This window comes from Oryza brachyantha, chromosome 3 (genome assembly GCF_000231095.2).
Source record: "Oryza brachyantha chromosome 3, ObraRS2, whole genome shotgun sequence".
Lineage (NCBI taxonomy): Eukaryota > Viridiplantae > Streptophyta > Magnoliopsida > Poales > Poaceae > Oryza > Oryza brachyantha.
This window is the reverse complement of record NC_023165.2, coordinates 3409292-3532170: the sequence shown is the minus strand read 5'-3', so window position 1 is coordinate 3532170 and position 122879 is coordinate 3409292. Positions and strand designations below refer to the sequence as shown.

General features: G+C 41.5%; 20 protein-coding genes across 26 annotated transcripts; 9 read left to right on the top strand and 11 right to left on the bottom strand.

The window, feature by feature from the left end:
* The first annotated feature begins 1319 nt into the window (after positions 1-1319).
* On the top strand, positions 1320-7699 carry LOC102709541 (UDP-glycosyltransferase TURAN). Of its 3 annotated transcripts, none has more exons than XR_001549965.2 (18): positions 1320-1656; positions 3370-3606; positions 3981-4014; positions 4196-4251; positions 4322-4456; positions 4912-5060; positions 5146-5235; positions 5341-5407; positions 5478-5541; positions 5628-5733; positions 5847-6013; positions 6095-6205; positions 6273-6334; positions 6419-6471; positions 6571-6646; positions 6780-6908; positions 7062-7148; positions 7263-7699. XR_001549965.2 is itself a non-coding variant. In XM_006649437.3 (17 exons), exons 2-17 carry the CDS (start codon positions 3496-3498, stop codon positions 7071-7073), a joined length of 1422 nt encoding a protein of 473 aa, XP_006649500.1. In that variant the 5' UTR covers positions 1320-1656; positions 3370-3495; the 3' UTR covers positions 7074-7699. The 3 variants fall into 3 exon arrangements, 1 of the variants encoding a protein (XP_006649500.1); XR_423255.3 differs by having other exon boundaries at positions 7237-7699; XM_006649437.3 differs by having other exon boundaries at positions 7062-7699.
* Positions 7637-8764, bottom strand: LOC102704503 (protein DEEPER ROOTING 1-like). The gene is made up of 4 exons (XM_015834302.2): positions 8662-8764; positions 8175-8563; positions 7777-7918; positions 7637-7656 (listed from the first exon to the last, which is right to left on the bottom strand). Exons 1-4 carry the CDS (start codon positions 8762-8764, stop codon positions 7637-7639), a joined length of 654 nt encoding a protein of 217 aa, XP_015689788.2.
* Positions 8765-11797: 3033 nt separating this feature from the next.
* LOC102709255 (proteasome subunit alpha type-6) lies at positions 11798-14437 on the top strand. The gene is made up of 9 exons (XM_006649436.3): positions 11798-11966; positions 12089-12183; positions 12331-12412; positions 13184-13280; positions 13379-13437; positions 13566-13648; positions 13811-13906; positions 13996-14055; positions 14147-14437. The coding sequence occupies exons 1-9, from the start codon at positions 11891-11893 to the stop codon at positions 14237-14239; spliced, it is 741 nt and encodes a 246-aa protein (XP_006649499.1). The 5' UTR covers positions 11798-11890; the 3' UTR covers positions 14240-14437.
* A 532-nt stretch (positions 14438-14969) lies between these two features.
* LOC102708973 (polyadenylate-binding protein-interacting protein 7-like) lies at positions 14970-21130 on the bottom strand. Its single transcript, XM_015835238.1, has 7 exons — positions 21095-21130; positions 18657-19302; positions 18497-18582; positions 16621-17011; positions 16431-16501; positions 15923-16044; positions 14970-15357 (listed from the first exon to the last, which is right to left on the bottom strand). The coding sequence occupies exons 2-7, from the start codon at positions 19252-19254 to the stop codon at positions 15081-15083; spliced, it is 1545 nt and encodes a 514-aa protein (XP_015690724.1). The 5' UTR covers positions 19255-19302; positions 21095-21130; the 3' UTR covers positions 14970-15080.
* Positions 21131-24102: 2972 nt separating this feature from the next.
* LOC121053887 lies at positions 24103-25090 on the top strand. Its single transcript, XM_040522304.1, has one exon. The coding sequence runs from the start codon at positions 24392-24394 to the stop codon at positions 24800-24802; it is 411 nt and encodes a 136-aa protein (XP_040378238.1). The 5' UTR covers positions 24103-24391; the 3' UTR covers positions 24803-25090.
* Positions 25091-28983: 3893 nt separating this feature from the next.
* Positions 28984-31099, top strand: LOC102704230 (cation/calcium exchanger 4-like). Its single transcript, XM_015834762.2, has one exon. The coding sequence runs from the start codon at positions 29066-29068 to the stop codon at positions 30992-30994; it is 1929 nt and encodes a 642-aa protein (XP_015690248.2). The 5' UTR covers positions 28984-29065; the 3' UTR covers positions 30995-31099.
* Positions 31100-32746: 1647 nt separating this feature from the next.
* Positions 32747-38931, bottom strand: LOC102703951 (probable lipoxygenase 6). Of its 2 annotated transcripts, none has more exons than XM_040522491.1 (9): positions 38416-38931; positions 37233-37516; positions 36176-36413; positions 34930-35253; positions 34723-34808; positions 34538-34645; positions 34149-34453; positions 33723-33989; positions 32747-33618 (listed from the first exon to the last, which is right to left on the bottom strand). In XM_040522491.1, the coding sequence occupies exons 1-9, from the start codon at positions 38783-38785 to the stop codon at positions 32850-32852; spliced, it is 2751 nt and encodes a 916-aa protein (XP_040378425.1). In that variant the 5' UTR covers positions 38786-38931; the 3' UTR covers positions 32747-32849. The 2 variants fall into 2 exon arrangements, with proteins under 2 accessions (XP_040378425.1, XP_040378426.1); XM_040522492.1 differs by lacking the exon at positions 38416-38931 and adding an exon at positions 37639-37710.
* Positions 38932-43226: 4295 nt separating this feature from the next.
* Positions 43227-44556, top strand: LOC102708697 (protein LURP-one-related 6-like). The gene is made up of 3 exons (XM_006649434.2): positions 43227-43529; positions 43837-44079; positions 44192-44556. The coding sequence occupies exons 1-3, from the start codon at positions 43296-43298 to the stop codon at positions 44321-44323; spliced, it is 609 nt and encodes a 202-aa protein (XP_006649497.1). The 5' UTR covers positions 43227-43295; the 3' UTR covers positions 44324-44556.
* Positions 44557-45441: 885 nt separating this feature from the next.
* LOC102703668 (serine/threonine-protein kinase RIPK-like) lies at positions 45442-51201 on the bottom strand. The gene is made up of 5 exons (XM_006651034.2): positions 50726-51201; positions 49613-49748; positions 47800-47936; positions 46967-47090; positions 45442-46370 (listed from the first exon to the last, which is right to left on the bottom strand). Exons 1-5 carry the CDS (start codon positions 51170-51172, stop codon positions 45892-45894), a joined length of 1323 nt encoding a protein of 440 aa, XP_006651097.2. The 5' UTR covers positions 51173-51201; the 3' UTR covers positions 45442-45891.
* A 10100-nt stretch (positions 51202-61301) lies between these two features.
* On the bottom strand, positions 61302-62591 carry LOC107303739 (germin-like protein 3-1). Its single transcript, XM_040522387.1, has one exon. It carries the CDS (start codon positions 62450-62452, stop codon positions 61751-61753), a length of 702 nt encoding a protein of 233 aa, XP_040378321.1. The 5' UTR covers positions 62453-62591; the 3' UTR covers positions 61302-61750.
* An 85-nt stretch (positions 62592-62676) lies between these two features.
* LOC102708418 (tubulin--tyrosine ligase-like protein 12) lies at positions 62677-69871 on the bottom strand. Its single transcript, XM_006649433.3, has 15 exons — positions 69493-69871; positions 68704-68961; positions 68250-68374; positions 67071-67272; positions 66771-66896; positions 66408-66664; positions 65638-65745; positions 65430-65571; positions 65118-65283; positions 64607-64764; positions 64162-64485; positions 63984-64058; positions 63691-63760; positions 63467-63624; positions 62677-62898 (listed from the first exon to the last, which is right to left on the bottom strand). The coding sequence occupies exons 1-15, from the start codon at positions 69784-69786 to the stop codon at positions 62749-62751; spliced, it is 2613 nt and encodes an 870-aa protein (XP_006649496.1). The 5' UTR covers positions 69787-69871; the 3' UTR covers positions 62677-62748.
* A 3998-nt stretch (positions 69872-73869) lies between these two features.
* Positions 73870-80587, top strand: LOC102703383 (4,5:9,10-diseco-3-hydroxy-5,9,17-trioxoandrosta-1(10),2-diene-4-oate hydrolase-like). Its single transcript, XM_006651033.2, has 4 exons — positions 73870-74629; positions 78611-78706; positions 79786-79853; positions 80185-80587. Exons 1-4 carry the CDS (start codon positions 73913-73915, stop codon positions 80348-80350), a joined length of 1047 nt encoding a protein of 348 aa, XP_006651096.1. The 5' UTR covers positions 73870-73912; the 3' UTR covers positions 80351-80587.
* Positions 80588-81230: 643 nt separating this feature from the next.
* On the top strand, positions 81231-83844 carry LOC102708221 (2-hydroxy-6-oxo-2,4-heptadienoate hydrolase-like). The gene is made up of 4 exons (XM_040522163.1): positions 81231-81991; positions 82777-82869; positions 83290-83357; positions 83452-83844. The coding sequence occupies exons 1-4, from the start codon at positions 81314-81316 to the stop codon at positions 83600-83602; spliced, it is 990 nt and encodes a 329-aa protein (XP_040378097.1). The 5' UTR covers positions 81231-81313; the 3' UTR covers positions 83603-83844.
* Positions 83845-84391: 547 nt separating this feature from the next.
* On the top strand, positions 84392-86063 carry LOC107303952 (4,5:9,10-diseco-3-hydroxy-5,9,17-trioxoandrosta-1(10),2-diene-4-oate hydrolase-like). The gene is made up of 3 exons (XM_040522883.1): positions 84392-85069; positions 85247-85407; positions 85507-86063. The coding sequence occupies exons 1-3, from the start codon at positions 84392-84394 to the stop codon at positions 85637-85639; spliced, it is 972 nt and encodes a 323-aa protein (XP_040378817.1). The 3' UTR covers positions 85640-86063.
* A 272-nt stretch (positions 86064-86335) lies between these two features.
* On the bottom strand, positions 86336-87826 carry LOC102707940 (ylmG homolog protein 2, chloroplastic). Its single transcript, XM_006649432.3, has 3 exons — positions 87535-87826; positions 87200-87414; positions 86336-86710 (listed from the first exon to the last, which is right to left on the bottom strand). The coding sequence occupies exons 1-3, from the start codon at positions 87763-87765 to the stop codon at positions 86440-86442; spliced, it is 717 nt and encodes a 238-aa protein (XP_006649495.2). The 5' UTR covers positions 87766-87826; the 3' UTR covers positions 86336-86439.
* Positions 87827-89865: 2039 nt separating this feature from the next.
* Positions 89866-96765, top strand: LOC102702833 (copper-transporting ATPase PAA2, chloroplastic). The gene is made up of 17 exons (XM_040522590.1): positions 89866-90680; positions 90867-90944; positions 91781-91878; positions 91953-92006; positions 92301-92387; positions 92608-92772; positions 93189-93299; positions 93695-93763; positions 93844-93953; positions 94062-94167; positions 94363-94429; positions 94652-94731; positions 94838-95289; positions 95624-95798; positions 95960-96091; positions 96169-96319; positions 96402-96765. Exons 1-17 carry the CDS (start codon positions 90035-90037, stop codon positions 96518-96520), a joined length of 2700 nt encoding a protein of 899 aa, XP_040378524.1. The 5' UTR covers positions 89866-90034; the 3' UTR covers positions 96521-96765.
* Positions 96766-96967: 202 nt separating this feature from the next.
* LOC102707655 (elongation factor 1-alpha) lies at positions 96968-99593 on the bottom strand. The gene is made up of 3 exons (XM_006649431.2): positions 99516-99593; positions 98610-99097; positions 96968-98105 (listed from the first exon to the last, which is right to left on the bottom strand). Exons 2-3 carry the CDS (start codon positions 99069-99071, stop codon positions 97224-97226), a joined length of 1344 nt encoding a protein of 447 aa, XP_006649494.1. The 5' UTR covers positions 99072-99097; positions 99516-99593; the 3' UTR covers positions 96968-97223.
* A 6142-nt stretch (positions 99594-105735) lies between these two features.
* Positions 105736-108348, bottom strand: LOC102707380 (elongation factor 1-alpha). The gene is made up of 3 exons (XM_006649430.3): positions 108273-108348; positions 107349-107836; positions 105736-106853 (listed from the first exon to the last, which is right to left on the bottom strand). Exons 2-3 carry the CDS (start codon positions 107808-107810, stop codon positions 105972-105974), a joined length of 1344 nt encoding a protein of 447 aa, XP_006649493.1. The 5' UTR covers positions 107811-107836; positions 108273-108348; the 3' UTR covers positions 105736-105971.
* A 2873-nt stretch (positions 108349-111221) lies between these two features.
* On the bottom strand, positions 111222-115497 carry LOC102707100 (E3 ubiquitin-protein ligase SPL2). Of its 2 annotated transcripts, none has more exons than XM_006649429.2 (8): positions 115413-115497; positions 114658-114763; positions 114013-114435; positions 112468-112569; positions 112221-112385; positions 112009-112130; positions 111689-111808; positions 111222-111537 (listed from the first exon to the last, which is right to left on the bottom strand). In XM_006649429.2, the coding sequence occupies exons 3-8, from the start codon at positions 114334-114336 to the stop codon at positions 111246-111248; spliced, it is 1125 nt and encodes a 374-aa protein (XP_006649492.1). In that variant the 5' UTR covers positions 114337-114435; positions 114658-114763; positions 115413-115497; the 3' UTR covers positions 111222-111245. The 2 variants fall into 2 exon arrangements, with proteins under 2 accessions (XP_006649492.1, XP_015690254.1); XM_015834768.1 differs by having other exon boundaries at positions 114658-114766; positions 115413-115473.
* A 2859-nt stretch (positions 115498-118356) lies between these two features.
* On the bottom strand, positions 118357-121864 carry LOC102706542. Of its 3 annotated transcripts, none has more exons than XM_015834218.2 (9): positions 121484-121864; positions 120572-120851; positions 120140-120192; positions 119977-120013; positions 119718-119783; positions 119382-119480; positions 119136-119289; positions 118675-118751; positions 118357-118594 (listed from the first exon to the last, which is right to left on the bottom strand). In XM_015834218.2, the coding sequence occupies exons 1-9, from the start codon at positions 121588-121590 to the stop codon at positions 118532-118534; spliced, it is 936 nt and encodes a 311-aa protein (XP_015689704.1). In that variant the 5' UTR covers positions 121591-121864; the 3' UTR covers positions 118357-118531. The 3 variants fall into 3 exon arrangements, with proteins under 3 accessions (XP_015689704.1, XP_006649491.1, XP_015689705.1); XM_006649428.3 differs by having other exon boundaries at positions 120572-120836; positions 121484-121863; XM_015834219.2 differs by lacking the exon at positions 121484-121864 and adding an exon at positions 121264-121426 and having other exon boundaries at positions 120572-120836.
* Between the last annotated feature and the right edge of the window lie 1015 nt (positions 121865-122879).

The window sequence follows — 122879 nt, the reverse complement described above, 5'->3', positions numbered from 1 at the left end:
AGCAGTTTGTTGTCTATCGCCGAGGCGGGAATGCCACGGTCTTGGCTTGAAGCCATGGGTGGTCAGAAAGGATAACAGGATTGCACATCTACTATTAGCAGTTGCGAAGACGCCCTTCGTATATGGGGTCATGCAGGCGCGGAATTGGGCCGGAGCCCACTCTTGGAAACCATTTTAGGCCTCGTTTAGTTTCTAAAACTTTTTTTCAAAAACATCACATCGAATTTTTGGACATCTAAATGAAGCATTAAATATATATAAACATTAAAACTAATTACACAGTTATAGAGGAAGTAGTGAGACGAATCTTTTGAGTCTAATTAGGACATGATTAGCCATGAGTGCTACAGTAACTAACATGTGCTAATGATGGATTAATTAGACTCAAAAGATTCGTCTCGCGGTTTCCAGGCAGAATCTGAAATTTGTTTTGTAATTAGACTAAGTTTAATACTTCAAATGTGTGTTTAAAGTTTTAATGTGATGTTTTTGCAAATTTTTTTTCAAACTAAACAACCCCTTAGTGGACTAATATGTTCGGGAGGTAGGTTGTTAACCGACGCAGAAAATTAGTATATATTTAATTAATTATAAAAATTAGAAAAATAAATTAAGCTTAATTTTTAAAGAAACTTTGATATAGAAAATTTTAACAAAAAATGCACTATTTAGCATTTCAGGATACGTAAAAAACAAGAGAATCTGAGATATTGTTAGGGGGGAAACAAACAGGGCATAATACTATATATATTTTTCAAAAATATGAAACTCCAATGGTCCAGTCCTACTCGTTCGGGCGAGCCCCACCCATAGCCTTCCAAAGCCCAGATTCCCACTTCCCACCCAAATAGCCAATCACATAAGAGAATACCAAAACCCTAATCTACTCGTGTACTCTTTCCCTCTGTGACACGACGCTTGCCCACAGGCCCCAACAACACCACAGCAGCGGCAGAGCAGCAGGGCGTTGCAGCGGAGCGGTAGAGTTCAGCGACAGAGCGGCAGGGCGCGACACTCGGCCGGCGGCCCCCTGAACTCTCTAGCTTGATTCCCAAAGCTTTCAAGACCTTAAATGCAAGTCAAGTTTCTTCCCAAAGTTTTCTTGAGAAATTTAACTATATGCCACTCCATTGAGATGTCTTTGATAAAATGTCACCCTTTAACATATTTTTGTAAAAATATCATCATTTGTCTAACATTCTTAACAAAATAACACTTCACAGTATTTAAAGATGTATTATTTTTTCTTTTATCAAAAATACATGAAATGTCCAGAAATACCCTCTTCTATTCTGAATAGACGTGCTGGCTGGACAGATCTAGCGTCGGCTCGTCCTCCCATCAGGCAGCCACGCCCGACACCGCCTTCCCCCAGTTCCCCGCCGATCTGCACGGTCGCCGCTGCCTTCTCCCCGGCCTCCGCGCCCTGCCCCCTTGGGACTCCGCGGCCCACCGGCCTCCCGGCCGCCGCCTCCCCCTGCAGCTGCGGCCAGGCTGCGTCCTCAGGCCCGGCGGCAGGTCGCCGCGGCCACCCCCCTGCAGCCGCGCCATCCCCGGCCGCCGTGGCCATCTCGCCGCCTCGGGGCGGCGCCAGCAGTTCTCCTCCCCCCGGCAGCAGCAATACCCGGCCGTCGTGCTGCCAGCTCTCCTCCCCCGGTAAGCCCTATTTCAATTTTAGTGCTCTAAATTTTTTGATTAGTTAGTATACTGCTACGATTTTAGTTAGTGCATTTCCCTGAATTTAGTGTTTAGTTAGTGTACTGATATGATTTTAGTGAGTGGACAGCATAACCGATTTGCATGGTAGAACCTAGAAATTAATTTTTGGAGTAAGAAATGACTTTAGTTACCGCTTATTATACTGAATTTAACGTTGATGACACAAATTCATGTATGATATGATTTATTATATGATGATGAATGCCTGGGATTTAATTTTAATGTTTGAAATCAGCTGAATGGATGCATTTTAATGTTTGCAAATAAGCTGGATGGATGCTCTGTCCGCCTGGGTGATGTTCGTTTTTTTTTGCTGGGTGTTCTTTCGGCCTGGGGGTGTCCGGACAGGTTGCCATGCTTTTAAATTGAGCAGGGGCATTTTAGTCCTTTCAAAAATCGGTTTGGATGCAAAAAAAAAATGCAAATACAGCTTCAAATACATGAGAGTGGCATTTGTTAAGTTAGATGAGGGATGGCATTTTTATAAGAGCATGCTAGAGGGTAGCATTTTGTTAAAGGCAGCTGAATGGAGTGGCATATAGTTAAAATTTCTCCCTTTCTTAGCAGTTAGTCAATTCGAATTTTTGTTTGATTTATAGTTGAAGACGCGCAGATCAATAAAATCATTCTATCAAGTCCATCCTCAAATGAATCCACCCCAACCCCACATATAGTAACAGTAGGAACCGGGGCTAGTAACAATGAGCAAGATAATATAATGCTTGATCCAAATGATTGTGATGCTTTGCTTTGTAATTTGTAAATAAAGTATGTATTTTCATTTTCTAGGTTCAGGTTCAGGTTCAAGTTTTCACAATAATCATGAAGATCCGTCCCACTAGGTATGCTAATAGAGAAACTGGAATAAGGATGGTGTGCCTATGCATCATCTGAGTGATTTTCCCCCTTAAAATCTTATGAATATAACTATAGTATAATTGTAATGTAATTAAAATTTAACTAGCATGGAGTTGCATATAACTAGTATATAATAATTAACATGAAATCTTATGTGAATAAAATAAATCCACATACCGGGGCCCGCCCCATTGCCTGCAAACCCTAAAAACTCGCCCCTTCTCCAATCGATATGGCTCTCCCAGATCAATGCCAGAACAACCTGATTTACTTTAGACAGTCAATCCATGTTTGTTCATGTTGGCGATTGGTGATTTCACTAAGGCATGATTTAGCTCGCAGAAACATCGTTACAGATATATCCACCAGGGAATTTTGCTAGTTGCTACTGCATAGTGGTCGACTGGTGCCCACATGTTGCAAGCTGAACACATTCATCTGGTTGGCAAAGCAGGCTACTGACAGAGGAATTAGTCTCCTTGGTACTCGTACCGATGTTAGAAGAGTGTTGGTTGGTACAAACAAATGAATCTCTAATTGCATTGGAAAAGTATGCAAAATTGATTCATGGGTATAAATTTGCTACCATTCTTGTGCTGTTGACGATTTTAAGAAAAAGAACACTGTTATATTTGTGCAAAATCTCCAAACAAATTTTACAAATGTATCCTCTAATTGAGCATTAATGTGGTAAAGAGAATAGAAACCAAGAGTGCCATTGTGCACTTTCCTCCACTCATTTACAGGATTTTTGGAGCTAATATATAGCTAAATGCCTTTTCACTTTTTCAGGCACCTCCAGATCCTTGGTGTATCTAGATCCAGGATTTGGAGCCCTACCAAGTAGGCATACATCTCATCTGCACTCCTTGTGGGGTGGTTGGATCCGAAATTTCCACACTCTGAAGGCAAGTGGAAATGGCGGCAGCAATGGAGACAGGGAAGAGGAAGCGCGCGGCGGTGGTAGTTCTGGGAGACATTGGGCGCAGCCCTCGCATGCAGTATCATTCCCTCTCCCTTGCCAACCAGGTATTGATCCCCGTCCCGTATCCCTTCATGAATTTTCTACTTCATTCACCACTGCTCTAGAGTGGCCTATGGTTCTGGGTTATATAGCATGGTAATAACAAGGAAAGGAAGGAGATGTGGTGCTTCTCAGATATGCCAGTGCACAGATGTCATAGCTTTCTTTGGTTAATGCCCTCGATTGCTTCTCTGATGTGCAAATACTTCTAGTAGCTAAGATAGGCTTTGAGGTTAATGCATTGCATTAACTAAGCTTTTTTTCCCTTCAAGTTAGAAGAACTTTAGGGAATTGGGACATGCTCTATGTTGTGGACAACAACTCTAATGTGCCAGCAATCCAACTTAGTTTATTTGTCATTCTTTATTCTTCTTGGCAGGCTGGTATGGAAGTGGACATTGTTGCAAATGGAGGTATTATTCTTTTTGCAGTCCCACTGTACCTTTGGATTTTACTCCAGCATTATAACTGGAAGTTGCTTATACCTAACTATACCTCTTAGGGCACATAATACAAGCTGAATAACAGCTTTTGACTTTCTGTTGCATCTTCTGTTGAAATTTGACCTATGTTCTGGTTTGGGTACATGAGCAGGAAGTGACCCACATCTATTATTGAGAGAAAACCCATCAATTCACATCCACGAAATGGTACTGATTGTTGGTAACTATTATTATGTTCTCTAATTTTGCCAACTAACTTCCAAATTATACTTTCTAGAAATCAGTTCAGTTAACAGGAATATCAAAGATATCTGGTGCCCTGACGCTGCTACTTAAAGCTGTCATCCAGTTTATTGTATTGATTTGGTACCTTTCTTTCAAAATTCCTCGCCCTGATGTCTTCATTGTTCAGGTCAGTTGCCACAAAATTGCATTCAGCTTCTTTACTCACATGCATAGTTAAGAATTACATGGACAATATGTAGTTTTCTATAGTTGCTATCATTGTCAGTAGTGTAGAATTCTTTTTGAATTCATCCTCCATCACACAGGCTAGTAAATCCATGGTGTTACCACAGTATTGCACAGCTTAAGTAGCAAGTCATGTTGCGCAATGTATACAGTAGCTATTCATGACACCATTCTCGTTTCTCCTACTGCAGCCTATACTTAGTCACAGTCTTATCATTTTGTATGCTCTCTGTTGGCCTTACTAACTTACATTTTTATTACCTAGAGATCCTTATGTTGATACTTATAATTTATTTGGTGATTAGAAAATCTCATGTCTGATTTTTCGTGTTGTACAGTAACAATGAAACTAATTTCTTTTATTGGGTAAATTCCTTGTATACACCTGTTCAACAGAATCCACCCTCTGTTCCAACATTGGCTGCTGTAAAACTGGCTAGCTGGTTAAGAGGTGCTAAGTTTATTGTGGATTGGCATAACTTTGGATATACATTGCTTGGGCTGTCTCATGGCAGAAGTCATATCATAGTTAAAATCTACTTCTGGTAATTCCTTCTCCTGCTTGTTATCTGCTAGATATAGGATACCGATCATGTGTGTTCATATAGTGTTGTATCCTTTGCATTCTAGGTTTGAGAAGCATTTTGGACGGATGGCTGATGGTGCATTCTGTGTTACAAAAGCAATGAAGCATGAGCTTGATCAAAAATGGGGGATCAAGTAAGATAATACTTCCAATGTACTTTTCATGTTAAAGACTATTGTTAGCACACCACAATTTTTTGGGTCACTAGCTACAGTTCGTACTAACTTGTTGGATTTCAGTGCAACAGTTCTTTATGATCAATCTCCTGAATTTTTCCGTCCTGCTTCATTGACAGAGAAACATGAGGTGTGCATCTGTTTTCATTTATTTCCTCATCTTTCCAGTACTTTCTATTTGACCATTAGACATGAAATAGTTGTTTAGCAGGTTGGGGAATTCCATTTGTAGTGCTATTGGCAATGATGATTGCATCTCTGTTGGTACGTCGCCAACCACTCTAAATATTTCACTGCTGTAAGGAAATTTCAATTTCATACTGTTTCTACCGTTTGCTCTTACAACACAGAGAAAGAAGTGGAAGACAGGAACACTACTGTCTTTACAAGCCAGATCGATGGTGAAGTATTCTTGAAGCCTAATAGACCGGCTCTTGTTGTCAGCAGCACAAGCTGGTCTGTTCTCTTTATCTGGGTGACCTTAGTTATATCATTTTTTATACTCAGAACATCTAGTTGTTAAGATGAGAGTAAAATTTAGACTCTTTCCTCGGCCACATATATTCCAGGACACAAGATGAAGATTTCAGCATACTTCTGGAAGCAGCACTTATGTATGATAGACGTGTCGCTGCAACTTTAGGAGAAGATGACTCAGTGGATGAGAGGGAACTTTGGACTGATATCAAGAATGGGAAACAATTTTTGTACCCAAGATTGCTATTCATTATCACTGGTGTGCGCATTTTGCTAATTTGCTGCAGTAACCAGTTTTTGAGTACTGCTGTCATGATATCCATGATTCTCATTTTTTAAGGTAAAGGACCTGATAGGAAGAAGTATGAAGAGCAAATAAAAAGGTTGAAACTGAGGCGTGTTGCCTTTCGGACTATGTGGCTTGCATCAGAGGACTACCCTCTTTTACTTGGTAAGCCAGTCATTGCCAGAAGTACTCCACATTGTAGCGTAAATACTGATTCTTTGAATAATTACAGGATCGGCTGATCTAGGTGTATCATTACATACATCCTCTTCAGGGCTGGACCTACCAATGAAGGTTACTACTCATAAAGCATCTGCTCTGTTGAAAAAAATGTTTTTTTTTTAATCTATTGCTTCTAACTTGGATAATTCTTCTTAGGTGGTTGATATGTTTGGATGTGGATTACCAGTTTGTGCTGCTTCGTTCTCTTGGTAACCATGCTCCCCATATCTTTTGATCTGTTATGTTTTTGTTTTGGCCTTTATGTTGTCTAAATCCTTTACTCGCCTTTTATTCGGGTGTCTGTGCAGCATTGACGAGCTTGTAAAAGTAAATAATAATGGACTGCTTTTCTCAACATCTTCTGAGCTTGCCGATGAACTTATGGTGATTATCAATTTTAATAATTTATTTTCCACATTTATATCCATACCATAATTTTGAAATAGTTGTTGAAAGTGCTGTGATTAGTTATATCACTACAAGATATTTTATTTGTTGCAATCTCAAATCCATGCAGATGCTGTTTAAGGGTTTTCCAGAAGAATGTGATGACTTGAAATCCCTCAAGGTTGGTGCCTTGAATACTGGGTCATCTTCCAAATGGTCGACAGAATGGGAACGTCATGCACTCCCCTTGGTGAACCAGGTCAGATCTTGAACCTTGATGACTAAAGATGGACATTACAGTCACCAGAATACATCCTGCCTTTTTTTTGTAAGGAAATTTTTGGTCATAGGTTGAAATTCATGACGACATTCCAGAGATAATAAACCCGGCCTTCCTTTACTTGATTTGCAGGTCATAGGTTGAAATGCACGACGGCATTCATCGGATAGGCAAATCATGTATTATTATTCTTTACAGCTTGCTTGAAGCTCATCCCAGGTATTATAGGCGCACTATGCACTTGAGTGACAATATGTACATTTGAAGGTCGGGGAGAGATTATCGTATATTTGTTTGCTTACACCAGCTGTCGCGACGACAAATTTCTACCAGGGCATTGCAATTATTTGTCGTGGCAGAAGCTACCACCAAAATGTCCTGTAGGCCTCTAACTAATCGCCATGCATTCCTTGAGCGACTTCAATTCTTCAAGGCCAACAAACTGTGTTATTTGGCCAGAGCCTTTGTAACACATGTCCAAGTTTCAGGATGTTATAGAAACTAGAGCTGACTATTATCTTGATCTTGGACCTGACACGAATGTCCAGTCGTATTTATTTGGTAAGCAAAAGAGAAATCCATTTTGTAACATACTCCCACCTTTTGTAAACAGGCATGTACATGTACGTTGTACCAAAAACAAATGGTTCTCTCTCTAAAAAAATTCCAGGAGATCGCCCTCGTTTCGTCTTTACTGCCACCACTATTCAGATTTCCAAGACGATGTCTGGGGAGAGTTCAAAGACGGAAAAACATCAAATTTCCTGGTATTATGAATATGGACAGATTATGTTTGTTTATTGTAGGACTGAGGGAGTATCATTTTGTCAGATGAAGATTAACTTACACTCTGAATCTGTTCTGATCCATTTGCTGCCCTCTTGTTCCTCTTTCTGGGGCGTCTGAACCGCTAGATCACCGTTGATCATAGGCTTCGGCAACGCCGGTTTTTCGGTATGCGTGTTCTTGTGCAGCAATGACCATATAATCTGCCATCAAGATCATGAGAAAAAAGTATCAGCATAAACACATGAACCAATGCAGATTTCTGAACCGAGTAGAACCTTCGGGGGTGATGGTACGACATATTTATAAATAAAAAATGGTTTATGAATAAAAAATTATATACATTTTTTTAGTAATCTAAAAATTAATAATAAAAATAAACTTTGGTGATAAAAAAACTCGAAACCAACATTAAAAATTTGAATTAGATGGGGGTGGAAAGTGTCCACATCGGAGTACCTCACTGACAGTCGCTTCAGGCATCGTCTCCCTGCAGCTTGGTCGGTGGTGCAGGAAGCCACTGAGAGCACTCGCCATCACCTTCCTGAACGATCTCTGCTTTAGCTTGACCACCTCTCTTCCATTCGTGGAGCTCGACGTGCGGCTCAGAGACCTACGATGGCTGCTGCCCTCGTCGTCGTCGGCTCCGGTCACGGCGACCTCCCTGGATCCCACCAGCAACCTGAGCTCCTCCTGCAGCCCGTCGAGCTCGTCGGCGCCCGCCGTCGTCCACGGCCCGTCGGAACCATGACGGCTCTTCGGCACGCCGAACGTCCCTATGGACAGCATCGCCGCCGCCCAGGCGTCGAGACCGTCGTTCCGGTGAAGATCACCGGGCGTATGAGCACCTGAGAGAGACCAAGATTCAACAACAATGGCGTTTCGACCTGAGGTATACTGAAAATCTGAAATGCCGGGATTCCTTCTGAAAACCACTGCCACTTACGTCGAGACGATACTGCGATGGGCTCTGGTTTCCTCGTCCCGTGAAGCCTTGTCTGCATCCAGTTCAGAACCTGAAACCGCAGCAACGATTGCTGAATTAGCATTTGCCAATTGCCATTCGATGCTACAAGTTCAGACGAACAAGAGAATGTGTGTGTACCCTCATGAGCAGTTCTTGTGACCTCTTGAGACAAGTTCAGGAAAGAAAAATGTGGATGGATGGATGTACTCGGTGTGAATAAAACAGCTGATGAAAGTGCACTATATATAGGAGTTAACTCTGATCTTGCTGCAACTTTGCAGGAGAATGCACATGCAGGGTTGGATGCTGAAAGATTTCTTTCTGACCACTACAGTATCAAGGTGATTCATGATTGGAGGCTGAGAGATTTCTCTCTAACTACTACATTATCATGGAGATTACTGTCACTAGTGTTGATGAAAGTTTCTCACCACGAGTCCGGAACCTGTTCCAGAGCTCAAAGATGAATGGTAGGTTGGTACTCCTTAAACATTTCCAATTAAAGCACTGACCTTCTTGACGAGAGATGAACAAATCTTTCAGGTACCATGTGACCAAATACTCAGGAGATTTGGTTAGCGTCTCATCTCGGGGGAGGTTCATGGCCACTGCCATGTCCAGCAAACTGGGATGAAATTTTATATCTTCAGATGCACCCATTCCTAGTTCATCTTAATTGGAAGCAGGACCCAGTACACGTTCTTGATTACAGATGAGATGAAAAGGGGAAGTTAGTACTAGAGGGGGGAAAATGCACCGAGAGTCGAGAAAAGAACATTAAGATAGATTGCAGCTTGCAGCTTCCAAGAAGCATTGCCGTCTGACAAACTTGGCCACATAATTTTGAAGTATTAGTTGCCATATCATGTGTTTGCTTTGTTCCGAACTTGACGGTTTCATACTCCAAATACTAAGCAAGTAAGCAGGATAGTGGTAGTTCTTCTGTACTTTTTCTGAAGTTAGGAGAGTGAGAGATCGTACTCGAGTCATTCCACTTGGGCAATTTGCTTGGATCACTCTGCCTAGTGACTCTTGACATTTCTATTTGAAGTGCTTGTTATTGTGGTACTAAAAGATTATCATAAAAACTAATGCCATGGAGAACTACAGAATTTGTTTAAGTGCTCTGAATACACCTTCGGGGTTTCAATAATGTGATTCATAAATTTCTATATTCATTCAATGGTAAAATGGTCAATTTTATAAAAACTAGACGGTCAACTAATGGTCAACTGACCGAAGGGGTATGAAAGGGATATAATCAAAATTTAGGGGTATATAAGGGCGTAAGCAAAATTCAAGGGCATTTAAGGGATTAACTAAAATTTGAGGGGTATATAAAGGATTATTCCTTAGTTTAGTGGCGAATTTCCGAGAATCTAATCATCTCAAATCAGAGGAGGCCTTTCGCATGATTTATAAACATTATTGGTACTAGCTCTCTGTTCAAACATGCAATACTATTTGACTTGATATAGCTTTAATTTGGTTTGCAACTTTGACTACTATTTTTCTACGGTACCATCTGACAAAAAATACAATATTATAAAAGAACTTATAAAGAAAAATATATTGACCAAATAAACTAAATAACTAGTATATTTAAATACGGAGGGAGCACCACGAATACTATTTGCTCTTAGTAAATAGATAGAAGTACATACCTTGGGTCCACCTACGGGCTAAATATCCCCAAAAATTAGTTGTTTGAGATATGGTTGGTAAGTCATAGAAAAAGGCCCATACATTTTCACTTACTCTTATATAAACCAAATTTAAAATTTAAATTTGGAGTTGATTTTCGGTTTTATTCTATCATGGTTTATTTTTTAAACCTTAGCTATGAGCACGTATGTAAAAGTTTTACTCATAAATTATTTTTTAATCATTAGTAAGCAGATTCTCTTATTTTTCTAAATAGCCAAAAGATGGGGCTAAAAAATATACGAAGCAAACCAAAAATATTTTATAGGTAAATTTTTATGTATGGATTTGAGAGATTCTTCTTTATAACACCGAGTTTGTCCCAATTCAGCTATATGCAATCGAGTTTATCCCTTTAAATAGTATGGCACTGAGTTTATTAATTGTTTATACAATATACGGTTAGAGCGTTTACCTTTTTGAAATACCCAGAATAACTTTTATATACGAATATGGGATGACAATTAGTTGATTGACCCTAATAGAAGTTTCAAAAAATTATTATTCTTTATCGTCAGAAAAAAAGGGGCAGCATCATTATGTTCATCGGAAATGGTTAAATCGGAACAACACTAGATGTATATTGTCAACGGTTTAAAAACTAAAAATAGAAAATACTATACGATAAAAAAACATTAGAATCAATTCTGAAATTGTTAAATTTATGTGTTCTAAAATATAAATATTTTAAAGTTGTTTACTTATATACTAAGAAGATGTTAAAAGATTTCATTTTAATCGCTTGAGCGGTTAAATTCTAACTTGTAAATTAATTAGATTATCTTTTTAAGCAGGTGGGTGACTTTGGAATTATTGGAATGAGAGGGCCCCTTTGAATCACATGAATGAAAAAAATAAAGAAATAGAAAAAATATAGGATTCTGATAAAAATACAAGTGTAAAACAGAGAATTGCAAAACACAGAAAAAAGGAACGACCGTTTGATTGGATCATAGGAAAAACATAGGAATTTGAGGAGAGATAAAGACTCAAAGGATTTTTTTCATGAGATTTTACCTCTTGTTAAATTTCCTCCAAAACTTGTATGTTTGTAATTTTCCCTTGATTCAAAGGGCTTTATAGGAAAAATTACTGTAGGAATGAAATCTTCTAAAATTCCTATAAATTCTCTTTAATCAAAACAGGCCTTATATTATGGTACAAAATTAAAATAATACTTATGATAATATAAAGTTTGAATCATACCATTGTTTATATTTTAGAGCGGCGGGGTAAAGAGCAGACTACGATAGCCCGAGGTGGCATTGCAGGATCCGACGGCCAGGAAGCGATCAACACGGTTCATCTTGCATAGCCCGAGTCGGACGACCCCTAGAACACGGTTCGACCGAACCGGACTGGCCGACCGGAACTTCTTCTTGCGAAACAAGAAGCCGCCGCGGCCGGTCCGTGGGATTACTCCCCAAGCGCGCACAACCTCGCCGAATTCGCAAAACGAACCAACACTCCCGGCGGCGGCGGCGGCAAGAAGAATCCGGCGACGATGAGCCGCGGCACGGGCGCGGGGTACGACCGCCACATCACCATCTTCTCCCCCGAGGGCCGCCTCTACCAAGTCGGTGCGTGCGCTCCCCCCCCCCCCCTCGCTTCCTTCGCCTAAAACCCTAGCCTCGTCGTCGCCCGGTTAGATCTGCTTCTGTGGGGTGTGCGGGGGAGGCTGATCCGGGCGTGGTTTCTGCAGAGTACGCGTTCAAGGCGGTCAAGTCGGCGGGGGTGACGTCGATCGGCGTCCGCGGCAAGGACTCCGTCTGCGTCGTCACGCAGAAGAAAGTGCCGGTGAGTTCTTCGATCCGGGGATGCAGCGCCGCGTGGTGCCGTAAAGATCGCGACTTTTTGTGGCCCGATTAGCTGCTTGTTTATACAGTGGTACAAACCAGGAGACTGATTTTATCTTACTCGTGATGCGGTTCTGCTCGTTCGTAGGATAAGCTGCTGGACCAGACTAGCGTCACGCACTTGTTCCCGATCACCAAGTACGTCGGTCTGCTCGCCACTGGCCTCACAGGTTTGGCTGCTATGCCTACTGATATGCTGAGATGCATGGTATTAGCTTTACATGGTGGAATGATGAAAATAGGAGATTTTTGCCTTTTGTGTGTTAGGTTTACAGACTTAGTTACTCCAGATATTAAATTTTGAGACAGATGCAGTGGAAGTAGACCACCCACGACAATGACCTATAGTACTGCTGGTTAATTTTAAGTATGATGGTAGAGCTTTAGGGGATGTGATTGCCTGGTTTAGTTTCATGCTGTTCAACATCTACTTATCTAGGATACTTTGCTTCTATCGAAGTGATTTATGGAATCTGGGCGCTTTTATGTTTCATGATTCAGAGTTCTTTTATTACATTTTTAACATATACCAAGACACAATTTCTCTTAATTTCTCATGCATAAAGCACTGGGTCTTGCATTCAATTCTCTTTGCTCAAAATGTGATAAGGCACTAGATGGTATATCAATATGTCAACTCTGCCCTACTCTTAGAAGAATGATAGAAGTAGCTGTCATTCTTTTGTTTTCAAAGGGGTCCCTTTTCATTTGGGGAACAGCAAAACACCTCAATTGGGGTACCATCAAGTGAATGCACCATCTTGAATTATTGAACATTTGACATCAGTTATGGTGCTTACGTCCTAGTTGTTTGTACCATTAGGTATCACATATAATATTTTCTCAGTGATGATTTAGGCTTATAGCTGTTGTATTTCCCTATTTATTTTATTCCTGAATGCCTTCATTATTCATTGATCATTAACATATATTATTTTCAGCGGATGCACGGTCCTTAGTCTACCAAGCGAGGAATGAAGCAGCTGAATTTCGTTTCAAATGGGGCTATGAGATGCCTGTAGATGTATTAGCAAAATGGTATTGTGCCTCATTCTTATTTAAGTTCACAATATAATCTTTTGTTCATTTCATAAACAAAGTTGGCTATAACGTTATTTCTCTGGTTTATGCTTCAGGATAGCAGACAAGGCACAAGTATACACGCAGCATGCCTACATGAGGCCCCTTGGAGTAGGTTTGTATCATCATATAACATAACCTATTATTCCATTAGCTTCCGTTCTATTTCTTATTTGTGTTAAACCTATCAGCTCAAAACATTATTTGCCCTCCATATTCATTTCCTTTGCTTACATTCCACAGTTGCTATGGTCTTGGGCTATGACGAAGAGAAAAATGCGCAACTTTTTAAGTGTGACCCAGCAGGTCACTTCTTTGGACACAAGGTAAAATATGCAAGAATTTAATATGCTACATTATACTATCTTCCATTTTTTCCCCCTTCATTATTTAATTCTTCACTATGTATCAGTTGAATGTTTGCTTCTCTGTTTTCTGTTGGACAACAAGAAGCATGTTTTCTTTAACACGTGGTATTTTATTTTCAGGCAACTAGCGCCGGGCTGAAGGAGCAGGAAGCAATAAATTTTCTGGAGAAGAAAATGAAGGATGATCCACAGTTCTCCTACGATGAAACTGTCCAGGTAAACATTGCAATGTCTTGTTCTAGTCATTTACTTTTATTTGTACTGTCTGGAAATTTCTCTTGCTAACTTTTATCCTATTTTGTCAGATTGCAATTTCTGCATTGCAATCCGTTCTTCAGGAAGATTTCAAGGCCACCGAGATTGAGGTATAGTGTTATACTTCATAAGTCTTTCCTGAAAGTCTTTGAATTCTGCTCCGCAGTTGTGTTTAATGACCAATAAACTGTCGCTTGACAGGTTGGTGTTGTGAGGAAAGAAGATCGTGTTTTCAGAGCACTCACGACAGAGGAGATCGATCAGCACCTAACAGCCATCAGTGAGCGCGACTGAGCTACAATGAAGTTGGACATGTCACTGCTTCACGCTGCGTTGTAGTCCTTCGGCAGTGTCATTTTATTTATGGTCACCAAAGAAACATCAGTGAATCATTTCATGTATAACACTAAAAAACAAGCATCAGCTCGCCATGTACTGTTGAACCATCTTCTTTCCTTGTGGTTGAATTTAATTTTCAACAAATTACTTGTATGTTGCTGTCAGTTCTCCAGTTTGCGGTATTTACTTGTTGCTGTCTTGAGCTCTTTCGCCATTTTGCCCTTTGTATTGTGCCCGTACGAAAGTTGTTATTGCAAAAAGATTCATAAAACTGGTGGAGCTGTGCTATGCGCAGTTGAAAAAAAAAAATCTTGCAAACGAAGTTCAGAACCATTTTGATTTTAAGCAAAAATTCAATCTCCTCGTACTGACAGATTTGCACGCAAATCTGCTCCTTGGAGGATGGCATACGTGTTAGATTCCCACGCAAATTCTAAGAGAACTTGAGAGATTTGAGATCCTCTGCAGTTGATTGTGAAGAATCTTGTCACTGACATGTGAGCACAGCAACCCTCGGGCCCATATGTTAGTGACAACTGCACCTTGCAATCGACTGCAGGATCCCGTTCCAACTTGAGATGGCACAGTGAAAGAACATATCGCCTAATTCCGCAAATTTTACAAAGTTTTTGCTGCAAAAAAAAGCCTGCTATACGGATATTACAACAACTATTGTAAATTTCTATTCTGCTACTTCTCATCTCTGACATATACAATAGTACAGGGGGTCATTCTTTTTCTGTTCCTCCTCTTTTTTTTTTCTTTCATCTCATCGTGCACACAAACATCTGTTACTTCACTGTAACAGCACACGGAAGAGGCCCGGCTGTGCCTGCGTATACTGAAGGCCGTGCTCCAGGAGGTACTGCTCGACGGCGGCGGTCAGCCTCGCCGGAGTACGGGTGCTTGAGATTATGATCACCTGGAGACGGCGGCCTGTGGATCGCGCAATCTTCCGCCGGTTGTTGAGCTCATAGTTCAGGACGTGTATCGCCTCGCTTACATGAAGACCGCACAGGTCAATCGGGGTGTTTTGCTCCTGAACCAGTCCTTGAAATTCTGGCACTTGAAATCTGGTCAAGCCATGGAGCGGATTAATTTCATGTGGTAATAAACAAAACAACAGCATCTTAAACATAGATCATGCTGTAGGACGTAATACAAGTCATGGTGTCCATGCTCGCAAACTTCACCAATACAATATCTCTGATCAGCATAATTTATCAAGTAATATTTGCTTGGAATGCAAATCAGCGTTACCGGTTCAAAAGGAAATAGTTATATTGCACAAGTACTGCAAAAGTCTGACTGGTTATTGTTGAATTCAGAACTTCTTAATAACTTGAATTCATGCTACCGTTATGACATTATCTTGGTAGTTCTTCATGTCCTAACGTGATTCAAAATGCCAAATAATAATAAAAGTTCTGGACAAGGGTGAAATGCATGGAAAAGGTGTGCTCACCAACCAGCAAGTCTATGCATTGTTTTAAATTTTCTCATTGAAAAGGATTCACAATTGGAATCAGAATGGTTTATATGTGCAGACGTGTTCACGATGCAGATGATACCATCATAAGAATGTACATAAACAACAACTCTATTAATAGGTGATAATGACAGAGATTAGGGTATAACCTTTGGCGAAATATTGTTTCTCTAGCCTTCTCCTGAGCTAATCTGCTTTGCATATTGTACAGCTCCTTGATGTTTAGTCCCTTTGCTAAAGGATTGCCACCAGTTAGAAAAGCTTGCCTATCCTGTTAAAATTTTGAGTGGATAGCAGCAAACAGTGAGCGAATAAAATAAAAAAGGTCAAGGAAAAAAGTTGTTACTTTAATTCAAGATATTTTTATGATGCATAATAGTTTGACTGCTATACATGACAAAACCATAACATCTAGCATTCATGTACTGTCATGAAAAAAACACTCATAACAATTACACAATTTTAGTGCTTATCTTGAAATGAGAAATAGAGCTAAATGCTGAAATTCTCATTTGATGATTAATAATATCATCGAAAGTTTACGATGCCCGCTCCCATTAGCATAGAATCTGTCAATATTTATTGAACGACACACACAATAATTTGGCTTTAAAAAATGTACCAGCAATTTAGTATTGAAAAGTAGACCATATCAACCTGTTCCAGAAGCGCATGCCGCAGACTTGCAAAATCATGAACTTCATCCTTTGATTCCAAAAACATGTTTGCTGTCATCAGAAATAAGTTCAACCATAAGGCAAATAGGCATGTATGATGTGATAGGTCCATGTAAAAACATGCATTATCCCCACCAAAAAAAACATGCATTATAATTCAACAATACTACCCGCAGCATCAGTTTCAAGCCAAGCAGGTCCTGTTTGAACTCCAGCTACATTTTGCAGTGTGTTGTTTGACACCATGTCATGATTGCCATTGAATGAGCTAGCCATCAACTGAGAGCCTCTGCTTGAACCAAGGCCAGAAACAGGCAAATTAGTTGTACTGAACCTCCCCCTAGGAGCATCCAGAGAAATATGTTCCCGACCAGCTGAAGGTGAAAGTATATCATCTGCGATTACAGCTGAATGGGATCTATAGTTATTGTTTGCCAGACCAAAAGCTTCTTTGTTATAGTTCATAAGACCATTTTGGCCATATGATGCTGGTGATGGTGGACTTGAATGTCCAAATGACAGTGACCTCAGATTCTGATTGAGTCGTCCATCAACTTTATTCTGCTATTGAACATATGATAACATTAAAACAAATGCTTGAAGCAGACATCATGCATGTAATTATATCTTGGGCATTCCCATCAAGCATGGCCAGAAAGGAAGAAAATCATAAACAGACACATGACCAAGACATGGTATTTTCAAGCAAAGAACTTATAATGGAAAAGTAGCGGGTTACACTAAGAGATTAATCTGATCCAGAATGAATGAGAAGTACTTCCTAAGGTATACACTATGCCAACTTCAACATGGTATCTAAAACAGAGAACCAACAGTGTGATTGTTGTTATATCAGTGTACGATGGGCTCAAGAAATAATCATACTGGCTCACCATACTCATTTACTGATAGAAGCTCTCCTTTTCATTTTTTTCTTTTTTTTCCTCGAATACGCAGGCTCCTAATTCGTATACTGTAGTACGAAGAAGCAAATGATATTTTGAGAACATAATGTCATTTCATTTGGGAGTATCGTATGCCAGCTTCCAGTAGAATTATGTTTAGCACAGACAGTTAAGCAACTTAAGCTGCCTAAGAACAATATAATTCCCTAATCATTTTTCCTTGATTGACTTCAATTAGAAGAGAGAGCTAACAAATAGGTTGTAGATAAAAGAATCAGTGGGTTCAAAACTTCAAATAGTTTGCAGTCAGTAGGAGTCCACCAAGCTTTTCCTTATATTAACATCAGACTTAAAAAACCTATACTTCAAGGTTACAAAACCTCAAATATCTAATTCACAGTAAGCCTCTGACATACACATGAGGTCACTATTGCAAGCCACCAGTTCAAAGATCAAAGTGGACATGTGTTACTGATAAAGATAGAAAGGAAGCCCCAATCATACAGACCGGAAGCCAAAACAACTATGGTATATTCAGTATTGGCATATAGAAACTTCAGTTAATTGAAAAAATAGTGTTATCAATAGATCATCAAGTGGCAGTCTTATTATTTGGAGATCAGCACTTCCTCCGTTCCATATTCTAAGATGTTTTGGCTATGCCTAGATTCATCTATTGATCAATATATATTGTTTGTATAGATGTCTAGATTCGTAGCGTCCATATGAATCCAGGCAACGCGAGAAAGTCTTATACCGTGAAACAGAGGTAGTAGCATACTAGCACTGTAAATAACCTGACAATTACAAAACGTGATGATGATATATACTTGTATCAGTTCATTCAGTTGTATGAATTGGGTGACAGGAAACCTAGCATTCATTCAAAAAAGGACTATTGCCAAATGTTCAAGGTATTATTTTGGCAGATATCTTTGCCCAGGTTACTATTTGTCTAGAGTTGATGTGAAAACATATAGTAAAAGTAGTTTGATGGCCTTAGTATGAAGCATTTTGCATTTTAAAATTTTGCTGTGATATGTGAGAGATGTAGCTCAAATGTCCAAGCCCCAAGGCACAGTTGGAGAAAAAAAAAACTTTTGAAAGATTTAAAATTGACATGAATAGAAGAGAAACATACCTCCAGCTGATTCATGATATCCATAGTTGAGCTAAAGCTACGCCTGCTTCCGAAGTATGCATCAGTAAGGTTTTGCACTGGAGCTCCTGAAATTAAGAGTAAAGGTTAGGGTTCATACTACTACCTTCAGTAAATAAAACCCATGAAACCAACACTATACCAATGCTAGAATCTCCATTGTAATGGTTAGCATCCCTTCTGTTTGCATTGTATTGTCCACCACTTCTTACTGTCTTTACCCACGGAGCAGCAGTGGGACTCATAGTGCTTGCAGTTGGACTCATAATAGTTGCTCGTGACTGTTCTTCTACATATGTTGGGCTAGGGAACTCGATCTTTGCACGTGCGCTTAGTGTGTCCTGAATAAAAGGAGAAGCGTGGTGCTGCAAATTCGATGTCTGGTTTGGAGAAAATAGTGAAGCACCAATGCTATCATTTATTGACAAGCCAATGAGTGAAAGATTATCAGGTCCAGGCGTCTCATCTTGTCCCAGAACTTTGAAATCAGGGGTAATATCATCTGGGAGCTGTTCTTGCCAGTACCGATGTGCTTCTTCATCAGGGTTGCTTGGTATAACAGGCTCTTGTTGGTCTGCAATAGTGTCTTTGGAGGACCCTGATACAGAAATCCTGGATGTGTCTGATCTATTGGAAACATCATTGACAGATCTGAGGGATGAAGGTACAAATTCTTGTGCATTTGGATTTAACGAAGTGGTCCTGTTTATCAAACTTAATGTTCTCTCTTTGATGGACATATTGACGACGATCAGATGAAGCTCTTGTTGGAAAGATGCTTCCTGTTCCTATCATATAGATTTGTGCAAGGCGTTATTAGATCCTAGAAAGTAATTAAAAAATGCTGATAGTTTTGCTAGAAACAGAAAAGAAAAACCTAAAAACTACACTTATGTGGAACTCACTTATCCCCAAATGTCATTGAAGAAAACCAAGACCATAACATTTTTAAGTAGATTTTGCACAGAATCTATTGATTATGCCAAACTAGATGAATGGTCAATTGCATTCATGGCAAAATATAAAATCAAGGTTCTTATTTCATAGCTCAAGTCGATGAATGGTGAATTGATCAGACAAACTGGAATATCATATGATATGGAAGATAATCAAGGCAGAGATCCCTATCATTTCCCACGTGACTGAAGACGAAAAGGTTTTGAACATTTATATATGGCCATCGAGAGAAAGTGCAGAAGATTAGCACAATCATACTATCAATCCATCACAAGTTAAAGAAAATAGCTATAGAATATGCTGCAGGTCCGATTTAGCAAAAGGACTGCAAGAAAGAGAATTGAACATGTAAAAGTAAGACCCAAGTCACACAGGAATAAACTCTTTCCCATTTTTCTGCCAGCTAAAAATGGAGATAGAAACCTGCAAATTAATCTTTGAAGTTCACACATCAGTGCACAAATAATTTGACACACCAGAAGTGCAATTGAGAAGAAGCAACAACAAACTACAGTTGTCAAGCTGGCTATGTCTAACTATCCTTCGTTGCCCCAGATGTATCGAAGACAAAAATAAACTAAATGTCTGATGAGTTGATGCTTTCAGATGCAAACAGTAACAGAAATATAGCATTTTCTAATGGAAGATAAAAATTACGAGAAAAAAGCTTCTAATTGTAGCATTGTTGCATGGGGTATCCAATAAATGGAAAAAATACTGGTGACTTTAGAACAAAAGGAGCGCCCATGAATTTCCTCTTCGTTGTAAAGAGAACCACATTACCATAATCATCGTGCAGCAGCCAACAGACAATAGCTTAAAACTATTCTGGTCAACAGAACTGTTCGCACCCTACGTTAAATCAGAGGAATAGCTAAAAGCAGCGATCTTAACTGCTCTATAATCCAACGAAGGGATGACTACATCAAACTATCAATGCATCCAGCAGCATCTAGAACTAAATAAAAAGGACTTAACAAGGCATCATTTTTCACACAAAAGCCACAATCCAACGATGTCGAGCAAACTTTTACAGTGCCCCCGTAATGAAGTCACTCGAAAGTAGCACTAAGCAGTCAGCACATGTATTACTGAATTGATAAGACCGTGTTTATCCACAACTCCACAAGTAGAGGCAAGCACACGCGCCGAATCTAAAACACCACAGTAACCCAGTTTGATCCAACCAAAAAAAACACCTAAACCGATGCGCGAGCAGCATTGGACAGCTTGAAACCAACGAAATCGGCCGCAAAAACTAGCTAAATTCGGCCGCCAAAACTAGCTAAATTCGGCAGCTTTACCAATCAATTCAAAAAAAAAAAAACCACGCGCAGACCGAGCACAGGAAGCCCAATTCAACGTATCGACAATCATCTACAACGATCTAGACACATCGGTGCCCTCACCTCACGCGAGATCGAAACAAACCGGTGAAACAGACGACTCCCAACCCCCCCCACACGCACGACGCGCCTTCTAGAAGCTTCCACTCCCCCCCGCCACCTACCACTCCGGCGGCGCGGCGCGGCGCGCATCAGGGAAAATAAAAAAGAAGAACCGCGCAATTCTAGCCCCGGGCCGCGCGGTTCCAGAAGCTTCTGGAAGGATCGGGGATCTCACCTGCCTGCGCCCCCCTCCTCCTCCTCCCCCCAGTCCCAGAGCCTCCCCTCCTCCCCCTCCTCCTCCTCTCGCCGAGTTTTTTTTCTCCTCCTTCTTTTTCTTCGCGATTTTTTTAGCTCGCTCTCTCTATCACTCTTGTTCGCTGTGTTGACTCGTAGCCTTATATTATTCGTGGACGCGATAGGATCCCACGGGCCCCTCCGGACCGTCCGATCCGCACCCCGGCGCGCGCATCGGGGCCGTCCGTCCCCGCGTGGGAGTGTATGACAGGTGGGCCCACACGTGGGATGGCGACTCCTGTGGCGTGTTTGTTTGTCCCGTGAGGAGAAAAAAGCTGCGGGCCCACCTATCTATGTGCTGGGTGGGCCCCTCGGGTGTGGGGGGCTGTACGTCCACCGTGCGACTGATTCGCGGGGCCCGCGTGAGGTGGGCCCACGTGTCATGGTGGGGGTGCTGTACTTTGTGGTTGGGGTAGGGTTTGGGTTGGCGTCGCGCGCTGTTCGAGGTGAGGCGTGCGAGGTGGAGGGGAGGGAGGGGAGCGAATGGCGAATACTACCTTTGTGGCGAATGATTCTTTGGTTGCATGGGATTTTGTGGTCCTCGGTGCGTCTCTCTAGGTGAGGACAAACTAAAATCATTTTTTTCCTTCTAGCTTGCCTAAAAATAAATTTATTTTTAAGTAATTATTATATTATAGTTGGTAAAAGTAAAAAAATACATTAAAAATATATAAACTAAGAATAATTATATTAGGGTTTGATAAAGTGGAGGGTATTGTATTTTAATTTTTTTTTGTTTTTGATTGGTATGTTTGTGATGAGTAAAAAATAAAAGTTATTTTGGGACAAATGGAATATTTGTTTTCTGATGCAATTTCTAATCAGTGAGCCACACTTAATGAATAACTCAGCTCTTACACTTGCATTATCACAGTTTAACAGTAGGTAAATTCGCAGATTTGGGACATGTCTATGCGCAATTCGGTACTACTCCTAGCATTGTTTTGTTGAGAGGTCCAACTGAATTCTGAAGCTTGCTACTGTTTTGTCGAAAGGTGATTCTGAACCAGTGGCTCTGACTCTGAGCCATGCCGATATTTGCGTGGCAACTGGCAGATCAATCACTGCACATAGTCTGGCAGGATTACAGAGTTTTTTTTGTTGTTGTTGTAGAACAATTCAATCAGGGAGGGAATATGAAGCTCTGTAACATCTGATATTTTTGGTTCAAGATGGTTGTTGCTGCTGTACATGTCCTAAAGCCAGAAAAAAAGAGTCAGAGCTTTCCTGAACAGAAAGTGTCTCTGTCCGAAAAGGGTTTTCATTTCACAGTTCACATGCTTCAGGGTTACCAGAATTTTGTTTCTGAATCAGTTGTTTCTGCATGGCAGCCACCATAAATGAGAAATTGTTAGCAACCGATTCTGGAAAAACACATCTTTAATCAGATTAGCAGGTTGCTGCCAGTACAGAAGCAGTTAAGCTGACTTTGAAGCTCGTAGCACTTTGGAGTTTGGCCACCACACAGACACACGCACAAAAGTGATAGCGCAGTTCAGATTACCTGGCGAATTTGGATTGGATGCGCCGTAATCTGCACTTTTAGCGTCGCAGGCACCATGAAGCTACAAGTATCACGCGCATGAGATCAATCAAGTTTAGCAAGCTGTGTATGTACTTTCTGTACAGGAGTGCACTGTTTGGCAGTGCTGTCATCCGTTTGCCAGCTTGTAGGCACCATCACAGTAAAATTCAGAAGCATAATTCGATAGAATGGCGCATGATAATAATAATGCTGCAACTTTTGTGGGTGATGCAGCAATTATAAACCGTGTGATAATACGACATAGTGTAACAGTAATACCGCTGCTCGAAACACCATTGCAGCTGCTGCAGCCCACAATATTGAGCCTTTTCCGTTCCGGCCAGTAGCTAGTATTAGCGGAACGGGATCCTGTGTGGTATTACTGATTGGCACGTGGAATTGTGGATCCTATTTGTATATACAGCAAGATAGAGAAGTCGAGTAGTCCAACATTGATGAGAATACTTAGGGGTGGTGTTTGCATCCCTCCTCCTTTTTTTAGTCCATATTTTTTTAAGTACATATCACGTCAAATGTTTGATGCTAATAGAAGTATTAAATGTTATTAAAACTCACCTCATACTCTAAACTATTTCGCGAGACGAATATATTAAGCCCAATTAGTCCATGATTAACGAATGTGATGCTACATTAAACATTTCCTAATCATGAATTAATTATGTTTTAAAATTTGTCTAATAAAATAGTCTTTATTTATGTAATTAGTTTTGTTATCAGTCTATATTTAATACTACTAATTAGCGTCTAAACATCCGATGTGACAAGGGACTAAAAAAGTCACTGAATCCAAACAGTCCCTTACTCAGTCCCATATTACGACATATTTTACTCTTACATAAGTACTAAATCAATATTAATACATACTACCTTTGTTTCATGATATAAGATATTTGACTTTTTTGGTTGTGACATTTGACCATTCGTCTTATTCAAAATTTTAGTACAAATATAAAAAATTACAGGTCATGCTTAAATTCTTATGAGAATAAAGTATGTCACAAGTAAAATAAATGATATTTTCATAATTTTTCAAATAAGATAAATGGTCAAACGTCGTAAAAAAAAGTCAAACATTTTACATTATAAAATAGAGAAAGTATTTTTTTACATGTGTGTTTAGATTTATTAGTATTATTAAAATATCTTGTAATATGGACCAGAGGTAACACATATCTTATCTTACTTGACGGTTGTTTTACATGATGAGACCCAGATTAAAAGCCATAAGCTCACTTAAGATCGTGCGACTACTGCTACACGTCGACGTCACGGGCAGCTCACTGAGTCACTGCCAGCTCAGCAAAGCCAAAGTGTCAAGCTTACCGCATCAAACAAGGAACACCTAACCCAACTCACCCAGTGCAAATGCAAAATCCCACCTCAATGATTTGCTCGCGGGCCCCACCCCGCTCTCCCGCTCCCGCCATTGTCGCCCACACTTGCACGCCTCGCTCCTCCTCCTCCTCCTCCTCGTCCGCGTACAAAAAGACGCGCGCCTTCCACTACCAGCCGCTGCACCAACCGGGGCTCCCACCCCAGCGCACCTCACCTCCTCCATGGACGACCCACCTCTCCTCCTCCTCCTCGCCGCCGGCGAATAGCACCGCCTCTCTCTCCACCACCGGCCGGCGGTATCTGATTTCTCTGAAGTTGTTCTTGGGTGGGATCCTCGAGGTAGGATTGTTTTTAGAGATGGCGGCGGCGGCTGGGCAGGAGGTTGGCACGGTCGTCGCGGTGGCGGCGCCGGTGGAGGTGGAGTGGGCGGAGTGCGCGTGCTGCGGGCTGAGGGAGGAGTGCACGCCGACGTACGCCGAGGGCGTGCGGGCGCGGTACGGCGGGCGGTGGCTGTGCGGCCTGTGCGGCGAGGCGGTCGGGGAGGAGCTCTCCGCCGCCGGGGGCGCCGGGCGGTCGGTGCTGGTGGAGGGTCAGGTGGAGGCCGCGATCGCGAGGCACGCCGCCTTCTGCCGGGCGCTCGGCTGCAGGTCCCCCGCCGCGGCGGAGCGGCTCATCGCCGCGGTGCGGCGGCTTCTCCGCTCCGCCTCCGGCGATGGCGGCGGGAAGACGGAGAAGTCCGTGGTGGTGCTGGAGTTCCATGACGCCTGAGACGACGACAGATCGAAGATTTGCTCTTCCAGGCGCTAGCTAGGCCTAGCCTCTTCTCTTTCATTTCTTCACCTTAATTACTGCTTAATTTCCTAGCTTAATTACATTTAGCTTGCAATAATTACGTGCTCAATCTGTACGCAAATCCTGCAAGTTCTCCAGCTCTGTGTAACTGTGAAGGAATGGAAGAAAACATTCTGGAGGATAATGAGAGATTGAGAGCTAGGTGGAAGAATTCCATTTTCTCTGTTCATCCTGTTCAATACAATTTTGACAAATTTTTCTTTTTTTTTTTTGGCATCTATGTGTTATCCCTGCCATGAAAAGAACTTTAGGAGATGAAATATTCTGCTCATTTCGGCTAAGATAGGAAGCATACAAGACCTGAGCACATTTCTTGGTTTAGTTTGGACTTTGAGATATAATTTGTTTGGACTCTGTCAAATTCAGCATAATGTGACTCACAAGAATGCTGCTCTAGCTGGAGCATCTTAACACTAGCTATATATTCTCACCTTTTATGAACTTTTACGCTGTATGTTGCATATTTTTCACATCACATCGCACGAGTAGAACATTTCCATAATCATAAAGTTAGGTGCATGGTTGTATGTCTTACGTTTTATTTCATACAAGAATATCGTAGTGCAACGATTCAACCTGCAGGTATTGCCTCTGTTTTAAAATATGAGTATTTTTAGTTTGTTTAGCAAGACTAAGGAGATATCAAAAGATTCATTTTAGTCACTTTTGTGGTTAATTTTTAAATTTTGAATTGATTAGATTTTCTTTCTAAGCATCTAATTGGTCCTAGAGTCATAAGAATTACAACATAAAATTTAAATTCTAGAAATGTTTTTTTAAAGGGATGGAGTATTTGAGTAGTGAAGCAAGCAAAGGCCAATGTCAAACCAACCTGAAATTTGAGGCAAGTGACATAATACAGAAATATATCCAACACTAGTGATTCAATTTCAAGCAAGGTTTGCCCTTATCTGTTGGCCTGCAGGGGAAACCGGCCATGTTCCTCACCATTTCTTCAGCCATAATTCAGAAAGAGTTCAAACGAGCAAAAGTCAACTTTTGCTCCAGATCAAAAATGAACTCTAGATTGATCCCCTTTTATTATAAAAACATAAGGATCAAGCTTGCAAATTAAGGATTGGAAACACCGTTCAATAATTGCAGCTTGGGAATCTTTAAGGGCGTCTGATGTTGATTCCAGGGTCTCTGATTGGCTGGAACAGATGGCAAAATCTTCCAAGGTTTGGTGTGGTTGGATGGATGGAGTGATAATCTAGCCCTGTTCGTGATGCTAATCTTCACATGCTCCAAAATTAACCTAAAAAATTTAACCATCCGTAATCCACCATGGTCTCTTTTCTCTCACCATAACCTTTTTTTCGTCACAGCCGACATGAGGAACCAAATTCTGTGATTTTAGTGAGGGTTTGGGGTGTTTGTATTGGTCTCATAATCAAACGAGTCACTATCAGATGCACATGCGTTACTGTTGAGCGAGTGTTGATGAACTGTCGGTTATGAATAATGTGATGCACTAGTTCTCTGTTTAATCGGCATGTAGCTCTACAATTTGCGACTCATTAAGTCCATAAAAATCTGAAAACAGTTCAACCAAAGTAATCTGCATAAATCCACCGTAATTAATTCAGAACAAGTGTTATCGCATCTTTTCGCTTTTACTCATACTTATAAGCTAAAATTTAAATTTTCAACCTTAAAAATAGAGTTGATCTTGAGTTTTTTTTTAACTTTTAAAACATTAAGAACATATATAAAAATTTTATTTATAATTTTTTTCGTTTGTAAATATAACTTTAACCATCACCCGTGCGATGATTTAACGAAGACTCGCCGCAGTACTGTCAGATCGAATCTTCTCCTCACCACATAATCATAGCTTCTTTGTCTAGCACTACACAAGTGTACTTGGTGGAGTTCATGATCTGGCCGCCCGCCATTACGCACTAATTATTTTCCTCCAGCTTTTAATCCAGCCTCGAATTTAAAAACGCCATTTCCCGTACATGTTTTTTTGCTCTTGGCCGGATAATTTAAGCGCCAGTTCCATCAGGAAGCTGGACCACGCTGGATTAAAGCCAAATTTTCGTGTAGCTATCGATCGATCCTATCATGCCCAGATTCCTCCCTGCTCAAGCGCATAGTGTTCCTGGCATATTCGATTTGTGCTTCTCATGATGGATCTCCTCACCTTTGATGGCCTTTGTAACCTAAATTATGCGTGGAAGCGTGAGCTAATGCGTCGGCCGCGTTGGACACTTTGGCAAATTATCTGCTGTTAACTTTGTGTTCACCACGTCTTTTCACTTTTACTTATGTTTATAAGCCAAATTTTAAATTTTAACTTTAAATTTGGAGTTGATTTTAATATTTTTTCACCGAAGTTTATTTTTCAGCCTTGGCTTTTAGATCGCTAAGAATATATATATATATATATAATTTTTATTCATAAATTATTTTTTGTTTGTAAATATGTCAAAAAGCCAAACAACCTTCCATTGATTATTGGTCAATAGTCACGGATGTGCTGTGACATGGCATTAACCTTTTCTTTTTCTTTTTTGAGAGGTATGTTCCAAAACATCCCAGGATTAATTATATGCAGGAATCCAGTGGCTGATTGATGAGATGATCAGTGATCACAACTTCACAAGTGTTCTTTTCTTGCCAGGAAAACAAAGCAGCAAGCCTTGATGTTTATGCATCAGGTTGAGCTGCATTGATAGAGCTCATTGCAACTTGCTGCCTAATTGGATTTATGTGAACATGGACAACCACTGGGAGTTTAAGAATGACCTTGACTCCAAAAAAATATCTTTCATTGGCACCATGGGCAGTACCGCAGAATCTTCTAGAAGGTCCTACATGGCATGGCGAGCTGTCAGCACTCAGCAGGCTGCAGCTCTCCTGAGGTAGATAACTGGTTTGTCGTCGCAGTTTTTCTCCTTGCCTTGTTACTTCTAAATTGTGTGAATTATTATTTTTTTGAACAAAGTACTTTGGGTGAAAATGAAAATCAATCAAACATTACTCAATTCTACGACATAGCAGGTACCAACACCACACGGCACACGCGGTTGCACTTTCGGCCGAAATTTAGCAAGACTCAAGATTTACCACCAAGTCCTTGTACATGAGCAAGAGTTAGGACGATACACTTAGATGTGTTCATGTGGTATAAGGAAGGGGAGGGGGTTTGTAGAAACCTGGTTTAGAAATTATTTTAAGCTAGATTTTACCTATTTTACTATATAGACATCTCTTTCAATCTAAACTTAGACATTAGCGACAATATAAAGTTGGTTCAAAGCACTAAAAAGCGAGCGAGCTGTATCTCTGTATTTCATTCTAGATCCACCCCATGTGTGCACTATACTACAGTTGAGAGACCTGAATGAAACATACCACTCATAGGTCTAGTTCGTTTGTGCCCATTATTTGCCCAGATTCTCTCGTTTTTCGCACGCACACATCCAAACTATTAACCGATGTATTTTTTGCTAAAATTTTCTATACAAAAGATGCTTTAAAATTATATTAATCAATTTTTATTTTTTATAGTTAATAATTAATTAATGACGTATCAATCCACTGCAACTTTTTCTGTGTCGATTGCTAGCCCTAAGAGCAAGTATAATAGCAGGCTATAAACTGGCTATATGCTTATGAGGAAGAGAGAGTGGATGAGAGAGAGTGCAAGCATGCTGTTAGCTTGTAGCCAGCTTGAGCACAGGAACCAAGAAACTCTGTGAGAGTGATATGTGGGTCATTAATGATGAAGAGCTAACTAATATATGGATGGATGAACTAAAAGAAAACTATAAAAAAATCTCTTGTAGCCAGCATGTTGACTATATTATTAGTCTTGCTCTATAGCCGATAGTTAGTTGAGGAATCTAAAGTGCCTTTTCTTTTTTCCCCAAACAGTTAGGCCTATTGCTACCGCGCATGATCAGACCAATACGATTTGAGCCCAGCACATACGGCCCACTTAGATTCCTTCGCGCGGTCTCCTTCCTTCCTCGCGTTCGCGTCGTCGTCAACTCCGTCTCGCAATTCCCAAACCGCACCGCCCCACCCTCCCCTCCCCCTCCGCGCAAACCCTAACCCCGACGACCCGGATCCCCCCGAAACCCCTCGCCGTCCCCCCGAATTACTCGCCCCCACCCCCAAATTCGTCATGCCCGTCCCCGGAAACCCTAGCCACTGATCTCGCCGGAGATGATCCCGTCGGCGGGACGGCATCCTCGCCGGATTCGGCCCCTCGCCGCCGCCTCCCTGGTACTGTTCCTCTTCCTCCTGTACTACGGCCGCTCCGATAGGAGCTTGCCGCGGTCTCCACGGCTGCTGGGCTCCAATTCGCGCCCGGTGTTCCGTAGATTCCTCTTCGATGCCGATCCTATCAGCTCCGCGTCCAGAGGCGCGAACCTGTCGGAGGTCGCGAAGCAGAGCGGCGAGCCGCCGGAGGATCCCTCCGTGGCGTGCGCCGGGATAGCGCGGCACGAGGGGTTCGGTTCCCAGTGCGAGTTCCTCCGGGCGCACCCGCAGTGTAGCTCCGGCGGGTTCGTGGACTACTTGGGCTTCTTCTACTGCCGTTGCGAGAGGTTCAGGGCGCTCGGCTATGCGGTGCTTGGCGTGTGCCTGGCCGCTCTGTTCTATATGCTTGGGAACACGGCTGCGGACTACTTCTGCTGCAGCCTTGAGAAGATGTCCGCGCTGCTACGGCTCCCACCGACTGTTGCCGGAGTGACGTTGCTCCCCTTTGGAAATGGTGCACCTGATGTGTTTGCGAGTATTGCTGCGTTTATGGGGAGCGGCGCTGGGGATGTTGGGCTGAACAGTGTGTTGGGTGGAGCGGTCTTTGTGACGTGTGTTGTGGTGGGAGCTGTGTCATTGTGCGTGGCGGAGAAGAATGTGCAGATTGATAGAAGATGCTTTGTGAGGGATGTTGGTTTCTTTCTGATGACTCTAGTAGTGCTGTCAATTATTTTGATTGTTGGGAAGGTGACCGTTTGGGGAGCAATCATGTTTGTTTCGATTTATGTGGTTTATGCATTTGTGGTGGCTGCAAATGAGGTCTTGAGGAAGCATGCACGGAGGCTTAAGTTCGATGTGGTCACACCATTGCTGCCTGTGAGAGGGAGTATCTTCGCACAAGGAACAGAAGACGATGAGTCTGTGTACAGTTCACTTCTTGAGGAGGAATCAGATGGTGAGGTGGCTCGAATAAACACATCCCTACCTCAGTGGATGTGGGCTTCTCATGTGGCCATTTACTCAAATCATGGGATCAGAGGTGGTTCACCTGATAGTTCCAGGCCACTATGGGGTTGGAGTGATGAAGAAGTGGATAATACCTCAATCAGCTTCTCCAAGCTGTTTTTATTTTTGGAGCTCCCCTTGACAATACCAAGAAGGTTGACAATTCCAATAGTTGAGGAAGACCGGTGGTCAAAAGAATTTGCTGTTGCTAGTGCTGGCTTAGCGCCTGTTCTTCTGGCATTTCTTTGGAGCAGTCAGGATGGGGTATCCACCAAAGCTCTTATAGTAGCATATGTTATAGCTGGTATTTTGGGAATTGCACTTGCTTCTCTTGCTTTCATGTTCACTAGCCATGAACAACCTCCACGGAGATTTTTATTCCCATGGGTGTTGGGAGGGTTTGTGATGAGCATTATCTGGTTCTACATCATTGCCAATGAATTAGTTGCACTTTTGGTCGCTTTTGGTGTGATATTGGGGATTAATCCTTCAATTCTTGGGTTAACTGTGTTGGCATGGGGTAATTCGATGGGTGACTTAATGTCAAATGTTGCCTTGGCGATGAATGGAGGAGACGGTGTGCAGATCGCCATGTCTGGATGTTATGCAGGACCAATGTTCAATACACTTGCTGGATTGGGAATATCAATGCTGCTTGGAGCTTGGTCAACAGCACCCAATTCTTATGTGCTTCCTCAAGACCCCTCTCTCATTTACACAATGAGTTTCCTCATTGGTGGATTGATTTGGGCTCTTGTTATGCTGCCTCGAAGTGGCATGCAGCCTAACAAGATACTTGGAGTTGGTCTCATTGCTCTTTACTCAGTTTTTCTTTTTATTAGGGTGAGCAATGCCATGGGGATATTACCACTTCCTGGCTTGAGTTAGTTGCTCCTGTTGTAAAAATGAGATGCTGATCCACATAAAACTGCATGTTCATGTCTGTCATTTATACAAATGAAAATATAAAATGGAGTTACACGTTTTCTGTTCTTTTGTTCGGTGTTACAATGTGATTGTGCTGTTATGACACTTTTCCGACCTTCGTTGTGTATGAACAGTTTTGTTGAGTAACTATATTCTGTGCAGTACTAATTTTTTTAGTTTGCTCATTCTATAGACCTGGTACTTTTGTGCCTTTTAGTTTGTACTTGGGCTAATGTGAAGAAAACTAGCAACCCTGTATGTAGTGTGTCACCACATCATTTAGTGAAAATTGCTTCCGGAGTTCAAGTCTTCGAGGCAGTCGGAGTCTGATGATATATACTAGGCCGGAATTTAAGCTATTGTCAACGAGAGATGAGACGACTTCATTCTTGGCTTTCATCCCTACGCTTAAGAAAGATAAGGGATTGGATTTCATACCTTTTATTTAGAGCTCCGTCGTTCCGACTGGAAAATGTCACCTTCCACCATACGTAAACCAAACCTCTTTGCTTTCTGGCTTTTCCTTCCTAACAAGGAGGCGGGATTTTAAAGTTATTTTTTCCTTTTTGCTCTTTTTCTTTCTTTACATAGAGGTTCTTCTTCCTTAATATCAGTAGGCAGAGTTAAATCTGGCTTGGCACCTATTCCTACTTGACAGGGATTTTGGATTTTGGTCCTCTGAAGCAAACTTTGATCTCAGGCCGTTTCCTGAACATTTGTATCAATGTAAGCTTGTTCTCTGTTCTTACCAGCAGGTCTTACCACGTGTCACATTTTCACTGTAGAAGAAGACTGAAATGTGGCGATGCTCTGATGCCTTGAGATGTTCAGCAATTAAGCAGGCAAAGTTCAGTGGTGCACTGGTGCAGAACTTGCAGACTGCATAGCATAATTGCTAGTAAGATCAGCAAAGGTATTGCCTTACATTGCAAACTGAAAACAGCAAATATGATAGCCGCAGCCCGGGAATTTTTTTATGTTTTGGAATTTTTATTTTAAAATATAGAACCTCGTAAGACTTGTTTCTAAATTTGAAATTTTCAATCACGCAAGTTTGTCCAGCATAGTCATATAATATTGTCACACCATTACGGTTACGTGGTAGCATTGATCATGCCAACTGAACTAGCTGGCATAGAAAAATACCATACACCAACTCAACTCATAGTGTGGCATTGTTATTTCTTTACGGATGGGATGGTGTGAAAATATTGTCATATTTGAAAATAAGTTTAGACGGTGTAGTTTTTTTTAAAAAATAATAACATTTAAAAATAATAAAAATCGTGGCTCATGGGGTGGAGGTGGTCAATTAGGATGGGATGACCACAGGTCCACGACAGAGAATTGAATTACTCTTAACTCTGCATACTAATGGCAGAGAAGAACAATACTGTGACACGGGAAAGAATCTCAGCTATCCGTTTCGAGATAATTGACCCTAGATCTCTCTGCTATAATAATTTGATGTAATATAAAACAGTAACTTTATTATTATTTTTGTCACGGTAATTTGCTACGATATTCTACTGTTTTCCTCGCTGTGCTGCGGAGCAGAGGAAGCGGAGGCAGGGAGGGAGAGGAAGGCGACGAAGGACGTCGACGTGCGGCCGCCCGAGCCACTGAACTACGGCGAGGGGCGCAGCATTGTGGAGCGGTGAAGAAGCAAGCGAGGGTTTGCCTACCGATGCTGAGAAATTCACGCGCCGGCCCCTGATTAATACTCTCCTAAATTCATATTCATCTTACTAAAATTACAGATCGGAAACAAGAACAGAGGGGAATCAATCAACAATGGATTGGCAATGTCGCCGGATCAAATGGAGATGCTGTTTGGCACGCCGCGGCAGGTGACCCCCGGCGGCGAGCTGGGCGCCAGCAGCTCGTACGGCAGCACCCCGGCGCCGCACCGGTTCTTGCGGCTGTGGTCGGCGTTGCGCCTCTCGATGGCCTCCTCGGCGCGCCGCACGTCGGCCGAGAACATGGCGTGCGCCGCCACGGCCGCCTCGTCCGCCGTCCACGGCACGCCGCCCTCGTCGCGCCCCTCGCCGAGGTACTCCTCGTCGGGGGAGTGCGTCGACAGCGTGTCCACCACCGCCATGAACTTGGTGGCCTCCAGCACCCCGGGCATCGCGTTCAGGAAGAAGCGGTGCGGGTCGGCCAGGAACGCCGCGTACTCCGCCGCGTCGCGCTCCAGGTCCGGCAGCAGCCGCCGCATCAGCGGCGGCCGGTTCGGGACGTACCCGCCCAGAGGGTACTGCCCGAAGTTGAGCGCCGCGTGCTGCGCCGACGCGAGCCAGACGAGCGTCATCAGAATCGACGCCAGGTCCGCCGGCGTCGAGAGCGGCGGCCACCACGGCGCGTCGCGGAGGTCGCCGTGCCCGACATGGACCGACTCGTGGTACCACCCCTGGAGCTCGAGGTCGCCCTGCACCGTCCCCGCGTCCGGGTAGTAGAGCTGCACGTACGACTCCACCCAGTTGCGAATGGCCGACCAAAGCAGAAGCCCGTCATTCGCGTAAGGGTAGTCCTCGATGAGAAGCCTGACGCCATGGGGCTGCGTCGCGTCCTCCACAGCAACTCCCCTGAGAATTGCACCCGAATCAGGCAATGCCAATGACCATGAAAGTGCAAAAGCTTCGTTTGCAGAATCAGACAATGGCTGGTGATGGGGAGGACATGGACGTGCCTGCGGATGAGGTCGGAAGGGAGGCCCTCCAGGTCGAACCGCCAGTGGTTGCGGTAGTAAGCCGCACTGATCTCGCCGGAGACGGGGCCGGGGGTGAAGCAGGACTCGATCACTCCATCGGCGTTGATGAGGCTCTGCCGTGCAAGCGCGTTGATCTCGAGCGTGTACCGCATGTGCGGGTGCAGGAGCTTGAAGATGGGGTGCATTGCGCTCATATGCCGGTGCGCCGCCAGGATGAACGGCTCCATTGTTGCATGCGTCCTCAGCCTGAAAGAGTTCATCGAAGGGACTCGGTAAGTCACAGACAATGTTCAGAAATTACTTGACGCCTTGGTGTTCTTATTGAAGCAGCAATGGCATTGTGACATTTTTGTTCTTTTAGGTTCTTGATTTGGAGAGGGATGGCAGATCAATCTTTTTTTTTACCAGTGATTGACCAGCTGATGGACGCCAGCATCGTTGGAGCTGACATGGGACTTGGCAAGCATCCAGAGCCAATTCGTGGTAGCATCACAGGGAGGAGTCAGCACCTTGCTTGGCCCAGGCTCCCCTGGCTGAGTTGGAGGAAGGCTCAGCTCGATAGCAATCGGTTTCAGCGTGCCAGCTTCTGTCAGGAAGAAGATTGTTCGGGTTGCATATGCTTTCCGTCCCTCTATTGCATTGATCCGGTCCAAGAATGGCAGGTACACATCATGGTAGTCCATTATGAACAGCTTGGCCTCGTCCATCGCCTTCAATTGTGACATGTGATCAGAAAGAATAACCATGGGGACACAACTGAACATAATTTAAGACCTCATCATTTTGATGAGTACCTGTTGTGCTGTGAGTCCGTTGAGATGTCCAGCTATATGTTTTTCAGTGATTGATGATTCTGGTGGTCCATATATTGCAGGATCCAGCTTGCTCACCGGTGGGAAAACCTATTTCCGGGCAATTATCACAGTTTAGTTCTTATGAAAAATCTTACTGTTGTTGATGAATATTAACAGCAGATTACCTGGAGCCTCTCGATGTTAACTGGGTTTATTCCTGCAACAGCCTGCCTAGCAAATTCATCATCACGGAGCCATGCAAACTTGTCCTCTGCAAAATTAGGAGACAACGTTTAAGTGGTAACTCTTTTAACAGTCTGACATCGAACAGAATTTTCTTCTGGCAAATCAGCTTGAGGTAAAAAAAAATGAATTAATCAACTTATTCTTACTAGAAAGAATGCTAGGTGTGTCATAACGAAGCATCCCTTCACTCGACTCCTGAATCTTCTGAACAAGTGGTATCTTCTGGAACAGGTGTTCTTGCAGACCCAGCTTCAGCCTGAGGCCCTCCTTATAGAGGTTGTCAATGTGGTGGAAGCCTTGGAAATTGTGGGTCTCAGCTGAGATGGATGCAATCAGCGATGGGATCAGCGTGTGAAGTACTGCCCGGAGCCTCCCTGATGAGAAGGCACCCTGCTTCAGCTCCTCAAATGCCTCATCCCGGGGAACATATATTGGATGCGGCTTCTCTACTCTGCTCTCTGCTAGCATGTCTACAATACAGGTAAAAGCATAATGTTAATTCTTAACTGTTTCTATATGAGGTGAAATTCCAAAATTTATATGGAAGCATTCACTGCACCACTTTATACTTGTAGTAAAGTGCATGGTTGTTGCTGTTAGAAACAGTACTCCCTCCATTAATATTTATATGACATATGTCATAAAAAAATGGAGGGAGTAATAATTAACCACTTAGCACCCTCTCAAAAGAGAGATAACCACTTAGCACCAGTTCTGGATAATTCAGAAACACATTACAGGAATGAATCGTACAGGAAGTCTAATAACAGTGAGAGTCTAATAATTGCTAGGGCCTAGGGATAATGCCAAATTATGCCAATTACTTTAATTTTCACTCGCACTTGCATGTCCATTTTGTATTCGGTGATGTCGCTAGAGTCCAAGACCACCATTCCAAAAGACTAAATATAAGGAAAAAGCCCATCCATAAGGTCATATAAATTCCAACCTAACTATTGGCAATATCCAGAAATGTCAAGACTGTTCAGCTAGAAGAAATTTCCATGATCCCGATCTGATACTCTTGAGTTGCTCTTTTCTGTTTTAATTAGGCAATACTTTGTCTTTTCCCCATGGATTGTATGTCATAGATTTTTGCCAGCTAATACGACTTCTAGGTCTTGCATAAAGTCAGGCGTTATTCAGAAGTTAAAAGTTACATTTTTGGGGTCAAATTCGGACATCATCAAGGAATCAAACCACGTGGTGAAGGATTGTTTCTTGAAGGGCCAAGCTATCACATCTGAAAAGGACGTGGCCTTTGATCAAAGTGGAATTTGGCATGCACAAACTTCATGCTGGCTATAGTTGGGAAATAACTTGCACCTTTCTGCATTTTACCCAATTCCCTTTTCTATTATGAGCTAAGGATTATGTCCAAACAGAACTTACTGGTATCTGTTGGCGGGCGACCAGTCCGGCAACGCCGTGGGTAAGGTATCTTCTCGCCTCCAAGGATCGGCCTGATAAATTCCTTCCCCTTATCTGGATTTCCCAAATCATTGTACGTGGCATAATCATATATTCTGTCAGATAATTTCCGAACCCCTGTGCCATCTCCTCTTAGGTCTTTCAGCTCCTTCTCCCTTAGTTCTCTAAGCCCGGGAGGTGTTTCAGATGGTAAATATGGCTGCATGGGTCATTCATATATTATCAGAAATATAAATTACAAACTTCAAATGAATTAATAAATTCTAAAGATTGTTATCACTTTCTCATCAAAGAAACCAAGTAACCATTTGAGGACTAAGGACAGCAAATTGGGATCACAACCTAACCTAAATCAGACAACTTTTTTTTTTTTTTTGAAAAAGAGGGCAGCCCCTCTATTTCCATTAAGGAAACAAAGTGGTTCACTTATAGCTAACTAAATTAGACAACATAATGCTCTTATAGTTGTTCTTGACTTCCTGTGAAGCAACACGTAAAAGAATAGACAGTCCTGTTTGACAGTACTGGAAAGATCATTAATTATACACATGAAGATGCATAAGTCATTAATGCCCCACTCAGTTCATTTAACCTAGTGCCAAAAGATTGTTGTCGGACAGGCCACAGATATGTTCTACTGAGAGGCCTATGACCTATCCAAAAGGTGAGCAATTAAACAACCTTTTGACAATGACATTACTCAATAAAAATCATGCCTAAAAAACAGGTTCTTGAAAATGACATACTAGTATTAACTAAAAAAAATCATGCCTTTAGGCTGGCCTGCCTTCTCATTCTGTAGTTAATGGCCTTCTTTCCTTCCATCAACATCATAGACAAGGATGCACAACCAGCTTAGGGACAAATATCACAATTAACAGGAACATGGCCATTGTAAGGATCACATAGCCATGTTACCAACCTAGTCCTATAAACATTAAACAGTTCAGGTCACCACACAGCCTCACAGCACGTTTTTTTCCCCCTTGGACCAAAGAAAATAAAATGCTCACTGTACCTTGTTGCTGAAGAACACTCTCTTTGTCGGCAGCTCCCTAGTGGACTGCACCCACGAGTTGCAGGCGAAGTGCACCGGCCCGCTCGGCAGGCCACCCTCGACGACGATGCTCTCCAGGAAGAACTCCCTGTTGTGCCGGTTGGACACGGCGATGGCGCCTGGCTCGCCGAAGTCTGCGTCCACCGTGAACTCGGCCGTGTACACGACGTGGTCGCCCTTGGCTCCCCTCTTCTGGCACCAGTCCTTGATCGACACACGACCACTCTGCATCGGCTTCTTGGTCCCTGATATCAACAGATGATCATCAACTCAGTCAGAGACCACGTTTCGCCATTGCACGAGCTGGGAAATGTTGGCAAGACAAGTCAAATTTGGAGACATGGAATTGCCAGAAAGGGACCGTGACCTCGCGAGATGCTTTCAGGGCCACATGGTGATCATGGAGAGAGGGAAAGGTAGCTATTCGCGAGCACAGTGATCCATTTAACCACGAAAATGTTCTGATGCTATTTTTCCCCCTAAAGGTAAAAAAGTATTATGATATGATCATGATTATGGATAAAAGGGAGGCTCTGCATTGAAATACTCTGAAGATTCGGTGAGATGGATTTAAAGGTATGTTAATATAATTCATTATCTCCATTTATTTATCTCCTTTCACCATCTTCCAAATCTTTATATTTCTGTAGTTTTCTGAAAGTTGTCAGTGTTTGAAAAGTTAAGAGTTAGTAGCTCCAATTGTTTGCTTACTCTTTTCTAAGAATGAAAAGGTTGTTGAAAATATGCAGCATGAATATCCAAACACACGAAACGCACACGCACTCTTAAAATAACTCCATTTATGGAGATCAGATCATGTGCATCTAATCAGAATCCCCTGACTACCGTCTGCTTACCTTACCTACCAAGAACCGTGAGGAGCAAACGGAGCAGCAGCCAAAAAAAGGCAGCAACTTTACATATCTTTGCATATCCAACTCCCAGTAAACTCGAACAACGATCAAAACAAGATTAAACTTTAGCAACAAAAAAAAAGAAACTAAAATAAACAGCTCGAATAAAGGTGAAAGTGTGAGAGTTGAAGTCAACCGGAGAAGTGCAAGCTAATTAAGTCCCAAGAAAATGGAGGAGAAGTGTGCAGTACAAGAGAAGGATGATCTGCTGGGGGTTCTTCTTTGCTTACTTGGGTGGATCTTGGTGCTGATGAGCTCGAGCACGACATTCCGGCCGACCATATCCCAGAGCGCGTCGAGGTGTCCGGCCACCGCGTCCTTGATGTCCTCCTTCTGCTTCCGCCGCACCGTCAGCGCCGCCCGCAGCGCCACCTTCTCCGGCGCCGGCCGCCTCTCCCCGCCGCCCTTGACCCCGGGCGACGACGACGCCAGCCGCGGCACCTCCTCGCTGATGGCCGCCACCACCTTCCTCACGCCCGGCCTCCCCCTCCTCCCTTGCTGCTCCTGGGGCGGCGGCGGCGCGAAGCGGAGCTCGCTCCAGCCCCGCCGCGCCGCCGCCGGCACGGCAGCGGCCGTCGTCCTCAGGCCGGTCAACTCCATGCACGAGGGAGGAGGACAGTGCTGAATACCTGACGCTTTCTTGGGAGCTTCGGATCTCTCACTGAGGCGGCGAGGTGGTTGGCGTCGTCGTGTTGGGAGCAGCAGCAGTGGAGGGCAGTGGTGGCCTGGTCTAGTAGGATTTTCAGAAGAGGAGTCGTGTGTTGTGGATGTGTCAGTGTTGCCGGATTTTATATTTGCAGTCAGCTCGGGTGAAAAGTCGTGGGTATTTTGCAAATTGCAAGGAAGTTTTGCATGGTTTCTTTCGCTGACCGGATGACTCCTGAAACGTTTGGGTAATTGGGTTTCTGAAGAATTAAAATTCTGCTCTTTTTTTTTGCATGCACAAGGCTTTGCGTTTCTTCGATTACCCCTGCCATTCCAAAATACAATACTACCATCGTTTCAAAATATATGCATTTTCACATTGTTTAACATAAACTAACGAATATGTTAAAATATTTTCTTTTAATCACTTTGATGATCATTTTTTTTAATTTTGAATTACCCTAGAATAATTGGAATGATTAAAATAATTATATTTTAGTATGGAAGAATTATGTATTTTGTTCCATTATGATAGGATCTAACTAAATATTATTGTATTAATATATTGCTTATGTAGCAAACAAATATAAATATAAGAAATAATTTTGAATGTTAAAGAGTATTGTATATCATAAATTTATATCCGAATACAATAATTTTTAAATAAATCCTCCTCGTAACGAAATAAAACGTGTGTCTAAGTTAGTGCATGGACCGTGGTTATCTGTTGTTAGTCGGCAGCAATATTGTGTATGGGGAAGAAATGTATATGCGACATGTGCTTGTGACCATGATAGTTGAACACTTCGCTTGGCCTGCCCATGGTTTCTGCTCGGCCGAGGTTTCAGAGGTCTTAGGATATTGTATTTTCTTAGATCTAGTTCTAGGGTTGTTTAGATTCCAAATTTTTTTCCCAAAAACATCATATCGAATCTTTGGATATTTAAATAAAGCATTAAATATATATAAATATTAAAACTAATTACGTAGTTATGAAGAAAATAGTGAGACAAATCTTTTGAGCCTAATTAGGACGTGATTAGCCATAAATGCTACAGTAACCAACATGTGCTAATGACGGATTAATTAGACTTAAAAGATTCGTCTCGCGGTTTCCAGGCGGAATCTGAAATTTGTTTTGTAACTAGACTAAGTTTAATACTTCAAATATGTGTTTAAAGTTTTGATGTGATGTTTTTGAAAAAAAAATTAAACTAAACAACCCCTTAGGGTGGTTATATCATTTGTTAGTGTGAAATCATGTCAGGAAAAAAAAAAGAGGCGAATTACGATGGGGAGCAAAAGGGTTGGTGAACTTGTATTCCGGCAAGTCCCCTTCTGCTTTCATTGTTTCCAGCTAAGCTTTTTAAAAGGTTATATTTGTCAGAAGTGCACTGTTCACTGTTCTGTGTGTAATTATACAACTCTGTTGCTTTAGTGCTTTTTTTTTTCACCTTTTGTTGTCAGGTAGAATCATCTCCTTTAAAACGTGGGATTCTAGGGATACTTGACTAAGGAACAAAAAAGAAAATTATAATTTAGTACATATTTTATTATCTAAGTTTTACTTAGCCCATATTTAAACCTTATCTTTTATTTTGAACCAAGTAAATTTGTCATTATTACAATTTGGACCACCCAAATTACTTTTCTAGCCATATTTAACCTTAATTTTAGCAAATACATGGACACATCAATGTAAGTTTGTCGGTGTAGTAGAATCCATATGTTTGAGGTAATTGATGTGTATTAGAAAAAAATTATTTAGAGTGTTCCAAACCATAACAATAGCAAATTTATCCAGTATAAAATGAAAACATAAGTTTGAGGTTGATGCAAAGTAAAATTTAGATACTAAAATGTGGCATGAAATCCAATTTACTCTAAGAAAAAAGATATAGGAATGTCATGTCATGTTTATTGAATTACTATTAAAATTCAAAACGTAAAAACACAAGAAAGTTTTTAAAACCAATGTATAATTGGCACGCAAAAATATAGAAACTCAAGACACTGTAAGAAGAAAACATAAGGCAAGAACTCGTGCTCATTTTTCTCCAAAGATTTCATAAATAAAATATAGCTAGGAACATGGAGGAATAAACCTCTGTTCCAAGGAACTTTGTAAGATTGTTTTCTTCCTTCTTCTGTGGTGGCATAAAATTATTTTCCATAGGATACCTAACATCTAGAATTTATATCTTTTATTTGTTACAAAGGTCTTGATACTAGTATGACGTTAGAAGGAATCAATGTGATTCATCCGTGCACAAATTGCAAGATGCCCCCTCCGTATTTTTATTTAACATCGTTGATGGGTTATTCATGTTATTCAAAAATTACATGATTATTAATTATTTTTTATAATTTATTTTATTAATAAAAACAATTTGAACCTAGACTACAATTTTATAATTTTATATAGTTGCAAAAAAATTAAATAAGACGAATAATCAAATATATATCGAAAAGTCAATTGACTTTAAATAAAAAAAAATACCGAAAAGAGTACGTACATGTTACGTATTGTCCACGACGTGAGACTTTCCAAGTGTTTTAGTGCACGAGGATTCCTCATTTCGGTAAGCTATATCCTATCACCTTCAAGAGCCCCATGATGCCGGCCTCCTTCTCAAGCGTGACCATACGACTGCAATAATTACAATACAAATTCTACTCCTCATACCTGGCTGGGTTTAAAGACTTTGAGACAGTTCACCGTGACGGATCATTTTAGCTAATCTGCCACGCACATCATGTGCGATTTATCAGTGACCACAAACCATCCATTCACCCTGCAAACATGTGCTCAGTCAGATGAAATGGTGGGCTCGCACGCAGCGTCGCAGGGCAAATTGGAGGTATCAATCGATCATGGTGGAGTGGATGGAAAGAAGGGAGAATGTGAGAGGGGGACAGATTGTTACGGGTGGGTGTCGTCAGTCGGCGCCATCCCGGACAGGCATCAAATCCAATCCATGTCCCTTTGTCCCTGGGCACCACACAAGCACTTGATACTATTTTAAAATATAAATATTTTAAATGTTATATAATAATATGAATAATTGTGTATTGATTTTTACGATTACAGAGCGAACCAGATCCTTACAAAAGAAATCTGATTGTTTCAAAATTTGATCATTAAAGTAACTAAAATAAAAAAATTTTATACATCTTTGATCCATACTAAATAAACTATAAATTTTGTATTTTGGAACGAACATAGTGACAATAGTGACACGAGTAGGAGAAAGTTATTGTTGAAGTAGTGGTGAAGTATCCATGTACCTTTCTGATTGGTTGTCGGATTCCGAGCCTAGTGATATAACGGTTCAATAAATTTTGACTGAATTTATATCAACTTACTGTTTAAAATGTGAAAATTTAAAAGACTATCCAAAAAACGACGCAAAATCTACTTTTGTGCCACGTCAAAGCTTCAAATTTTCACGGTTCAACCGGTTGTCGTCGGAAAGGTGAAGCCTCAGCTGCACTGAAACTGTTTACTGGGCCACATGACAAGCCCAGCAACGCAGTAGACAGTAGCCCACCACCTCGTACAAGTGCATCCAGTCAGTTCAGGCCATGGGAGCTGGAGCCATGGCCCATGAGCTTGCAAAACTTGATGAATTTTTTAAATATACTTTTATTAAAATTTTAAAAAAATATTGTTTTGTTTGAAAAATATAAACTAAACCCCAACGCTCAGCTAGCGGGCGATATATATGGGGAGTCTACTTTTGCAATTTTTTAAAACAATTTTTTATTGTTATTTTTCAATAAAAAAAATTCAAACTTGATGATGGCCTAATGCTTGCAACATGAGAGTATGCTTAGCTGACCGTGATACGAGAGTTTGCTTAGTGTTGAAGATTTATGTTTTCGTTTGAAGCTGGAAGATGGAAATTAGGATTAGAATATGGATATTCAGATAAGCAGTGAATGATTAGCTACTAGTCTACCTCTTGTGACAAGGACAAGCTTCGGTTCATCTCATGAACCTGTCCAATTGCCTACTTATCGCTGCCGTATGGCGTTCATCGAAGCAACCGGACTGGAGCATAATTAGGCCCGTAAGGCCGTTATTAGGCGTAAACCTTCACGAACTGAATGTAAACTCGTAGCAGGTCATGATAAAGAAGTTCGGTGGCCCAAAGCAAGTGAATTCAAAGATTCTTTTAGGAGCTTCTGTCCATTTTTTTTGTCCAAACTTCTCCACAAGCAAATCCCCAACGTTGCTTCTTCAGCTCTGCAACTTCATCCAAATCGCTTGGCTTACAAATTCACAATAGGTTAGGCAGGTGTGCATCCGTGCACAGATGATCATTCGACACACGTACACCCAAATGGCCCTATTTATTCGTTGCCAACCTAACATAATGCTGCATTAATTGGGAAAAAGAGGCCATCGTTGATCACAATTAATTATCCGTAGCTCAACAGAGAGCTGAGAAGGAGCTATCTGATGGGTGCGTACACAGCTCTGACGCCGATCGTTAGCAAGATCTTCTGCAGCAACTCGCAGGCCGTGCTGATGGTGCGGCGGCGCCCTCCCACGGTGAGCGGCGGCGGGTTCGTCGTCACCGACCGTGATCAGAGGGTCGTCTTCAGCGTGGATGGCTGCGGGATCATCGGGGCCAGCGGGCAGCTCATCGTCAGGGACGGTGATGGCACTGCCATCCTCTTCATCCACAAGAAGGTGAAACATTTCAAATTTTCAATCGAGTTGATCCCATGATATATTCAGAATACAATGGTGGTCGTCTTTTGGTTGTTTGGTGGAAAAAAAAACGAAACAGCGTATTTGCAAACAGAAAATAATTTATGAATAAAACTTTTATAAACACGTTCTCAGCGGTCTTTAAAAAAACCCTCGAAATCAACTGTAAATTTAGACCTATAAGCATAAGTAGAAGCGAAAATACAAGGATGAATGTTGCATGGCATGTGACATCTTTAAGCTGTTTTCATTTTCTGAATGTTCGATCTGGCTTGGTTTTTTTCAGGGAGGCATTGTTCAAGCATTGAGCATTAACAATTGGTGGAAGGGATATCTCATGGATTATGGCGAGCCAAGCAAGCTGATTTTCAGCTTGCAAGATCCTAAGCCGTTACTCTGCATGAACGGCGATGTCAGGGTCACTGTTGAACCAAAGGGAAGAAAGAGGCACTGGGATTATGAGGTGACCGGTTCATTTTCTCAGAGAGCTTGCGCCGTCAGGAGCCGAGCAGGCCATGTCGTGGCACAGGTAAAATTCTGAAGATACATGATAACTAATGGAGTTGAAAATGAATTGAACTTGAACAGAAATGTTCCAAAATGTTTAGATAGAAGTATTTCATGTGTTTTATATCCAATAGATTGGAGTGAAAGGGATGCTGGTTGGTAAGGACTTCTACCATGTGGTGGTGCAGCCAGGTTATGACCAGGCATTTGTGGTTGGTGTAATTGCCATTCTTGACAACATTCATGGAGAATCCACAAGGTGTTAATAGCGGTCACTCCGTAAGCTTTGTACTAATAGCAATTTGTATCAACTGCGTTGGTTCAATATTAGTTGAACTGTTTGATGTCTTTTCCCCACTTTTTTTCATACACTAGCAGCAGATAATATGTTGTAAAGACTGTAAATTGGTTATTGGTGAGAAGTTTACTCTATTGGACACAAATAATATGTATAATTTAATTCGCCGTCCTTCAGGTTAGACGAACACTTCTGTTTGTAGAAATATGTACTGTGCATTGGTGTGCCTCATCTTGAAACACACAAGTTTTCTGCTAGATTCATTTAAATTTGTTCCAACAAGGTTTACAGTATAGTCTGGCCCAATGTTCGTAGGCTTAGGCCCATATTCCGGCCCATAATTTTTGAGCTGTGTAATGATGTGTCCCGGGTGTGCACATGTGTAATGATGCGTGCGTGTATCGTAAAGACGAGTATAATTATATTGTAATAATGTAATTTTAATGTAACTAGTACTGAACTATCGATATTTTTTTTCATTTACATAAGGCTTATTACCCCAGTCCCATAATAGGTTGAGCCCCAGAGCTGTACTTATTACGGAAGGGAGGTAGTCCATGTTAATTATATACTAGTTATATTTGTAATTTTAAACGTATAAAGAAAAATTGAGATTCTGTTGATAATTTTGATATCTCTAATTACTTTGTATCTTGTGGTACCAAAATTTTAAATATAAATTTTGATACATAAAGTTAAGGATGGTGAAATTACCCTTATCTTTTAAAAAATATGGTAATTCCTGATACCATCTTAAAAATAAGTAAAAGTGCCTTGTAATTAAACTATAACGGAGAAAGTGATGTGTCCCAGTGGTGGATGTTTGTAGTATCAATTACTGACTCTGTTACAAAATACAGACATTTGTAGGTTATTTAGCATGGAGTAACGAGATACCAAAAGATTCTCTTTCAATTATTATTTCGGTGGTTAATTTTTAAATTGATTATATTCTCTTTCTAAACATTTGATTGACTCTGAAACCATCAAAATAATTAAAACCATGGAAATCAATGCATATATACTTATATTATGCTATAAAATTTGAATTATAGAAATAATTATATTTTAAAAATAAGACGCTGTGGGTCGTTGGCCTCACCAGTCACCACCGTGACAGAGATTTAGCAGATCCGTTTAGGTAAAGATACCGTAGACCGCCAACACTACCATTACAAAATCCTTGCAGCTTCTCAAAATTCAAGTACAGCACACACACACAGGAGAACCTACACCAAACCGTAAAAAACATACAAATCATACACTCACGTACAGCATGAAAGTGATGAACCATATCCATATTTTGTCAAACTGTTTTGCATGCTCCATTGATCATCATACGATCTGATTATATATAATTACTCCTATTTACACGCCCTAATCCTATCCAAAGCCTAACGCAACAACGACCTGATTCAATTCAACAACCGTTTTACCGACCAGTTCGAGCCAACTCCACTGATATCCGGGTTAAATTTACCGGCAATCCGGCATCGCTTGATCAGTACAGGGCAAAGCTAGCGAACAAAAACCATGTCACTCACGCTGCACGACGGCGGCCGCGGCCGCGGCCGCCGGCTGATCCGCCGCCGGGGCTTCTTCGGACCGCCTCCGGCTGGCTCGCCTCCTGCTGCCGCTGCCGCTGCCACTGTCGCCGTCGACGTCGGGCGGCGCGACGTAGACGAAGGTCCCGACGAGGAGGTCGTCGTCGAGGGCGAGGAGCGGCTCGAGCGCGTCGACGACGGCGGACATGTGCGGGCGGGACTTGGGGTTGAGGCTGACGCAGCGGTGCGCCAGCGCGGCGGCCTTCTGCGCCGCCCTGGTCGGGTACTGGCCGGCGAGGTTGCGGTCCATGACGCGGTCCAGCCGCCGCGCGTCAGTCAGGTACGGCCGCGCCCACTCCACCAGGTTCTGCTCCCGCGGCGGCCGGTTCTTGTCCACCGACTTCCTCCCCGTCAGCAGCTCTAGCAGCACCACGCCGAAGCCGTACACGTCGCTCTTCGCCGTCAGATGGCCTTAAAAAGAATTTCAACAAAAATACATAATGAATCTGATCTTGATCAGACAGATCAGTCTGTAAAAGTTTGCACTTTTTTTTGCTGCATCATTAGCCTCATCGTTTGGCTGGTAGCCTGGTACTAACTTCGTCTTAAATTACTGCTACCTTTTATAGTTTGGAGTGTTTGTTATAAGCAAACCATCTTAATAATAATTTTAAAAAAATCTTTATGAATTATAGATGTATATATATGTGTATTCGCATCTCAAAAACAAATATTGTGAAATAAATTACATAAAAAACTTCAAATCAACTAAAAATAAGTACTCCATCCAGCCAAAATATTTGTCGTTAGAACACGATTTGGTCAAACTTCTAATATTTCAACAAGCAATTATTTCTTAATTGTTTATTTTAAATACAAAACAAATGATATGCGTAGATTATATTCGAAAAGTACTCTCATAATATCTTAAACATATTTGGTTTTATAAATTTATTTTAACACAAAATTATTTATCAGAATTTTATAAGTTTGATCAAATCTTGTCCTAAACGATAAATATTTTTAATCGGAGATAGTATAATATTTGAAATTTCGCTTATGTATACCGGTCATGATGTACTCTGGTGCAGCATAGCCCTGTGTGCCCATAACCCTTGTCGAGACGTGCGTCTCGTCGTCCTCTGGCCCGTCCTTGGCTAGCCCAAAATCTGATAGCTTCGCTTTGAAGTCCTATGGACAATTCAGAAATGAAAAGGCAAAATAAGATTGCTACATAATTGTGTTAAAAAGAACGTTTTGCTGCAATTGCAGGATCCACTTGACAAAGAAAGGATATCATATCCAAAGCAAATGCAATAGCATAGTGCTTGCTTAGCCTGCTAGACATTGTTCAGAGGTAAATATCACCACTGCACCAAACCAGATTCACTCAACTCCAACAAACTGCACCCCCAACAACTCCGTTGATCACGCGCGTAATAATAAATTAGTTCAAACCGACGAATCACTCCACGTTTTACTATTTTTTTTCTGGTTTTTTTCTCCACGGAGAAAAAGTCGCTTACTTTGCAACGTTACGTATGATACATGACAAAAGTCACAAAACGGAACCGCTGCAATAGTTGAAACTGCAAGTCTGAATTCTGAAACCTGACCAGTTCTACTTCAGTACAGAGGTGATCTAAGTGGTCAGATTTGTTGTTTAGCAGTTGGCATTTGGCATCATGACAATTTCAACTGTTTACTTATTACTGGAAATCAAGAATAAGCAGCCAAACACATGCATGCATCTATATAACTTGCGAATACTGATGACTTGATCAGAGAATTTCTTTCTGAAGAAAAATTTCATCAGATATCAAATGACAATTTTTTGGAGGAGAAATTAGGTGAAGAACATACATGGTGACATGGTGATGGCGTAATTTAAGTTACGTACTGAGTCTAGCAAGATGTTGGAGGTCTTGAAGTCTCGGTAGATGACCGGCTTCTCGGCTTCATGGAGAAAGGACAGACCTTTGGCGGCACCAATGGCGATTTTCAACCGTGTTGACCATGGCAACGACGCTGCGTACTCTGCACATTTTAGTGTGTAAGTACGGTTTATTAATCAGATAAGATGTCACAGTTGAACTAATGGACATGCACATATGGAGCTTAAAGAATTGTGCCGAGGTCAACATGCATATTAGCATATATAAGATTTTCTGAATTTGCCTAAATTCATTCATGTATCTACGTATATGTTTTGAAATTCATTCATAAATCTAGACAATATCAGAAAGTCTTATAATATTAAACGGAGGAAATACCATTTAACTTCATTGAATTTACCTAAAAACTAACTGGTGCCATTGGATTTGCCTAGAATTACAAGCTACTTTGGTAATAATTCGTTGACAGCTATCGATTAATTTGCAATAGTTTAAACGCTGTACTTCACCCACGTGTTTCTTCAGTTTAAGGGCTACCTTGCTTTATTAATAAAACATGATGCATGCTGATGCTGTGTTATCCCCCTTAACCTATAATTGACAGGTCAAGATGAACCGTGGTTACTGAAAACACAAGTCAGGGCTATTGACTTATGGGCAACTAGGGGTTGATCCAAATCACATATTAGAGGTGTCGTTTGCTACTACTTGGGCAAAATTACTAAAGCGAAAAAATCGGAGACAACGATTGGTGCAGGTGTCTCCTACCACTAGCCCCTCATGATTATGAATAAGAATTTCTTATGAATCAATACGAGGGTGTAATAGAAGCGACCCGCTAACCTATTTATAGGTCAATAAAATGGATAACCTATCCATTTAATTAGTCTATAAGTGGGCTCACGGGCTGGCACACTTATACACCTAATCAAATCTGCACTATTTGCTCTCCGCAGTGCAGAGGCAAATAGACATATAAGAAAGTGATTGTTTGTTTTTTTCACCACATATTTGTAAACAAAAAATAATTTATGAATAAAAATTTTTATATGTATTCTTAGCAATCTAAAAGACAAGACTAGAGAATAAACTTTAGTAAAAACTCCTAAAATCAAATTTAAATTTAAGGTTAAAAATTTAAATATTGGCTTGTAGGCAGAAGCGAAAAGACATAAATACGCAGTGAAGGGATGACAATATGACTGTACAAGAGACAGACAAAGAGAGCAAAAGCAAGCTGATGCAGGTGTGAAATATATCAAAGTGGTTAAGAGAAAATGACTCCATGTGTGTACATGCCAACAGAGAGAGTGAGATTTGATGTAACGCTAAATTAGAATGGACGTCACAACAAGGTCTAAAAAGGCAGTTTGAACCATCACGAAAAACGGGAGAGAAATATATACATATTATGATCGATGGGTGTAGAGAGCGAAAGCTACTCGATCGAATCGATCGATCAAGCTTAGCCGCTCCACCAATTTGCCGAAAAGTTTATGCCGGCAAGTTGGTAAAACCGCGCCGTCCATTTCAACTGATGTGCAGCCTACAGATTCTGCCGAATCCTTTTTAGCTTAATGATGCAGCGATGAAAAGCAGAGCGACAGCAATGTTTTACGAATATCTCTTTCTTGTTGCCTGCAAGTTCATCACTCTGATACACTGGTACTTATACCGTTCTCTATAATCTCAATTGTTATAAGCTTTAGTTACGATTTATTTTATTTTTACTTCTCTGGTAATTCTGTCAGAAAAAAAACGGCAGGTGTAATGCAGAACAGTGAAAACAAAATAGTTCTCCAGTTTTCTGACGCTTACTTTTGAAGAGGTGCTTCTCCAAGCTGCCCCTCGTCATGAACTCGTAAACGAGAAGCCGGTATTCATCCTCGTAGCAGTAGCCGATCAGTTTGACGAGGTGAGGATGCCTCAGCTGCCCCAGGAAGATGACTTCAGTCTGCAATGGTTGTCATGGCAGATGTATGAATTTTCAGGCTTGCCAGTCAAGTTCAGACAATTTTTATTTCAATTTGTTTGCTTTTAACTGGGAGAAAAAATAAACTAAGGATAAGGAAGCATTTGAGCTAAGCAAGACACCACTGTTCTATTGAACTGTCCCATGCTATCTAGCGAACTTCTGAAACTTTCTCGAATGGAGTTCAGTATGTGTAACACGTCAACCAAGGAAACTTCTACTTCTAAGAAAAGACTAGTGGTTTGGAATATGAGCAAGATAATAGTAAGAAGAATTGAGCAGGTACGTATTCGTAAACTACTACAGTATTACACTACTAATTAACCATTATAAACAAATAAGAAGCAATCGATACTGCAATTAAATTTCAATTCATTGAAAGACAACCTTTTGTTTTTAAAAAGAAGATTTTTATTCATTTTCTGAATTCTTTCGTCTGACATATCAGAATATATACTCTGTACTCACAGTAGTAAGGCTAAGTTAATAACGCTAATTACGTTCTAAATATACTTTCCTGATATGTACATGTACATAGTAAAAATTCCCAGCTAACTCAAACCTGATTACTAGAACAGCTCAACAAACTTTGGACAAGGTAGGCAAGTCTCATCATCTAGAGTACTAGCCCTCTATTAGCAATCCTAACCAAGAGTACCATCACCAGCTATACAAACACACTATTCATGCAAACTGATCATTAATCAGCATCGTACTTTATGCAAAGTGGTGTGTGTTCTTCTGTATTACTTTAATTACAAACAATAACTGCCTAATTGGAGTGTCAAGTCATGTCAGCTCGTAATGTGAGGTTACGTACAGCTAGGTGCAAACCGTGCAAGCAATGGACATAGCCTATGGAGCAGTGGTGCATAGTTCATAATTAATCTAAGCAAGGAGTCGTAATTAAGCTGCAGATTACTGAGAGATGGAGTAGGAGCTTTGTGGTGCGTACGTACCAGCCACTCGTTGTGGCCCTGGGTGCCCTCGAGGTCGAGAAGCTTGACGGCGACGGGCTGCGCGCGCAGGCCGGGCTTGAGCTTGTCGTCGACGTAGCCCTTGTAGACGGGGCCGAAGCCGCCCTCGCCGATGAAGTTGGTCATGGAGAAGTCCCTGGTGACGGAGCGGAGCTCGGCGATGGTGAAGACGTGCAGGTTCGAGCCGGCCAGCGACAGCGACAGGTCCTCCGGCGACACCATGCCGCCGAACGACAGGTCCGAGAACGACAGCCGGCTCTGCAGCTTCCGCTGCTGCTGCCCCTGCCCCGTTGCCGCGGCCACCTTCTTCTTCGTCGTCGTCTTCTTCTTCTTCTTCCCGCCGCCGCCTTTCTTCCGCTTCCCGCAGCCGTCGTAGTGGTGCTGCGAGGTGAAGCACCCGAACAGCGAGCTCCACGCCTGCTTCGCCATGGGTGCCGGCCGCGTGTGTGTGGCTTGGTCACCCGCCGCCTTGGCCGGCCGGGTGGAAACGTATATATATATATACGGTTGGTGCAGTGGCCGCCAGTGTTAACGACGACGGGTTTACTTTGCTTGTGCGCGCGCTGTGTTAATCGCTCAGTAATCTGTCGCTAAGCAGAGTGGTTGCGTTAATTAATTTGTGACCCAGGCGCGAGTTAACGGCGCTGGGGTTTGGTTCGGTGGTGGGTGGATGGCGTCGTGTGGAGGGGCTTGGCCTTTTGACTTGGCGGGTCACGGCAAATCCCGCGGCGGAGCGGCGGCGCCGTCAGATGGAAACGGACGGTAAGCGGCGAGCGTGCGTGCGCGTGGCGCTGTCGCGTGCGTCGGATGAGGAATCGACGGACCAGATGGAAAGGCAGGCAAAGCTACCCTTTATACCAGTACAACTGAAAAACTCTAACGGAGAACCTACGCACAACTGTTAACCCATGTGAATATTTACATATACTAATTTTTTATTTCTATATTTCCTATATACAAATTATATATATATATGTATTTATAAAGATTTAATTTCCTAACGTCGAATTTTTGAAGTACATATTTATTTCTACTATATATTTTATATATTAAATTCGTTTATACGTATAAATTGTCTATGTATAAAGATAAAACTTTATATATAAAAATCACTCAATACAACTTTGTAACATATTTTTAAGGCAGATATTTATTTCTACCGTATATTTTATATATGAAAATTGTTACTGTGTGTAAGATAAAACTTTTTATATATAAACATAACATATAAATTAACTTATATGTATAATTTTTTAAGCATACAAAAGCGTTGGCGAGGGCGTTGGTCCATTACACCGAACCCTAATTAAGCAGGTTGCGTCCGTTTGAAACTGGACCGACAAGAAGCACAATGGGATCGCTCGTAATATGGGACAAAACAAACCCTAATTAAGCAGGTTTTAGTTTCACACATGGTTAATTAAACTAGCTTTGTCTGATTTTTCTCTTCATTTATAGAGACAAAACATATAAGTGTGATAACCTAATTGCTTGGAGTTACAGTTACTCACTACTACTCCAGTTAATTAGCATCACATCGTCTTGCTGCACACGAGTAGCTAGATGGCCCTATCTGGAATGACATGTCCTCCGTCGTCCAGTCGGCTATTTGGCGCAAGCTTTTCTGTACTTATTAATGTACAAGTGGTACTATTATCAAAGCTCCCTTTCCAGAAGCTGTACTACGATCGATCAAACTTGCAAGGAACGTTGCTTCAGTTTGGCTAGCAATTCTCCCTGCAGGGAGAAGCTGATACTCCATTCAAAAAAGAAAACGGAAAACAAATTAAGATGCTAGCTTGAGAGCAGGTAAGGTAGAGGTCGTACCGTCTGCAATGCAAAGCCACCGGCGCCGTGGCTGATCCTAGCTACGGTCGTACAATCCAGGCATGTTGAAGACCTTGTCTAAGATAATTGAGATTGATTCATTCATAGATTATTTGATTTTTGACAGTATAAATTAATAAAATGTTAGAAATAAAATATTTAATGTTAGAAATAAGAACAAAGTCCAATAAGATTTCTACGAATAAATATAGAATTCTAGATATATACGATATAATATTTAATTGGTACTTTAAGTATTTATCTTCTATGTATGTTATATATACATCTGCAAGGGTTAGTGCAATGGGACTGACTCTGGTGCATTATAATGGTAGTAAAATTTAATCCACATCGTTAATTTATTTTTATCGAACAGTTGGGATTAAATTATATTACCAACAATATTAGATGTATAGATTTGAAGGTGTAATATCGTCCTTTTTATTGTGATATTTATTTCCAAGAAATAAAATTATAAATTACTACTAATCAATTAATTAACAAAGTACTAAAATACCCTTTAGATCAACGGATGAGATTAGTTCTGCTAGTAGTATAATACTACCATTAAAATACACCGGAGAGGGACCCTAGTACAGTACATAACAGATTACATGATTTTTCCCTTCTAATATTTTCCATGTAAAATAATTTATTTAAATAGATAACAGTATAAAATTAAAAGTGATAAATTAGTCTTTGTTTGTTATTGTGTGATGCAAATAAGTAAATTATTCTTTCTTGTGTTATAGGCCGCTCGGGCGGGAGACGGGAGCAGGAAAGGAATTGCCGTGGTCGCATGCGTATGCATCCGTCGTTACTGTGGTTCAAGTTCATGATTAGTTTGAAAATAAATAATAATATTTACATTACTAAATTAACCCTCGTGTCCTTGTTTATATTGGCAATATACAATACTATTAAATTAAGTTCTTTAATTTTATATAGAAAAAATATATGAATTAATACACTGCTGTCTAGAAGCTTGGTAAGCATACCAAATGAAAATCCAAAATCTATAATCAGAAGGGAACATGAGCACTAAACTAGCAACAAATCGTTGTACGATCAAATTAAAAATGGTGTTAATTAATCTCCATGATAAAATTAAGCACTCTGAACTCTGTTCCGTGCGGACCATGGAACAGAGTTGCAGTTGCTGTTAAGTGCACTGCAGATTCACAGATTTGTATAGTTTATACACATGATTGAGTGAACAGTCCCATGCAACCTCCTGCCTTAAGAAAAAGGGACAGTAGGCCCAGCCAAGATCATAAAGGTGTTCCCTTTTGTTTCACCTCAGCTTCTTCCATCACTTGGAAGCATTAGCGTCTCTGCATATACATAGACGATCTCCAGTTTCTGAAAATGGTCTTTGTCCTAATCTAATTAACTGGTTTGGAGCTTTATGCCATGTCTGCCCCATCTCCAACCTTGTTCAACAAGATAAACATACATGTCGTACTTGTTTAACTATTCAGCAGCATGGCATTATCCAGCTAGAAGACATTAATAAACCTTGTAATGCAGCTAGAGGTACTAGAATAATTGCCCAAGTGATCGTTGTCGAGCTCAGGATTGGACAGAGCACCAAATTTCAGAACCTTCTTCAGGCCGGCCGTCCATGTAGTATGTGTCAGTGAAGAGATCGAGACTGCAGGCTAGGAAAGGGACACCTCAGATAGACAGGTTACAGAGATGAAATTGTCAGGGACGAGGAGGTTAGGTGCGTGACGCCAAATAGCAAATTAAACGAGCACGAGATATGGTAGTTAATGGTGATCGATCGAGCACTAGAAACTAATTTTATTTTATTTTTTTTGAGAAAGAAAATAAAGTGGTGATGATTTGAATATTTAATCCTGTGGTGTTGGGTGGTGCAACTTTGATAGTTGATACAATATGGGTGTGTGGCTAGCGAGCTGACCTACTGCAGCTGTAGCTGTAGCTGTACGACGTACGGCCAATACGGTGCAGGTAGCAGGCGAAATTTCCAAACCATGAGCGCCGCACGTACAAAATGATGTGTCTCTCGCTCGCTCTTTTTCTTCTGTGTGGATTTGTATATCGAGGTGATGGCACTGTGACGATCGATCGGGGAAAACGTATGGAAAAGGAAGGGCAGGTAGGTGATGGATCTCATGTATATCGTGCTTATAAAATCGAAAACGATCTTAAGGTGTTTTCATCTTAATTTATATTTTATATTTATTTTTATAACCGCTAACAACACGTATACAATTTTTTGTTTGGATTTTTTAGGAAAGAAAGAGCCTTAATTAAAGAAGATCACATAGTTGACGGTATGCGGTTTGACTCGGTGCAACGAGGGCGAGCCGGTGCCGCGGTACTCCATTCACCACCACGTACGCATGCGTTTCGTACTACGCGAGCGACGTTGTGTGCAAGCGCGCACACCGTCGTCGATCGAATCAACGAGAAGAGGACTAGAGGAGGCTCGGATAACGCGCGGTTACCGGCCGGCCCGGCCGGACGAGGGAGGCCGGGTGGTCGCCCAGCGCGTGCGCGTCAACAGTTGGATCGATCAAGGCAAACGTACGGTAACGAAATTTCCCAACTCATTCGACATTGAGAGACATTTTGTCTCACTTCTATCTATTTAATTGATAATAACTCCACCCATAAATTTTTTCTATCGACATCGCTTAATAATATTTTTTTTGTCATTTTAATTTTAAAACTTCATATCTTTTTAAAAATATCAACGTGGCATTAAACTTGCTGCTATTAAATTCATAGCAAATCTTTGTCAGTTTAGGATATTTTCATGAAAAGTAATAAAATAATGTCTCTGCGAGCTCCTCCGCGTGTGGAATGTTAAAATTTAAACTTTTAATTTTATATTTAAAGTTTATTTTAAGATTTTTTATCGTATTTTATTTTAGTATCTTTGATTTTAGATCAACGAGAACGCATGTATAAAAATTTTAATCATAATTTATTTTTCCTTTTACAAATATATATATTTTTCCAGTGGCCAGCAGGCCGGACGGATACCTGGTCGTCGTCGATGCTCCATCGGCGTGCGCGCGCCTAGCTACGTGCAACGCATGCCGCGCGCGCGCAGGGGCTCGGCCGCGACGACGACAAAAAAACCGCGTGCGCTGCCGCAGCTAGCCAAAGTGCCAACTCTCTCAAAGGAAAGAGGTTTAAACACGTGAGCTGATGTGAAAATGTTGGTTGGCCTGCCAAAGCGCCAACCCGATCCACCCCCGACCCCGTCGTTATAATTCCATGCATTTGGGCAGCGCACGTCGTTTCTCCCCCGATCGATTTGTCTCTTGTTTCACCTAACCACGGCTAAGCTAATCATCTGGGCTATCTTTTGCCAAAGAGAGCTCACCTAGCACTTCACCAACTTGGCATTGAACAGGCCGGCCTCCCACAGGATCACACAAAACGTAAAAAACAGGGATTTTTTTACGAATGAAAATGAAGAAAGTATCTTGTTATACTAATTATTGGTGTACACTTACACGTAGAACCTAGAGGTAACAAATTTTTACGCTAGACATTATGATAACTTCTGTTGACTTTATAATAATAGTAAAATATTGCATATAAAATAATATTGTAGGCTAAGGGTTAAATCAATCTCTACCAAATTCGATTATTAAAAAGATAGCATTAATATCCAACTATTTGAAGCCATCCCACTACAATTTTATCTTTGTTCGAGATACACCATTTTCTATACTTTGAATGTCGTTGGACCCACGTGCAGCCCTCTATATTTATGTGTTACCAAAAATGCCCCCACTTTGTCCCTTCTCTCTATGTTGCTAACGTATAGGTCTCACGTGTCATTCTATTTTTAACAATAGTAAGCTTTCTCGAGTGGCAAGTCTCAGGGGCCAACCTAAGCTCTCCTAGCAGGCTAGCAACGGTGGCTCGCTGATCCTTAGAGCAGGTATAATAGTAGCCTATAAGTCAGCTATAAATATATTTTAAAGAGATAATAGAAAAGAAAGAAGAGTAGTGCTGTAGTACGGGCTCCAAGACATAATGTGTGTATGACATGTAGGACATGATAGTATATATTTTGTAGATAACTATTATATAAATTAACTATTAAATTAACTATAGATGAATTTGAACTACCAGTTGGCTGTAACTATTAAACTCGCTCTTAGCAGCGGCATGCCGGGATACCCTGGTCGACGTGGTAGTGAGGAGGTGGCTGGATAGCGAGTTGACAGAGAGATCTAACGCGCGGGACCATTTGGAGGATTACTTGATTGGATACCCAATACGCATAATCTTTCAAAGTTGCTGCTTCTACGAGAGAGTAGACTGAGAGGCTATTCCCGGGGTCCAATGACCTCTCAGACTTAAGTAATTGCATGATTCAAATTTTACGAATTAGCAATGGCACTGAGCCAATTTAAACGATTAACAATGTTGTTTTTTGAACACTGTGAATTTCTACGGTATGGATAGAATTAACCCATTGGCTTCCTCAATGGTAGTTTCATAGACATGATTACCTACAGTGACATGTTATCTAAAAAGTTTGAAACTAGGATAAAATACTCCTCTCTCGATACATAGTTTCATCTATTATTGTTTCCTAAGTTATATGCAAGACGCAAACTGTCTGGGTAACAGTGCATGGAAGGTCTCATCTCCATAAAACTCATTTTATTTCTCTCTTTATTAATACTTTACCACATCATCAAAAATATCTACATGACATCATGTTTATTGTTCATAAAACTCCTATTAAGATTGGCCTGACAATCGATCTACCATCCTGGCGGTATTAACAATCGACCAAGTTACATTTATCTCTACGGTCATGTGATGGTACAAGCTAGTACATTGTCTGGGCATCAAAACAACAGTTTTGTGAGGCTACCATATTGTTCATGCCATGCCCAAGACATTTTCTTTTGGTTCTCTTGAGCGTTTTGAACTTACGGCAAAGGTGCAGGTTGATACTAGTACTACATTTCAATAGTGATGTATGCAAGAGACAAGGACGCGCGCCCTGATCAAATCCTTGAAACATTTTAATGATGGCAACACCAAAACTTGGATTCAGGTGGTTATCATCTTAATTCAGCCAATTAAGCTTCTGCCTTCAGCTTCAAGCCTTCAACGTGCCATCAATCCTTAGCAGCTTTGATTCTACAGACAGGATAATCAACGAACGGTGTCAGAAATTGCAAGAATATCAGCACCAGGCTTCTAGAATATGAATCATACCCGACCATTTGGAAGCATAAGAGCATTTTTCACTCATTAATTATGTTCAAGAGCGAGAAGAGATTTACGAAATTTGTAGAAGGAGACAAGAACATCTTGATCAAGATGGACAGCAGGACAATGTCACCATACAGAGTGTGTCTGTGAGCAGTTTACCAATTCACTCAAAGTACTATGATGCAACAACAGCAAATACTTCAGACTTACTTTTTCTTCAGACATGACTTTGCGACCAACTTGATTAGCATAACCCAAATATGCCGACCCATAATTTTTCTCCAAGTTCGCACCTCTGCTTTCATTGCATAATTCAAATTGAACGATCTAAGCTTTTAAAATTCTTGCCTTTTGATATGAAATTTCTTGCGTTATGAAACACAGCTATTTCGTGTATTTGTCAACAATCGATAAAGGAAAAAAAAATGGGTATCTTTCCAAGGTCTCCAGATGATGATTTTAGTTGAAGCGGCTCTAAAGGAAAGGGAGGCGTGTCAACGGAAGAAGAAGGCTAAAGCACACTACGATTAGAATCGCTCGTAGAATTGTAGTGTAGTCTATGGCCTTTCCAAATTTCTCTGGGAAAAAATTTCGCTTCAGAGATAGCAACTTCTTCGATCACTCCTATTTTGATTGCTTTCTATCTCTATCACAAGCGCCATCAGTTTATAAGCAACGTCCATTTCAGGGATTAGGTGCAGAATTGAACACTTCCATATTAACCAATTGCACTACGTTTTCTGAATAATATTGGGAGGAGTCATCATTTCTCTGAACATAAATACGAAAAGAATCATTTGAAATCTAATAGGATTAGAGATGAAGACAGATTTGGGAGTTACAGGGAGGTAAGCCTTGGGGGAATTGGTCCTTACCTATAACAACAGAAAACGACAGCTCTTTGAACTGACGTGCGTTAGAGATTAAATTGTGTGGCAGATGCCTCATTGCATTGAGCTAGCTTAGCTGAGTACTTATCTTGTAATCTTTGGCTCAGAAGTTTTGGAAAAATGAAGTCTGTCTTGTCAGAATTATTTAACTTGGGTCTGAAAACTGACGAATAACAGGTTTCTAGCCTGATCTCTTTTTTATTCCAGTTGTATTAAACTTGTGCCAGATGATCTCTGAGCATATATACGTATTCAAAAATCAGATCATACAAACAGTTTCAGCCTTGCTGTAAAATATCATGCATGTTCTACATTTAGTCACCTGTGTCTGCATACTGGTTAAGCTACCTGTGGCTCAATGCCAGGTTTCAGGATTGTCTTTGATGGATTATCTGAATTAACACGGATTGGGCTCAGGAACAGGAAGCCTATCACACATGTTAGGAAACATCAATTTCATGAGCTCACACATGTTTGGAAAACTGAAATAAACATCCATTTCAGAATAAACCACACTCTTCGGACTTGATTGATGGCTGCTAAGGGATTAGATGTCGTCTCGATCGATTGCCTTTCGCTGTCTCCGTCTTTTCGCTTCTACTTATGCTTACAAGTTAGTATTTAAATTTTTAACCTAAAATTTAGAGGTGATTTTATAGTTTTTTTCACCGAATTTTATTTTTTTAGCCCTAATTTTTAGATTACTAAAAATACATATATATATATATATATATATTATTCATAAATTATTTTATATCTATAAATATGGCGTTTGTCTTTTTCTATTAAAAAGCCAAATAATCATCCGGCTTGACGGTTCATACAGACTGACAAGTGACAGCCACATCAACACGAGCAAAAGACCTGATGCTAGCCACAAAAAACGATCGCACATGAATCCGTATGCATGTGTACAGAAATTAAAAAGGATACGACGGACTCAGACTCATGGATGCTTCAAAGTCGAAATCGAAAAGCTAGCAACCGGTGTAGAAAAAGAAGAGACGCTTTGTTTTCTGATCTACTCAAGATCGAGATGGGCGAAGGAATTCTAACCCTATCACCAAGCACCAACTTGCACCGATTCACGTCACGAACTAGACTTATACGACGTACACTGTACATGTAGTATGCCGCGAGTTCGCAACCCGTCGTCGCGGTTAAATGACAAACCGAAAAAATGGAGAAATTTGCTTGGCTTGTCAATGGAAGAGTCAAGAACACAGGTGAGAAAATGAGCTCGTTGTACGTAGTTTGTCCACGTCGTCGGTATACTGACTTGTTGTATACTTATAAGCTAAAATTTAAATTTTTAATTATAAATTTGAGTTAAATCTATGATTTTTTTATCATAGTTTATTTTCAGTCTTTGTTTTTATATCACTAAAAACACAATATAAAAATCTTATTCAGCAATTATTTTTTTTGCAAATACGTTTACTTTGTCTTTAAAAAAACAAAGAATGGTCTTCCGGGTTTTTTCGCCTCTTGTACTTTCTACCGGGATGTGTCTCCTAAAAGAAGAGTAGAAATCACTCTCCTTTTTGAAACAAATCACTCGCTTGCTTGAACAAAGCAAACAAAGTTATTACCTTTCCAGTTTCTACGCACATCGAGCATTGGTCCGTTCTTCGGTGGTGCCGGCCGGACACAAGCTGGGCACCGCATACCCCCGGTTTTTCCGACACCACCCAACGCAGGCAGGAGGTCGCGCCTGTGTGCCGTCGTCGTCTAGAGAATTCAGGAAGTTGATGATGGGTGGAAGAATCAGTCTCGCGGATTATGTGTGCATCACCATATACCAGTACATTGACTTCTCCAAGTTTAAATTTCTAGCTATGTTTGTACCTGATAGTGATCGATTTGAGGGTATTTTGTTTGGTGTCAAAGGTTTTTTTCTCGTTATTGTGAAAACCAATGTCTGGTTTTTACTGATTAGATCGTGACAACGGTAGCAGGTACGCCGTACGCGCGTTGTTTCTGTTTTAGATGTGTTGATTCAGGAGAGCCTTTTTTTTTCGTAGTTTAAGTTTTGTTTTGGTGTGAGGATAAAGGTCTTACAGTTTGCTGCGGCATAATATTAATTGTTATTTCATCCTTCTTACCTTTTTTCTTTTTCTATATTAATTATAGGGTATTGCATTCTACTCCCTCCTTTCCGTGACCATTTTGGTCAAAAAATTTATCCCAAAATAAGTAAGTAATTTGGAGCTAAGAGGAAAAGAAAACGGATTAAATAGGATCATACAAAATTATCGCGCATCTCATCCCCAAAAGGATAAGTAGATAGGGGTAGAGGGATCATTTTATATTATTACTAAATTATCTGAAATTAATAAAAATAATCATTTATTTTGGGATAGTCTGAAGTTATACATAGCAAAATTATCTGAAGTTATACATAGGATATATACTAGAGTACTCCAAGTTTCATAATTAATGTCGTTTTGAACGAGTGTGGTCAAACTTGATTCTTAAATGATACTTTAATAAATATTATATATATATATATATTAATATAAAATCACAATATAAAATAGACAGTATAGTTATCCAAAACTATACGAAATATCAAACCGGACGGAGTAATAGTATATTTTGATATAATTACTTGAAAACAATAAGGAATATGTGCATCGGCATGACATGGCTAGCTGTTAGGTTTGTATTACGTATTTGGAACGTATAGCTCCTCTACTACAATTAAAGTCCACGCTTTCTCATGTCATGTTATGGAAAGATATTCCTGTATTCCGTTCACCGTACGTAGTGGACCAGGTGATGCAGGCAAGGCTGAGAAGGCCAGAAACTAATGGGCCTTTTGAGGTGCCGAGCTCGTCCCGTCCTCCGGTCCACCAAGTGGAGTTCGTGCAACGAAAAATTCGTTTTATAATTTATGTACTAGGTTGCTTCTATCTAATACTGTAGGTTCGTGTATCGCTAAATATAATTTACTCCTTGATCAATTTACATATGCGAGACGATGCTGTAGATGCGTAAGGATAACATGTGTCTGTGTGTTTGTGCCTAGTAAAGTCTGGTGGCTAGAACTGAATCAAATGTCCTACAATCCACCGAGGTGTCGTTGGATCCTCTGCACGTCCTGCCCGGTGATCTTGAAGGCCTTCTTGAGGACCTCGTCCGGCAGCCGCGGCTCCGTCAGGAACGCCGAGAACGGCACGAGCTGCGCGCCGGGGCTCTGGCTGTTGAGCCCCGACAGCACGACGGCCGGCGCCGCCGTGTCCGCGTTGTAGAGGAAGTGCACCATGGCCCTCGGGAACACGAACGCCTCGCCGGCGCGCAGCAGCTGCGTGTACAGCCGGTACGATGTGTCGGCGAACCCGGCCAGGACGGTCCCGCCGAGGACGAGCGCCACCTCCGACGCGCGCGGGTGGGAGTGCGGCGGCGCCATGCCGCCCGGCGCGAGGTCGACGCGCGCCATGGCGAGCCCCTGCGCGTTGGCGCCCGGCAGCGACGCGCCGGGGCTCGTCAGCGTCACGTTGAAGCCGAAGAGCGTGGCGGCCGGGCCGGTGGCGGCGCGCGAGAGCGCGGACGTGGCGAAGTGGTCGGCGCGGGCCAGCGCCGGGTCGATGCAGGCGAGGCCGTTCAGGTGGAGCACCCCGGCCCCGGCCGCCGCCGCGGTGTCGGCGACGCAGTAGTCGAAGAGGAGGTCGGGATCGCATCGGCAAACGGCGGCGAGGACGACGAGCGGGAGGAGGATTCGAGGGGCGAGAGCGGCATGGCCAGCTGCTGCTGCTGCTCCCATGGCCGCGTCTCAGGTTTGCTCCAGTTTAGGCGGGAAAGGAGTACCCCTTTACTCTCCAGTAGTAGCTGCTACTTGTCCATTATATATGACTAGAATGCTGCTACGTGATGATGCTTTTAAGTTACTGAGGGGTATGAGTAGCGGAAAGGCAAGGGCTAGCTTGCCTGGAGCATTCGTCAAGCTCATTCCATCGGTTCAGGCAGCATCACGTACGCATGATGGCATATCAAACTACAAGGTCGTAGATGTGTGTATTGTGTTGAATTTCTGTGTTACAGTAACATTTATTGTGACGATTACAACGGTGATACATCTTTAAACTCGTCGAGAAAGAGGCAGCCAAACACTGTGTTGAAAAAATCACTGCCCCTGATGACATCCTGATCTCCTACGAGAGCTTGAGTGTCGTATTTGCACGCCCTCGTGCAGTCCGGACAATATGTCACCTGCATTTCATTTTATGAATTTTCGGCACACGCAAAAGTAAATTACTAGGCAGCAGGTGTTTTATGCTAATATAGTACAGGCAACATAGTTGGACATCTGAAATTCTAAATATAGTAGTCAAAGTTCAATTGGAAGCTTAAGCAGAGATTAAATGAGTGTTCCTTCCTGATTTCTATACCACATCTTGCCTGACATAATAGTAGGCACAGGGATGCATGCTACAGCAAGAATATCTGAATCAACATACTGGTATGTCTTCTTAAATTAATTTTGGGTGGGGCGTAAAATGAGAATACGCAAGGCCTTTCATTAGTTCAGTGAAAAATGTGGGCAATGGTTTGGGCGTAAAATGAGAATACGCAAGGCCTTTCATTAGTTCAGTGAAAAATGTGGGCAATGGTTTTCACACGTTCAGTGAAGCATGTACTACACTATAATCATGTGCTGCAGCACTACAATTGATGTGTAGATATACAGGTCTGAACATGTTATGTCAACAATATGGGGAGGCAACAAAAAGTCTCAGCCGTTAAAGGATAAGAAAGACAGAAAGTAAGCAAGGCATACCTCCAAAATCTTCGGGCTGAATTTATTGTCAAGCATGACATCAACCCCATAGATAGCCCTAGAGAATGGGTTCTGCATCTCAGGATGAACAGCAGTGGCTGACTCAAAGACACGCCGTATCATATCCCGTATCCGTTCATGGATCTCCAGCCATTTAACTAAAATTATAGTACAGAGTCAGTAACCAGACATGCATAATACAAAGAGAAAAATTGAAAGCTGACCTGGGTGCTCCTTCTCAAACTCCTTGACAAACTCTGGTGTGTTAATATGGTTCATCCTTCCTATATAATTCTGAAAGGGAAATATAGTTAGCCATCTAAATCACATTTTCATTCTTAGAAAAAAACTACATCATATTTCTAGAATCTAGAATTTTACATGATATCTGATCACAACATACACATAAAGCCAGACAGAATAGGAAAAACATACACTAGCTATACACTCCTGAACAGAATCTAACATTCATGAACCCATAAATGATGTGTATAATTACGCTCAAATTTGAACATACCATCACGGTAAAATGGGTTTCATATTCAAAAAAGCTTGTTTTCTCCAGAGTGTACTGATTGTTTGCTAATCTCACCTGCAAATGGAAAGTTATATGCACCAGAGTCACAAAATAATTAGTTAGTATCACAATGAACAATGAGATCAATCAAAAGTATCATTAGAATTTAAGGTCATACCCAAAACACATCAGAAAGAAATATCTCCAAAGGGCACATACTGCGGACCAAAACAATGTATCGCAGATCAAACTTCCTTCCTTGGAAAAGTGCAGGGGATTCGATATATTTTTGGCATATTTTGGGACCTGTCTCCATGAGTCTAATGATAGCAGATAAATCACCAGTAACAGTAGTATCAATTGTTCTTGCCATATTCCAAGGCTTCATAATCCATAAGTTATCCATACCATCTCTCTTTCTCACACAAGAATCGCCAATGAGCTGGGATAAATGTGTCTCTAGGTTATATGTAGGTTGAAGCCATTCAGGTGAACCCCATGCCTGTAGGAGTTGATGTTAATTTGGATGACAATGAAGGAATAAGGTATTTATTGTATGGCTTTTTTGACATAAGCTACATTCCTTGAAAAACAAATCTAAGCTAAACAGCTTGGTAGCTCACCTTGTGGATTGTCTCTGCCAAGTGATGCTTCATGACCAGACAAGCTTCAAAAGGAAATTGATTTGTATATTGTTGGTCTGTAAGTCCTAGTGCATTCTTTAATTCCGAATCAACTTGCATGCTTACCCAGATGATGTCAGCTTCCTTTGGATCAGATGCTGCCAGCATACAAAATAGCTATGAGTAAGGGACTAGTTGCCTTTAAATCATATATTTGTAGAAATAATAGTAGACACCAGGTGTCCAGGTAAACTCTGTAGACCACCATGAGTATACAAGCATGTTAAAAGGAAGCAATCAAATTAAATGCTATACAAATACAGTGCCTTGCATCTATACAAATTGAATGTTAAAGGAGGCCAACTAAATAGAAAATATGAGGGAAGTTGATTACAAGCAAAAAGTTAATATTTTACAGAAACAGTAGCTAATAGTTCATTTCTATCTAAAGACAGTTGACCCTTGCCAAAATATAAAAATAAACAATAATGTAAGGTGGAATTTTGCTTACCGAGAACAAACTCTGGGCGTGTTAGAAACTCCTCTACTTGGGGTATGTCAGTAAATACTAGAAGTGCACGGCCATCGCTTGGACGGATACTTTTGGTCACCGGAGTTGCTTTTCTTGAAGGACAGATACTGCTTGCTTGAAGTTGTTCCTTGTACTGCCTAAATTCCTAAAAAGTTGAAAAAAGAGAGGAAGAATAAACATATGGCCAAGACATAAGACCATTTATCCCCTGATCCCCAGAACCACAAGTTTAAATAGTATTTTCCTTGCAAAATAAGGAGGTAGGGAGGGGGAGATGGGATTTAGACGTGCCTGAATGAAATAATTCTCTGGTGTGTGGAACCAGGCTGTAAGCCTAGCTGAACGTTGTTTATCCTCGCCTATACCAAACAAGAAATCACGAGTGCACTCTTCTCCAGTATGGACATTATGAATAGGCCACAAAATTGTGTAACTGAAAATGTTGGGTATTAGTGAACTACACATTATTAACATGCTTCTGCAGTTAGAAGGTCAATACCTTATGGCAGAAGCTAGTTTACCATCAGGCATGAACAAGAAAGGCGCTATTCTGAAGTTTGCATTGTCACTGTGGCGCATAGCTGAGCCCAGCTCATCCATGACATACCTACATTAATAGCCAGACATAAGCCCACAAAATGGTAGAGACAGTGTTAAACAAACACAAAAGTTTCTTTTCATGGTATTTGATTTAATATTTCTCACTGCCTAAAAATGAAAACAAGCAATTTTCTAGATGATCTATAGTGTATATCTACACTAGGTAAACAAGCAATTTTCTAGGTGGCTACAGCTAGGGGTTAGTTGACATAATTTAATCATAATTATTTATGCTCAAACTTTTACCAGAATTTCACCTCCAGAGCATCTCCAAAAGAATGATCATCTCAATTGCCATACTTAAATCTGGCGATTTTACACAAGAAATGTCCTCCAAGAGAGTGGCTATTTGACTTACCATGTCATTTGAATGGTTAAACTTGAGTCTTCAATGACCAAATCTGACAACTTATTCCCCCATTAGCAAAATTGCTATCCGTGGGTCCCACATGGGGACTCCCTTGTCATCCTCCCCTCCATAGGATTTGGAGAGTGGGGATGGAGTCTCTTGGAGATGCTCTCAGAATTCGAATTGCCAAAACTAAAATGAATAGTTAAATTTCGATTTGGAGAGTTAAAATTTAGCCATTCTTTTGGAGATGCTCTGTTATTAAAATTACACCAAATACCCCATAAAGGATGAATAAGGTTGCAAGTAGTCATTCGTACCAAACAGGTGTTTCATCTATCTTTTCTTCATCAGCAAGCCGGTATGTCATAAGATATAACCACATTGCACCAATAACTCTTTCAGAAAGGGATTCTTCCGGTGACCATTCAGGTAGACGTGGTTTAAGTGCAGAATCAACTATATGCCTACCACTCTCTATTATACTTGACGCATTAATACCATTTAGCAAAGATAGATTAGGAAGACACTCAAGAATGGAAACAGCACTGTTTCCGAGAGGGCCAGGAATGTCAACCTGTGGAAAGAAATTTGCAATGAAAACCTTGATTTCAATGATCTTATTAATCTAGAAAGAAGGTGATCTTATTTATGAGATAGATATGCAGTTAGGTCGATAATACCTCCAACTCTTGTAACTGGGTAAATCCACTAACTAACTTCAAGACATCGTCACTGGCCATTTGATCCAAAGGATTACCACGGATGTTCAAGTTCGACAAGGAGGGAAGTTTACTAGGAGAGAACACCTGATGAATTGTATATGCAGAGAGGGGAATTATCAGCAACAGGTTCCACATTTCATGCTCGTATAGTTCTGAAAATAACCTTAGACTTAAAATGTGCCAAATGAATTAGTGAATAGTTTGAGTAAAAAATAATAGTTAATGACTTCAATTAAAGAGACCAGTTATAGAAACGACCTCTGGTAGTTTGTGGATACACCTATCTGAAAGATCAAGAGTCACAATATTCTCCAATGGTATGTTTTCTGCTGAGGAACAGGGATTATCAGCTCCAATAATATTCCCACAGAAACCTAAAGCCCACTCTCCAGCCTTCCTCGTAAAATGTGAATTGTATATTTCCAATTCAGGGAGACCATCAAGAATAACTTTGTCAACACTGTCGACATTAAAAAAAAGGACATCAGAATGCTGCATGACAAAAAAAAAGAGATGGTTAATGGCCCAACCAAACCTGGTTACTTGTTTGGTTTGAGGATCCATTTATCACCTTATCATTCAAAAGTACATGTTTAGTAGCACGATGAGAAAGGAAGTTGTCCCCCAGAACCATGAAATATGTCATGATGGACCACTCTCCTTAAACTAAAGGAGCCATTAAATAGAAATGAGCTAAAGAACATCTCAATTATCTGAAAGTATTGATCACTTGCTTTCTGTTCGAGCACATAATTTACTAATTGATCCCTCATCATGCTGAAACAACTAAGAAATGATAGCATAACCAGCTGCAAGCCATAGGTCATATGTTTTTAAAATAAACTCAATTTCAATTCCCCGACAAATTATCATGCCTGCATTTCTGTACAATTTTCAGAAAAACCACCAAGCCCTGTTTTCTATTGCAAGAACCGAGAACAGCATAAATACTAGCAGGAAATGAATGAACAACAAAGAGCTAGTAGGCCAGTTTACTTCTTCCTTTCAAATAGTCAATACTCCATTCTTAGCTACTCCCTTTGATTCATAATGTAAGATGTTTTAGCTATGTCTAGATTCATCTATTGATTAAGGAATATCGTTTGTATATATGTTTAGATTCAGTAGCATCCATGTCAATCTAAGTCATGTCAAAAAAAGTCTTATATTGTGTAACGAAGATATTATTTTCTATACATATTTATGATGTAAACTTCACCTATTTATTTGGCTATAAAAAATAGAACATTCCTAGCCTAGAATCCGCAAGGATGTAATTGTTGTTCCACAATAACTAGCTGCTGGCCAACTTCCACCAGCACACCCGGTTTTCCTACTTGAACTAAATCAGGTGGAAAACTTAAAAACATGAAAATAAGCACAATAAAATTCACAAAATTGAGAATTTAACAAAAAGAAATAAAGTTTCATTCTGACCCTTCCTTCAGAGCTGGGTTCTCATTCAACCAAAGTGCTTTTAGCCTTCTAAATTCCTCAATTCCTTTCATAATTTTCTCTGGATCTTGAAGCTTGTTTCCCCATAGGTTGAGGGCTACCATATTCTAATGGCATACAAAGGAGATAAAAGGCTTCAGGAAAACTTCAGCACCGACATACACAGAATTCAATGAAACACGAAATTGAGGTAGAAAGACACATCTCAATGCCATCTAATGATTTTACTGAAATAATCTTTAGCACTGGAAAATCTGTGTTTCTTTTCATGAAGAATAATTCAAACCATAACCATTGGATCATCTACAAAGGTATCCACAGCAGGATACTTTTTTTATCAGATCAGGCAGATAAACACATTTTTGGTTTATGCTGCAGTTAACAGCAACTGAAAAGTATATAAGAACATGTGTAAATAAAATATAAAGAAACAGACCGGAAATTTTGAAGGTAGATCCAAAGCCATTAGCATGTCATCATCAATTCCAAGCTCTTCAAGTTCCAGCCATGCTGCAAAATCACTTCCCTTCTCCTGGATTCTAGTCCTTTCTTTCTCAACTACCTCCAAGGCATTTTCCAAACTCCCTCCGTTCCCATTGTCTTGTTCGTCTGCTTCTTCAAGTTCAGTTCTCCTGTCCAGATCCACACACATCAATGCTGCCATCCTTTCAGCCAGTCCTGGTACTTCCCTCAACTACATATTACCAAAACACAAGCATAAGACCACTCATGGGAGTAAAATGTGCTGTAAATAAACACATAAAATTCGTATTTGTTGGTCAGCAGACGTAGCTATCAGATGATAGCATGAAAACAATACAACTGGCCCTAATTTTGCAAGGCTGACACTTATTAACCAGCATAAGAAAGCTAATAATTACAATAAATTAACAGCAAAGCTATAATACTCTTAAGTTAGCTTAAACTGTAGCTGCCACTCTCCTAACTAATCAATAATTCACAGTATCACACATTAACAATCAGCACGGAGTGCTAAAATCGTGCCAAGTCGACAACATGAACGAAATGGCATAACAGCACAACATAAACCCCACTTTAAGTCACAAGAGTAGGGTGAGTAGCCAAATATCAACGTAATGCCGTCATTCCGCTAGGTAATATATGGACTGTGATAAAAGCTAGGCAGCACAAACCCGCCAAAATCGAAGTAATAGCTAGGCAACTAATTCCAGAGAAATAACCCACGGTTGAGACTTGAGAGTACCTGCTTAAGCGCATCGGAGAGGCGGAAGGACCAGGCGTGGTCGACGAGGAAGACGTCGGACTCCCTCCCGAGAGCCCCCTCGGCGGCGAGGACGAGCCTCCGCTGCCTCCCTCCCTCGCATGGCTCTACGGAGAAGGCCTCCCCGCCGTCGAACACCTCGTCGGCGAGCTTGCGGTAAAGCCGCTGGTGCAGCGACGGCGGGATGCCGGAGGCGGCCAGCAGGTACGCGTGAACCCTGGCGAAATCCTCATAGCTTCCGATGCGATCGGCCGGTGAGGCAGCAGCCGGCGACATGGCGGTAGTCCCCCGGCGAGCGGCGGCGGCGGCGGGCGGGGGTGACCTGGGGAGAAGAAGGGTTTAGAGACTTGTGTTGTCGAATGGTGAATTGGTGACGGTGATTCGGCGATGCGCACTGACGCACACCCTGGCCCACGGCCCAATTGCGACCAGGCGCTTCGTGCTGCCTGGTGGTGGAGGGATGCTGGGCCGCCCTCTTTGGGCCCAAGATAATCGAGGTTGGCCGCTCGGCCGCCGCCTCCCAATTATAAAATTTTTTATTGTTAATTTTATTGTTAAAAATATTTACAGAAACATATTCTATTTTAAAAAATACGAAACTAACCTCCTCATACCCAACTAGTCGGCACAGTGTATAAAACGCCCCTGAGATAACGTGGTAGGTGACGTGGCAAATGATACCCAACTAGTCGGCACAGTGTATAAAACACCCCCTGAGATAACGTGGTAGGTGACGTGGCAAATGATACCCAACTAGTCGGCACAGTATATAAAACGCCCCCTGAGATAACGTGGTAGGTGACGTGGCAAATGATGAGTGGGCGCATGTGACAACTGTTGCAGGCAGACACTTTTTTTAAGCAGCCCCCTAAAACCCTCCGATAAGACGTTTTATCGACAGCAATGGGCCCTTGTAAAAGACAACATGATAATTTTTCAAGTGGCCCCTTTAAAACCCTCTGGCAGGATGTTTTATTGGCAGAAGGGGGCACATATAAAATGTGTCAAGTTGGATTAAAAAAGCAGTGATAACGACTAAGGGGTTGTTTAGATGGGGCTAAACTTTTTAGCCCTATGTCACATCGGATGTTTAGACACTAATTTGAAGTATTAAACATAGTCTAATAAAAAAACTAATTTTATAAATGAGTGGTAATCCGCGAGACGAATTTTTAAGCCTAATCAATCCATAATTAGAGAATGTTTACTATAGCATCACATAGGCTAATCATGGATTAATTAGACTCGATAGATTCGTCTCGCGAATTAATTCAAGATTATAAATGGGTTTTATTAGTAGTCTACGTTTACTATTCATAATAAGTGTCCAAACATTTGATGGGACATTAGACTAAAAATAAGTCTCTTGTCCCAAACACCACCTAACTTCTTGTGTGCTACCAAATTATTTGAAGATTTGTCTGGACCATATATTGAGACGATATCATTTCTCCGGTGAGATCGTGGGCCCCGTGACGGGAAGAACCTCAGCATAATATTTCCTGGCGTTTGCTGGGGGCGGATCAGACCCACTAAGAGCAGGTAATAGCATGCTATAAGTCAGATGTAAATATATTTTAAAAAGATAAAAGAAGAGTAGTAGACTACTAATTTATAGCTATCTACAGCATGGGCTTCAAGAGACAGTGTGTGTATGATATGTGAGAAACATGTATTAATGTTTTGTAGTTAACTATTACATGAATTGACTATTAGATTAACTATAGATAAATAAAAGCTAGTAGTTGACTGTTGAACTTGCTCTAACCATAATAACTGTCCAAACAGAAACATTTGCACGGGCCCTTACATTGATGCTGGTGGCCCAGTGCACAGCATACAGATTGAAGAGAAAATGTGGCAATGAGCAAACTAGTTACGATGAAATTAACCAGGTACTTTCTTCGTATTTTTTTATAACATTATTGACTTTTTAATTTATGTTTGACCGTTCGTTTATTTAGAAATCTATTGCATATATATTAATAAAAAAGAGCCTCCACGTCGTCTCTCACGGGCTAGAAATTCTGAGATTAATCGAAGAAAAATAAGAAAAAAAAGAAAAAAAAAATCAGTCGGACAAAAAGAAAATCTACCGATGATTAATAGCAAATTCTATCTTCAATCGGACAAAAGAAAATCTATCGAATCCTGGTCATTAGCAAATTCTATCTATCGTCCCTAGCTTAAGTTCCGATCTCTGTACACGTGTTGGAATCGGACAAGGAAAATAAACGGAAAATATAATGGTTTTGTTGGAATTGAACAAGGAAAATCAAAGGAAAATAAGAGGAAAAAAGATAATATTTTTAATCGGGCAAAGGAAAGAAAAATCAATTAAAAACAAAGAAAAATAATAGAAGAGTTCATGTATAAATATAGTTTAGAAAAATCCAAATCTTGGATTTGAAATTTTAAAATAATTGATATTGAGGTAAGAGTCCATCTATAAATACAATTTGAAAAGATTTAAAATTTTGGTTAAAAAATTAAGAGAAAGAGTTAATATATAAATACTATTTAGAAGTATCTAAATTTTGAATTACAGATTAAATATTATGCATAAAAGAGTTTACGTACCCATACAGTTTGTAATACAAGTGAATGAGGTTCCATGTCAAAATATAATTTAGAAAAATTTAAATTTAAATTAACAATTAAAATGTAATTATTATCAAAGTAATAGATACTATATAAATATAATTTGTAACAATGTTAATTTAGCAACAACGAATCTATAGTGAGTTCCGCGACGATGCTTGCCTATGCTTTGAAACAGCATGAGCTAGCTACACATGGACTGGAGGTTAACAAAAATGTTGTTTGCCAAAAAGCACTACTACAAAACTTTAAATATATATGTTAATCTTTTACTGTTTGTGTCGTTAGATCATTATCACATGTTTAGAATTGTTAATGAGCCGAGCTCGAGCTCGTCTGAGCTTAAAATCGAGCATGTATAACCTTTGAGTTTTGACGAAGCTTGATATTGCCTCACAGTGATATAAGGAAAACTATCTATCTTAGAACTACAACTTTAGAATTGAAGAAAGAAAAATAATAAAAAAGAGTCCATGTGTAAATATAAGTTAGAACAAAAATAGGAGTAAAACTTAAAATTAAATTAGATCTAGCCACGCAAATGCGCGGGCCACCATGCTAGTTATATCTAAGTATGCAAAATTATAAAGCATACTTAAAGTTCCTATAGTAATAAATCATATTATAACAAAATAATTAATAATTATATATATTTTTTGAATAAGACGAAAGGTCAAACATGACCTTAAAAGTCAACGATGTCATATAAAAAACAATGAAGATAGTATTATATTAGATGGAATCGTATAGAAGAGTTTGAGCCATCTGCCTACAAATGGAACTACTGAACCAGCTTTATTTTGTGAAACCTTAGTCTGAACTTTATTTCGGCACTTATGCGCAACGTATTTTCGCTTCTGTTTATACTTATAAGTGAAAAATTAAATTTCAACCTTAAACTTGAAGTTGATTTTAGAGTTTTTTCGTTAAAGTTTATTTTTCCAGCCCTAGATTTTAGATATATAAAAGTTTTATTTACAAAATATTTTTCATTTGTCAGTATGCCACAATCACCCTTATGGCTTTTTTGGTAAATGGGTTCGGAAAAAGATATTTCACACAGAAGGGCACAATTCAATGTAGCCATCCATCTTTTATACCAACCGTTCGTCCAATTATATTTACCGATGCTATCTCTCATAACTTATTTGCCAAATAAGCCCTTAAGTCACGATGTGTTTTTTTAATATGCTTAAAGACGTAGTTGGTTTTTAACCATTCATATTTTAAATAAGTAATAGTTACAGAAAAGATATTTTAATTAATGCGGATGCGATGCAATGATATTAAACATTAAAAAAGAGTAAATTATAGTACAGCAGCAAGTCCTAAGTGAAAATACAGTGCACAATCACATTTATATTTTTTTCTACGACTAGTAGAAGTCGAAATAGAATCTGCATATTGGTAGAGTGATGTATACGAGGTTGACATTCTCCTGTGTAAACACGATACATGGCGCGGCCACGATCTAAGGCTGTATTAATTTTGGGTTAGATTATTTTTGATTTTTATGTACCTATTTTTAAACCTAATAAACAGTTTATTTTCTATAAATATATTTTATGTGAAAAATTACCATATCAGTTTTATAAATTATTTTAATTCTATAGTAATTATTTTTTATCTGTATAAATACATAGCTATAAAAATTAAATAATCTTTTATCGTTTATACGGATCATGGACCCCTGCGAAGCACAGCTCGCTATTAATAGCGACGGTAGCCCATCATCCCCGTTTGCCCCTATCTCACCCCCACGCCCTGTGGTCTCGTCGCTGTGTGCACGCGCGTCCGCGCCATGAAGCAGCGGTACGCCGCCAGCACCGCCACCTCGGCGCTCTTCACGCTGCTCCCGCTGTCGCTGCTGCTCTTCCGCCTCCTCGCCCTCCTCGTCCGCCTCCGCCTCGCGGCCTTCCGCGACGCCGCGCTGTCGCTCCACCTCCTCGCCCGCCTCCGAATCCGCCCCGTCCACCTCCGCCTCCCGGGGCCCCACGCCACCACGCTCCGCGTCTGGTGCCCCGCCGCGCCGTCCTCCAAGCCGCCGCTCCTCCTCCTCCACGGCTTCGGGGGGGACTCCAAGTGGACGTGGGCGCGCAACCTCCCGGCCCTGTCTCGCCACTTCCACGTCTACGCGCCCGACCTCCTCTTCTTCGGCCCGCACTCCCGCTCCACCTCGCCGCTCCGCACCGTCGCCTTCCAGGCCCGGTGCGCCGCCGAGGCCATGCGGCTCCTCGGCGTCGACCGCTATGACGTGGCCGGGATCAGCTACGGCGGCTTCGTGGCCTACCGCCTGGCCGCCGTGGAGGCCAGGGACCGCGTGCCGAGGGTGGTGGTGATGACCAGCGGCGTGGCGGCGACGCCGGGGGAGATGAGGGAGATGGCGTCGCGGGAGGAGAGGGCCGTCGAGGAGTCGCTGCTCCCGGAGACCGCCGACGGACTGCGCCGCCTCGTCCGCCGGTCCATGCACCGCCCGCCGCCGTGGATGCCCGACTTCGTGCTCGACGATTTCATCAAGGTCAGTGCCCGCTGTCCCATCGATCGATCGCCCGTGTCGTGTCGCGTTGTTGCTTCGTTTAATTTTTTTTTAGGCGCAGTTTTGTTGCTACCCCGATGGATCGAGGCAGCGCAAGCTGATGCTGCTAGGCGCTAGCTATCTCAGCATGCACGTGCTTAACACATTACAGCACCTACTACCACTCTCACTGCATCACTACTACTACTACTACTAAATCTAAATGCTCCTCACACTAACTAGCACGTACGATTAACTTTCACTGCTACTAAATTCTTGTCTTATAAAGATAAAATAAACATTTCATAAATATATGTGCGTAACAGAACTAGTCTAGCAACGTAGTAGTTCAATTGTTCTTGTTCCTAAGGCCATTTCCAGCGAGAATTTCATTCGGAGTTTGTCATGTCAATAATTTTTTTATGGGGTGGCAATGCATTAATAAACGAGAAATGAAATGAATCTTATCTAAATAAAACCACGTTTACAGTACTGCTGCAAGTTTGTCCGTTTGTATTTATTACATATAAAACAACAAAATGAAACTTGTACATTTTATGAATTATTTCAATAATCAATTGTATGATATATTGATTACGAGACGCTTTTTGAATACGAAAATGAAACGGGCAAGGCCTAATAAGCTGCAGATCGATATTTACACCCGCGTCTTTGTGCCTTTTCTTGTGCTTATAGAACAAACTTTAAATTTATCTTTTATTTTAAGTTGATTTCGAGATTTTTTATTGAAGTTTATTTTCCACCTTATGTTTTTATTCTCTAAAACATATTATAAATTTTTTATTCGTAAATTATTTTCTTTTATAAATATACTATTTGCTTTTTAAAAAAATAATAAAGGCCTTAATTTTCACTTATTGAAACAATGGAACAAGCCGCTTAAGGAAGACCTCGTTATATATTTATCTTTTACTAATTAGTGCAGCAGTACGACGTAGTTGCACTGTTTATATCATATACATATTGATTGTGGTTGAGTATATATGCATGTGTTCTGCGTGCTAATGCTATAAGATGGTGTTGCGGAATCCCGGTATTCTTTTTCCACGCAAACCATGCACATTCATCGGTTTTGATCAGCAAGCTATCCGATCGAGGTTAGTGGTGTTTATACGAAAACCCAGATAGATGGAGTGCTAAGCTAGATCGTTTATGCATGCGTTTGACTTTAAGTATAAGCATAACTAAAATTCCATGAGTTTGAATCTAAAGTTAGGCCAAACATGAAACACGGTAGCAGGAATGGAACGAAAACAATTGATAAGAAAAGTGAAATGGCATGGTCAGGTGGACACGTCCAAATTACGCCGGAGTAGAACACGCTACCCATGCATGTGAGCAATTCCATAATCCAGATCTCACGGCACCACCAGTGATTGTATTGATTATTATTATTCCGTGGTATTTACTTATGCAACCTGCAAAATACTGTAAGTGGATTAGCGATTCGGGACACGCGTACTGCAGGGAGAGAGTGGCACGGGCACGTAATTAAAGGTGAACTGGTGAAGTATTTTTGCTACGGTTGATGTGGCGGTGGTGATGCCGTCAAGCATCAGTCTCGTGGATTCTAGCATGGGCGCCGGGCGGTGGGTCCCCGCGTGGCCCACGTGTCGTGTTCAAAAGAATAGAGAATAGGGAAGGCCAGCCCAACAAGAATTGCCGCTCCACTAGCATCCACTGACACGTATTTTTTTGTGAGTAGCACCACCAAATTAAAGTAATGTACGTCATCGAACTTTGGCGCGGGATCGAGCAGGTCTCGAATGGTGAGAGCGTAACCTTTTTCTAATTTTGACACGAATGCACGAATACTTGAGAGCAAAGACAAGCAAAACGCTTCTCACTCCATTATAAAAAATTGAGAGTGAATACGAATGGAGAGACGTCCAGATATATAATATATTTTTCTAAATACTATGTAGAACTAAAACAGTAGGAGCAGCCTATGTCGACACCATTGGGATCTAGCTGTTTCGTTTATACTTGTATTTATAAGCTAAAATTTAAAATTTATTTTAAGGTTTTCAATTATAGTTTATTTGATAACACGCTACTTATATATATCTAACCTATAACAATTTTTTAACTATAAATATATTTGCATGCTTATTTTAATCGAAACGATGGCCCGAGATGATAAAAGAGCTGGCGATCGAGTGCCGTGCTGCGCCGTCGTGCGTAATAACGTCGGGAGAAACGGATACGACCAGCTGGGCCGAACGCCGCAATGCGGCTGGGGGGAGGCGGGAGAGCGAGCGTACGTCAGCCCATCAGCCGCACGTATACGGCAAACGTATGGTACAGTAGTGCTGCGCAGACGTGCAGTGGCGCTCGATGAGTGGGATCCAGGGCGGCCTCGAGGCTGGCTGTCTCCGCGCGTAACTACAAGAGCAGAGCATTTGCAGAGGACATATCGATCAGCGGCTAGCATGGATGATTGATAGGATGCCCCTCGGTCTGGAGCGGCGTGGATCATGTACCATAATAGTCATGATAGTGTTATTATCGTCACTGATAATATTATATACTAATGTTTATAATAATGCTACTACAATATGAATCCGATCCAGAGGGACCTCTACGATGAATGTGTGCCTTAGGTAGATTATCGATGGGATATGCCGCTTGGATCGAGCGATGAATTGCATGTGCACATGTGTCGTGTCCCTTCCAAGTTGCACGCAACCAGCATATCAAAGTGTGGATTATGGAACCCCAGGGACCCTTCAATTAACGTAGGAGTAGCAGACTACCAGCCCCACCCACCCCCTCTATCGGTACATAAGTATGGACATATGGGTTCTATGTCTTAGGTTCATGTCAGTCAAACATGATCCACATGTTAATAATGGTACATGATCAACTTATTTGAGATAGTATAGCCAACTACAACCTTCAATTTATCTATAGTCAATCTAATAATAAACTCATATAATAGTTACCTACACAACATCAATACATGGTCTTATATTCATATACATATTTTATCTTGGAGCCCGTGTGCATCTGACTAATTAGTAGTCCACCTCTCTTCTCTCCCATTTTATCTTTTTAAAATATGTTTATAGCTGGCTTATAGTCTGCTATTGTACCTGCTCTTCTATGGTCCTCGCTAGCTCTTTGCCGAGAAGTTTGCACGTGTCAAGACTTAAAAAACTAAGGTAGGAGTATTTGATTTGGGCATACAGTTCGAATTAGAGTTTATTTTAAGAGCAAGTATAATAGAAGGGTGTGTGCTAGCTATAAAAATAATGCGTAGGATGGTATATGTGGTTACAGGAGAGGTGGGAAGAGATCGAGTGAGCTACTAGCTAATACTCTCCCGGTGTGATAATGTAAGATTTTCTAGCATTGTTTAAATTCATACGGATGTTAATGAATCTATATATATATATAAATTATATATATTTATTGATCGATAAATTTAGAAAATGCTAGAAAGTCTTATAATAGGATAGGAAACGGATGTAGAACTAAATAGTAGTGCTGCTACACGCTGGCCTAAAAATAATGTCCACCACTAGTGCATGTGACATGCCACTATTTGTAAATAGGGGAGTATGGTTAAAGATATGTTAACAACAAATATCTATTGTTTATTGTGTTGATTACCACCAATTATATGCTCTACCGATATGATTAGCTTTTCATGATGTGGTCTATATACGTATAACTGCTTACTATACTATTAAAATTGCTCTAATACGTGAAAATATATGGGCACGCACAGATCCATATTTGAAGCAAACTGTACAGCACAATAACCGTGCTTTTATTCCGTGATGGGCCGCGACGCCACTTTCCCATTAATTAACTTAGATGGGCTATATATATATTCTCTGACTTTGCATCCCTGCCGTTTTGGCAGTATTTGACCAAGAGAAAATTCAATTTGCACCCACTGTGCAATTACTAATACGCCATTTCTTCTTCTTCTTCATCTTCTTCTCCTCGGTGCAGCTGATGTGCGTGGATCAGAGGAAGGAGAGAGCAGAGCTGCTGCATGAACTGCTCAAGAACGGAGCTGGCATCGATCCCCTCCCGGTTCTCACGCAGGTATGAAGTATTAAAACATATATTCCCTCTATTTTACGTTATAAGAATATTTGGTATATAAAACATATATATTGACGATAAATTTAAATAAACATAGAAAATCTTATAATATAGAATGAGGAGAGGACACACTTTCGTAGATCAAAAATTCAAAACCGACAAGTCGGCAATAAAAGAAAATAAAAGCGCAAAAATGATATGATTGATCGTTGTCCCGTAATCAGTTGGCAGTCAATCTGAAATGTCAAATGTGGCCTGTTTGGTTTAGATTATCGAGTGGATGACTGCTGCGTATTATTTGCTTGATTATATGTAGAAATTAAATGTTTGAAAAATAAACCTGGTAAGTAGGTTAAAACAAGCGGAGTAATGTACTCACCCGGGTTTCATAATACTTCACCTATTAGATAAAAGGTCAAACTTTTGAACCTTCACTATAGAAGCACGGGGACTATTATTTATAGATTAATCTTGAAAATACTTTAATAAAATTTTACATTTATTGAATTGTGATATAAAAGTGAGATTAAGGGTGTTTTCTTACGGCTGTTATTGTTCAAATCAACCAGTTCTCCCTCCAATTTTGTATTTACCATCATTAACTTTTACTTCTACATTTGATTATTCATCTTATTCAAAAAATGATATAATTATTAATTATTTTATTATGATTTGATTTATAAATAATCTTTACGTATGGTTTATAGTTATCTATATTTTTTAAAAAAAGAACAATCAAACATGAACCCAAAGATCCATGACATCAAACAAAATGACCGAAAGAGTATTATAAAGTTGAAGGGATAAATATATTTTTAATAATGCATTAATCATAGAGCAAATGATTCGTTTCAATAATCCTAAAAACAAACTCATAAAAAAGAAGGCCACACAAAAATGTGTCGTCATCCACGGATGCACAGTGCTGCTCATTCTGTCCTATACTGTTGCTGATGCAACTACTCACTCTCTCTCTCTGTTTCCTCTTCTTCTTCCATACTGTTGTTCGATCGTTGTCTTCTCTTGTAGCCTTTCTTCTATTGTTTTCGCAAGCAACAAAGTTTGGGTTGCACTTGCAGAAAACGTTAATTCTATGGGGCGACAAGGACCAGGTGTTCCCGGTGGATCTCGGCCACAGACTGCAAAGGTAAAGTAGACATCAACCGCCTAATTTTCACCGCTCCGATCTGTCACATTAGTGCTCATTTTGATGGATACATACACGAATGCTCTGGCAGTGATCAACCCTCGTGCTTAGATGTACTAAGTAATATTTGAAATTTTAACTTTAAATTCGAAATTAGTTTTATGTATTTTTAGCATAGTTTATTTTTCAACCTTACTTTTTAGAATACTATCACAAGAATACGTATATAAAAAATTATTTATAAATTATTTTTTATTTATAAATCGATAAGCAAAATATGGACACCTTCATCATTCACCATGGATTTTGCAATTTGCGTGGGTGGCTGCAGGCATCTAGGTGACATGTCAAGACTAGAGATCATCAGGGACGCAGGGCACGCGTTGCAGCTGGAGGGAGCCGAGCAAGTGAACCGCTTCATCAAGTCGTTCCTCTTGGACTCATCAAATGGGCCGGAAGTTGGGAGTGGCCCAAGGCCCAACACTAGAGCCTGCTAAGAAGTAGTAGGGCCAGAGGCCCTCGTAGCAACACAGCCCGGCCGGGTTTGCCTTGTTCTCTCAGATGGGGATAGTGTAATGAGTAATGACCCTGTTTGGGATGTATAAAAATTACTGTGCTATTGATTAATTGACATGAAATCCTCCAATAAAAAAACTGTTCTAGCTAGCTGGACGAATATAAGGTTCCCCGATGCTCACAGACTGTCTATTTTTGCCTCTCTCTCGGCTTGTTTATTGTTGTGATCATTCTCAGATCAGATGCTTATGTTCTTGGCAGATCGATGGAGGAATTTGTTATTGCTTGCGACTGCCCACTTGGATATATCTAGCATAATTTAATTCTGATAGCAATCTCATGCCTTCATTTGATTAGCTTCTTTTTTAAAAGAGAGGTCCTCGACTTGTTTATCTTTCTCCTTTTGTTGAGAAATGCTTTCTCAATCTTCCCTTGGCCGCTACCCTCTCACCTGCACTTATTAATACACCAAAGAGGCAAAGCCCGTGACGCTGGCGATGCACACGTGTAAGCATCGTGGAGGCCCAGCCTCAGCAACGGACGGCTCTCCTCAACTCCCTCAACAACAACAACATCCCCGCCCATTCGGAGGTTGCTTATTTTGCTGTGATAGCTACGTAATGATATAAATGCTTAAATTAGTTACCGTAAATTAAAAAAAATATTTTATAAACATAAGATGATACATTCTATATATATTTTTAATAAGAAAATTACACAGTTTAAGAATTCTTGCTTTCATAATCAAGCTCACCAACGAACTTTTCCTTCATTTACTCGCGATTATGTTTGGTACGATCCAACCACCACCGTCCCGGCGAACCACGTCAAGTGTGAGCCGCACGTTTCGGCCTCGACCAAACAAACGCTATCACACACGAGGCGGCGCTGGGTGCGTGCCGTGTCGTGTGCGCTGCTGCGTTGCAAGAGCTCTAGCTGCACCCATGGGTGCCAGCCTGAGCCTCGTGCCGCTGCTCGACTACCTCGCGCGCCGCGAGTTCGCCGCCGCGGGCCTCAGCCCCGGCGCCGTCACGTTGCCGTACCCCGGCGGCGGCGGCGGCGAGTCGACCTGCACCGTTCACTACTGGGCCTCCACGGGGGAGCCGCGGCGCCCGCCGCTGCTGCTCGTCCATGGATTCGGCCCTCGGGCCACCTGGCAGTGGCGCTGCCAGGTGGGCCCGCTGTCACGGCATTTCCACCTCGTCGTGCCCGACCTCATCGGCTTCGGCGGCAGCGCCGCGTGCGACGGCTCGGCCTCGCCGCCGCCGTCGGAGGCCACGCAGGCGGCGGCGCTGGCGGCGCTGCTGGACGCGCTGCCGGGGATGAAGGGGAGGCGGGTGGCCGTGGCGGGGACCAGCTACGGCGGGTTCGTGGCGTACTGGCTGGCGCGCACGGCGGGGCCCGGGAGGGTCGGCCCCGTGGTGATCGCGAGCTCCGACCTGCTCAAGACGGCGGCCGACGACAGCGGGTTCCTGAAGAGGGCTGGCGAGGGGTGGAGCGGCGTCGAGGAGATCCTGCTGCCCGCGGAGCCCGCCGCGATGCGGAAGCTGATGGAGCTGGCTGCGTACCGCCCGCCGCCGGCGGCGCTGACGCCGGACTTCATCCTGCGTGACTTCATCCAGGTCAAACCGAATCCATTTGTCAGTTTAAAAACTACTACGTCGTCTCGAATTGCTCGTGTTTTTGTTAATTAATATCCACTAATTTATTAATTTCGTAGCAGTGCAAATAATGTTTAAATAGGTCGATATATAAAACAAGTTTAACAAAAGCGGATTCAAAAGAAAATATATAACAATGGCATCATAATCTTATTCGATCCGTGGAACTGCTGCTCGCATTCTAGTTCTTTATATACGTTCTGAACTTTGAACACTGAATAGTGGATAGTAACCATGTAAATTACTCCTACTCCACCAACAATAGCACAAGATTACACAATTATTCCGGAATTGCCTGCATTTCATTGTGCTGATTCCATGAAACAGTTGAGATCCATGGATCGAATATGCAATCGTTTATAGGAATATGCAGTTGGTTGGCTTTTTTTTCAGTAGTAAGGCTGCTTCTCCATTTTTTTTAAAAAAAAGCTCTGGTTTTGGAATTGCACTGGCATCTAAACAGATGACGACAACTCACAGCTAAGTAATGAATCTACTAGCATCCATTTGCGAGAGGCAAATCCATGCACACCGCAATAATACCCAACTCCTTTAGCTCGACTCTGTTGGAGGGTCGAACAGCTTATGCTCGTGACTTCGTGAGATTGATACAGTACTACAGTACATCATTCAGAGTTATCCATCTAAAAAAATGTCATTCAAGAGTTTCAGACAGAACTCACTGGAGTAGAGTAGCCAGCTACCACTGTCCTCTGAAAGTGATGGTTTTGTTATCTTTCTGCCAGAAACTTTTCACGGAAAACAGAGAGCAACTTATTCAGCTCTTCAAGGGGATCACGGTCGGCACAGACAAGTTCCCAGTAACTCCGATATCTCAGGTAAGGGGTTGCTTAGACGGGTTGTCACATCGGATGTTTGAATACTAATTTGAATAATTTGAAGTATTAAATAAAATTAATAAAAAGACAAATGTCATAAATGAGTGGTAATCCACGAGACGAATTTTTTAAGCCTAATTAATTCATAATTAGAGTATGTTTACTGTAGCATCACATAGGCTAATTATAGATTAATTAGGCTCATTAGATTCGTCTCGTAAATTAGTCCAAGATTATGGATGAGTTTTATTAATAATTAACATTTACTATTTATAATAAGTGTTCAAATATCCGATGGGATAAGGGGCTAAAATTTAGCCCCTTGTCCCAACCTGGTGGTTGCATTGCTTTATAGTATTTCAACCAGTGCACTCACTGATGCTCAATGCCGTAGCTAAAACTTTTCACGTTCCATTGTAGGAAGTGCTGATTATCTGGGGAGAGCAAGATCAGTTGTTCCCGCTTGAGAAGGCCTATGCAGTTCAGAGGTAATGGCATAGCAACCTACAAGCTTCCATCTCGGTGATAAACACTGATTATTGGTGATTAACTGAGATTTCCTGTATTTACTTTGTTCGTCAGGTCTTTGGATGGGAAAGCTAGAGTGGAGGTCATAAGCAAAACAGGGCATGCTCCGCAGCTGGAGGATCCAACCCGGTTCAACAAGATCCTGCTAGACTTCTTGCTGGCTACTCACAAGGCTGATCCATCGTCTAATGGCACATCTCAATAAGATGGATGGCCACTCGAATATTTGATTGGCTGAAATAAGATGGCTATTCAACTCAGTCAGTTCATAGTTAAAATTTGTACTACAAATTATTTGAACACGGAAAAATATTTTTTAAAAAAGTTGTATTGTTATTTTTCTTTCTTTATCCATCTGAGGCTTTGAATGTAATCAATGGACACACATAGGGCAAATGTTTGGTCAAACTTACCAAAATATCAGTAAACCAAGATTTTGGAGTGCAACTAATGTGCAATCACACTATACACTACTGTTGACATTGTGCATCAATAAAAAAAACCCACTAAATAGATTGGCCGTCAACATTGTTTTGGCAAACAAAACGGCAGCTAAATCTATCACACTACAAAAAAAGAATTGCTCCACATCAATCAAATAGGCATCGACCATTCACCAACTGCAAGAGCTTTAACTTTTTAGTATGTGCCTATATTTATAAGTCAAAATTTAATTAAACATTAAATTTTAGATCTGGTTTTAAAACTTTTATCATAATTTATTTTTTAAATTTTACTTTTAGACCATCAAAAATATGTATATAAAAGTTTTATTTATAAATTATTTATTTATTTATAAATATGATGTTTAGCTTTTCTTTTTCATCCGGAAGCCAAAAGATTGTAGTAGTCTCGAAGCTGGTTAGTGTGGTATACGTCATACACGAGCGCTGACAAATTTTGACCGCCGAGCCGCTGTCTATACGTATGCATCATCTACCATTCGCCAACTCCAAGCTACCCGCCTCACCTCCACGCACGGTCGCACGCCACCATGGGCTTCGGCGTCCTCCCGCTGATGGAGTACATCGCCCGCCGCGCCTTCCTCGCCGCCGGGCTCCGCCCCCGCACCGTCACGCTCCCCTCCACCGCCGACGACGGCGGCGGTGATGAGGCCCGGCCCCGGACCATCCACTACTGGGCGCCGCCGGGGGAGCCGCGCCTGCCGCCGCTCCTCCTCATCCACGGCTTCGGCCCCATGGCGACGTGGCAGTGGCGCGGCCAGGTTGGCCCGCTCTCCCGCCGCTTCCACGTCGTCGTCCCGGACCTCCTCTGCTTCGGCGCCTCCTCCTCCTCCTCCCCCTCCTCCCCGCCGCCCTCCGAGTCGGCGCAGGCCGCCGCGCTGCTCGACGCGCTCCCGGGACTCTTGGGGACGGCGGCGGCGCGCGTCGCCGTGGCCGGCACCAGCTACGGCGGGTTCGTCGCCTACGCCATGGCGCGCGCGGCGGGGCCCGAGAGGATCGGCCCCGTGGTGATATCCAATTCCGACCTGCTCAAGACGTCGGAGGACGACAGGGCGTTCCTCGAGCGCGCCGGAGGCCGGTGGGCGCGCCCGGCCGACGTGCTCATGCCGCTGGACGCGCGCGGAGCTCGCCGGCTCATGGAGCTGACCTTCTACCGGAAGCAGCCCACCGCCATGCTACCGGACTTCGTGATCCGAGACACCATGCAGGTGAGGTGAGGTGACGGATGATTCATAAACCACTCAAAATTCGCTTGAAATTCTCGCGTTTCATGTGATGTGATGCTTTTTGAGGATAAATCGTAGACGACACATGTTTTTTTTTTCAAGAAATACAGAGCACATGCTGTGCTAGAGAATTCTGATGCTGCATTCAGCAATTTGCAGAAACTTTTTTCGGATAAGAGGGAAGAGAAGATCGCACTTATGAATGCTACAACTGTGGGCACAGATGCATTCCATGTTACACCCTTGCGTCAGGATGTACTGCTAATCTGGGGAGATCATGATCAGATATTCCCCTTGGACAAGGCATTTGCTGTCAAGAGGTAAAATTCACAGCAGTACTAGTGAATGGTGACACAGAATCGCAAACTGGAGAATAACATTATTGCTTTGTACATTTGTACTTACGATGATGGTTGCAGCTGCTTGGGAGAGAATGTTAGATTGGAGATCATCAAGAAGACGGGCCATGTGCCTCAAATGGAGGACCCGGATCAGTTCAACAAGATCGTGTTGGACTTCTTGGTTGGATCGCGAGGTTCCTCTTCAACCTAGCACGATGATTCGGTACATATGGTCGACTGGTTTGGTTCGGCTTTGCAGAAAACCCATCATAGATACAGCATGAAAAAAGGGGAAACGCTTGAAGTGTGATGTACGATGCTAATAGCCTGATAGCAAGTTTGGATCATACTGCCATTGCTCCCACTTGATTCACGAACGAGAGAACGCCATACTTGATTACTTGCCACTCTTTTAGAGAGGGTATCTTTTTGCCACTCTTACGATTGGTCATAAGATATTTATTACTCGATATTTATGACATGTGGGCCTTACAAATCTATAACATGTGGATCTAGTGATAAATCTGTTATGAACATCGGTAAGAGTGATAAAAAAAATGTCCTCTTTTAGAGTGACACTACATTTGCATGCCAAGTTACCAACAAATGAAAACTCACATCTCGATGGACGCATGGAGTGCCTGGTCTTACCGTCTTTAGATTCCCTGATCAGACGACCACAATCAATTCACTGGATGCATATAGAAATAGTAATGCTTGGTGACCGCTGTAAACTTGTGGCGTAGTATAAACAGTGAGAATGCGATCCATCAACGAAGTAACGAACTCATCTCAAAGATTGCATACATCCAGAAAGAACACGAGCCTCAATGGGATGGATTCTACAGCTTTGAAGCAAAAATCATCTGAAGCAACACAACCAAAACAATTCCGCCTGCCTAGTTGATTATCTGTTCGCGATCTGACGGCCGCCACTCTGCGTCGATGCCCCACCCGTGCCAGTGACTGATTGCAGGTACTATTCCATCGGATGCAAACCGGTGGCAAGTATCACATTTCGTCCTCTTCTTTCTGCGACTCTACCGGGCGGATTCTCCGTGCCCATTTCCTCCGGCTCGCGGTGAGCACGGCGGAGCCCGCCGACGAGGCGCCGCGGCGAGACGTCGGCGCCGCTGGGTCCGGGAGCTCGGCCGGGAGCGCGGCGGCGGTGCTGGACAGGGCGTTGAGGACGAGGAACGCGAGGATCGGCGACAGGTCGAGCGTTCCCCCGAGCGGCGGGATGATTCCTCGGAAAATGTTCAGGTACGGATCACATATCGTGCTGCACAAGTGTACACAAACAGTCACGTTTCACGAGCCGATCACCAACATGGGTCAATGCAGATAGCGGTATCATTACGTTTTTATCGACTGCACAAATGTAATTAGCTAGCTACCTTTGTGGTCTGATCTGAAATATAATTATGTTTTTTGTGTTTCTTTATTTTCTAGATTTGAACTTTGTTTAAACCCAGCCAATTGCTGGCTTCATCAACACGGGCATACGGTCACTAGAGTCAGGGCCTCTGATATATGCCAAATTTTATTTTTTCAAACTTATTTTTGAAATTGATTTTTTATCGTAATTTATTTTGTAACATTTATTTTGAATTGTTACGTACACTCATATAAAAGTTTTATTTTCAAATTATTCAACGTATCAATAAACCGTTTCGATTTTTCTGGCCAAAAGTGAAACGATGGAAGCTCTAAATTGTTGAATGCTAGCATGTGTGATACCTGTAGCCTAACGTGCAAGTGTGCAACGTACCTGAGTGGCGCGACGATGGCGGGCGGCGTGTTGGGGAACCATGTGAGCACGAGCCTGACGACGAGCACGGTGTTGTACAAGCTGAGGAAGTTGTTGATGCCATTGGACACCACCACCCCGGCCACGGAGCCACCCAGCACCGCCGCGAAGCAGTGCTCCCCGGACAGCGGGCAATCTGCCGGCCTGCGCATCGTCGCCATCGCGCGCCTCCTGCTCTGCTCATTTCACCAGCAAGCGTATAGTAAGTAAGCAAGCAAGCCCGTCACATATGTGTGGTACGTCCGTCCGTCGAGCGATCGAGCTCAGGGGGGAGGGTCTCGCCGGAGTTGACCTACCTGGGAGAAGGCGGAGAGGTGGGAGTGGAAGGCGAAGAGCGGCTTCAGGAGCGGGTGCGCGGCGGCGGCGGCAGCGAGCTCTTCGAGGCGGCGGGCGAGGGGTGCGAGGTCGGGGACGGGAAGCGCGCGCGGCCGGTGGGCGCCGGGGAAGGGGAGGTGGCGCATGGCGAGGAGGAGAGGTGGCGTCGAGGGGTGGTGCTGCCGAGGCAGGTCGGCGTTCGGGGAGGCCATTGGAGCGGGCACGCCGGAGAGACGTGGTGGATTGGAAGCGAGGGGTTTAGAGATAACGTTCGGGACGGAGGAGATCGGATGGTCTGGATCTGGATGGGAGGTTTTGGAATTTGCACCTTGCACGTTTTGATATTTTTAAACTAAGACTACTTTGGTGAAGAACTTTCTAATTTAAGGGCTCATACGGATCACACAACGAAAAACAGAGGAATACGAAAAACAAAAAATTCTGATAGAAATGTAAGTGTAAATCAGAGGATTGTAAAACATAAAAAAACGTAAGAATGACCGTTTAATTTGACCACGGAAAAAACATAGGATAAAAACTCAAATGATTTTTTCTATGAGGTTCTGCCTCTTATTAAATTTCCTTCAAAATTTGTATGAAAAGAGGCATTCTATAAGAATTTCATAGAATTTCATAGGGTTCATTAATTTGATTCAAATAGCTTTGTAGAAATTTTTTTATAGAAATAAAATCTTCTAAAATTACTATGAATTTTTCCTTTGAATTAAAGGGGCCTAAAACCCATAGTTCCAAACCTCCATCCAAATATAGGCATCACGGCATGTACAACAGTCATTCTATGTGACATTGTTAACAAAAACTTGATCATCATCTTTTCGTTCATTTATTGTTTTGTCACGTGCTCCCAGATGCAGCCTATCACCCTCATCTTTTTTTATAGTTATAAACTAAAATTAAAATTTTCAATCTTAATTTTAAAGATGGTTTTGAGAGTTTTTTACACTAGTTTATGAGCTCATAAATATGAGTATCCGTGTAGTTAAGAATTTAAATCAGGTGGACTAACTAAATTTAAATTTAGGAATCTAAATATATGAGTACCGCTGGAGTTGGAAAAGTTTTATTGGAAAAGTTTTAGGAAGATAATTATTTTGGAACAAATTCTACTATAGAAATTATGGGAATCAATTTTTGGCAAACTCTTGAAGATGATTTTAGCGATAAAAAAAGCAACAATGAATAATAAAGTACAATAATAAACCCAAAATCTACGCTAAAAAATTTTAGTTTTAGCTTAAAGAATAAGCATAGGAGAAAAATGAGATTACAAAACGGTACATATTGGAGTTTTGGGATATTTAATGATTTGTCACTCTTAAAAGTGGCACTTAGACCTATATAACTGTTATAGACGCAGAGAGTGGGAAGTCGTTAAAATGAGTACTGTACCAGGTGGTAAAAAATTAAATACTCCAGATTTGGGAATACTTTGCACCGTTGAATTTGCGGTGAATAGCTCGTGTCAACCACGGCACGATAGAAGCGTCGATGTAAACTGTACTCCCAAAATTAAGACATCCGTAGTATGTTGTAGTCTAGAGGTTACGGCCTAATCCGGATTCCCTTCGTTCTTACGCTAATGCTTCCTAAACAGTGTATTTAAAAAATTATATAGTTAAATTGATTTTTAAAATCATATTAATTAGCTATTAATCAATTAATTATATATATTGTGATTTGGGATTAGTAAAACTAATGTCGAGAACACAGCTAAATCTTCTTTAGAGCATCTTCAAAAGAATGACCATCTCACTTATCATACTTAAATTTAATTATTTTAAAAAAAAAGTATTCTGTAAGAGAGTGACTATTTGACTTGTCATGTCATTTGAATGACTAAACTTTAAGTCCTCAATAACTAAATCTGATAACTCATCCTGCGCTAGTAAAATTGCTATTTTGGATCCTCTTGTCATTCTCCCTTAACAGTATTTGGAGAGAGTAGAGATGAAGAGTCTTTTAGAAATGCTCTTAGAATTTAAATCATCAAACTGAAATAAATATCTAAATTTTGATTTGAAGAGTTTAAAATTTAGGCCCAGCGAGGAACATGGCACGCGGGCGTGACCGCACGGTGTTGTCACGCACGGTGCAGATCCACTCGCTCCCGAATCAACGTCCACCACGTTTTCCGCCGCGAAAGCTTCCAAACACCCACACCCTCTATGATTTGTTATTATCCAACTCACAAGGATTAGGATTTAACTTCTCGCCCCTCTCTTCTTCCCTCATGCGTCGCCGTCTCCCGTCTCCCTCTTCTGGTTATAATCCCGGCTCTCACTCCACCACCACCACCACTCTCTTCTGTTCTCCTGCATTTTCCACCACAACCGCTCTTCCTCCTCTCCTCGTCTCGGCGCGTTCCATGGCCACCTCTTCCTCCCTCTTCCTCCGCGGCTAAGCGTATTCCTTCTCCACTTCTGCTCGCTCGCGCGGCCTCGCGGGCGGGCGATCGCCTCTATGGCTGCCGCTGGCGGGCGTTCCGTCCTCCATGTCACCGCTCCGGTTCGCGGCGCTAGCCCGTTGTTGCTCCGGCGTCTCCGGTTTGGTCGAGGCGGTTGTGCGGTCTCGACTGCGCAGCGGCTCCGCCGTCTCCTTCTCCTCCCCCGCGGCCCGGCGGTGGGCACCACCGCCCGCGCCACGGCCGAGCCCTCCGCCTCGGGCGCGGCGGTCGACGCGGCGGCGGCGGCGGCGGGAGAGGAGGGGGCCAGTGCGACCGTGCTGCTCGACGTGAGTGGGATGATGTGTGGCGGCTGCGCGGCGCGGGTGCGGACCATCCTGGCCTCGGACGAGCGGGTGGAGACCGCGGCGGTGAACCTACTCGCCGAGTCGGCGGCCGTGCGGCTGAGGTCGCCGGAGCCGGGTGCCGGGCAGGAGCTCGCGGCGAGGCTGACGGAGTGCGGGTTCCCTTCGGTGGCGCGGCGAGGGGGCGCGGCCTCAGGTGCCGGCGACAGTGCGCGGAAGTGGAAGGAGATGGCGGCCAGGAAGGCCGAGCTCCTCACGCGGAGCCGAGGGCGCGTCGCCTTCGCGTGGACGCTCGTTGCGCTCTGCTGCGGCTCGCACGGAACCCATTTTCTCCACTCGCTCGGCATCCATGTCGGCCATGGTGAGTAGAAACCATGAGAGCGTAGTCACATTATCACAGGTTGTGCAATAGATATCGATGGATGGACACACCAAGTTTAAATCAGCTGCTACCCTTTTAGTGAAGTCTAAATTAGCTATTGATGCACATGCTGGGTAGAATTGCTTTTACATGGATCGCTGTCTGATCAATTTATGCATGATGCAGGAACTTTTTTGGATTTGTTGCATAATTCGTATGTGAAATGTGGTATTGCTATAGCGGCACTGTTTGGACCTGGAAGAGGTATGTAGTATGGTATAGTAATGTACAGTTGTTTAGTATGGGCTTCCATACAGTTTGTTGCAGTATCAAACCAGATAGTGAAAAGTAATTCTATGGTCAAATTACTCCCTCCGTTTCATATTATAAAACTTTATAGGTTTGGCTAGATTATTCATGTATCAATACATATGTTTTGCATATGTGACTAGATTGATTAGCACATATATAAATTTAGGCAAGACTAGAAAGTCTTATAATGTGGAACGGAGAGAATAATTAGTAATAATTCCTAAGAATGACAAATAAATGTGTTATATAAAAAGATGGATTATAGACAAACTCAATAGAACCAATCAGGTCACCAGGTTGTCTGACACGAGACGCTGAAAACTATTCACGCTACATGTAGTAATCATTAGTACGATCTTTGAATTATCTGAGATGCTAGTCATGGCTAGATAATTTCTAGTAGCTCTACCTGATGTGGGAGGAGGCACATTTATTTCTCTAGTAAATACTCCTTTGTGTCTTGTTATATATTTTCAATAAATATACACAATTGGGGTCTCCTTATTGTTTGTACTGAAGAATACTTCAGTAGTTTGTTTCACGGGCTTTTGGTTTGGTTGGCGAGTGGGTAGTAAAGGAGAAATGTGCTTAAAGCCTCCTAAGAAACAACGGAATGACATATTATATGAAGAACTAGAGATGTTGTACATTACTCCTGTAAGAGTAAAGAATACTGGATATCAAGTACTGACATAAGTTGAAACTGAATAACACTTTTAGCATGAACTTGTAATGCGTACCTTAATGTTTTTTACCTTTTTCTAACAGTGTGTTCAATGTAACTCCAGATATACTTTTTGATGGTCTTCGAGCATTCAAGCAAGGGTCCCCCAACATGAATTCTCTTGTAGGGTTTGGGTCTGCCGCAGCATTTGCTATCAGTGCAGTAAGTGCATTTGCAGTGCCAAATTATCAGTCAGTCATACAAGAATACCAATATAGCCTTTTTTTTTAATGCAGGTATCCTTGCTGAACCCTGAACTGGAGTGGAATTCCACCTTTTTTGATGAACCGGTGAGTGATCTTCCATGCATGCACAAAAGAGAGGAAAAAAGGAACTCCGACCTGTAGTAGTAAAGTTGCATTTTCATATTCTTGCTGACACTCTTGTTAGCCACTGTTGCTCTCTTTTTATGTATGTCTTGGTGCATTGTCAATAAGGCGTCTTGTTTGTTAGTGAATTGTTCAAATAGATGTTTAATCACTTCCTACCATCTTACTTGAATGGATTTGGTGATTGATGAAATAACAGTTGAATGTGTTTTGCACATAGTGTTTTGTTGAAGAAACTTTTCTTGTAGCATGCAGGTCATGCTTCTCGGATTTGTGCTTCTTGGACGATCTCTTGAAGAAAGTGCCAGGCTTAAGGCTTCTAGTGATATGAATGAGCTCATTGTAAGTGTACACTTAACACCTTAATACTATAGAAGAGCACTTCTATAGTTCTATTCTGCATTTGTAGAAATGGAGACTGAAAATGGAAATAGGTAAAACACTATTGGAGAATCTTTGTAGTGATACTGATGATAGTGAAGTAATTTATCTGCAGTTCTGCATATCCTTCATCAATATGACTGAATTTATTAGCATCTACTTATGCCTTGTTCTGTTGCAGTCACTCTTATCACCTCAGTCAAGACTAGTCGTTACTTCCTCTAGCGACGATCCTTCCTCAGATGGTGCTTTAAATTCAGATGCAATCACTGTTGAGGTTCCTGTCGATGATGTTCGTATTGGAGACTTGATATTAGTCCTTCCTGGAGAAACGATCCCTGTAGATGTAAGGAGCCCACACTGTGGTTTTATTTTTATAGTATCTTCCTGATATTGTGGTGCAGTGATACTGCCGCTTCTTTGAATGTGCATAAATCGTAAGCTTGATTAACCCCTTTTGATTATTAATTTCTGATTGTGAAACAGTTTTGCAAAATGAATTGCATGTGGTACAAATTATTCGAAGATATCTCCTCTTCCCGCTTCTTTATTAGTTCTTTTAAGACAATTTTGTCAGCAACCCATTTTTTCGCTGGGGTGGCAAAAGTTGGCCAAAGTTTATTTAGTGGGAAAAGATGTTTGCATTCAAGAACGCAAATTACACAGTCAGAAATGCTTTTGGTTATTAATTTCTTGTGTTTCATTTTCTTAATACATCAGTTTGTGCTTTCAAAAAATTATTTGACATATCTTCTGTTGCAGGGAAATGTCCTTGGAGGGTCAAGTTATGTTGACGAATCAATGCTAACTGGGGAATCCTTGCCAGTACCCAAGGAAAAAGGCTCTTCTGTATTTTCTGGAACTGTAAACTGGGTATGTGCATACTTTTCTGCCAGGAAGTGTTACTCTGCGTTTTATAAAGTAAAGTGTCAAATCTTAATGTTTACCTTCATTTCAGAAACTGTATTATTAATTAAAGTGTTGACCTCTGTCATATGTATATTCCTCATCCATGGGACCATGGCCACGTTGGCAATGCAAAAGCTATCGCGAGTTGACTGAAAAATAATATGCTACTCACTCTCTTTTCCCTGTTTCAATTGATTCCCGAAGCTATTTTTAACTAAACATGCTTCAGTGAAATTGTTGGATTGTCCTTATTACACTTGCTTAATTTTAGTCTCATGGTCTTCTCTCATAAAGTACATGGGCTAATTTGTGAATTGTTTGTTCAATTGATTAATAATGAACTATTTGACTTGTTAAAGGATGGTCCTTTAAGGATCAAAGCTACATCAACTGGGCCATCATCAACAATTGCTAAGATTGTCCGAATGGTAGGTATACATCCTGCATACTCTTGATAGTAAAGAAACCAAGAGAAGTTTTTACTAATAGTTATATTGTCCTTGAACAGGTTGAGGATGCACAAGCACGCGAAGCTCCCGTTCAAAGGCTTGCAGATTCAATTGCAGGGCCATTTGTTTATACTGTTATGACATTGTCTGCAGCAACATTTTCTTTCTGGTATGTTCCCATTCACCTTTCCTTTGTTTTTTACTTCCAAAAAATACAAATGAATTATACTTGGCCTACATTAACTTTGCTTCTGCAACCTTCTCTCTCTGTTCCAAGGTATTACATTGGCACCCACATCTTTCCAGAGGTTCTTCTTAATGATATTTCTGGCCCAGACGGGGATTCATTACTATTGAGCTTGAAACTTGCTGTGGATGTACTTGTAAGTAGTCCTGCTATATTGTGTTATGTAAGGTCAGCGTTTTACTCTAATGGTCTGAAAATTATTGTTAAAATGTATTGTCAAATAGACTAATTTTACATAATGAGACTATAGTGCACTGGCTAACTAACCATCATTAAAACCCATCATGATCATTTGGGCTGACTGCACAGTTGTTCACACTTCACACTGCAGGTTGTTTCCTGTCCTTGTGCACTTGGATTAGCTACACCTACAGCTATCTTGATAGGGACTTCACTGGGTAACTTTCTATGCTATAATGTTTGGTCTCATTTGTTCTTAACATTGGCTGACACAATGGGGTCGAAAATTTTCATACATCATAACAATACAGAGGCCCTTGATTACTAATGTTGATTCAGCATTCTACTATTCACTTTGCTTGCTTCTTTGTTGAAACCCTTCCCTGATCTATTTTTAAATAGTTGCTAACCCCATGGAACTACCATTTATCTTAAACTAGGTGCTAAACGGGGACTACTTATTAGAGGGGGTGATGTTTTGGAGCGTTTAGCTGGAATAGATGCCATTCTACTTGATAAGGTACACTACATATTACATCATTTATCATTTTTATTTGCCATGCTAAACTAGTCTCCTCAAAGATAAGCATTTGTGTTACAATTGGTATTTGCATTGTGATTCATAGACAGGGACACTAACAAAAGGAAGACCAGTAGTTACTTCTATAGCTTCTTTAGCATTTGAGGAAGAGGAGATTCTTCGTCTCGCCGCTGCAGTGGAGAAAACAGCATTGCATCCTATTGCAAATGCTATAATGGATGAGGCCGAACGTCTCAAACTGGATATCCCAACCACAAGTGGCCAGCTTACAGAGCCTGGTTTTGGCTGTTTGGCAGAAGTAGATGGGCGTTTGGTTGCAGTAGGAACTTTGGACTGGGTCCACAATCGTTTTGAGACCAAGGCATCATCAACTGATCTGAGAGAGCTTAGAAACCATCTAGAGTTTGTGTCTTCCAGTGAGGAATCATCTACTCACTCAAAATCAATTGCTTTTGTTGGCCGTGAAGGAGAAGGAATAATAGGTGCTATCGCTATATCAGATGTTCTGCGTGATGATGCAAAAGCTATCGTGAATAGGTATTTACTGGAGATACCATACATCTGTCACTATATTCATTTTCAGAATTTAGAATGATTTCAGAACGAAACTTCAGAATACCAGCTGTAAATCCCCCTAATCTTAACGAAATTTTGCAGCCAGCCTTTGGCTAACCCGGCAATTTTTTCTTTTCAGAATTCATAGTTTCCCTTGTGATTATGGACAATGGGCTATGAATTGCCACATCTAGGACTTCACATGTTACAAATGTTTTTTTCCTAGTTTTATGCAAATGTTGCATCTATTACTAATTAGTGTTGTTTCTGTATAATTGAAGTACTGTTTCTTTTTTTGCTTTTGATCAATTAACAGGCTCCAGCAGGAAGAAATCACAACGTTCCTATTATCAGGAGACAGGAAAGAATCAGTTGAAAGCATCGGGAGAACTGTAGGGATCCGAAGTGAAAACATAAAGTCATCCTTAACTCCACACGAAAAGTCGAGCATTATAACTGCTTTGCAAGGGGAGGGGCATCGGGTTGCAATGGTAATTTTTTTTTATGGCCTGTTGAAATTGCCTGTGATAAAATTATTTCATGTGACTGACTTTGAAAAATGTTACAAGTGTTGAGCATAGAAAAAATTAAAGTTTTAGACAGTATGAAACCACTTCGTATCATTTCCTTAATGGAATTTGCTGTTGCATAGGTTGGCGATGGAATAAATGATGCACCATCTTTAGCAGCTGCTGACGTGGGAATAGCTATGCGAACTCACGCAAAAGAGAGCGCTGCGTCTGACGCGGCTTCAGTTGTTCTATTAGGAAACAAACTCTCTCAGGTACTAGGATTATGATCTATATGGTATTCTATACAAGTGGCATTCATGCTAATAAATGAGAATCGTCTGCGGCGCAGGTAATGGATGCGCTATCACTTTCAAAAGCAACTATGGCCAAAGTTCACCAAAATCTGGCCTGGGCTGTGGCGTATAACATAGTAGCCATTCCCATTGCTGCTGGAGTGCTACTGCCTCAATTTGATTTTGCCATGACACCATCTCTTTCAGGTGCTGTTTATCTACCGATATTGTACACTTTTCTATTACTCCCTCACATGAGCTTTAATATTAACTTTGTTGGTGCATATAGGGGGATTGATGGCCTTGAGCTCCATCTTTGTTGTCAGCAATTCTTTACTTCTACAGCTACATGGATCGTTTGAGAACACGGAAAAACAACGGGGTAATCTCAACTCCAGACTGAATTAAATCTGGTTCTGAGACAATATATGTACAGGATCATAGAGTGACCAACCCCGGCTCAAGCATCAATGCGTATAGGTTTAAGGAGTAATTTTGTGTTTGCTAATGTTTGTTGTACAGTAGTAGATACAGGCATACAGGAATCATCGGACTGATCCCAAAGGTCACCGAACATTATCAAACTGGGAACTTGATTGTTAGTTGAAAGAAGATATTGTAATAGCAATGAGACTACAGATATTAGAGCTTGATAGTTAGTAATAACATCCATAAAACAAGTTATTGATTAATAGCAATGAGACTAGAGTTTGAATCAGTGAATTTCTGATTCTGTTTCTACTGCCACCAAAACAACACTGATGAAAATGGATCTGCTAAGCAAAAACCGGTTAGATAGGACAATGGATCAAAATTAAGCAGGAAAAACAATCCCAACAGTTGAAAGACCAACATAAGACATGGGAATTAACAATGTAAATACTCGCATTCCACAGCCGAAGAAAGGATAATACCAGACTCAGAACATGAGTTTTAACCGAACAGAAACAAACGAGAGTTTTAAACAACTGACATAATAGTGCACAGTGCGAGCAGATATTAACGGTCCTGGCAACAAGTGCCACGGCCGTGGACAAAACTTAACGAACACTAAATCAGCTAGATATATCAAATGCCGATAGGGGAGCCACCACTTCAACGAGGCTGAGGCTCATTTCTTCTTGGCAGCAGCCTTGGTCACCTTGGCACCGGTGGGGTCCTTCTTCTCGACGTTCTTGATGACACCGACAGCCACCGTTTGCCTCATGTCACGCACAGCAAAACGACCGAGAGGAGGGTACTCAGAGAAGGTCTCCACAACCATGGGCTTGGTGGGAATCATCTTAACCATACCAGCATCACCGTTCTTGAGGAACTTGGGCTCCTTCTCGAGCTCCTTGCCAGATCGTCTGTCAATCTTGGTCACAAGCTCAGCAAACTTGACGGCAATGTGGGAGGTGTGGCAGTCCAGCACTGGGGCATAGCCGTTGCCAATCTGCCCAGGGTGATTCATGATGATGACCTGGGAGGTGAAGCTGGCAGCCTCCTTGGCAGGGTCATCCTTCGAGTTGGAGGCCACGTACCCACGCTTCAGATCCTTCACGGCAACGTTCTTGACATTGAACCCTACGTTATCACCAGGAAGAGCCTCCTGGAGGGCCTCGTGGTGCATCTCAACTGACTTGACCTCAGTGGTCAGGCCGCTGGGACCAAAGGTCACCACCATACCAGGCTTCAGGACACCAGTCTCAACACGACCCACAGGCACGGTACCGATACCACCGATCTTGTACACGTCCTGAAGGGGAAGACGCAGGGGCTTGTCTGAAGGCCTCTTGGGCTCATTGATCTGGTCGAGAGCCTCAAGCAAAGTAGGGCCCTTGTACCAGTCAAGGTTGGTCGACCTCTCAATCATGTTGTCACCCTCGAACCCAGAGATGGGAACGAAAGGAATCTTGTCAGGGTTGTAGCCAACCTTCTTGAGGTAGGAAGAGACTTCCTTCACGATTTCATCATAACGGGCCTTGGAGTACTTAGGGGTGGTGGCATCCATCTGCAACAGAACAAAAGAGAATAAACCAACTACTTCTCAACAAGGGGTTGGCAACCAAACAAGATAGATGTATGATTTGAAATAGATAATTAACATCATTTACTATGCACAAAATTAAACATAGTGACCATAAGATGTAATGCAGCAATGTGCAGCTGCTACTTCCAGTAGAATAGAAACAGAAAAATAGACTAACTATTCAGAAAAATTAAATAAAAATTAAATAGAAAACAATCGATTTATGATTTTAAATGAGTAATTTAAACAAATTAAGCAGAAGAGTTGTGTTTTATGCAGCACTATTTAATCACTAATCACTAGTGCTTAAAGTAACAGGAAATCAATGCATAGTTAGCACAGTCACACGAAAATCCCAATGAGAGATCAGTACAATATAGTCATGTTCTATGATGAAAGTAAAAGAATCTGAACCAGCATAATTAATACGTTCAACAAGTGTTGTGCTCATCAATCAAAACAAAAGGACAAACACCAAAGATATACCTTGTTGCAGCAGCAGATCATCTGCTTCACTCCAAGAGTGAAAGCAAGAAGGGCATGCTCACGGGTCTGGCCATCCTTGGAGATACCAGCCTCAAAACCACCGGTGGTGGAGTCGATGATGAGCACGGCACAGTCAGCCTGGGAGGTACCCGTGATCATGTTCTTGATGAAGTCACGGTGTCCAGGGGCATCGATGACAGTGCAGTAGTACTTGGTGGTCTCGAACTTCCACAGGGCAATATCGATGGTGATACCTCTCTCACGCTCGGCCTTGAGCTTGTCAAGCACCCACGCGTACTTGAACGACCTCTTGTTCATCTCGGCGGCTTCCTTCTCGAACCTCTCGATCACACGCTTGTCGATGCCTCCAAGCTTGTAGATCAGGTGTCCTGTGGTGGTCGACTTGCCGGAGTCGACGTGGCCAATGACCACAATGTTGATGTGCGTCTTCTCCTTACCCATGGCTGAATAAGGAGGGAACTAGCAGCCTGCAGCACCACAAAGGAATAAACAAAGATTACCATGGTAAAATCACAGATCAGGAAAAGTTAGGCGTCTTGCATCTGTCCTAGTGCTAAGACAGATGAAGCTATCATCTACTCTCGGCAGCAGACTAAAAATTACAGAGAAATTGAAAGAGATCTACGCGAACAGATTATATATGCAAATCCTTCACACGATTCTACCTATAATTTCAACTTCAGACGATTTCGCAACAAATCAACTTTATCCGACAATCCTACCGACAATTTTCGATATGGAGATGATTCGGCAACAGATCAAGTCTATCGACAAGACAAAGATCGGAGGATGAGACGAACACATGGATACATATCAAGAAACATGCGCCAGCTCAAAATCACCGGCGAATAACAGGAGGAAGAGATAAGATCTGAAGAAGCTGACCTCGAAGAAGGAGAGGACGGGAGCAGTCGAGAGGAGGAGGCGGCGGCGGCGGCGGCTGGGACAGTGGAGGGGTTAGGGCAAGAGGAAGGCCCTTTATATAGGGAGGAATGGGTGCTAGGGTTCCTTGCTGACCGCCCGATCTACGTGTGACGGTTGCCGTTGTGGGGCAGTATTGACCGTTCGATCTTGATCGTGCGGTCGGCGTGCTCAACGTTTGCGTCACGTTTACCCATCTCTGCAGGTTTCGCAGGGCGCAAGTAAACAGTAGTAGATTAATTCAACTTTTTTAAGATGGAAATAAAGGTTAATCTTCTTGCCTGTAAAAATAGTATTCTCGGCTCACATTCATTTTTCGGATCTCTCTGAGGTAAGCCCATATCGATAAGGCAACTTTCCACCATTTTTAGTTACCCCCATACCCATATCATCGATAGTAGCCCCCCGCCTCCGTGTCAGACCGCTGAGCCACAGAGCGGGTCGGGGCGGAGGCTTACATTTTGGTTTGTTACCGCGACCGACTGGCCCTCAAACTAGGCAGGCCGTCGGGCTGCCTTAGTGGGTCATATCTGACGGATGTTGCATATCGCACCTTGCGCATATGCTAACAAAAACAAACTCTATAAGAATCGCAAGATGTGTCGGTCCGACCTCTCTTTTTCGCCTTAGTGTCACTTGGTGAGCAGTTATATCATGATTTTTATAGTGATTTTGGGCAAGGCACGGGTGCAAAGGCTGAATACCACAAACCCATCACTGAGGTCTAAGTTGCCCCGACCCGGAGGGGGTTTGCTCGAGACCTCGGGATCTGGTGGTGCTCAGGGCATGGCTCGCTGCCCGACACATCCTTTGGTGCAATGGCACGACCTATCCCATTATCCTTTTATTATGATGGTTGGCTCAACCGTTCACACATCAAGTAAAAAGAAAGGGGTCCGACTAATATATATGAGGAATTGAAAATAAACTCAGGTTTAGCCGATAATTAAACATTAGGAGGAACCTCGACAGTACCACTGGTCTAATCTTCTGAGCGAGGCCACCGGCCACTAGGGTTTAAGCTGCCCTGACTTAGTGGGGGTTTGCTCGAGACCTTGGGGCTCCGAGGATGCTCAAAGAAAGATCAACACCTTGGGCACCCATCCTTCGTCTCCCAACATCATCTATGGCTTATGTTCTCAACGCTTACTCGCAAGGGTTATGCATGGCTCACCACGTGGCTTGCTCTTCTCGACCTCTGGTTAGAGGGGAACAAGTTCGAGCAATGCGTGAGGATGAGTGGGTGACCCATGGCGCCTGGTCATTGGCAGTGTCCGGAATGAAACTGGCCAGGCAGAATACCATATTCCTCCGTCGAGATCTAAGCTGCCCCGACCTGGAGGGGGTTTGCTCGAGACCTCGGATCTTAGGTGGTATTCGAGGCACAATCCACGTCGCGAACACTTGTCCTCAGCACACAGAGCCAATCTAACCCAAGCATCCTAGCGAGTGCTATAACTAGTCCCTACTCACAACCGAGGACGGGGAAAGAGTATCCTGGTAGCAACATACAAACTTGCGAGCAAATAAAGGGGAAAAGATTCCCAAAGCAATAACTAAAGGCAATGATATGAAATTGACAATAAAATGAATAAGACACTTGTCATATGAAGTTTGTGATGGTGAGGAAGATATCTTGCAGGCACTACCGTGTCGAAGCCAACGCGGCAACATGTGAGTGTGCTACCAGTGCTCCCGTCTAGCTACGGTGGCCGCGCCTCCTGCGCAGCCCTCGGCCACGTGTGAGAGCACGACACTGGTGCTCCCATTGAGCAACGACCGCAACGCCTTCTGCGCAGCCCCTAGCCACATGTGGGAGCACGACCTTGGTGCTCCCATCGAGCGGCAGTAGGAGGGATTTTCAAACCCAAACAACGCACCTCCTACCTAACGCGCCAGCTGTTGGAGTGCAAGCTCCTCGAGCGGGAGTTCATTGAACCCCTTTTTTGGTTTGGCCTAAGGGAGCTAGATCAAGGTCTCTGAGAAGGAATGAACATAGAAGAAATTATACAGGTTCATGCCGCCAGAAGGCGTAATACCTTACTCCTGTCGCTTTGTCACTATTTGGCAAGTGAGTACAAGCCTTCTTTGGGAAGGTTTTTCTCGGATCGATCCCTTTTCTAAGAGGGGCAGGGCCTCCTTTTATAACAGTAAGGAGACACCACAATCGCCATGGTCTTACCGACTACTGATGTATAGACCATCGTTTGGCTACGGCTAGTAGTTCATCATTTCTCTTGGTTGACGCTGTGGCGATTTACGGATGTACACCAGTCTTGTTTGGTCCCATCTGCTAGAGGGTAGGTAGAGTGAACCCTTGGACCGTGTGGATAAAAGAGGAAGCTCTCTTTCCCTCACACGAGTCGCAAGGGTATTAAATGCGACAATGACTGGTCGGTGACAGGCCACGCCTTTTGGCAGAGGCGTGTCGCTTGGTCCAAGTGACGGGATAGCCCCCGTCACTTCGATATGATGAGAGTGAGCATAGCGCACAGTGTTTTTTACTCACTTCATGGTGCGTATTAAATACGAGTAGTTGGCCGTTGGGGGCCTGTCATGGTCGTACGCGTGGCACATCACAAGTGTGTCCTCCGTGCTGCGGGGGTGGCTCAATCTTCCTCCCAAGGCGCTTGGCCTCCCCGCAAGCCCTCGGGCCCGACCCCCTTAGGGGCGCGCTTAGTGCCACGTGGCTTCAGGTGGCCCAACCCCGTTCTATGGGGGTTGGCCTCCTTGCCGAACCTCGGGCCCAACCCCTACGGGGGCGCGCCGCGTGGGTTCGAGTGGCCATAGTCCTCGTGCGTGAGACCAAGGGGGATCGGGCTGCCGTGATCGCCTAGCCCTTATGCAGGGAGGGCATGGGGCTGCCCTGACTTCCCCTCGAATGCCAACATCTAGGTGACGAACTGTTTATCTTTCTACAGGGGCACTCGTGTGTCCCCGCTTGCTATGTCGGCAGGGCGAGAAGGGGGTTAGGACGCCCTAACCCCTAGCATTGGAGAAAGCCCATGTCCAGAACTCACATCAGGCCCTTTCCAGGGCACGCCACGCGAGTTTAGGGCAACTTTCCACCATTTATGGGTACCCCCATACCCATATCTCCGACATATATCTTATGTTGATACCCAACCAACTACATTTATTCTGTACTAACATCAATATTAATGATGCGTCCACGTTCATCCTCTATGAATGCACAATCACACAAATAACCTCTATGAGAACTTTCGAAAACGAAACCTATGTATGTTAACATTGACAAACCCCTATGAGAACTTTCGAAAACTGAACCTACGTATGTTAATATTGACGAAATCACCATGGGCGTCTTGTTGTCGATGGGTATATGGTTTACTATCGAAAGAGTAATTAGTTATAAATATGATGATCTAAGATCTAGGACAAATTCTACCGTAAGAAACTTAACTAATTGACCTAGATCCTATTATATTTCTTATGAGATTTTTGCCTTAGTAGTTATGTACAATAAAAAATTATGGCGCGGGTAATGGATGCTCTATCAAAAGCAACTATGGCCAAAATTCACCAAATCTGGCCTGAGCTGTGGCATATAACATAGCAGCCATTCCCATTGCTGCTGGAGTGCTACTACTGCCTCAATTTGATTTTGCCATGACACCATCTCTTTCAGGTGCTGTTTACCGAATTTTTTTTATATAATAATTATTGGCCTGTTAATTAAATATCTAGTAAACTACATGGTAGATTTACAATATTAGGATGTACGCTGAATAGTAGAGCGTCCAGATATGGTCGCAACTCATAAAAACGTCCAGACCTGGACGCTATATGCAATGACGTCAAGCTTCCGTTGCGGTCGTTCTCTCCGATTGGACTCCACACGAATAGTCACAATAGAAAACAAATAGCAGAAAAGGTGAGAGATAAAACAAAAGAGGATGCTGGAAAAGTTAATCTAGGAGGAATACTGTAGTCTGCACCGTTAGTTCCATGTTGGATACACCCATAAGCATAGCCAAGAACAATGATCATTTTGTTCTCACCTACGCACATGCCAAATGAAAAAAAAAATCAGTAAACCAAGGGTGTATAACATCTAATACTAGCTATGTACTGATCCTTATATTTGTTGGTTCATGTGAGCGCAAGCAAGTATATTATATAAAAATATTTTCTTCTGATTATTTGGATCTTTACATGGACATGCTTTATATATGATTCAACATGATTATGTTAATAATAATTAAGTAATAGATTGGACTTGTTAGATAATGCAAGCCGATAGATAAGTAAAAAGTAACCAACAAAGTTATATGAAGTGAAAATACATTACCTGACAATGAATGCTACGGCTGTCGGTGATCAACATAGGCAATAGATGAAGGGTTAATTAGATGTACGCCATTATAAATTTGCTAGTTTTGAAATATACCATTGCAATTTGACTAATTGTAAGAATGCCATTATAATTTTAGAACTATTAAAAATATGCCACTCCATACTCTTTCGTTGTATTTTTTTAAAAAAATTAGACCATATTGCCCATGTGATGTTTACTGTGCCCTTGACATGTGCAAAGGGCAATTTGGGTCTAAAATGGCATATTTGAAATAGTTCTAAAATTATAGTGGCATCCTTACAATTAGTCGAATTGTAATGATATATTTTAAAACTGGTAAATTTATAATAGCATGAATCTAATTAACCTATAGACGAAAGTGGTGGCCTTGATGACGAGTGGCAGCTGGCGAGACGCCGCCTAATGTGATTGGTGAGGGTGAAGCCTATATGCCGCCATGACCCCAAGGAGCTAGGGCTCGCACACCAGAACGTGATTGCGAGAGCAGGCAACGATATTTCGTGCGAAAATGTTTTATATAGAAATTATTTTAGAAGATCAAATAAATCTATTTTTAAATTTTTAATAAGTAATACTTAATTAATTATATAATAATTACGTTTATCGTTTTCCGTGTTGCTAATCAGCTTTTGCAACAGACTGCCTTGAACACCGCCATGATCGGTCAGGGCTTAAGTAAATGTATGGTAGAGCTTTCATCGTAAACAAGCTGGTGTAGCTGCACCCGGATGCTGGACGCTACTTGTTCAGGTGTCCAGACCTGCAAGCTACGAGGAACAGCATCCACACCTGGACGCCAAGATAATCAACGTCCATCCTAGTTCGGTGATTGTCAACATATATTTACTACATATTTAATTAATGAGCTATTAATTATTATATTAAAAAATTCGGTGTTGTTTATCTACCGCTATTTTCAATGTATCCAAATGGCTAGTACGTCTGTTTTCAATGTATTTACTCCCGCTATTATATTTACGCCCTCTGTTTTCAATGTATCCAAATGGCTAGTGCGTCCCACGATGTGCCAAGTAGCATATGAGCTCTAATATTAACTTTCTGGTGCATATAGAGGGATTGATGGTCCTGAGCTCCATTTTTTTGTCAGCATTATTTACTTTTACAGCTAACACGGATTGTTTGAGAACACGGAAAAACAACAGGGTAAGCTCAACTCCGGACTGAATTAAATCTGGTTCTCGAGACAACATATGTACAAATCGGTGAGAAACCCCGTCTGCTAATGTTTGTTGTACATTAGTAGATACAGGCATACAGAAATCGCCGGAGTGATTCCAAAGTCACCAAATATTAATCAAAGTGAAAGGCGTTATTGTAATAGCAATAAGACTAAGGCCGCGGTCGGCATAGAAGCACTATCATTTTTGCGTATCTAACTTCTCTCTTTTTCCGCGTGCACGTTTCCGAACTGCTAAAAGTGTATTTTTTAAAAAATTTTATATAGAAAAATTGTTTTAAAAAAATCAAATTAATCTATTTTATATTTTTTAATTATTAATAATTAATTAATTATATATTAATCGATTACTACTTTTTTCACGGATAACTCACAATCCACAACTATCAAACGCGGCCTAAAGCTATTAGAGCTAGATTGTTAGTTAAAAGTCGCTATTGATTTGTAAGACCAGTGAGACTAGAGTTTGATTCATTGAATTTGTGGTTCTGTTTCTATAGCTAACGCCACAAAAATATCACGGAAAATTGATCTGCTTAGCAAAACCGGTAAGATCGAACGATGGATCAAAATTAAATAGAAAAACAATCTAACAGTTGAAACACCGACATAAAAATGAAGAGAAAAAAATAGAAGACGGGAATTAACAATGTAAACACTCGCATTCCACAGCCGAAGAAAGGATAATACCCAAGCCTCGGAACATAAGTTTTAACCGAACAGAAACAAACGAGAGTTTTAAACGACTGACATAATAGTGCACACTGCGAGCAGATATTAACGGTCCGGGCAACAAGTGCCACGGCCGTGAACAAAACTTAACGAATACTAAAACAGCTAGATATATCAAATGCGGATAGGGGAGCCACCACTTCAACGAGGCTCATTTCTTCTTGGCAGCAGCCTTGGTCACCTTGGCACCGGTGGGGTCCTTCTTCTCGACGTTCTTGATGACACCGACAGCCACCGTTTGCCTCATGTCACGCACAGCAAAACGACCAAGAGGAGGGTACTCAGAGAAGGTCTCCACAACCATGGGCTTGGTGGGAATCATCTTAACCATACCAGCATCACCGTTCTTGAGGAACTTGGGCTCCTTCTCGAGCTCCTTGCCAGATCGTCTGTCAATCTTGGTCACCAGCTCGGCAAACTTGACAGCAATGTGGGAGGTGTGGCAGTCCAGCACTGGGGCATAGCCGTTGCCAATCTGCCCAGGGTGGTTCATGATGATGACCTGGGAGGTGAAGCTGGCAGCCTCCTTGGCAGGGTCATCCTTGGAGTTGGAGGCCACATACCCACGCTTCAGATCCTTCACGGCAACGTTCTTGACGTTGAACCCAACATTGTCACCGGGAAGAGCCTCCTGAAGGGCCTCGTGATGCATCTCAACTGACTTGACCTCAGTGGTCAGGCCGCTGGGACCAAAGGTCACCACCATACCAGGCTTCAGGACACCAGTCTCAACACGGCCCACGGGCACGGTACCGATGCCACCGATCTTGTACACGTCCTGAAGGGGAAGACGCAGGGGCTTGTCTGATGGCCTCTTGGGCTCATTGATCTGGTCGAGGGCCTCAAGCAAAGTGGGGCCCTTGTACCAGTCAAGGTTGGTCGACCTCTCAATCATGTTGTCACCCTCGAACCCAGAGATGGGAACGAAAGGAATCTTGTCAGGGTTGTACCCAACCTTCTTGAGGTAGGAAGAGACTTCCTTCACGATTTCATCATAACGGGCCTTGGAGTACTTAGGGGTGGTGGCATCCATCTGCAACAGAACAAAATAGAATAACTCAATTACTTCTCTCAACAAGGGGCTGGCAACCACACAACGATAGATGTATGATATGAAACAGATAATAAACAACATTTACTAAACATAGTGACCAGATATAAGATGTAATGAAGCAATGTGCAGCTGCTACTTCCAGCAGAATAGAAACAGAAAAATAGACTAACTATTCAGAGAAATTAAACAAAACAAACTATATAGAATTAAGTTTAACCAACAATCGATTTATGAGGTTAATTGAGTAATTTAAACAAATTAAGCAGAAGAGTTGTGTTTTATGCAGCACTATTTAATCACTAGTGTTTAAAGTAACTGGAAACAATCCATCAACAATTGCAACATTAGATGCATATTTAGCACACACTCATACAAAAATCCCAATGAGAGATGTACAATATACTCATGTTACTTCTATGATGAAACTAAAAGAATCTGAAACAGCATAATTAACACGTTCAACTAAAGATATACCTTGTTGCAGCAGCAGATCATCTGCTTCACTCCAAGAGTGAAAGCAAGAAGGGCATGCTCACGGGTCTGGCCATCCTTGGAGATACCAGCCTCAAAACCACCGGTGGTGGAGTCGATGATGAGCACGGCACAGTCAGCCTGGGAGGTACCCGTGATCATGTTCTTGATGAAGTCACGGTGTCCAGGGGCATCGATGACAGTGCAGTAGTACTTGGTGGTCTCGAACTTCCACAGGGCAATATCGATGGTGATACCTCTCTCACGCTCGGCCTTGAGCTTGTCAAGCACCCACGCGTACTTGAACGACCTCTTGTTCATCTCGGCGGCTTCCTTCTCGAACCTCTCGATCACACGCTTGTCGATGCCTCCAAGCTTGTAGATCAGGTGTCCTGTGGTGGTCGACTTGCCGGAGTCGACGTGGCCAATGACCACAATGTTGATGTGCGTCTTCTCCTTACCCATGGCTGAATAAGGAGGGAACTAGCAGCCTGCAGCACCACAAAGGAATAAACAAAGATTACCATGGTAAGATCACAGATCAGGAAAAGTTAGGCATCTATCCTAGTGCTAAGACAGATGAAAAAGACGACAGCATCATGTACGCTCGGCAGCAGACTAAAAATTACAGAAATGGAGATCTACCCAAACACCAAACAGATTATAGATGCAAATCCTTGCGCCGATTCCACCTATAATTTTCAACATAAGTACGCGATTTCGCAACAAATCAACTTTATCCTCCGATTCTACCGATAATTTTAAACCTATGAAGGTGATTCGGCGACAGATCAAGTCTACCAACGAACAGAAGACAACGATCGGAGCAGTGAGACGAACGCACGGAAAGACATCTAGAACAACACGCGCCAGCTCAAAATCACCGGCGAATAGCAGGAGGAAGAGATAAGATCTGAAGAAGCTGACCTCGAAGAAGGAGAGGACGGGAGCAGTCGAGAGGAGGCGGCGGCGGCGGCGGCGGCGGGGTAGAGATAGACAGTGGAGGGGTTAGGGCAAGAGGAAGGCCCTTTATATAGGGAGGGATCGGTGCTAGGGTTCCTTGCTGACCGCCCGATCTACGTGTGACGGTTGCCGTTGTTGGGCTGTATTGACCGTTCGATCTCGATCGTGCGGACGGCGTGCTCAACGTTTGCGCTACGTTTACGTATACGTATCTCTGCAAGTCTGCAGGTTTCGCACGACGCAAGTAAACAGTCGTAGATTAATTCAACTATCTTGACAGAAATATAATGTTAATCTTCTTGCCGGTAAAAATAGGATTATCGTGTCTCTCTTTCTTTTTCCCACCACTCTGATCATTCCTCCAGTTACGAACTATTTTTATTCGTGCTCATCGGACAAATCTACATGGTCTTCTATATAAAATAGTTTCTATGAATATGAAAAGTACTCTATAAACTTTCCTATTATATACTTTATATATATTAAAGACTTTTCATATATTAGAAATTATTTTAGCAATTTTACGTTAGTTAAATTATTTATACTCATATATCATGTAATTTCATGTTAGTTAAATTATTTTTTCTAAATAGGTGAAATGCACTTTAATTCGATCCAAATTATATATCAAACATATATGTACTGACGTATGATAACATTTGATAATAAAAATCAACCAAATAAAAAAGTTATTGTTTGGGACATTACACGATTTTATTTATCCATAGTCATATTCAACCAAATGAATTTCATGACCATATGAGTACCCTCCACCATATTATTAAGGCATGTATTTTTCCCAAGGATATACTATATATGATTTTGTTTGAAGACATTTGTATGATTCTTTACTACAGAACAACTGGAATATTTCTTCTATTTCATGTAAAATGGAATATTACGTAACTTCGCATAATCCTATTAAACAACCCTCTTTTATCACAATGTAACAGAAATCCACTGTAGATCAAAGGCCATGCCAAGTAAAAGAAAAACATAATCATAAATCTTAATCATATAAAATTTAAAAATATAATTATATGTATAATAATTAATCTTATAAATTTATAAAACTCAACGAGGCACGACTTATAACTTTTGGTCTATAAGGCTTGGCATTGTGTTATATTTGAACAACTCATCAAAACTTTATATGGTTTCTAAAAAGCAAAATCAAAACACACCTGATGTGGTAGTCGAAGAGAAAGCTAACCATGTGAACTTTATATGGTTTCCAGTAAGAATATAAATGAATAGTCAAACTCACCAAGTAGGAAGAATTTGAAAAGAGAATACTATGTAGATAATTCTCAGATTACGTAGCGTTAAAGTGTATATGAAATCAATTCCACATAATCTATGCTGTTTCATGTTAAATTTCATATCTTTAGCCATCTTATAGTCATATAATAAAAATATATACATTTAATCTAAGCAATATCTTAGGGGATGTAGCGCATACGCTGCTCGGGGAATTAGGGAAGAGGCATTGATTTAGACCCTGTTTGGATCATAGGGATTTTTTGTAAGTCACTGTCAAATTGAATGTTTAGACACTAATTTGAAGTATTAAAATATAGACTATTAATAAAACCCACCTCATACTCTTGACTATTTCGCGAGACGAATCTATTGAGCCTAATTAGCCCATGATTAGCGAATGTGATGCTACAGTAAACATTTGCTAATCGTGGCTTAATTAGGCTTAAAAAATTTGTCTAATGAAATAGCATTTATTTATGTAATTAGTTTTTTTATCAGTCTATATTTAATACTCCTAATTAACGTCCAAACATCCGATGTGACAAGGGACTTAAAAAAATCCCTGGTTCCAAACAGCCACTTAGTAGTAGTACAGGGCAGATGAAGACATGGATACAATTGCGGTTTTCAATCGAGACAGATAAATGAGTCGTAGAATTTGTCCCGTAAGATAATAGATAATGAGTCATATTAGTTTATGCATTACATGGTAACACAAATTAAATAAAAGTTATATATGTTTTGATCTCATCTTATATAAGACTTTAATTATAAAAAACCAAATAAAAAAATAAAAACATTTGCGTTCTTCGTGCATGCACGACCACTAACACAGAGATGCTTAAATCTCAGAGCATGATGGTAATTAATTGACAAAAAATTTTACATCAATAATCATATGTTTACTAGAGTGGTTACAGTATAAGAGATTTCTTAGGCCATGTTTCTTTCAGCTTAGGATTATTATAATCTAGATTACTGAGTTAGATTACTGAATAAGCCGTGAGTTGTTTCTTTTCTAGATTATTAGAGCCTAGATTATTGGGTTTGTAAGTCTAAAAGAAAGAGTAGGGTGACATGATGGGTAATTTTTTATCCAATAATTAAAAAAAGCTCACCTAAACGAACTTATTAGATTATAATAAGCTATACTCTAGATTATATACTTCAATTTATCTTTCTACTTCAATTTGTCTGTTTCTTTCGGCTTATTCCCAAGCCGAAAGAAATATGGTCTTAGTCGTTGCTTGTTGAGAAGATGCGAGATTGATCTGTTGGATCAAGACGAGGAGATTAGGAGATTATGGCTTCTTAAGTTGTTTCTAACTGATCAGTGAATACACTGTAGGATTAATAGTCATACACAATTAGTCATAAATATTACATGTGTATTTATAGACACATGCACATTCATATATATATATATATAAAATAATTATATACTTAAGAAATATATATATTTATATTTTATAGGAAGTTTTCAATATATAATAAGAAATTTGTTTATGCATGGCGGTGGAAATATAGAGTCGTTCTAGGTCATTCGATTGGTATAGTTGATTCTAGATCATTGGATTTATACTGTGAGACAATGAGCCACGAGTCAACCGTTGGTGCACTGTATGAGAGATTAGTAGTCCCTCCAAAAGCTTAAAAGGAAACTTTCCGTGTACCTCAATTGTTGTATATCCTTATCATGTATCGAATGTCTTGCCGACACATAGGGCACAATGGATCGAACTGGCGTTCCACAATCAGTGCGCATTTGCAACAACAGACAAGGTGACCACAAGGAATAAAAGCTGCTCTTCTTTTTTTCCTTAAGCATATAACACATAATTGCCCATCTCCCATTTCACCAGCCTCTTCATCACTAGACTGATCATCTGTAACATCATCGGTAGTTTGTCGAAATACCTCTTGGGCTTGCCTTGCCTCCCTCCGCTCTTTGATCTTCTTCCAGCTCCTGCAGCAGTACAACATCAAGTAAAATAGCTAAAAAAGAAAGCAAGATAACATGAAGCATCAAAGTGTAAATTATCCTCAGAACTAAATCACTAATCGAGTACTAACTAATAAAAATCTTTAGAAATGGCAAAAATGTCACAGTTCGATACCTGTAAGTCGCAAATCCCAGTAAGCAAACTGACATTGTTCCAAGAACAACAGTAGCCCAGAAGAGTGTTTGAGCACGAGAAGACAACTCAACTTCCATCTCATCCTTGGTGAGCTCAGACCTGAAGGTAAAGCGTTATGAAAAAGCAGCAGAACTCAACCAAAAGAATATCTTGATATGCATGTCCTACTTAAGTTAACCAATCTTAGACATATAAATTATAAACTACGAATGTTCTAGGAATCCTGGTGTACTGGTGTCTGGCATCAGTAAAAGAAAGAAAAAAATATGATAACATATGACAAACAATGCCGCTCTTACAAGAAAAAAGGTATCTCTGGACACGAGCTGATCCCAACACTTGCTCTATGCGGTCGACAAAACCCTATTGCTGTAATCTCCTTTCCTATAGGAAGTATCTTTTCCTCATCCAACAGTGCAACCTATAGAATAAATAATAGCATAGCTCAAGATAGATATCCCTGTAATGATATTGCAAACTACAAAATTATGTCCAATAGTCAAGAACTTACCGGGTAGCCATTGCCAACAATAGTCTGAAACAATGTGTATGGAGTTGACTCGACTGGGATAAGTTTATGATACACAGATGTAAGAGGTAATGGTTGCATTGCCCTGTCTAAATTCACATGGACTATTCCAGTCATGTTTTGAGGATCTACAAGAACAAATGGAACCTTGCAAAAGGAAAGGTATGGTTAACATTTGAAGCCAAAATTATTCTAACAAAAACCAGCTTACGAAGTATAGATAGTATACCCATCTAAACGATGTTGTAATTTGTTCCTTCAAAGATTTGAAAAAGAGAGCATGCAGATCAAAGGTCCATCCAAAGATGCCTCTCCATTCACTGAACAAGCACTGGATAAGGACATCAGCACATAACACTAGTTAGAGAAATCTATACAGAAAGAAGAACAGGGACACAACTATAAAGGCACAACGGAAAAAAAATGACAACGTTTGGGGATGTAAATATCGTAGCACATTTGTATTCATAGGTACTACTGTGATAAACATCTAAAAGATGTCGTGTAATCTGTTCCTTCAAAGATTTTAAAAAAGAGAGCATGCAGATCAAAGGTCCATCCAGAGATGCCTCTCCATTCACTGAACAAGCACCAGATAAGGACATCAACACATAACACCAGTTAGAGAAATCTATACAGAAAGAAGAACAGGTACACAACTGTAAAGGCACAAGGAAAAAAAGATGACAAAGTTTGGGGATGTAAATGTTGCATATTTGTATTCATAGGTATTACCGTGGTAACAAAAGAAGGGAACTGGCAATTCCATGTCTATTCCATTCGTGTGCATAATATGTTGAGAAGTATCTTTGCAGTTTGCACCACACTACAAAAGTATATAGCCCATTGGTTTTTCTGAAGTTTGCAACTAAATCAGTAACTAGTACCTCTCTTCAGGACAGATTGTACAGAAATTATAGGCAACCCAGACCATAACCCCAGTTTTTTATGCCACAATAACAACAAATAACAAAATCGTAAACATCTTTACACAAAGGCCTTGTTTTCTTCAATTTATTCCTAATCCTTATTTTCTTCTAAAACCATATATTATGAATTCATCATACTTGAATTATAATGAACCGATGCCATCAAAAGTCAATATTGCTGCATTTTACCAGTAATTATGGGATTGAACTCTCATAAGATCTAAATCCATGGAAGCATAGCAGTATTATAGGTGATTAATGTTGCAGCCAGTAGGCGTCTCGCAACCAGATAACTCATATACGGCACAAATCATCTAATTTCCAATGCAACAGAACCATACACTATTTTGTGTATATTAATAATCAACATTGCCAGAGTTTTCAAAACAGTTGTCACTCAAAACTCAGAATTGAACATAAACAGACTGGCAAGGAAACTGCCAGCATCTTCCGTTCCCCAAACTATCCAATTCAGCAGAAGAGACTGCCAAATCTCATATCGCTTACCTTCCTACTCGACAGCTCCTAGAAGCTACACACACACACACACAGAGAGAGACAGAGCAGATAACAGCATAACTTCATGTAATCAAATTCTCCAAGATTTCTACGATTTGAGATCCCTATCTAAAGCAATACAGCACATGAAAACATGAAACCAAACAAGCTTCACGGCCACATAGAATTCCAATGCCTAAACACGCCTACCACAGTAATCAGTACCTTCAACATGTGCATGAGTTTAAGATTGAAAACTACAACCTAACTAAGCATCCGTACCGCCTATAGCATAAACCCTGGTTCCAAGCACAGGATAGAAGATAATTTTTCATCGCGCAACTCACCATCTGGGTGTGCTTGGCTATGACGCAGTGCTCGCCGGAGCCTGGGGGAACGAGGAGCTTGCCCTGGGGGGCGGCACGGACGTGGCCACGCACCGCTGCGAGGACTGGCTCGTCGCCCTCACCGTATTCCACGAGGAAAGAGCGGATATCAGATATGGCGACTGCCGGAGCGGCGACGATGCGCCGTAGCTGACCTGACACGGCCAGGTACTTCACCCACGAGGCGACGGCGATGGTGGCAGTGCCCAGGCCGAGCACCGCCCCATCCAGAGCAGCGGCGACGCGGGCCAGCGCCATGGCTGTCTCTCTGTCACGCGCCGACATAGCTGGGTTCGATCGGGTCACCGGCGATGCGTCGGTAACCTTGCCTTTTCGTTGCTGTGTGCTGTTTGTGGCAAATTTGGGTCCGAGCTGTAGACAACCCTGTAGAAAAAAAGTTGATAGAGATGAACAAATTAACCATCTATCTGTGCTAATGAAAAGTCAGACAAATCATTTATTCATTTGTGAAGCAAATTAATTTAATGGAAGAAGTCTAAGCCAGCCAGCCTATGTAATAGTAGTTATTATATGCTTAGCATGTCTACTGCATTAAGAAATCAGTCTTAAGTTTGCACATAAGAGGAAAAAAGGAGTGCAACATACCGTCTTTTCACTGGAAACAGCTTTACATCCAAGATTTCTCTTCCCTATACAGAATAACACCAGGGGAAGGATGTATCCAGGCCTTCAAAGCACTTAATCACAGGCACTGCTATACAAAATATAGGCAATACATTTATTATACATCTGAGGAGGACAACCACTACACCATCATGAACAGAAAGATCTCTCTGTTCCGGAATAGATTCCAGAATTAAAGTATTAGAAAAAAATCTGAGTTTTAGCGATGTTTTTTACAATGGCAGACAAATCACACTAAATGCTTGCTCATTAATATACTGTCTGCGTTTCTCCCTCATTTTATTTCCAGTTCAACATTACAAAGCACAGAAAATATTTATAGTTACAATTAGCATTTGAAAAGAATTGGACAAACAAATTTGGTTATCTACTTGAGCGGCTGTATATCCTCAAAACATCTGATTCCAGCAGCAGTCTAGAGCACCGCATAGTAAATGTTTGCATATAGCATATGTATATCATCAAAACTGGCAAATATCATTAAAAAATTAAAATATATATATATCTCCAGCCCCGGCCGGCGTTTGCCGGCGTGGCCCATCGACCACCGCGGCTGGCAGCCCCCCGCGCGCCCCCGGCCGTCGATGGCCGCCGCGCTGGATCCGGCCGCCGGGAGAGAGAGGACTGGACCTGGCCGGGAGAGAGAGAGAGAGAGAGGGCGGAGAGGACAAGGGCGGAGAGGACAAGGAAGGAGAGGGGGTGGCGAGAACCCGGACCTGGAGGAAGCCGGAGCCGCCCAGCCGTTCGCCTGAGTCCCTCGGTGTGTTCTGGAGACGGGAGGAGAAGAGAGGAGAATACGATGCAGTGCTCTCAACCCCCCCTGGCGGTGTCATGAACCGTCCAGAATCCAGATTGGTTACGTTACTTCCCAGCAATCCGATCATCTTAAGATAAAATCTCTGATTTCATTGGTGTTATGCGACTAGGAGTACTATTCATGGTTAATAACCTCATTATATCATCAGGTCTCTAATTTCTTTTTTTAAAAAAAGTCAGGTCTATAGTGGGAACCTTCTCAACGACTCTACCGGATGATTGTATCGGTGAAAAATAATAAAAATTTATGGATAAACTTTTATTATATATATATATATATGAAAATTAGATCATACTACCAGGTGTAGCTACTCCCTGCACGTCCATGATAAAAATATTTTTATAACTATTTCTGCTTCCAACCAACAGAAAATATAGCAACTATTAAATCTCATGTAAATGATACTATCTACATGTATAGAGTTTGTACTTTTCGTTGGGGAGAATATATATATATATATATATATATATATATATATATATATATTATCGATTTTAAAGGAAAGACAGGAAAATAAACTTCAGTATGAAAACTCTAAAATCAACTCTAAATTTAAGAACAAAAAAATTAATTTTTGGTTTATAAACATAAGCGGGAGCGAAAAATAATGTACAAGTGTCATGCTTGGAGGAGGGTTTAGAGAACTTGCTTGGACAGTGTTTGTAATACAATCTTAATGGGGTTTCATTCTCAGTGAATAAAGTATCGTATAAGAAACTCGAATGATATATCATTGGAGTTATGAAGAGAGATATAATAGGTTTATCTAGATAGAATTGGATATACTCTCTTTTAAAAACTTAAAAATGATTCCACACTCGTATTAGACACAAAAGTCTCATTTCATCCAAGGATGTGCATTAGGTGTTGTAAGATACCACAAAATTACACCGTGCATTGTGGGAGGATGTTTTATTTCATCACCTCAAAACACTCAACATGACGTGGCACTGTTGAAAACAACAAAATAAAACCGTTCATCGCCTCCATTACGAATAGCCTTGGATTATAGAAGCTATTTATACATTTTTTTGTGTGCAACAGCGTGACTATGATGTGGTAAACTTCACACTGCAATGTAACACATGCTTGGTGTTTTGCAAACGGTGCCAAGATGCAGTATATAATATTCATTTACTTAGAGAAACGAGAGAATAGACCAATAAATTTTCGCTGTATTCACAAGTAATATGTATAGAGTATGATAAAAGAAACCTGGTAAAAGCTCTTAGATGCATAACATTCCAGGGCATCAGAATGATATAGGTTAACCCCTCGTTAGTTCAAAAGTTACAAAGCATTTCTCACTATCTTGGTATCTAATCCATCTAAAATATAGTGCACAAACTTGATTTACTCGTCATCATCATGTATTTATGTGACATATCAGAAGCCCTAAATCTACATAAGTCGAATCGGATGGTCCATCAGACTCGCCTCATCCCAAAGACTCGAAAACCGCATACTCTCTTCTCCCACCATTGTCGCCTCATCCATACCCCTCTCCTTCACCTGCGTTCCCAAACCCTAGTCACCACATCCTCTACACCTTCCCTCTGCCGCCGCCGGCGGGTGCCACTACCTCCTCTATGCCAGGAGCGCCGCCTCATCCCTACCACTCTCCTCCAGTTGCCTCCTCTAACCCTAGCATCACCCCTGATCTCAATTGTTGCAATCGCCGTTATTCGCCGATCCTTTTACCACATCATGAATCCCTTCCCCGGTGACCCCATTGCGGTCATCCCCTTAAACATCCATGGCGAGGGATCGAAGTTGATGCCCTCCACTGGAGAGGATGGTCATCCAGTGAAGCAACTTCCTCTCCAGTGGATGGCCATCCTAAACCATTGGCATCCGGATTACTAATCCTCACATGTACAAAATGAGTGTTGCAGATTACACGGCTCAGGCTAACTGAATAGCTGATGCCAAAGGCTCGAGTTAATTTTCTGAGGATGTGAGAATCAGTAATTGATTATATATACTAACTAGAAGTGCATATAAGAATGCTTAATGATTATTTATGCAACATTTCAGTAATCCGGAAGAAGTTGATTTGTCACTGAACAAGGTAGGAAAACAAATTCTTGGATTGGATATGGAGAAAATTCTTGTTTCTGAAGTCCACGTGGAAATAGTTCCACAAGGAAAAAGTTGTCCGCCAAACCATTTTACTCAACATGTAATGACCTTCCTTCTTCTTTAAATGAACATTCATGTTAAAATTTCAAGTATATTGTTATCTTACATGTATGATGTGCAGGTTTAGGATTCTAACATGGTACGACTAATAAAATTACATTACATAGTTACTGCAGTTTGTGAAGGAAGATCTATTTAATAAAAATGTCTTCATTTTATCATCGCGTGCTCATTTGTTCTCCTGGTGTCAAACCGAATTGGAAGTCATCGGATCTAAAATGAACATGAAGCTATCGAGATTCTAGAGATGAGCGATAAGATGTAGGGTCTAAAATAGAAACATAGGTTTTTCCTACAAGTTTGGAAAGGAGAATACAAGGGATCGAAGATTGAGTGATCTTTGAGTGGGTTGTGAGCCTGTGAGCAATCGACGTGATGCGACGCAAGCAATTGGATAGCAGGCGAGTGATAAAAAAAATGGGTAGAAATGTTATTGATTTTTAAATAGTAGAGAAATGATTATATGTGATTATTGATTGTCTTGGTCGAATATTTTTAGACAATGACATTTTTGCACTTTATCCTAAATGGATTTGATATATGACCTGAATTGAACTAGAGCTCAATTGGATAGATAGTAACAAAATTAATATGACTAAAATGTAATTTAATAATTTATGAACAAAAATATTTTGTATGACATTAATTTAATTGGGGTGTTTCTATGAAATTTAATTTGACTAAATATATTATGCACATTACTGGTACATGATGGTAAACATATTCCTGACACTGTCCCGCTTTCCAAATAACAAGGACTAGTGGCATTTCATCTGCACAGGGAGATGGGATCAAAACTCCATCGTATTAAAAATCCTATGAACCGAAGGAGAGTAAGCATAGATCTGATGAGTGGCAGGCACCATCGAAGTCAACCATCTACAAATACACAGTATAAGCGTGCATCCACATGTATATTTTTTTTAGAAGTATAGCAAAACAAGATGGTATGCATATACCCTGAATCCTATCTGATCATAGAGCCTCCGAGCTGGTAGATTATCCTTGTGCACATGAATATAAACATCTTCAGCACCTAAAGCAGGGTTGAAGATGTCAGTGGATGGGTCAGTATTATCTGGTATTCCCTCCATTCTAAAATATAAGATGTAATTACTTTTTCTATAATTACTTTTTTTCTATTTCCCATAATATAATACATGCATATAAGTATGCATTAACTAGCACATCTCTTTCCTCTAAATTTAATTTATTTTAAATTCTTCACTATCAAAACATCTAACCATATAACATGCACATATATATGCACCAAGGTAATCTAAACAATGAGATGGTTATAATTTTTTTCTTGATCTTTGTGTTAGTAGAATTTACGCCTTATATTTTAAAACGGATGGAGTACATATCTACTACAAAATAACATTGCATAATTTCTAGAAACAACAACTTATTGCTTTACCATTGACTCTTGCAGCATCTATGGCCAATAACAGCATATTGCTCGCGATCCCTTGACGCCGTGCATATTTAGCAACACAAACATTTGTCAGATATCCAAACTTTGGCTGATCCGGCTGATATATTCTACAATGATATGATGACTTCCCAGGCTCCTGTAAAGAACTTTGAGATGTAACTTTCCATAACATAAATAAACAGAAGTTATATAGAAAAACATGGGTGCTATACTACTATTTTTCCATACCGCAGGAAATGTCTCCCCGTGAAAAGGATGCCTTATACAGACATCCAGGGTGCCAACGACGCTATTCAGCACAGTTCGTTTGAGGTCATCATTTTTTACCTGCCATATTACACCAGAGACTGAGATTTTCAACTGTGAAATATAAGAAAACTGTTGGTGAAGCAGCTTTAAGTCAGTTCTACTTTAGAAAAACTTGTCAACACTTCACTTGTTGGTTGTGGTAGCCATTTTGGCATGTTTGGACCCCTTGCAAGTATTTCCTATGAACTAACATGCTGGATCCAAGGCATAATAATAAATTTGATAGCCAAAATGCAGAGAGCTTTTGTATTGTACCGCAACAAAACAAATATACTTCTCTCCTTGAAGCTTGCTACATCGCTTCTTTAATGCATGAAATTCCTGCAAAAGGATATCCAACAATGACACACAAATGTCAAACCACAACATGAAGTATTGACTATTGAATGATCATTCGATGGAAAATTAATTGGACGTTTTGACAGTGTCAATTTAAGCAGAGCTATCTGGGGACAAGCCATCCCAATTGCCTTCAAGCAGGCATAAACTAGTGACCAACTGATTACCCGTGTACCTGTGATGCAAACTTCCTCTTGAAGCTTTCAACATAGCTGGAGCAGAAATGATGATAAAGAAATGTTAACCATTAACCACAAGGATAGCACTAATCCTATGTGAACAGCAATACAAAGAAAAGATGAGGATGCACAAAATTTGCTTGCAAATTAAACACTAACCGATCACTTGACTGATCTTCATAGCGATTCTCTGCTCTCAACCATGCAGCAATCTATCAAGGCGATGGTACAAGGGAATGTTATACATTGATGTTAAAGTTAATATTACAATTTCATAATACAAACTAAAAGGTGAGGGTAAAGGACTAGGAACATAAATTTTAGTAGGAATCCCATGTTAGGAGCCAATATAGTATACAATACAAAAGTGCATGGAACATATAAATGATATCTACGTGTCTCATGACATCTTATCAGCAATATTAACATGCAAAACAAAAGGTATATATAGGACCATGGTATTACCATATAATAGTACCAATCAGAATACCACAAAATACATGTACAGGCTATGTCAGCAAAAATTGGAGAATTGTAGTGTACTTGAAGAGTCAACGGTCTTATATTCTTTACAGATGACAAGAAAAATACCCAGTATTCCTCATCAATTATAGCCTCCCGAGCAACATAGCAGCCAAAAAATCTTTTGTATTTGCAATCACTTTCCTCAACTGAGGGTCGAAGACGATTGAAACGAAGATCAGATGGTGCTGATTGGAAAGATGTGGGAACCACCGAAATTGGATTGGGTAAGCTTGATGAAAGCCCAGGGGGAGAGGCTCTTCTAGCAACACTGAGGCTATCGGTGACCATTTCATCTTTGCCACCATTTGTTGAAGCCACAGGTTCATCTTTCCTGGGGAAAAAATTGCTGATTTTGTATTAAAGAAACAATGAGGAAGATGCACTGACAGTGCATAAATTCATGCTATGTAAGAGTTACTCCACATGTTTCTGATTGCCCAATGGTATCTATATGTAAGAGTTACTAGCAAACCAAAATGTTCCAAATTGTGCATCAACGAAGGTGTCTTTGGATCAAACCTTCCAAAATTCCTCACAGCAAGTCATAACATCACAAAATACAAAGTAGCAATCATCACTGCTACCCAGTACAAAGAGAGGAGTTTATTGCATTTATTCTAACTAAATGTGTACCATAAATAGTTGTGCGGTCTAAAACTGCAATATATACAATCAATAAATACCCCCCACAAAGAACCGGCACAACAAGACTACAAGACCGTGATCCTACATTGAACTAATTGGTCAGTCTTTCTTGCCTTGAATATAACTTGCAAAAAGCAATCTAACAAGTCACCATTCAATAACACCCATAAGCCTTCTTAGTAGGTTCTTCCCTTCGCCAGTTTCCCCTAGTTCACAATCAGCAACGGATGAACGCAATTCCTGTAAAAACAAAGACCCCCGGGGGGCCATCGCACCGGACTGACCCCAACGCAAACAAAGGCAGGAAAAACAAAATCGAACCAGAGAGCTCACATAGGCGAGGCCGCGAGACGCCGGTGGAGGACTCCCCGCCCACGGAGCCCTCGCCCCGCGCCGGCCAGCGACGGCGGCGGCGGCTTCACGACGGAGCCGGTCGCCATGCCCCCCGCGGCGACCCCTGGCCCCAACACCCCCTAGCCCGCTAGGAGAGGCGAGACGGCAGCGCAATCGGTGGCGGGGCGGAACCGGAGCAGCGGCGGCGGCGGCCAATGATGAGCTCCTCCGCGTGGGCGTGCCGCTTCCGGCTTCCGGCGTGGTGGCTTGGTCTGCCGCCTGTCTCGCGTCGCGTCTCTCCTCCGCTATCCGTTTCGCTTGTTTCTGTGGGCCTGACGGGTGGGCCCCACTCTACAGCCACGTCCAATCACGGTGGCCACACGGGTTGGATTTGGACCATTCGACGACGCGATTGGATTTTGGCCATCATATGAAGGAGAGCGGCGTACGGCGTACCGCGTAGAACGTGACAGAAGAAAGCGTTGCGTTCATGTTCATGTTGCTGGTGTTATCCCGCTGATGCGATGGCCGATCGGTAGGCTGTACCACATGGGTTTACGGAAACATCCAGGATGGCGATACGTACGTAGGCTGTGGCCGCGTTCTTTCACCCGATGGCAATTGGACCCACGCTCTGGGGCCTAACGGGTTAACGGGTTTTGTACCTAATAGATACGGGTACGGACGAAGATTTATATCTATAAGTTTATGGGTACGTATAAAGCTATGAATTGTGTACGGGTTTTAGATTTAATCCTTGGTTACATATTGGGTCCCAAAAATTAAGTGACGCTTTTAAATATTAAACATAAAACTGTTTACTGTCCAGTATTATAAGCAAGTGGCATCAGAATATTGTTGAGGCATAATTATCTGTTTGTGTCGATATGATTAGATGACTGAATGTTAGAATTCGTCAAGCTTAGTTTTACTTGCTTATTATTTTACCTTTTTCAATTTCATGTTGCTATATTAATCAATTGGCTATGTTTATTTGCTTATTCCTATAATTAAATATTGAGAAACCTTAATATACTCATGAAGATGTCTCGATTAAGATATCTTTTATTTGACATAGATTCATCGGTGGTACCCATTGGGTTTCGGGTACCCATCGGTTATGGCTACGGGTTTAGTTTTGGTTTACGGATATGGGTTTACCTTACTGTCATGAGTTTTGTGATGGGTAGGTTTTTACAGAACCCGCCCCAAACCCGATCCATTGCCATCGCCCCTTCTAAGTTAATTTATCACCCTGTTTTTTGCTCGCACGCTTTTCGAACTGTCAAACAATATATTTTTCACAAAAATTTTCTATAGAAAAGTTATTTTAAAAAATTATATTAATATATTTTACATTTTATAATAATTAATAATTAATTAATCATTTACTAAT

What these genes read in the sequence shown, in the direction of transcription:
- LOC102709541 (XM_006649437.3), top strand. Translation starts at nt 3,496, where the DNA reads ATGGCGGCAGCAATGGAGACAGGGAAGAGGAAGCGCGCGGCGGTGGTA. An exon ending in GGACATTGTTGCAAATGGAG is followed by an intron (nt 4,015 to 4,195) that starts GTATTATTCTTT and finishes GTACATGAGCAG; the next exon opens with GAAGTGACCCACATCTATTA. An exon ending in CTGATGTCTTCATTGTTCAG is followed by an intron (nt 4,457 to 4,911) that starts GTCAGTTGCCAC and finishes CCTGTTCAACAG; the next exon opens with AATCCACCCTCTGTTCCAAC.
- LOC102704503 (XM_015834302.2), bottom strand. Translation starts at nt 8,764, where the DNA reads ATGCTAATTCAGCAATCGTTGCTGCGGTTTCAGGTTCTGAACTGGATG. An exon ending in CATCGCAGTATCGTCTCGAC is followed by an intron (nt 8,564 to 8,661) that starts GTAAGTGGCAGT and finishes GGTCTCTCTCAG; the next exon opens with GTGCTCATACGCCCGGTGAT. An exon ending in CTGAAGCGACTGTCAGTGAG is followed by an intron (nt 7,919 to 8,174) that starts GTACTCCGATGT and finishes TCTTGATGGCAG; the next exon opens with ATTATATGGTCATTGCTGCA.
- LOC102709255 (XM_006649436.3), top strand. Translation starts at nt 11,891, where the DNA reads ATGAGCCGCGGCACGGGCGCGGGGTACGACCGCCACATCACCATCTTC. An exon ending in CATGAGGCCCCTTGGAGTAG is followed by an intron (nt 13,438 to 13,565) that starts GTTTGTATCATC and finishes TACATTCCACAG; the next exon opens with TTGCTATGGTCTTGGGCTAT. An exon ending in CCTACGATGAAACTGTCCAG is followed by an intron (nt 13,907 to 13,995) that starts GTAAACATTGCA and finishes CTATTTTGTCAG; the next exon opens with ATTGCAATTTCTGCATTGCA.
- LOC102708973 (XM_015835238.1), bottom strand. Translation starts at nt 19,254, where the DNA reads ATGTCCATCAAAGAGAGAACATTAAGTTTGATAAACAGGACCACTTCG. An exon ending in CAATGGAGATTCTAGCATTG is followed by an intron (nt 18,583 to 18,656) that starts GTATAGTGTTGG and finishes TCTTAATTTCAG; the next exon opens with GAGCTCCAGTGCAAAACCTT. An exon ending in GAAACAATATTTCGCCAAAG is followed by an intron (nt 15,358 to 15,922) that starts GTTATACCCTAA and finishes TGGCTTGACCAG; the next exon opens with ATTTCAAGTGCCAGAATTTC.
- LOC121053887 (XM_040522304.1), top strand. Translation starts at nt 24,392, where the DNA reads ATGGCGGCGGCGGCTGGGCAGGAGGTTGGCACGGTCGTCGCGGTGGCG.
- LOC102704230 (XM_015834762.2), top strand. Translation starts at nt 29,066, where the DNA reads ATGATCCCGTCGGCGGGACGGCATCCTCGCCGGATTCGGCCCCTCGCC.
- LOC102703951 (XM_040522491.1), bottom strand. Translation starts at nt 38,785, where the DNA reads ATGGAGTTGACCGGCCTGAGGACGACGGCCGCTGCCGTGCCGGCGGCG. An exon ending in GAGTGTTCTTCAGCAACAAG is followed by an intron (nt 36,414 to 37,232) that starts GTACAGTGAGCA and finishes TGACCCATGCAG; the next exon opens with CCATATTTACCATCTGAAAC. An exon ending in TCGCCCGCCAACAGATACCA is followed by an intron (nt 35,254 to 36,175) that starts GTAAGTTCTGTT and finishes CCTGTATTGTAG; the next exon opens with ACATGCTAGCAGAGAGCAGA.
- LOC102708697 (XM_006649434.2), top strand. Translation starts at nt 43,296, where the DNA reads ATGGGTGCGTACACAGCTCTGACGCCGATCGTTAGCAAGATCTTCTGC. An exon ending in TCCTCTTCATCCACAAGAAG is followed by an intron (nt 43,530 to 43,836) that starts GTGAAACATTTC and finishes GGTTTTTTTCAG; the next exon opens with GGAGGCATTGTTCAAGCATT. An exon ending in CAGGCCATGTCGTGGCACAG is followed by an intron (nt 44,080 to 44,191) that starts GTAAAATTCTGA and finishes TATATCCAATAG; the next exon opens with ATTGGAGTGAAAGGGATGCT.
- LOC102703668 (XM_006651034.2), bottom strand. Translation starts at nt 51,172, where the DNA reads ATGGCGAAGCAGGCGTGGAGCTCGCTGTTCGGGTGCTTCACCTCGCAG. An exon ending in AGGGCCACAACGAGTGGCTG is followed by an intron (nt 49,749 to 50,725) that starts GTACGTACGCAC and finishes CAACCATTGCAG; the next exon opens with ACTGAAGTCATCTTCCTGGG. An exon ending in ACCAGAGTACATCATGACCG is followed by an intron (nt 46,371 to 46,966) that starts GTATACATAAGC and finishes ATTCTTTTTAAG; the next exon opens with GCCATCTGACGGCGAAGAGC.
- LOC107303739 (XM_040522387.1), bottom strand. Translation starts at nt 62,452, where the DNA reads ATGGGAGCAGCAGCAGCAGCTGGCCATGCCGCTCTCGCCCCTCGAATC.
- LOC102708418 (XM_006649433.3), bottom strand. Translation starts at nt 69,786, where the DNA reads ATGTCGCCGGCTGCTGCCTCACCGGCCGATCGCATCGGAAGCTATGAG. An exon ending in TCTCCGATGCGCTTAAGCAG is followed by an intron (nt 68,962 to 69,492) that starts GTACTCTCAAGT and finishes GGTAATATGTAG; the next exon opens with TTGAGGGAAGTACCAGGACT. An exon ending in CCCAGTTACAAGAGTTGGAG is followed by an intron (nt 66,665 to 66,770) that starts GTATTATCGACC and finishes TTCTTTCCACAG; the next exon opens with GTTGACATTCCTGGCCCTCT.
- LOC102703383 (XM_006651033.2), top strand. Translation starts at nt 73,913, where the DNA reads ATGAAGCAGCGGTACGCCGCCAGCACCGCCACCTCGGCGCTCTTCACG. An exon ending in CCCTCCCGGTTCTCACGCAG is followed by an intron (nt 78,707 to 79,785) that starts GTATGAAGTATT and finishes TTGCACTTGCAG; the next exon opens with AAAACGTTAATTCTATGGGG. An exon ending in CTCGGCCACAGACTGCAAAG is followed by an intron (nt 79,854 to 80,184) that starts GTAAAGTAGACA and finishes GGGTGGCTGCAG; the next exon opens with GCATCTAGGTGACATGTCAA.
- LOC102708221 (XM_040522163.1), top strand. Translation starts at nt 81,314, where the DNA reads ATGGGTGCCAGCCTGAGCCTCGTGCCGCTGCTCGACTACCTCGCGCGC. An exon ending in TCCTGCGTGACTTCATCCAG is followed by an intron (nt 81,992 to 82,776) that starts GTCAAACCGAAT and finishes TCTTTCTGCCAG; the next exon opens with AAACTTTTCACGGAAAACAG. An exon ending in AAGGCCTATGCAGTTCAGAG is followed by an intron (nt 83,358 to 83,451) that starts GTAATGGCATAG and finishes TTTGTTCGTCAG; the next exon opens with GTCTTTGGATGGGAAAGCTA.
- LOC107303952 (XM_040522883.1), top strand. Translation starts at nt 84,392, where the DNA reads ATGGGCTTCGGCGTCCTCCCGCTGATGGAGTACATCGCCCGCCGCGCC. An exon ending in TGATCCGAGACACCATGCAG is followed by an intron (nt 85,070 to 85,246) that starts GTGAGGTGAGGT and finishes AGCAATTTGCAG; the next exon opens with AAACTTTTTTCGGATAAGAG. An exon ending in AAGGCATTTGCTGTCAAGAG is followed by an intron (nt 85,408 to 85,506) that starts GTAAAATTCACA and finishes TGATGGTTGCAG; the next exon opens with CTGCTTGGGAGAGAATGTTA.
- LOC102707940 (XM_006649432.3), bottom strand. Translation starts at nt 87,765, where the DNA reads ATGGCCTCCCCGAACGCCGACCTGCCTCGGCAGCACCACCCCTCGACG. An exon ending in ACCTCTCCGCCTTCTCCCAG is followed by an intron (nt 87,415 to 87,534) that starts GTAGGTCAACTC and finishes TGAAATGAGCAG; the next exon opens with AGCAGGAGGCGCGCGATGGC. An exon ending in GCCATCGTCGCGCCACTCAG is followed by an intron (nt 86,711 to 87,199) that starts GTACGTTGCACA and finishes ACACTTGTGCAG; the next exon opens with CACGATATGTGATCCGTACC.
- LOC102702833 (XM_040522590.1), top strand. Translation starts at nt 90,035, where the DNA reads ATGGCTGCCGCTGGCGGGCGTTCCGTCCTCCATGTCACCGCTCCGGTT. An exon ending in GAGAAACGATCCCTGTAGAT is followed by an intron (nt 92,773 to 93,188) that starts GTAAGGAGCCCA and finishes CTTCTGTTGCAG; the next exon opens with GGAAATGTCCTTGGAGGGTC. An exon ending in TTTCTGGAACTGTAAACTGG is followed by an intron (nt 93,300 to 93,694) that starts GTATGTGCATAC and finishes GACTTGTTAAAG; the next exon opens with GATGGTCCTTTAAGGATCAA.
- LOC102707655 (XM_006649431.2), bottom strand. Translation starts at nt 99,071, where the DNA reads ATGGGTAAGGAGAAGACGCACATCAACATTGTGGTCATTGGCCACGTC. An exon ending in TGATCTGCTGCTGCAACAAG is followed by an intron (nt 98,106 to 98,609) that starts GTATATCTTTGG and finishes GTTCTGTTGCAG; the next exon opens with ATGGATGCCACCACCCCTAA.
- LOC102707380 (XM_006649430.3), bottom strand. Translation starts at nt 107,810, where the DNA reads ATGGGTAAGGAGAAGACGCACATCAACATTGTGGTCATTGGCCACGTC. An exon ending in TGATCTGCTGCTGCAACAAG is followed by an intron (nt 106,854 to 107,348) that starts GTATATCTTTAG and finishes GTTCTGTTGCAG; the next exon opens with ATGGATGCCACCACCCCTAA.
- LOC102707100 (XM_006649429.2), bottom strand. Translation starts at nt 114,336, where the DNA reads ATGTCGGCGCGTGACAGAGAGACAGCCATGGCGCTGGCCCGCGTCGCC. An exon ending in TAGCCAAGCACACCCAGATG is followed by an intron (nt 112,570 to 114,012) that starts GTGAGTTGCGCG and finishes GTCCTTATCCAG; the next exon opens with TGCTTGTTCAGTGAATGGAG. An exon ending in CTGGGATTTGCGACTTACAG is followed by an intron (nt 111,538 to 111,688) that starts GTATCGAACTGT and finishes GTACTGCTGCAG; the next exon opens with GAGCTGGAAGAAGATCAAAG.
- LOC102706542 (XM_015834218.2), bottom strand. Translation starts at nt 121,590, where the DNA reads ATGGCGACCGGCTCCGTCGTGAAGCCGCCGCCGCCGTCGCTGGCCGGC. An exon ending in AGTATATTTGTTTTGTTGCG is followed by an intron (nt 119,481 to 119,717) that starts GTACAATACAAA and finishes GTAATATGGCAG; the next exon opens with GTAAAAAATGATGACCTCAA. An exon ending in ATGATCAGATAGGATTCAGG is followed by an intron (nt 118,595 to 118,674) that starts GTATATGCATAC and finishes GTGTATTTGTAG; the next exon opens with ATGGTTGACTTCGATGGTGC.